Below are 118,541 nucleotides of genomic sequence, written 5' to 3' on the forward strand. Positions count from 1 at the left end.
CATCAAGGGAATTTTTGACACAACAAAAGTTAAGAGGCTCTGATGTAAATGGGAGGAACAACAACCAAACAACCAAACAACAGCCAACAACTTACTGGCTGCTAAATTATAATGACTGTGTTTGGGTCCCACAAAGAGTTATGAAAAAACACCCCCATTTCATTTGCAGAGGTGGAGGATGATGGTTGTGTAATGCTCATTTTAACACTTGACACATTGTAGGCACTTAATAAATGTTTATTGATTGATTGATATAATATCAATTTCTTTTTTTTGATATGGATAGCTTTGTGAAATATTTTTTCTTATTATTTTATATCTTATTATCAGGAACAGTACTGTGCCAAAGAAAGACAGAGCAAGAAATGTATGTAATACAGAAACCAAAAGATATTAGCAAAAGAATAGAGAAATAAATGAATAATTAAACAAATAATTAAACAAAGTTACCTACATTCCAGGCAAAAGGTGATCCAGAATCAAGTTCATAGCTGTATAAGTGAAGACAAGCTGAAGGAAAGAAGAGATACAGAGGTAGAAGACAACAAAACTTAGCAACCGATATGGGAATTGGAGTCATGAGTTAGCGGAAAGAATCCATAATGACTCCAAGGATGTCAATCTGAGTGACTGAAAAGATGATGGTGCCCTTGATAGAAAACAGGGCAGGTTGGAAAAAGTATTGCCTTTTCCAGAAAGATCCTGAATTCCAAGGTGTGAAAAATCAAATCAATCACCAAGTCCTGATCTTGGAGTTGTCACAATCTGAGGTGACCAGGTTGATGAGTGTTGTAACTCAGGAGGATTAACTAAAATGGAGGGCATGTGCAAAAATTGCAGAGTCTCTGGCCAGCAAAAACAAACCAACTGATGAAGATTATAAAAAAACTCCTAAGACTTTTTATTCATAAACCCTTCATAGGTTTACAAAGTGTTTTCCTCATAATCCTAGGACATTATTAATGAGATTATTATTGTTGTTATTATTATATTATTCTAATCTTACAGAGCAGAAAAGGAGGTCTGTTCTCTAAACACACCTGGCAATGGTCCAACTGAGGTGAGGCTGTCCCTCCCTAAATCTTTTCATATTCTCTTTTCAAAACCCTTTGGTGATTTCTTTCCCCCCTTCATGGTAGCTCTTGTTGTTCATTTTAACCTGCTGTGATTTATATAAAAATGTGGGCAAATGGTATCCACTGTGTGCTAAAGTATACTAGAAGGAGCCCTGATTCTTTAGCAGAGAATTGGGTAGAAATTCTGCCTTTGATTCTGGTGTGATTTTGGGCACGTCTCTGAACCTCAGGTTCCTCACCTCTAAATAAAAGGGTCCTTCTAGTGTGCCTTTGTGGAAGGAGTAAGAGATTTGAAATCAGAAAGCCAGAATTTGAACCCTTGCCCTGACACTAGGGTGACTTTGGAAGAGTCATTTAATTTATCCTCAGTATTTTGTTCTCTAAGATGCAGGCTTTAAACTAGATCATTTTTTTGAGTTTGTTCTAGCTCTAAATTTATGATCCTATGATCTTCAGACTACCCCTTGGCTCTATTGCCCCTGTCCAAACTCTCTGGAAGAGACAGAGAGAGACCAACACCCAATTCTCCTATCTGGCACAGTCTTTCCAGACCATGCATCTCATTTGGAAGGAGAAATTCTAGTTGCCCAACATATAGACAGCTATGTGGGTGGGGGTCAAGGTTCCATCTGGATTTATAGCTTCCTCCTTCATCACTAAACCAGACCACTTTTCCCTCTATTTCTTCCAGATTTGGCCAAAAGCAAGTATTCTTTCACGGATTTGGGAAATAGATCTTGCTTTGGCCTGATGAGCTAAAAGGCCTTTGCCATCCCTGGCTCCTAGGATGATTTGTCATGAAACAGCCTCCAATTCACTTCACAGGATGCTTCCTCTGGTTTCATAAATGCAACATGACAAGTGACAAATGTGCTGTAAGATAACAAGGCCTTTGGATGGAAACACATGTGGAAATGAATGACTATCCCGCGGAGATTCGGAGCATTACCAGCATCAATTCTAGGCCATTGACAAAGGGCTCAGGAACTCAAAATCCTTCTCCTAAGAATCTTAAAGGGAAAGCAAAGCCATGTTTTGACTTGAGACTGTTGAATGCACTGCCTCACTTTTGTACAGTATTCCTGATGAAGAACCTTGGCTGCCAGACAAGTCTCAGAATTCAGTCATAAGCAACAAGGTACATTTAAACATTTCATGAAAAATACACCACTCTTCCTCTGGTGTTAGCTTATAATGAGCATTGTCATTCACCTTGGGATGGATTCCTAGCCTAGAGTGGCAAATTAATTTATAGATCATAGAATAATTCAAATAAAATCTAGGTCAACATTTACCAGTCACCTGCTGTGTACCAGTCAGTATATCCTACACTGGGGATAAAGAGACAAAAATGAAACATTGCCTTCCCTTGAGAAGCCTACCATCAGCATTATTCATTTAATTAAATTCATTTAATTATTCATTTAATTAGATAGATAGATGATAGATAGATAAGATAAGATTAATATATAATAATTTGAGTATGGAGCTGTAATATAATAAAGATTAATATGAATAAAGGAAAGGATTCACCAAGAAGATGAAAGCTGAACCAGAGCTTGTAGGAAACCAAGGATTCTACAAGGTGGAAAAGTGCATTCTAAACACCAGAACAGGATGAACAAAGGCCCTGGAGGCAGGTGTCAGAAGGTTGAATTCAGAAGATTCATGTATTCCCATTTGCCAGGAATATACAACGTGTGAAAGGCACTATGCTAGCTACTGGGGAAACACTGACAAAAATGATAAAACCCCTGAGAAGTTTAGATTCCTTTGGAAGAGTGTGTGTGTGTGTGTGTGTGTGTGTGTGTGTGTGTGTGTGTGTGCATATATAAAGAATATACACATATATGTATGTATCTGTATCTATATCTATTTCTTCATGAAAATAATGAAGCATAAATCTGGAAAAATAAGAACCAAATTGTGGAAGGCTTTAACTGTATAGCTAAAGATTGCATAGTAATGGTACAGTCAGACCAGTGTCTAAGGGATATTATTTTGTCAGCTATGTGGAGGATGGATTGCATAGGGAAGAGATTAGAAGCAAGGAGACCAATTAAGAGAATATTGAATTCCACCTACCCTGGTCTGTAGACTTAATTTGCTTGCAAACCTTTTTTTAAAAAAAACAATGTGATGTCTGAATTGGATTGTTTTCTAATGGTAAAAAAATTAAAACTTAATATGTTATTCATTCAATCATGATTAAAATGTGATGTCTTTGAAACTGTGTATATGATTTTAATTATAATAGAACCTCATCATAGTACTTGTCAAATGCAAGTCTATGAATTGTAGGCAAAATCATACCTATCAAATCATAACTACATATATTAAAGCCTGAAATAAAAAGTAATTAAAAAAGAGGATATTACCAAGAGGTGGGAAGTGACTAGGACCTAAAAAAGGATCACAGACCAGTGGCAATGTGAAAAAAAAGAAAGGAATGAAGCTATGAAATTTTGGAGAATTAGAATTCATTCACTGGGTATGGGGAAAAAAAAAAGAAAGATGAGCCCAATACTGCAAATTTGAATGACTGGAAGAAGGGTAGTTAAATCAGCAGAATTGGAAGATTTGAAGAAGGGAGAAGCAGCATGGTAGGTGGAAACTGGACTTGGTGAAGGATGGAGAAAACAATACCACTTGGGGAGTTGGAAATAAATAATAGCTGTTGTTGGAGTGAAATTCGTTTATGAAGGCTGGATTGTTCATTTAAGAAGAGAAAGAGGCCTGAGGCATAAAAGACCCAGCCTTTGGGGATTTGTGATCAGAGGTTTTAGCAGAATTCTCACTGTCTTGTGAGAATGATCTTTTGACACAGAATGACTGGTGAATGCAGAGGTGCTGGAGCATAAGTTTTATCTGAAGTGGTATCTCTTTTTAACCTTATCTTTTGTCACCAATAGAGAATGACTATACATTTATGACTCACATATGCCTCAGTCAATATAATCCCAACACTGAATTACTTGATTGGCCTAATTTGGACCTAGCCCAGAATATTTGACAGTCAGCAGGGGCTATTGGCAAAGATTTCATAGTTAAATTCATTATTGAAGTTGAGGGAGGATGTTGTGGAAGAAATGGAGCCTTAGGAGTGGAATGAATGGGATTATTGCTTTTTAATGACATGGAGGAGGTAAAGCTGTCTTTTTTTATAATTGTGGAGAGCAGAAATTTACTTGAAAGATGATCTTTTAGCTAACTTAGAAGTAATATTGAATCCCTGGATGAAGGTGAGGAGTCTTCATTCAACCTGCATAGAAGAAGAGGGTAGCCTTCAGCACAGGTCTCTAAAAGGGAACAAAATTTGATACTATCCTCTGTTAGGAAGCCTTATGAAAGAGGTGATTTTGGTTGGGAGGCAGAGGTAATACTGAACCGGCAATGGTCCAGGGTGAGTTCTAGTTTATCCTAGTGAGATCCTAGTAAGACCTCGAATCAACTCAATCCTCAGGACAGTACAAACAGGAGACCAAGAATTCTTAAATTTCTTGAGTCAAATGACCTGGACCCCATGATAGGCATAAGTAATTTAGAACTAACAGTCATCTTAAAAACCCTATCAACCTCCAGAGAAAGAACTGGTGTCTGAATGCTCAGGATATAATTAATAGAAGACAGTTCTTGCCCTTAATGAGCCTAGAATCAAAAGGGAAAGACAGCATCCCAAAAGAGACATGAACAAGACAGGGAAGAGTTTAAGGAGCGGGTAGGACAGGAAACAGGGGATACCTGGTACTGGGGCATGCAAGTAGAGTGATCTGAGAGTCCAGTTTTTGTCCTCTATAAAGGAAGGCATTGGGAGGAGTTTGGAACTCTGCCCTCCAAACAGAAAGGAAAGAAGGCTAAGGGAGATGGAGTCAGTCTTTGAGTTAGCAACCAAGTATTGAGTTTAGAAGTGATGGCCCTATCTTGAAAGGGGCATCTTGTACAGGGCTGTTTAAATCAATCCATGCAAAGTGAAGTGATTCCCCCTGTGTGGTTTTGAAAACCCAACCCAGTCTATATGAGCAAATGCTACTTGTAGTTCAATGCACCAGCAGAGGAGTCTGAGAAGAATCAAGAGAAAACAGCAGCATGAAATCCAAGAGGGGAAGATATCCAGGAGGAACGAGTGGTTGACAGTGTTAAAAGCTGCAGGGAGCTCAAGTAATTTAAGGACTGAGAAAGGCGATTAGATTTAGCAATTAACAGATCTTTGGTTACCTTGGAGACAGTAGTTTCAGTTGAGTAGGGAGGTCAAAAGCAAGACTGTAAGGGTGTTGAGATGTGAGGAAATGGAGATGATCCTTTCTAGAAACTTGACTGTGAAATGGAGAAGAGATGTCAATAATTATCTGAGAAGATAGGAGGGTCAAGTGAGGATATTTTTAGTATGGGGGAGGCTTAGGCATGTTTAGAGGTGGCAGTGAAGGAGTCCATGGATTAGAGAGATTGAAGATGGGAAGAAAGCAGGGGAGGATTGAGTGGGCAAGCTGTTGAAGTGGACCAGAAGGAATGAGTCCAAGAGATCAAGTAGTGGGGCTGGGCTTGTCACAGAGAAGGGTTCCTTTTTCATCAAGAGGATTTCCTTCAGGAGTTCTTATTGTGAAAGATTAAAAAAATATAGGACGGTAGTTTGATGATGGCTAGTCAAGTGAAGATTTCTTTTGGATGAGAATGACGAATCTATAAAAAATGTCTCGTGTTTTGGTGGCATTGCCCTAAGAAATATTTCAAAGTTGCCAAACACAGCTTTTTTTCCCAACAAAACTTCCACAGAAACATTTATTGACTTATTTGGGTTGGGAACTGACTGGGAACATCATAACTAGATGAAAGTCTATGTGCAAAAATATCTCTGCAGTCAGTCTGTATGGCTATACTCTCCAGAGGAGAGGCATCATAAACACCCACATGGAGATGTGCACTGAGAAAGGAAGCCCCAGGCACAATCTTGCTCTGAAAGCAGATCGAATCAGCAACACATGTAGGAGTGTGTGCTTAATGAAGTGGGTGGAGAACAAGACCAGGGATGACTCTGTGTCAAGTGAAAAAACGTCTTCATAGAGAGCTGAGCATACACAGTTTCCACTAGAGCATGCAAGTCTCTCGCAGATGTTGTTTGGCAGCTCTGCACCTGGCTCTGAAGAAAAAAACTACTAATTAGCTCCAAGGTATAGTCACCTGATTGGCTGCGTGGCCAAGAAAAAAAAATTAAATTCATTAGTACGACTGACGGATTTGCAACCTAACATATACATAGGACACTGTATTAATGGTGTTTGCTTGTGTATCTTGGGCTGGGTTACATGGACTCCATGAATCAGATCAAAACTTTCAGAGTTTGATTTTCTCAATAAAGGATGTATTACATGCAATGAATTAAAATGAACATAAGACTTCTCAGTCGGTGGCAAAATGGGTTTAAGCCTTATGCAGCAGAGCACTCCTCAGTTAATAGCATCATGATGTCATGGTCTTCTTCTAGAATGAAGGACAAACAATAACAACACAACAGCAAGAACTGGAAAGCAGAAATAGAAACTTCTAGTTCAATGCTGTGCAGCTATGCCACAGATAGAGCCTTATAATATTCCCTCTTTGCCAAACAGGGAGTATAGAGACATTGATGCTCCTAATATCTGTACCCAGGTTTCACAAGGGATCTCAGATACAGAGATGACAATGGTTGATCACTTGGCAAAGGCAACGTTCTAGGTGACATGGTGATCATTTATATCATGAATATAGAAGAAATGATGTGACTTGGTGGATACAGAGCCTGCATAAGTCTAGAGGGCCTTTGCTCTACACTGACTGGCACTCCCCAGGCAAGGCACTGAACCTCTCAATTTCCCAGATTCTAAGTTACAGAGAGAGGGTCAATATGCACTGGTGAAAGGAAATTCCCTACTCTGATAAACACGGAGATTCTGGCAAATACATACATGTATACATTCATACATATATACCTATACACATACATAGAGAAATCTATAAACAAATAAATAAATAATAAAAAAATAATAGATGGAAAGAGATGGAAAGAAGATGGAAAGAGAAAGATAACTGCAGAAATCTTGATCTGGGCTCAAGTCTAGGCTCCTAATATTTCCAAGCTCTGTGATCTTAGACAAGTCACTTAAACTTTCTGATACTCAGTTTTCTCATTTGTAAAATGGGAATAACAGAACTTATAAAAAATTAAAAAAGAAAAAAGGTGGGAAGCTGAGTAGCACAGTGGATAGAGCACTGGACCTGGAGTCAGGAGGACCTGAGTTCAAATCCAACCTCAGACACTTAATAATTGCCTATGTGTGACCTTGGGCAAGACCCTTAACCCTGCTGCCTTGCAAAAACAAAAAAAAATAGGGCTTATACTATTTCCCCTCAGAGGAGTATGAGTGCCCATAGAGATTCAAGTGCTTTGAAAGTATGAATTATTATTATTATCTCAAAGAAACCAAAGTACCTTATCAATTTCTTATTCCTTTCCTCTGATTTCTCTGTTGTCTTACTTTGTAGATGGTGGTTCAGATGGAATAAATAATTTCAGACTTGAAATTAAGGAACTTGAGTTTCAAACCCAGTCTGCTACTTTTACTAGGAATGTTTCTGTGGTTTAAGTGACTTCCTTCTAGCTCTACATCAATGACTCTATGGAAGAGATAATTGGATCAAAGAACATAAAGCAATTTAATAAGTAGCCAGAGTCAAGACCAAACCTAGCTGTACAGATCTCTAATAGATTTTACCAGGTCAATTGTATGCTATTAGAATATTATTTTGACATATATATATATATATATATATATAATATACATATATATATATGAACCACAAATACACATATACATATGTGTGTATGTATATATGCATATATATATATATGTTACATTTTCTGGGAAATCTAGTACAGGAATAAGAGGAGAAGACTAGGAAGACTAGGAAAATAGTTAAGGTAGAGAGGTAAGTGGTCTTTCCTAAACTTTGTAAGATAGGGAATTGATGCTGGACAGAGCAGGTATAAGGATCCCCCAATAATGAGGTAAGGAAAGTTTGGAGTTTTGACACAACTCTATCCTGGTTGCTTTCCTGATGTATGTGACTCAGTGATAAAGGTCTTGTTATTTGAGGTGAAAAAGCAAAATCATCATTGACTATTGAGATAGAAATGCCAAAGTAGAGCTTTGTAAGCTGCTCTTAGCTAACTTTCTTTGATCCACCAGGTAAAGTTAGGTATTTCTGGGATTGAAAATCTTTCAAATTTGAAAGGGTTGAGCTATTCTCAAATTTAGCAGAAATAGCCCAATACATGACCAGTAAGTACATGCCCTACCTGAAAGAGCCTGAGTCTGAGTTTAGGGCTGTTTTCCTCCCTATGTTTGTTATTTCTTGAATGAAAAGAGAAAGTGATCAAATATTTATTCTTCACTTAGAATGTGCTCTTTCTTAAATAAAGTTGGTTGAGATGTTTGCATTCAGGTTGGGAGGTGATCTTATTTGTCAAAGAGGTTTGGGGAGAGGGTAGCTGGGTGGCACAGTGGATAGAGCACCAGACCCTTAATATTTACCTAGCAGTATGACCTTGGACAAGTCACTTAACCCCATTGCCTTGCAAAACAAAAACCAAGAGGTCTGGAGATTCTGGATCCTTCAATTAGAGCAGAATGGAGCAGGTAAAGAACTCCCTGATAACTACTTTAATGCTTTTTGGAGATGATGATCAGCAGATCAGGGAGGATCCTGATCCAGCTTGTCAGAAGATATCTGACATGAGAATGACAGAAAGCAGAACTGAGGTGAAACCTTCCTATTCCATAGTGCCCCAAAAGGTTTTGTATTCCAATACTGATGACTCAACCTCCTGGAAGATTCTTATATAGTAATCAGAAGAAAGTGATAGTTTAAGTTTTATCAATGTGCACTATGAATCTTTTGTAGATCTGAGCTTTTCTTTTGCGTGTAAGAAATAAATACCACCCTATACCTGAAATTCCTATTGCGTTTTGAATACCTTTCCACCCCCTCACTTTGGGGAAATCCTAGGCATAAACTACAATCTAAGATATAAGTAAATCTTCCTCAGGACATTGGGGCAGAAGATGTAATGAGCCAAATAGTATGAGAAAGGGGAAGTTTAACTTCCTCTTCATTAGCAAATGGGCTCTCCCAAGACTCAGGTCCAGATCTGGTACAGAAGCCCAGAGTTGAGAGGGATCTCTCAGGGGGAGGAAGCAGATGTTGCCTTGGTAATATCTAGACCCCTGAAGCCATCTAATATGGCCATTGCTAAGCTAGGCTTTTGTGTCCCCTCTGAAAAGGAAGGGGGACAAAAAAGAAAAATTTCTCAGCACTAGTCTTAAGGGAAAGGTAAGTGAGAACTGTCATTTATTTCTTCATTTAAATCATAACTTCGGAGTGGATGTCAGTAAAGCTGAACGCTAAAAATCTTTAAACCTCTTGGTTGATTAATTTGTCCCCTACAGCCAATTTATACTAGAGTAATTCCCATTGACAACAGTGAGAGAAACCCTAAACAATTCTGGTCTGCCCCACTGTTGAACTCTGCTAACTAGGTACTCATGACTCCAAACAGATCTGTTCATTTTCCACCAAAGACAACTTTGCCGGACAGATTTTTCTCTCTCTCCCAGGAGCCACTGTCAGTAGAGCCATGAGCAGAAATACCCTGAACCTCTGGATACTGTTAAGGAGAGGATGCTGGACTGCTTGCTGACACCAGGATATACCCAGCATCCTCTGGGAGACAGCTTTAATAAACTAACATCATTACTGTTCTGCAACTATCCAACCCTGGGAGTTCTTCTTCAAGCACTCATGGCCTATTAAAAAGAAGAGAGAAAGGAAAAAAGAGCCAAAACCAGTCTCCAGTTCAACTAGGTTTGCATTTCCACATTGGGCATTCATAGGAAATCGTGGTTCTGGGTATAGGCAGAAAAGCAAATAAAAATAACTTCACCCATAGCTGGAGTTCACACATTTTTCATCTGATTTTCCCTGTTTGTTATATTTCTTAAAATTCACCATCCTACACACTGTACCTATTCTTGCTGTACTCTAGCAATGTGTACACAATTATGTCTGTACAGAAAATTGATGTTCCATACACAAATCTCACCAACAGATGAAAATGCAATGCTTCTACTGTGGGTCTCTCTGTTGGGGTTTTTTTTTAATACACAGAACTACTATGGAAAATATTCATCCCCCAACAACAACAAGAACAAAAAAAAAATTCACACTTCCTTTTATGGTAGATATAACCTTTATGTTGTATAAAGCAAACTCAGTGTCAAACCTCCTTCCTCTATAAATCTGAATAAAAATTAAATAGTGTGTGTGTGGGGGGGGCTTCATGAAAAAATAAAGTCCTTCCAGGCCAGTACAGAATGTGCATGGTCCCTTTTTCAATTGCTTCCTTTTCCAGGGATAGAAAATATCATTAAGATGATAAGACCAATTTTAAGGACTTTTTTCCATGGTCAGATTGGGGGGTGGGGAGAAGAGAAAGAGAGAAAGCAAAGAGGCTATTCTGTACATCAATCCCAGCTCTCCTGTAGAGAAAAGTAGAGGATTGGGTGGCAATCTTATTCTTTAACCAAGCTAACTACAGAAGACAGGTTCTCCTGGGGGAGTAGGGACTGTTGGGTAGTGTCAGTATTTCTGAGGCCAACACCTGTGTTTAGAGTTCTTTATAGTCAAAATTGCCAGGGGCCAACTCCACAGGAAAGGTGCCCAAGGCAAAGAAAGAAATAAACAAACCCAGCATTTACACACCCTGTCTTGGGTACTTCAGATACAGAAAAGAGATGAAGAGTAAATTTAAACTATTGTTTTCCTTCTCTTTCTACATTTTTTTATCCCCTGGTGGCATTTCAAAGAGACAACATTCTGTGATGAATATCTGACCTTAAATAGTTCAGTATTTGGGCAAATCCATAAATCCATCCTGAAAATAGGAATCATAAACATTTGTTTTCCAGAGAGCACTATAGTAGGCACTTTGGGGAATTGTAGATTCATATATTTAGAACTAGAAGGAAAGTTAGAAATCATTTAATTCAATTCCTTCATTTTACAGATGAGGAAACTGAGACCAGGAGAGACTGTGTGACTTTTCAAAAGTCGCATAAATGGTGAATTCAAGAGAGACAAGGTTATAATCCCTGATCACAGTCTCAAATCTGAATTCACCATTAAAGTGAGATCATGTAATTACAGCGATGGTGTTGTTCAGATGTTTCAGTTGTGTCTCTTTGTGATCCCATTTGGGGTTTTCTTGGTAAAGATATTTAAGTGGTTTACTATTTCTTTTTCTGCAGTTCATTTTACACAAGAAGACACTGAAGTAAATAGGGTTAAGTGATATATCCAGAATCATGTATCTAGTAAGTGTCTGAAGCCAGATTGAAACTCAGGAAGATGAGTCTCTATAACTCCAGGCTCAGTGCTCTTTATCACTTAGCTGCCCTAATTACAGAACTACCTTAAGATATATAAAAGATGAATTCCTGGAAAGTGACACCTAAGTTGACTTTTTAAAAAAAAATCTATTCTTTTTAAAATTTGGTAAGGGAGATAAGTATTTAAAGTAATGGAACTCTGCTGTGAATCGTTTTTAAGCAAATAATTACCCCTCTCAATATGCCTTTCTTATAAATTCATATTTTCATATTCTGAGTTTGCATAAACCACAAGATATGCAAAGATGAAAAACACAGGGAGCATTTATATAAAACATCTTTTTAAAGCAATATAAAAATACAATTCAAACAGAATATTTAAGTACTAGAAAGCTGGAGGACTTTTGTTGTCAAATAGAGGTAGACTTAGATATATATAGCCAGGTTATTAATGATCATACCATTAAAAGAAAAAAAATTAGCAGAGAACCCAACTGAGTACCTGATACAGCTATAATTGGAGAGGGAATGCTTAATTGGATACAGGAAAAAAACCATTATAAAAAAATAAAAGATAAATTTTTACTAAAGGAAATTGAGAAGTTTTTGTACAAACAAAATGCAATGAAGATTAGGAGATAAACAGTCAATTGGGAAAAAAAGTATTTTTTGCCAAATATCAGTGGTAATGGGAGATTCCTAGGAAAAATAGTCTATACTTGTTTCTTCTACTTCTTTTTCTTTCACTCACTCCTTAATCCTCTGCAGTCTGGTTTCTAATTTCATCACTTAACTGAACTGAAACTGCTCTTTCTGAAGTGATCATTTGTCACTATTGACCATTTTTTCCTCCTGGCTTCTTTCATCATTCATTGCTTACCCCCCAACCATGGCTATTCCACAAAGCTTTCTTGGACCCTTTTCTCTTGCTTCCACTCGGAAGCTACAAACTTAACTTCAGGCCCTCATCTTCTCTTGCTTAGATTATTGTAACAGCCTCTTAATTGGTCTCTCTGCTTCAAGTCTCTCCCACTCCAGTGTATCCTCGTGTCACTCTCCTAACCAATTCATTCCAGTGGATCCCCTATTGCCTCGAGGATAAAAGAAATCTTTATCTCTCAAAGCTTTTCACACTCTGATACTAACCCATCTTTCCAGGCTCATTGTACATAATTCCTCCACTTTAATTCTGTGATTCAGTCAAACTGGCCTTCTCCTTATTCTTCACAAATGCCATTTGCTCCCTCTTTTCTGTCACCTCAAAGAATCCCTTTCTTCCTAAAAGAAACAGCTCAAGCACTGTATTAATACTACATGAAATCTTTTTTGATACTTGTATTAATCAACTATTAAGATCATAATTTCCACTTTGAACCCCAACATGATATTAGAAATATCCATTAATAGACCTCCAATTTCTTGTTAAGCAGGCAGTCAATTAAGCATCCTTTATAGCCAGACACTGTACCTAAGTAAATACAAAAATAGAAAGGCAAAGCACAGTTCCTAGCCTCAAGGAGCTCACAGTCTAATGAGGTACACAAGACAAGTGGAAAACTAACCTAGATACAGGATAAATTGAAGAGAATAAAAGAGAAGTATTAGAATTAAGAAAGATTTTTAAGTTTCCCGTATAAAGTGAGATTTTAGAGGTGGTTTGATAGAAATAGGAAAGAAGATCATTACAGGAAGAAATTATTCAGATTTAAGAGATGGAGGAACTTTTTTGTTAAGAAACTAATGCTACTAGATCTTAGAGTATCTGGGGTGGGAGGGCAGAGGGCATAGAAGGTAAAAGAAGATTGGAAAGGTAGAGAAGGAAGATTTAAAAGGATTTTAAATGGCAGAGGATCTTATATTTGAACCTGAGGGAGCCACTTCATGGGTAAGGAGTGAAAGAGTGGTATCATGGACTGACCTGCTTTTTAAGAATATGTTGGGGGCGGCTAGGTGGCACAGTGAGTGGATAAAGCACCGGCCCTGGAGTAAGAAGTACCTGGGTTCAAATCCTGTCTCAGACACTTTAATTACCTAGCTGTGTGGCCTTGGGCAAGCCACTTAACCCCATTTGCCTTGAAAAAAAAACCTAAAAAAAAAAAGAAAGAATATGTTGACAGAAGCATAGAGATTTTTCTCTTGTGGGGAAAAACTTGTGGCAGAGAGATCAACCATGTGGCTAATAAAATAGTGCAAGAGTAAGAGCTTATGATTTCAGTCTTATGCACTCTCTACTATACCAGTAGTTCCTATTTAGTGGTTGTCAGATGTTTGGGAGTTTTGTGATAATGGTCCAAGGGATTCTTGTTAAAAATTCTTTAATGACACCTTAAGCAATTAGTAGTTACTCAATTGTGTTATATATTTATTTTTCTTCTGTGATAATAAGCATATATATATATATTTATATTAAAAGAATTATAGATTTAATTCCATAGCAATTATTCATAATAATGTTGGTGTTCATGCAGTGATTACATCAAACTTCGACTACTTCTGAAACATTTTTGTACCTTCTCATCAAATAGTTTTCAAACCACCACAAAGATCTGATATTTGAGCATATAAGAATTCCCTTTGGATTGTCAGATATATATGCATACTCTCATTTACCATCTATAAACTGTACCAGAGTAAACTCCTTCAATATCCAACATTTGTCCTATAACTGTATCTTATCAGCTGTGAAATCATGATTAAAACAAAAAAAGTGTTTGTATTTTTGGCAACACAAATATCAGACTATTTGAAAACAAGTCATTTTGAAACTCCCTTGTTCCATCACAAAATCCTGTGGAAACAAATCTTATGTTACCTCCTGCTGTGATATTAAGGTTATGTTCTGATTTAAACTTCTCTTTTGCTTATATTATTGTTCTATGTGGCAGAATTTTCAAAAGAACTGGTTGAAAACACTGGTCATTCGATGGGGGTTCTGTAAGAGGATAGCCAGTGTGGCAGTAGAAGAAGAAAAGAAAGTTACATTTGAGGAAATTTTTTTTTCCTTTACAAAGACTAGTTTATAATTTGCTTGTTAATAATGAAGCCATATGTGCAATTTAACTTTAAGTTCATTTCTCATTTAATATATCACTTGTCATTAGCCAGTAGAAAAGTAAATAATTTATATCATAATTTTTGATTGGTTTGATAGTTGAAAAATTTTATTGATTGGTTTGATAGCTGAAAATTTTAAAATCAATTTTCATAAAATTCTCCTATCATTGCCAATCATATATTTGTGTGAGTGAGCATTTTCATTTTATTCTTATTTTAAAGTAAACTACAGATAAAATTCAATATAGAATTAAATTTAAAACTATTAGTCTGGTGTTGAACTATATATATATATATATATATATATATATATATATATATATATATATATATTTTATTTTTTGCAAGGCAATGAGGTTAAGTGGCTTGCCCAAGGCCACACAGCTAGGTAATTATTAAGTGTCTGAGGCCGGATTTGAGCCCAGATACTCCTGACTCCAGGGTTGGTGCTCTAGCCATTGCGCCACCTAGCCACCCCTGAACAATATTTCTAACCTATATTCAAATAAAAAGTCCATATTAAAATAAAATTTATATATAATTAGTATATTAGATTAAATATCTTCCAAATTGTCATTTATTTCATTAAAATGTTATTTATATTCTGCAAAATTTATAAAATAAAGAAATTTAATATAATGTATTGCCAGATTTTTTCCTTCAATTCTCATTGTCCCACACAAAATATTCATAATTACTTTTTGAATTTTATATAGAGAATTTTCTTAATAATAGAACACAGTTTTGTATTCTATAATCATAATTCCATAATGAAAAATTTTAATGTGGAGCTTTTGGAGGATAATTGTAGTTATGCAAGCATTTAATGAATAAGCCTGAAAGAATATTATAAATAATATGCAAAATTGCCCTGGAAGTTCATGGAACATTTTTTATTATTATTGGTAGTGGTACATTGGGATCCACCATACTACACCATATTGTCTCTTTTCACATTTTAGGATTACAAAAATGATTTATTAATCTTAGATTTGATTAAAATCAAAAAATAAAATCGGTGCTACAACTTAGCAAATTTGGCATCTGAGGCAAAACTACCTTTCTAAAATAAATTAATTTGATATGAGAGTAGTTTTAAGGAAGAAGAGGAAATCTCTAAGCGAAACATTAGACAGTGAGACCCAGGACCTTTCCAGAGGAGAAACTTGGAAAAACTCAAGGTTATAGCTGGAAGAACCCCACCAAGGAAAACTACAGCAGAGCTCCTGGCTAAAGAGGAACTCACTTGAGTATAGCTGATGAAAGGTGGAGAAGAACATATTCTGGTAGCTTCCCTTTTTAACTAATTCTTTTCAATTAGATGCAGTAGAGATCTCAGTGGTTTATACTAGAATGCAATGAAGGAATGCAACTTATTTCAGCACCTGCTAAATTTCCACACCCTGGACAAGCTCTTGTCACTCTACTCTAATTACAGCACTGGCCACAATGCAAGCACTCCTAGAGCTGACTCATGATTGTATACACTCATAAAGGAGGTAGTGTCACAGATAAGAAAACCCCTTAAAATGACTTGGAAATGTATCTTCGATGTAATATTTGAATGCTAGCTTGTCTTTGTTCCAGAAAAGCCATATGTGTAGACCTTGTTTAGGACTTAGAAAATCTGTAGTTTCCCTCCTGTTCTAACTCCAAGCCTCCATACCAGAATCAGTATTGCCTGTCACACATTCTCTGCCACTTTAAAGTACCTGATGCATTTTTTAAGGGACTGGAAAATCTGTTGTTGTTGTTTAAAAGACTTCTCCTGGGAGTTTGAACAAAGACCAAAGACTATTGCCTTTAATTTAAAAAAAAAAACCCATTATCTTATGTAATTTTGCTATCTCTTATACTTTATTTTTTTCCTTAAGGATATCATTTCTTTCTCATCACATTCAATTTAGATCAATGTATACCATGAAAACAATGTAAAGACTAACAGACTGCCTTCTGTGGGGGTTGGGGGGAAGGGAAGTGAGATTAGGGGGAAAATTGCAAAATTCAAAATAAATAAATTTTTAAAAATAAAAATAAAAGACTCCTCCTGATAGTTCCTTAAGAAACTCTGCTTTTGTTGATCTCAAAAAGTTAAGTAGGTGATATTCATAGGAATGCAGGTTACTGAAATACCTAATCCAGTAGAAAACTGTAGGTAGGTTAACACCAATTTAGCAAATCTGTGTGAAATTTTTCTTTCTTCTGAGTAAGGATTACTATCTGCTTTGCCATTATATTTGCTGGGTTTTTCCATTTGACATGCATTTGAAACTTCTTGTATTTTGTTTTCTTTTATTAGAATGTGAACTTCTTGAGAGTCAAAATTGTCGTGATTTTCTATTTATATCCCAAGAGTTTGGCAAAGTGTTTTGTACACAGTTTGTTGGGGTTTTTTGGTTCTTCATTCTCAAAGAAGACCATGACATCAAGGAGGTGATGCCATAACATGTATGTGAATTGGATTTGAGTGAGCAGAGCTGTGCTAAGTCACCAATCTCACTTTCTCCTGCAGGGCATCTGGGTCCAGGGACCAGATATGAATCAAGACAACTGGAGAGAGCCCTAGATTTGAGGCAATCAGGGTTAAGTGACTTGCCCAAGGTCATACAGCTAGTAAGTGGCAAGTGTCTGAGATGGGATTCAAACTCCCTTCCTCCTGACTCCAAGGCCAGTGTTCTATCCAATGCACCACCTAGCTGCTCATAATAAAGGCTTTTATTTTCTGTTCTCTTCCAGTAACTAGCCCATGTTCTTGGAATGAACTTCTCACCTTTACCTTGTAGAATTCCTCATTTCCTTTAAAACGTAAGTCAGCTACGTCACCTGCATGACTTTTTCCTGATCCCCACAATTGCTTGTGCCCCTTCCCACCCTAACTTCCCAGGGTTTGACAGTTTTGTATATATTTGTATTTGTATACATTTTTTGAATCCTTGACTCCCTCATCACAATGTAGCCTTCTTGGGAGGGGTAATTGTTACATTCCTTCTATCACTCTCACTTAATATAGTGTCTGGTCTATAGTGGATCTATATTTAAAAATACTTATTGAGAGATGAAGTATTCCAATAAAATTCTCTCATGTAGATGTATAATTATAATAGTACATTATTAAAGTAATAGCTAGATGGTTCAGTAGATAGAGTTCTGTGCCTGGAGTCAAGAAGACTTGAATTCAGATTTCACATTAGAAACTAGTTATGTGACCCTGGATAAGCACTTAATTTCTGTCACCTCAGTTTCCTCATTTGTAAATAAAGGATAACAATAGCATCCATTTTCCAGGATTGTTATAAGGATTGAATGAGTTAATATTGGTAAATTGCTTGTCATGATCCTTGATGCATAGTTAAAAGACCTTCATGTGTATGTTTGTGTTTGTGTGTGTGTGTGTGTGAAAATATTAGAGTGTTCAAAGCAGGCCCAACTCATCTGCATACCCTACCTTGGAAGAATATTTTTTTAAAATTTTGTTGGTTTTTAGAACTGGGATGATGACTAAGAGGGACTGGGGGGGGGTGAAGGGGAGGGGCAGTTACATTATGAAATTATGAATTATGTAATTCTTGAACCTGTATGTGACAAAAAAAGCATTTACTAAGAATATTTCCATTAATCAAGAAGGAAAATTGGAGGTTCAAAGATGATCAGATGTATGACCATAAACAATGATCACTAGGGATCAGGGAGCATTATTCCCATGACCTGCTGTCCATCTTCCAGGAAAATAAAGTCTTTGAGTTCTGGGGTGAGGGCAGGGTGGTATGGTTGAAGGTCTGATATGTTGATGATTAGAATATTGAGAATCAGGCTTGATGAACCATGTTGTAGCAACCCAATATTGCTGGAGCACCATGGTGCCTTGCTTATATGGAGGAAACCACATTCAAAAGGCCAAAAAATTCCAACCTCCAGACCACCAAAGAAGTCCTTTTTCCTATCAAATTAGGCCATGGCAGTGGCACTGGAAAAGGTAGTGAGAAGGATGTTCTTGTAAAACATTCCTCTCACTGTAATAAACATAAAATGCAAGTCATGTCATCATATATAGATATATATATATCTATATATGAGGTCATGGTTCTTTTTGATTATGAAAGAAAACTAATTATCCTCCTTTTTCAAATGAATGTGTTAGAATAGCTAGCCTCTGAGGTCACTCTTTATCTATGAACCTATGAGATGGACAACTCTGAGGACAAGGGTTCTTAATTTTTGTTTTATCAGGGACCCCTTTGACCGTCTAGTGAAATTTATGTATCATTCTCTGAATAATGTTATTAATGTATAAAATAAAATGCAGATTATTATAAAGGAAATCAATTATATTTATATGTAGTCATCAAACTCTTTTTTTTTTCAAAAACATTCATAGACCACAGATTAGCTTTAGGGACAGAGGATATAAATGACTATTCCAGTTACATCCACTTAGATTAAAGTAATTCTTGTGCAAAAGATGGAGAGAGGTAAAGTAGGTAATGGTACAAATAGGAGGATTCAGAACTGCATGAATGTTCAGACACAGAAAATAGAATTAATATTTTTGTGCCAACTTGGACATCTTTAGTCAGAGATTTCTTCTTGGTTCTGTGACTTCTACAATTTTTACCTATGATCTGAACAAAATAATAGGTAACATGCATATCATATTTTACAGATCTAAGAGTGATAATTAATACTTTGGATGAAAGAGGCAAAATTCAAAAAATTCTTTATAGGTCAGAATATTGAGTTGAATACAGTTAGTTTAAATTTTGTTGGAGTAAATGTGAAATATTATTCTTGGGAGAAAGGAAATCAACTTCCAAAATAAAAGGGGAGGAGAGTTTAAATGACCAGATAATAGTTTTTCTGAGACAAGAAGAATAAAAAAGAAAGAAGGAAGAAGAAGAAAGAAGAAGAAGGAGAAGAAGAAAGAAGAAGGAGTAGAAGGAGAAGAAGGAGAAGGAGGAGAAGAAGGAGAAGAAGAAGAAGAAGAAAGAAGAAGAAGAAAAAAGAAGAAGAAAAAGAAGAAAGAAGAAGGAGGAGGAGGAGGAGGAAGAGGACTGGGGTGGGGTGGGGTTATGAACCAGCATTATGATATGGCAGCCAAGAAAGCAAATATAATTCTACATTTGCACTAGAAGAGTAATGGTCAAGAGAAGTGATAGGGAATTTTTGCCCTTGTCAGTCATAGTGAATAGTGGTCCATTTTAGAAGTTCCATTTTCTATCCAAAGGCATCCAGAGGAAGACAACCAGGATGGTGAAAGGTCTCAGGTTCTTGTGTTATTGAAGGAATTAGGGATGTCTAACCTGTAGTAGAACCTATAGAACCTATAGAAGATGTATAACCTATAGGGATGTATAACCTATATAACATAAAGAAGGCTTGAGGGACACATGATAGCTGTCTTCAAGTACCTAAATCTTCCAAAAGTCTAGTGCAACATTAAGTATAGCTTTAAAAAATCATTAAGACTTTTGTGATACCCAATAACGTTCTCATGTGTCAGGAGTGAGCTTGATGCCAGCACCATGTTAGTTCATATTCAATCTCATTTAAATGAAACACTTAGAATCTTTTGAACAGTGAACAAAAGGTTTACTGCATCTTCACACAGTAAAGATATGTAAGAAGGTGGTGATATTTAGATTCTCTTGATGTTCCTGCCTCTGGTTCCTATATAAAATTAGGTCAATTTGGCAAGGTATGATAATTTTCTTTAGACATCTACCAAGTAGGAAGGATCCCAACTGCACTGGAATTGTACCTTTAGTCTCTTAAGTGACCAGAGAATTTTCAAGACAGGGGTTATTCAAGTCCTTGGGAAAGCTTGCTTGCCTTTTAAGAGAAAATAAATCCCTGTGGTGGGTAAAAGAGAAAGGTTTTGATCTTATTGCATTCTGGGAGAAGGATTCAAATTTGTTCTGTTTCAGAGGACAGAACTAGCAACTAAGGCAGTAATTAAAAAGAAGTAAGCTTAATTAAAGGGAAAGTTTACTAATAAGAGCTGTCCCAAGGTGAAGTGGAATGTTTTGGAAGGGAGTGGGAGAGGAAAACCTTCAAACAAATGCTAGATGACCATTTAAATAAAGGGTCTATGGCTGGTAGAGGGAATTTCTGCTCAGGTGTGGATTAGAATAAAAGCCTCTGATGCCCCTTCCAACTACATTATTCTGGGAATGTTGATTAAAATCCATGTGAGTGCCTTTTCAACAGACCACAGCCTTGTTAAAAAATAATTTTTTGTATTTTGAATGAAAGCACAGCAGGGACCAATGATGCATTTCAGAAATGGGAAAAATCAATAGAAAAAGATTTCTTTAGAATTTAATAGAACATTAAAATGTCCTTTCAAATGTTACATATTATTCTTCATTGTTTTGGTAGAGAGGTTTTTTTGCCTTAAATTCTTTCACTATCTACTAACTCCCTCACCTTTTAAATAAATTCAGACTTCTTGCCCTCACCTCCAAGTGTTCATTTCTTAGTCACTGAATGCCTGCTGTTTAACTCTTTTCATGGTTTTCCCTTTTGAAAATGAAATCTTTCTTCCATGAAAAGTTTCAAAGAAGAATATCACATTAAAGTTTTCTATTGTACCTGCCCTCCCATCTCCTTCTCTAAGAGCTAAAACCACCTTCCAGCGTTGGATGTTTTCTGAACCTAGATCACAAAACCACAGGGCAGAACTTGTGACCATCAAGAAGACATTGTTTAGGTTCCACAGTCATACTGGATACTTTGAGAAGCTTTCTGCACTCTTTGTGGAGTCAGGAAAGACTAGTACCTCTTGTCTGAGTAATAGCCAATCTTTTTCAAGGCTACTTATCCATTTTGGTGTGCAGCTTTCACCCAATTTTCACCTGTGACTCCAAGAAGCTGTAGCAGATAGAATTACTAAATGCTTAGTAGACAGGCTGAACAAGGTTGAGGGTAACCCACAAGCTTCAAACTTGACCATGAGCTACAGGTGTGTCTAGCCAAGTATGTGAACACTTTCCCTATGGAATGATTAGATATGAACACTATGTTCAAATGATCCATGAAGGTGGGTGGAAGAAGGTGCTATGAAGTGCTTAGAGTTTGGTCAGACATAGATGACACCAAGATCATCCACTTCATCCCTAATTATTGCCTTGTCTTTTGTCTTACCACAGGACTTTGATGACTTTGGAGGAGAGAGGGAGGTTGACTACTTTGTTCAACCTTGCTTCACTTAAATCCAGTTTATATGAGCAAGTCAAGACATCATCCCATGATGAAAATTGATTCTCTTTGAAAAGGAAAGATGGGGGAAGCTAGGGGGCACAGTGGATAAAGCACCGGCCCTGGAGTCAGGAGTACCTGGGTTCAAATCCGGTCTCAGACACAATAATTACCTAGCTGTGTGGCCTTGGGCAAGCCACTTAACCCTGTTTGCCTTGCAAAAAAAAAAAATAAGGAAGGATGAACAGTATTCTCTGTTCCTTTTTAAATGAAAAAAAAAATCAGAACCACTAAAGGCAAGACCAATAACTGGTCTCCACACTGTGCAGTGATCCTGGCTTCTGTGTGTGATCAAGGTGATTCAAAGTTGTGGATTACTTGAAGTCTTTCTAGCCATCAGAGTCACATCTTTACTTTTGCTTGGGGACTGGGAGCAGTGCAAATGCCTGGATCCAAGTGAAATTATTCCAGAACTTGATTTTACTTCCACCATTCAGCCAGTGACCTTGGTGCCTCCACTAAGCTAGTAGAAGTGTTTACACTGAATAGGTGTCTCAGTACCATTTTCCAGTAGATCCATTATCTAGTTTCAGACAAACTTTTGAGGTTTGAATACTTATATTCATTGCCCTTCCTGGGGGCATTTTTCCCCTCTAGGGAAAAGCACTAATTTAAAGCTTCTGGCTAAAATCCATCTTGAATAATTATATTCTACCTCCTGAGCTCCATCTGAAGTGGATATGCATTTTCTTCCATTCAGTCCTAAAATGTTGTCCAATGTTCCTAGGCACTGTCTAATAGTTCAGAGAGCAAGAAAAGGGATGAGCAATATTTAATGAACTTGAATTTCAATTGAGTGGGATTTTTAATAAAAAAAATGAGCTTTTTATAAATTCTTCTGCTCAGCAACAATAAAAAAGGAAGATCACTCAGTTGGGAACAATAGCTACTCAGCTCATAAAAATCATCAGAGGGAACATTTTTGCTGTCTACCATGCAGAGCAATTTGCTGGTGGGCAGCGGTCCAGATCACTTATGGTGGCTACCTATAAAAACAGAATCCAGAAGAACTTCACAACTTTTTCAGGTTATATCTATAAAATCCAACCATAACATTTCCTAATATATATTATTCCAGCCCAAATCAATGTTTAGTTCATATTATTGGGGTTGGTTGGCTTTGTGGGCACAACAGTGATATTATTTTTACAATCTCCAGCAAAGGGTAAGCTGGACAGACAGACAGACAGACAGACACAGACACACACACACACACACACACACACACACACACACACACACACACACACACACACACACACACACATTTGTAGTTCATTCCAGTCTAGGAAGAGAAGAAACTAAGAAGAAATCAGCCCTAGGACAGGAGGATGGAGATTTTTACATGCAAGTTACAAAAGAGGAATTTGGGGAAGAAGGAGAGAAGAAGATAACATGCCTCCCATATCTGTGGTTTCCTTCTTCAACATCAGGAGAGATGGATTTAAACCTGAGAAGGGAACGGAGAAGACAGAAAAGAGGAGAAAAGAGGGGTGTGGGAAGGAAGGATATGGGAGGGATTTGCAGATCAGAAATTTATCTGGAGAAGAGCAAAAAAAATCTTTAAATGACTTCCATTTTAATTTGAAATAAGGTTGCACCTTATATTTCAGAAAGTCATAGTACTTCACACAACAAAAAGAATCTATGTTAGAAACATCACTCTGATTGAATTGAAAACATATTTAGCTTCTTCATTCAGCTCCCAGAATTCAAGCTATCTATCACTTTTTCTCATGGCATCCTAAAGATATACAGAAGGACATTATTTCTTTTTTAATTGATTTTTAGAAATTTTTTCTAATTACATGTTATGAAATTTTTTCAACATTTATAAACATACATATTTATGTTGTACAATTTTCTTCTGCCTCTATTTTCACTTCCCTCCCCTCAGCAGCTTACAGTTTAGTGAACATTGTACATGTACATTTGTGTTTAACATGTTTACTTATGGGGCGGTTAGGTGGCATAGTGGATAAAGCACTGGCCCTGGAGTCAGGAGTACCTGAGTTCAAATCCGATCTTAGACACTTAATAATTATCTAGCTGTGTGGCCTTGGGCAAGCCACTTAACCCTGTTTGCCTTGCAAAAAAAAAAAACCCAAAAAACAAACAAAAAAAACATGTTTACTTATTAGTCATTTTCTGTATGAGGAATTAGGATTAAGGGAAAAGAAAGAAAACTATGGCATAACATAAGGAAGACATAAAAGAAATTCTTAAAAAGTGAATATAGTCTTCATTCAGATTCTGTAGTTTGTTTTGTTTTGGTTTGGTTTTTTTCTGGATGTGAATGGTATTGTCCATAACAGGTCTCCCAAGGATGTCCTAGCTCTCTGAACGGCTGAGAGGAGCTACATCCATCAAAGTTGATCAACTCACGATGAAGAACATTATTTCTTAGATAAGAGCAAATCAATGTCTGTCTATCTGTGACTCTTTCTGTCTCTCTGTCTCTTTTTGGGCTATTTATTTGTGTATACTTCATTTGGGCCAAGGAAAGGGTTGATTTTTTTTATGGTTGGGTTGTTTGGGTTTTTTAAAATGTGTGTTTAAGGTTTCTATCTTTAAGTCTTAAGATCTATTCTGAAGAAAGAACCAAATAGACATTTGCATTTAAACAGAATAGGTACTGGCAACAAGCACTTGAAGGTAAGATTTGCTGTAGTGTATCAGCTATTTGAATAAAATGCTTGTGGATAAATACCTAGAACTGATGCTAATTAACCAGCTAAAATCCAAGTCTCAGGTGTCTCACCATTTGTAGAATGGCTACTGATCAGCTTCTACCTAAAATGCTCATTGGGCAATTTAAAACTCACCAGGCTTAGACTCCAACTAACTTTACTTCAATTCTACACATTTCATTCACTTTCAAGCATAATACTTAATTGATTGGTCTACTCCGAACTAAAAAATTTCAAGTTCAGCTGGAAGTCTGAGGGAAGTAGCTAGGAAGTGATAGTTAAGAATAGATGCATAAGGGGCGGCTAGGTAGTGCAGTGGATAGAGCACTGGCCCTGGAGTCAGGAGTACCTGGGTTCAAATCCGGTCTCAGACACTTAATAAAGACCTAGCTGTGTGGCCTTGGGCAAGCCACTTAACCCCGTTTGCCTTGCAAAAACCTAAAAAAAAAAAGAAAAGAAAAAGAAGCAGGGCTGTTCAGATCAATGGATGGAAAACTAAAATGAAAACTTTCCTGATTATAATAGTCTATTACTAAGAGGGTAATTATTAGGTTCAAACAAATCCTAGAGAGATGAACTAACAAAAATTCTACCAAAAATCACCAGAGGAATCTTCACATATTCTTAACAACTCATGTGAAACTAGAAAACTTATCAATTAAGATAATTGAAGTCAATGTTTGCAAATGCAATTTTCTATTCTGCCTAGATGATGACATAAGATATAGGATGGAATGTATATAAAGAAGTCTAGACAGGCTGATTGATTTTGAAGACTTTAAACAGACAATATGAGAGATATAATATGGCGGACTGTGAGAAATGGGGAGGAAAAAAGGAGGAAGCGCTAAATCAGAAACTGTGTCAGATCTGATACTAGTTTATCGGTTTCAAGTCATCTCTCCATCCTTTAGACATCTTATAACTTGTCTCTCTTCTTCTGAATATATATTAACAGTACTAAACAATAACCTGACCAAGACAGAATATAGTGGTATCATCGCATTCCTCGATCTAGAAGTCATTAAATGAATACAACAAAGTTGACATTAGTTTGTTAACTGCATTATTAAACTATGAGTTATTTTATAGTGAGTTTGCAGTACCTTGAAACCTCTAGGTCTTTTTCATTCAAATTATGGTCCAGACATGACTTCCTCACTCTATATTTGTGAAATAGATTTTTTTAATGAAGGTGAAGAACTTAATTTTTTTTTATTAAATTCCAGCTTCTCAGATTTAACCCATCATTGTAGTTGCTGAGATTTTTTTTTTTGGATGTATCTTTTGTCATACCATAACTTAGTTACTTCTCCCAACTTCATGCTATATTCAAATTTCATATACATGTCATTAGAGCTTAGTTCTAAATAAATGAAAAGAATATGTCCCAAAAGGGCCAAGGACAAATCCTTGGAACATTCATTCCCCTAAGGGTCATAATCTTATGCACTTCTTATCTACCATGATTCAGTCATTTCAGTTCACTGTTCCATTTTCAATATTGTGACATTTGTACAAATGTTGGATTCCTTCAATAGAATCAAGATATTGGAAATAAGGGCTGTTTTTGTTTTTTTTTTTCCCCTTGGTGTAGCACATTCCCTTTCACATAGTAATCACTTAGCTAATGTTCATTGAATGGAGGAGGAGGAGGAGGAGGAGGAAGAGGAGGAGGAGGAGGAGGAGGAGGAGGAGAAGAAAGAAGAGAAATTTCCTTCTATGACTAGGGGAAGAATTCAAGACCAAAAGGGGATGCTTACAGTGCATCCACATGGAGATATCCAACAGTCATTTGATGATATAGGAGTGAAGTTCAAAAACCTCTATGATATTTGATAAGGTATGCCTTACTAGACATATTTGGGAGCATATCTTCTATGTAGTCAGCTGGGACTTTCTTCTTTTATTTTTTTTGGCAAGGCAATGGGGTTGAGTGACTTGCCCAAGGTCACACAGCTAGGTAATGATTGTGTCTGAGGTCGGATTTGAACTCAGGTACTCCTGACTCCAGGGCTGGTGTTCTATCCACTGTACCACCTAGCTGCCCCCTCAGTTGGAAATTTCTAAACCGATCTTTCTCTTTTGATCTAAACCTGTGTCTCTAAAAACTTTAGTTTCTTATCTAGGACTTCATGATTCCTAGCAATACATTCTAGGTGTTTCTTCCAGCAGTATAATTGGTTCCTATATGAATCATCTGGACTGAGTAGGGGTCTTCATGTTGGACAAGTCTCAAGCGACTCTTTATCAAACTCCAGAAACATTCCCTAGTAAACAAAATTATTATTTTCTATTGCTTATATTGGTCCTTGAGGCCCTTGACAACAAGTTACCTATAACTATTCTCTCTCACTCTCTTATTATTTGATGGTCTCTCCCTAAGGTACCTGGTGATTTATTTCATCATTCATTGGGTCATAAGATTCTGGGTCGAGAGACAATCTGATCTTGTACCTGCTCAATAGGTCAAAGTGTTTAGAGATTTCTTCCCTTTCCATGACTCATTCTTCTACCATCCTATTTTCTGACAACTGTTTCTTACTTCTTCCTTAAAGTTCTTCCAGTTTTAAAGGAAGGCTTCATTCTCTACAAAATCCTAGAAAAATTAATTAATCAATATGCATTAGACTTTTACTAGGTACCAGACCCTAGTATACAAAGAAAGGCAAGAGGCAGCTAGCTGGCACAGTGGATGGAGTACTGGCCCTGGATCAGGAGGATCTGAGTTCAGATCTGACCTCAGAAATCTAATCACCTAGCCTTGTGACTTTGGGCAAGTCACTTAACCCTATTGCCTTGCAAAAACCAACCAATCAACCAAAACAAACAAACAAAAAAACCAAAGAAAGGCAGAAAAGACCCTCCCTGCTCTCAACCATATATAAATTAGCTCTATGCTAGATAAAATGGAAATAATCAATAGAGGAAAGACACTAAAATAAAGGGGAATTGGGAAAAGTCTCCCATCTTCCTGAGGGTAGGATTTTAGCAGAACTTGAAGGAAGTCAAGAGGCAGAGATGAGAAAGAAGGGTTTTCCATGCCTAGTTTGGGGAGGCAAAGTTTCTATGTGAGGAACAACATGGACAGCAGTGTTGCTTCTGGATCTCTAACCTTTGCCATTAGGTTAGAGAATAACCTTGCACTTTCATCATGCCTATTTTCAATTGGCAATGCCATCTTAACTTGCTTGTAACAAAATCGCCAGTTTTTCCTTGCAAGTCTTGTGATTCTCACAACTCACTCTCAAGGCAGGCAGACTTTGCTTCAATGAGGAATCAGTGGTTGGGTCTCCAGTGAATGGCTTACCTTTTTTAAGGGCCGAATTCCTTCCTTTTCTTGAGATATACAAAAGCTATCTTGTTTAGCTATCTCTGACTGACAATGTATACTTTTCTAAAGAACCCAAATAGGAAAGAAAAATAAAAAAAACACCAAAATTGTTCTGGGCTGCCTGCTTAATGTTCTCCAGTAGGTATTCATTTATCAACAAGGCACTGTCTAGTTAATTATCTATTTCATTTTTCCTTCTCTTGCTGAATCTTAGATACCTTCCCACTCCTTGTGTGAAAAATTGTTATCCACAGGAGATGGTATGAGGATGAAAGCATAGTTTCCAAAATGATAGATTTCTAAAAACGTTTAGATAGACTCACAGATAGTAGATACATAACCAGCTATTATGAGAAGTTAGTGATGCGTTGAGGATTGAATTTTTTGATTGTTATTCAGTCATGTACCACTCTTTGTGATCCCATAAGGAATTTTTTTTTTTTGGCAAAGATACTGGAGTTGTTGACCATTTCTTTCTTTAGACAATTTAACAGATGAGGAAACTGAAGCAAACTGGGGTTAAGTGACTTGTCTAGGGTCATTCATCTTTGAACTAAAGTCATCTTTGAACTCAGGAAGATGAATCGCCTTGACTTCAGACTCTGTCCCTTTGCTTGCCACCTACCTGCCCCTGCCACCTGGGTGCCCTTCTAGTTGCCTGAGTTAAAACTTCCTGATCCTTAGTACTTTGTCAGAAATATAATGTTGGAAGATTTGGCCTATGTGGCCCAGTTAGGGAATCCTTATATTACATTGCTATTTCAAGCAAAGTTGAGTACTGATGAAAAATTTAATTGCTGCTTTGGTTGAGATTTTCCATATGATTTTAAGTGTATCATTTTGTCTCTTTGTACAGGGGTTGATTTGCTGTTTTTGTTGATTGTCTCTAGACTTAAGAAAGTGAAAGAGAAAATGTCTATAATGCAAATTGCAGCTATCCTTTCCATATGGGGAGTGAGTGTGGAAGGATTAAGAGTATGATATTCCTATGATCTGGAAAATTTGCATAAAATTTTTTGGCCCTCCTGAATTATTATGGTATTAAAAGATAAAATATGTTGATATTATATAATGCTATAATTCATAAGGATATATATATATATTATATAATGGGCATTTCTGAGTTTTTAAACTTTTTTCTGTGTCATCTACTAGTCCTTACATGTCATCTCTGGGTTCTATAAACCTCCCCCAAAATTCACATTAATTTCTTATACTAATCCATGATATATTGGAAAGTTGAGTTGTGGAAGGGATAACTAATTTGAAAAATCTTTTCTGCATATATTAATTTTTTGAGAGTTTATAGTTAAATACTTACATTAAATATATCTCTGTGAGAGTGGATGACAGCATGGACTCCCCCTTATTGGCTGAGTGATCCTTGTTGGGAAAATTGTGATAGGATGACTCTTGTTTGGGCCATGGATGATCTTAATGAAGTTCCTTCTACCTCTCCGATGTCAGTATTATCACTCTTTCCTAAAGCAGTGAGGTAAAACATTTGCCATGATGAAAAAGGTAAAAAAAACCTCGTAAGCCACCTTGGTTAGCAAACAATCATCTTCCAAAGAGAGAAACATGGCAACAAGGACAACAACAGTTAAGAGCAACATCCTTGTTTTTGCATTATATCATGGAAGTGCATGATAGGAGACAAAGAGTCTTAAGTCTTATAAAATAGAGAAAAACAGTTGAAAAGAGGCTGACCCAGGGGTGGCTAGGTAGTGTAGTGGATAGAGCACCTGAGTTCAAATCTGACTTCAGACACTTAACAATTATGAAGGGAAGGGAAGGGAAGGGAAGGGAAGGGGGAAGGGAAGGGAAGGGAAGGGAAGGGAAGGGGAGGGGAAGGGGAGGGGAGGGGAGGGGAGGGGAGGGGAGGGGAGGGGAGGGGAGGGAGGGGAGGGGAGGGGAGGGGAGGGGGGGAGGGGAGGGGAGGGGAGGGGGGGGGAGGGGAGGGGAGGGAGGGGAGGGGAGGGGAGGGAAAGAGGTTGACCCAGAAGAGAGTTTAGTAGGGGAATCCTTTAAGTCAATTATCTTCAAAGCATTTCGGGAAGATAATGAATACAAAGTGCAGTAAAGAGATCTACGTTTTTAGAGTAATCTATTCTTATCAGCAACTTTCAAAGAGCTACCATATTTGAACTATAACCTTGGAACAATGAACATTTGGGGACATGAAGGGATGTCCTAAATAGCAGCAGCTTCTACTACCAAATGTGTGCAGAGAAATCCATACTGACACTGATGTAATTTTAAAGGTCCTCAAATTGGAATCTCAAGAAAAGTAAAAAAAAATTTGATTATTTCAGAATTGATTCACCAGAGAATAAATCATCAAGTATTTCTTAGAAGCCTGCTTTATACAAGTCACAACTGAGGATTCAAACATGAAATCATACCTCCCTTCAAGGAAATTACATACCTTACTCTCTTCTGCCCTATAGACTTCCCTCTCTTACTTCAAGACATGACCCAAGCACCATCTTCTATATGAAGACTTTCTTGATTGTCAAAATGCTTATGCCCATGCTCTCAAATTAACTTGTATTTAATGAAAAATATATCTCTTCTCTTTATTTTTTCTGTATACTTCTAGCTATACTTCTCTTGAAAACATACACCCTTATATGTATGTATAAAAACATACACACATGCACACACACACGTCTTTGTGTCTAAAGTTCCATCTTATACAAGAAGTTTTTTCCAACTCCTCTTATTTCTACAGCTTTTCCTCTTTTGTTTCCTCTTTTTTCCTGTTCATCAACAAAGGCACTGAGCTGTATGAGTGAAGTAAAATCGCAGTAGATCAAAGGAAATGTGAAATATGCAAGTTTAGAGAAATCTCCACTCTGAATTTTCATATGGACTATTTATGCCTGACCTGTTGGTAGAGCATTCCAGGCTTATAGTGATCAGATCAGTCATAGTAAGACACCATGTACCTTGTCTGGAAATTGTGATGTCATTTTGGACCTCTTCAAGAATGAAGGACAGAAACCATTTTCCCTTGTATCTTTTTGTTTGTCTGTTGTCTCTCCCATTAGAACATAAGCTCCTTGAGGGCAGGGACTGTCTTGTATTTTTGTATCCTTAGAGCTTAGTTTAGCACACTGACTGGCACATACCCTAATAAATCCTTATGATTTTATGAGTGATTCTGTAAGTCTCTTCAGGGAAATCCACAATTACTAATCAAAGACAATATGGGGGGAGAGATTGGCACTAGCAGGAGTGATAGGGCATAGAAGTTTGAAAGGAGTTAGCAATTCTAAGAGATTGAGAACACATATACCTATACCTATGGTCTTCTTGCTGTTACTCTCTCTCTCTCTCTCTATATATATATATATGTGTGTGTGTGTGTGTGTGTGTGTGTGTGTGTGTGTGTGTGTGTGTGTGTATGAGATGGGAGATAGAATAGTAGCAATAAGATCTGTTTGCCTGGACTGAAGAGTACATGAAGGGAAGGAATGGACAGAAAGACTGGAAGAGTAGTTGAGGCTGGGTCATAAAAGACTTTAAATTCCACATGAAGGGGTTTTTCTTTGAAGCTAGTACCTAGATGTATTATGAAATATCTTTAAGAGGTATTAGGAAACTCCTGAATTTTACTGAGTAGGAAAATATCATGTCAGACCTGTGATTTATGAAAATCTCTTTGGCATCTCTGTTGGAGAATAGATTGGAGAGGGTAGAGATTTGAGGTTTGACAGTCACTTAGGAGGATATTTCAATAGTCTAGGAGAGATATGAGATAAGGGTCTGAATTGGAGTGGTGTCTGTGTGAATACAGAAGGCAATGAACCTGAGAAATGATATGGAGATAGAAATGATAAAGCAACTGTTTGGATAGGTTAGGTAAGAGGGAGAGAGAAGAGATAAGAATGACTCCAAGATTGTGAACTTGCATTATATTAGAAGGAAAGTGGCATCTTTGACATAAACCAGTACATTTATACAAGACGGAAAGATGGAATTTATTTCAACGTGCTGATTTTGATACTCTTTAGGGGGCAGCCAGATCTGAAGGACTCTCATCTTCCTGAGTTCAAATCTGGTCTCAGATACGTCAGATACCATACAACCTCCTGGTTGTGTGTCCCTTGGTAAATCACTTAATACTGTTTGCCTCAGTTTCTTTATCAATAAAATAAGTTGGAGAAGGAAATGCCAAATTACTCCAGTATCTTTGCCAACAAAATCCCAAATGGTGTCGCAAGGAGTCAGGCACAACTGAAATAACTGAACAACAGGACATACAGTTGAAAATGTATGACAATGCCAAAAGAATGTAAAATATTATGCTTAGTTCCCACCGTCCTCTCTTCCCACCTTTCCTTTTTACCCCACCCCCTGCAAGACATTGGTATGCTGGTCCATATGAATTCACTCTCAGTTCTATAAAATTTTTATAATAATAGTCTAGTCAGGAATTGAGGATATTCTCAATAAAGATATCAGAAGCCAAGAGATATCCTCCAGCAAGACAATTTTCTAGAGAAGATCAAACTGATGTTGAGAATAAAAGATCCTGCTGTATCTATGGCTTTTCTGATTTAGAAAAATAAGTGTATTTATTATTTGTACAAAAACCCACATACATATATACACTCACATATACAAAAATACATATTATTTCCTAGAACAAAATGTTACCTGGAAGGCTCTTTGATGCATACCTACTAGTCTAACCAAGGGAGGCAGGGTGGGCAGCACCCTGGATTTGAAATCAGAGGGCCTGGATTTGAATTCTGACTTTTGCAACTTGCTCCAATTGGGATCATGGGAAAATTGCTTTACTTCTCTCAAAAAAAAAGAGGGAGTCAGATTAGATGGGGTTTTTTTTAGGGACTCTTCTGTTACTACATCCAGGTTTTCACCCTGATATTTTATTTTTAGTTTTAATAGATAAAAAAAAAAAGACTCCAGCCTTTCTAGACTATGACATAGAAGTAAAGAAACAATCTATCAGATTAGTCAATTAGTGTGTTTGGGAGCAGCTGGGGGTGCAATGCACCTCTAGAGTTAGGAAGATGAGTTCAAAGTTGAGTAACCCAAGTTTCTTAACCTGTCTGCCTCCTTTTTCTCAATTGTAAATGAGAATATTACTAGTTCTCCAGTTTCCCTCATTTGACTTCACTATCATCTCTCCCACCGGGTACTTCCCCTCTTCACTTTTCAGCTTTCTTTTGTATATTGTCTTCCCTTACTAGATTGTAAGTCCCTTGAGGGCAGGGACACAGTAGGGGCTTAAATGAATGTTCATTGAGGCTGAACAAGTTATGGTATTTGAATATGGTTCTATAAGAAACCATGAATAGTTGGACTTTAGAGAAGCATGGAACGAATTACAGGAATTGATGCTGAGTAAAGGGAGTAGAACCAAGAGAACATTGTGAGTTGATCAACTTTGATGGATGCAGCTCCTCTCAGAAAGCTAGGACAACCCTGGGAAAGACCTGTCATGGACAATGCTATCCCCATCTAGAGGAAGAAAAACAAAACAAAACAAACTACAGAATCTGAATTAACACTATGTTCACTTTTTAAAATTTTCTCTTATGTTTTTCCTTTCTATCTCTTTTCCTAGTCCTAATTCTTCATACAGAAAATGACTAATCTATATACATGCTAAACACAAATTTATATGGACAATGTTCACCAGACTGTTCACAGCTGCGGGGATGGTAGAAGGAAATTATTTAACTTATAAACATGTATATGCATGTGGATAAATGTTGAAAAACTTTCACAATATATAACTGGAAAAATAAAACCTCAGTTGAAAAAATAAATGTTCATTGACTGTGTTAGGGTAAAATGAGATAATATTTGTAAATCTTGGCAAATCCTTAGAGCACTTTATATATGCTAATTATTGTATATTATTATATCTTGGAAACGTAGAGAAGGAATTGGGATAGGAAACAGTAGATTAGACTATATGATACTTTGACAATGCAAAATTATTTATTGTTTTATTGCAAACATTTATTCCTTTAAAATCAATAATCTCCAAGTTATGTCTCTGGATCATGACACACTATGATCACAGAAGAATTAACTCAAAGGTTAATTGAAGAGGGAAAAAGCTATCATGTGTACATGATTTATGTTTGGACTGTAGCATAACTTGCACAACAGAAATGATGGGAAAGAAAAGAATATGTAGGCTATAAAAGGGGGGGATTCAGTTATTCAACAACAGGACAAAAACACAGTCAATATATAAACATGGCAGTACAATGGTACCCCAAAGATATATAAAAAAACAAAAAAGATGGCATCTAGAGGGTTAGGTGAGCCCAAATACTAGACTTCTGGGAAATTATGGATAAGAATTACATGGCACAAGAAAGCATGGAAAATTTGAGGACTACGAGAGTGGAAGAACTATACACAAGGAGGAAATCAAGAATCTATCATCAACAATGTATACCAATGTAAAGAGTAACAGACTGCCTTCTGTGGGGGGGGGGGAAGGAGGGAAGATTAGGGGGAAAATTGTAAAATTCAAAATAAATAAATGAATTTAAAAAAGAACCTGTCATCAAGAGTCAAGAATCACACATGCATAGCACTTGGAGGCTATATAATTAAATAATGCCCTTCCTTTCTTCACAAGGTCTTTGTTTTTCTAGACTCCTTTCTGATTTTCCTTATTAAAGTCTAATATACAAATCTTGAGGCAATATAGTTGTTTCCCACATGCTGCCACTTTAATTATAGGGTTGCAGAGTGTGGAGTTTTTCCAAAAAAAGGATAAATGAGGTCATTGCTAAGAGAGAGGAGAGGAGAGAAGAGATGGAAAGGATGAATAGCATAAATGACTTGAGATGATGAGAGGTTTGAATTAACCATGGAGTGGAATGTAATAGAGAATCAATAAGGGAATAATAAAAAAGATTCTCATATAGCAGTGTTGAAATTAGAGAATTTTGAAGTGTATCCAGCAATGTGTGTTATTTCATAGAATATTGACTTAGTCAAAAGTCCCTGACTGGCTTCTGGCTTCCCAGGATTCCTTCAAGTCCCAACTAAAAATCTTATCTTTAGGAAGATTAATTCTGTGCCTTCTCTTAATTATTTCCTATTCTTTCTGTGCATAGCATGTTTTTATCTATGTGTTTGCTTGTTGTTTCTTCCCCTATTAGACTTTGAGCATCCTCAATTGGTCCTCACATGGTTGGTGCTTAATGTTGGCCAACGGAACTTGAATTCCATCTTCAGATTCTTGCTAGCTTTACGACCTTGGGGGCATTGTGTCTCAGCTTCTTCATTTGTAAATTGGGGGAGGCGGACTTTATGGTCTCTAAGGTGCTTGCAACTCTAGATCTATGACCTCTGATAGAGCTTACTCTTCTTCCTGCCCTAGAGTTGGGCACAATAAAGATGGTGTGCTCAAGTCTTGAAGGAATTTGGGAGAAAGCAGACTGAGATGAGTAGAAGATTGCTAACAGTTTGGGTTCCAGAAAGCAAACTGGAAGGCATAGGTGAAGAATGCTTGAGGGATAAGGCTGATTGGGATGACAAAATGGTAGCAATGGAAGGTAGTATTTATAAGGGGCAGCCTGTACTATTGAATCTCAGAGCTTTGGAGAGGGGGGAGTCTCCTAGTATCAGATGGCTGATTGTTTTTGTTTTTCACCTTCTCCAAAACCCAATGGTAAAAGTTAGACAAGTGATGTTGCAATTTTCTCAACTTCTCTTGTGGCAGAAGTTGGTTACAGGTAGTTGGAAGTCTGGGAATGCAGGATTTAAGATCGTTGACTTTCTCACTTTTCCCAGTAATCAATTAAAGGTTAATCTCAAACTCTGGATGGGTAGTAATGGTGGGCTGTGGTGGTACATGAATCTCTACACCTATTCTCTGTCTTGAGGTTCTGGTCTAGGACTGTAACCAAGCGCTAGAGTTCTTCAATTTGATGGGTATAGAGAACTATTGCTTTTCTATTTGACTCTGTGTTCATGAAAAAAATGGATGAAAAAGCATTTCTTACTATGCAAGTACTAAGTGTAGATTATAGAAATTGAAGAGGATGGTTCTTGTTTGGGGCGTTTATGTTGTGACTGGGGAAAATAATACAGAGGTGGTCAACTGAAAGACAGATGGTAAATTTGAGGGATCCTTGGGGTATATTGGAAGGGGTTGCCCTGTCAAGTGGGGAACCTGAAGGGACAGATCCACTACCTCTGGGAAGGAGGGAGTAGACCATAGGGCTGTAATAGGGTTCCCTTCAGAAAAGGTGAAGGTGGAGGTTTGAGGTCAGTTAGGTGTAAAAGGTGAAGGGATATTAGTAGGAAAACTGAGAATCGTCTGAGTGGCCTGGGTTAGGAGACGGTAGTCCCATTTATTTACCTCTGAGATGCTCCCAAGCTCCTTGGATGTTCTCCATCCCTATAACATCTCACCTCCTCCTCTTTCAAAGTTAAAATCCTATCCATTCTCTAAATGTCATCATCTTCAGGAAACCTTCCCCTGATTCCACCAGTATCTGACGGCTTTCTTTCACTTTGACTTCTAATACACAGATGCGTTATTTTGAATTGTGGTTTTAGAGCTATGTGTCCCTATGATAGAGGGAAGGGGGCATGATAAGCTCAATGATCAGACTGTTCAGTCATGGTTGACACTTCATGACCTCATTTGGGGTTTTCTTGGATTTGGAGTGGTTTGTTATTGCCTTCTCCAGTTCATTTTACAGATGAGGAAGTTAAGTGACTTGCCCAGGGTCACAGAATGGTAAGAATATGAGATCACTTTTGAACTCAAGAGGATGAGTTTTCCTGGTTCCAGGTCCAGCAAGCACTCTGTTCAGTAGGCTAACTTGCTGTCCTATGACCCACGTAAACTCTCTAACTCCCCCAGTGTTTAAGTACAGTGCTGGACCTTTAGTGGAAAACTGAATTGAACTGAATTTCATTAAAGTCTTGATTGAATTCCATTTTGGCCAGTTGGTTTGGTCAACTGAATTGTTCCCAAGGAATTATCTCTATTCTCATTCCCCATTATTTTGCCTAAATGCTACTAGTAGAGTCTTCCTTTTGTAGAAGATAATAATAGATATCATAATAAAAATATGAACTTAACAAGTGCATGAGAATTATAAATTTTATGAGGAAAAATTGAAAAAAAATCCATCACAGGGGTGGAGGACAAAGAGGAAAGCCAACAGAAATGCTTTTCCACTTAAATCAACTCTGTCTCCACATCCCATGAAATCCAAATAAAGTCTGACTATAAAATAATGCAAAATTTCCATACAGCAAATGATCAGTCTCATAATTTTGCAGTCATACAATTTATATCAGAAACATCTAACAAACATCTAGGTATCACTAAAAATGTGTAGACAAAGAAAGAAATATCATGGCTATTTCAAGTTGTTTTGAAAAACTTTAAGATATTAAAAACTAGTATATTTGTATTTTATTTTTAAATAGTCAACAAAGCAATTAGTCTGTTCTGTGGTTGAAAAATATAAATGTATCGATAAAAACAATAGTTTAATTTTGCAGAACTTTATTAAGTTTTTTTAAAAGGTCCACTTTTCATCCCAGTAGTCCTTGAGCATCACTGTTTGCTGCTGGATTCTAGCAAGTCTTTTGCTTCATTTATTTTGGTTGCTAAATAAGGAGATCCACCTGAGAGGACAAAGAAAAACAAATGAATTAAAATAGTCTTCATTATGGCAGTTTTTTTTCCAAGACCCAAATTTAGAAAAACACTCCTAATTAGAATTCTCTCCTATTCTCTTATGCATTCATCCTCTAGCAGACTGTTTCGCAAGCTGACTGAATATCTAAACAGCATAAGTTGTATAGTGAAGCATCACTGACATCCAACAATCCAAAGATTGAGCCTCTGTGAAAAAACCCCTGAAAAAAGTTGTAATCTGGAATAGTTTGAAAAACATATATAGATCACCAGGCAGACATTATTGAGAGGTTTTAAAATTTTCACAAGGAGAGCTCTTCTTTCTTAATAAATATTTAAAGAATAGAATAAGTTTTAAAGACAGCCATTTCCTAACAGTTAAGGGTCTATAAATGAAGAGTTTGCAAAAAGAAGGGTGCACTACTATATAAACAACCAAATGAAAAAAATGGCTGGGTAAATAAAAATATGTCTGAAGTCTCACTCACACCCAGAGAATTAAAAAGAGAGGAAAAATGGAAACAGTTATTGTTGAAGTAACAGCCAGGACCCAGGAATACCAACACACCACGGGTGGACCCTGGCACTAACCCAGGAAAGAGATCTAGAATTATGCTTTTAGAAGTGACTAAAACTGTCTCTAGTCTTTGACCTAGATATAAAACTGTTAACCATGTACTTACTCAAAACAGGGGGCGGAGGGGAGGGAAGAGAGAAAGAACAGTTTCATAGGAGCACATTTTGTGGTATTAAAAAATTGGATAATTGTGTAATGGCCAAACCAATGTTGGCACATGAATGCACTGGAACATGACTGTAACACTGATGATGGAGCTGTGCAATTTTGAACTATGCCCCCAACATTACTAAACTATACATACTTGCTAAGCTAACTCAGGGATTTCACTACTAGGCCTATATCCAAAAAATATCAAAAAAAGAGAAAAGAAATCATAGGCACTATATATTTATAGTAGCTCTTTTTGGAGTAGCAAAGAACTAGAATCTAGAGAAGTCACCATCAACTGGGGAAGAGTTGAACAAATTATGTATATTTACAGCAGCTAGATGGCACAGAGGATGATAGAATCTGGAACTTGGTGTCAGGAAGACTTGAGTTCAAATCTTGATTGAGATACTTGCTAGCTATGTGACTAGCTTTGTTGCTCAATTTCCTCCTTTGTAAAATTGAGATAATAATAATAATAATAATAATAATAATAATAATAATAAAATCTTCTACACAAAGGATCAAATGAGGTTTCAAAGTAAAGTGCTTTGCGAATCTTAAAGCACTATATAAATGCTAGCCACCATGATGATGATAAATGGAATGGAATCCAACAATACCATAGAAATGATTAAACAGATAGTTTTAATGAAACCAAACCAAGACAATGACAAGCTATAATTCCAAAGGACAAATAGTAAAGTACACTACTTCCTAATACAGAGGTGATGGACTCAGTACAGAATGAGAAATAGTCTTTTGTATGTGGACAATGTATAAACTTATTTTGCTTTACTATGAATATCTGTTAACAGAGTTTTGTGTTTCTTTTCTTTTTAATTGTGGAAGAGAAGGACAAGAAGAATAGAAAATCAATTTCTGTTCTTTAAAACCATAATTTTAAAAAAAGAACATTATTTTACCATAATAAACAATGAATATGAAGAAGTGAGAAAAACATGGGAAGCCTTATATACACTGATTCAGAGTAGAACACAATACAATTACTACAACAAGGTAGATGGAAAGGACAATAAAATGAAACTGAATAATTATAATGGCAGAGTCAAACCTGAGAGAAGAACTGAGAAAATATACCTCCCTACTTTTATTTCAGAGGTGAGGTGCCATGGGTAAGAAATATTGCACATTCTGTCAAATCCAATTGATGCAATGGCTGGCTTTGCTGACCTGCTTTTATTCTCTTTCATGTTTAATCTGTGTTACAAGTGGTGGCTTACTGGATGGGGAGAGAGAGAACTATATGTGAAAATGACAAAAGGCACTAATAATAACAATTAAAAAAAACCTTTTTAAAAGAAAAAATGAGATTTGTTGACAAGAGGATCCCTTCAGATGATCTTTAAAAGTCTTTTCAAGCACTTATGAAAACAGTTGTCTCTCCCTTCCAGGAAAGCCTTCTGAAGACAACTATGAACTTCTTAGCTTCAAAACCACACTCCTAGGCTCAACAAGGTGTGTGAGACAAATTCTCACAGAAAGGCTCACCGTCCTATGAAACAATGCTTCAGACAGCTGCAAAATTTAGACCAAGATCTGAGCCTTTAAATGAAATGAGGTCACTCCTCCTTTAGTGCTCTTTTATACAATATCTCTCCTGAGCAATAATAAAACAAGGAAAATTGAGGTGAACTTTTTGATGTGGAACTGGTATAAATGATAAACAGAGCCTATCTTGCTTTTGATTTGACACAAAAATAACGAGTCCCCAAAAGTCATATTAAAGCTACTTAAAACATGGTTTGCCTTCTAACTCGAACAGTCCCTGCTATCAATTGCTCCAGTTAACTATCTGATTATTTTTCATTCCCCATCCCCCTTGAGTGCTAACCATCTGCCCACAGTCACTGAAAATATCATCAGGTTTCAATCAGTGGCTCACTACACACCTAAATGTCATTTGTGCAAATATTTCTTGTTTCTTTCCTAATAGGAATGTGTGCTCAGGATGGCTTGTTCATAGACACTGACACTAGTTCTTATGAATGAAAAATGAAGGAGACAGAAGGAAGAGAAAAATGACAGTTCGACAAGCTTGGGGTTTGGGTGGGTGGAGAGGAAAATGTTGTAAGTGGTTATATTTAGCCTTCTGCCCTTGAGGACTCCACCGACATTTTCATATCAAGATCTGAATCACTGTAAACACTCATTACTGAATATATCATATAGTGTCAAATCATGTCCTTGAATACACAATGAGGATATTTAATAAAGTCAATGAAAACCTTACAGATGTGCCTGGGAACACAAACAAAGTTTAAAGAAAGGTTCAGGGTGACAGGGGGAAGGAGACTCCAAAGAGGAAATAATAATTCTTTGCACTTAAGTAGTTTAAAATCTTTATATTGATGGGTCAGTGCTATACATTACATGGGCGTGTTATAAATAATGTATGAGATGAACTTTTGAAATATTCTATTAATTCATCCACACACAATTCTGGATAGTTCAATGGTAAGTTATGATATGCTCATTTATCTGAGGGAAAAACGAAGGCCCAGAGGGCCAGATGCCTTGTCAAATGTCGATGAACAGAGCTCTCACCAAGAAAATATTTCCATGCCATTCAATTCAAAACAACAAAAGTTATTAAAGCATCTACCACATTTTAGGCACTATGTGGGGTGGTGGAGATACCAAGTCAAATCTGAAGTAGCCCATCTTTGGGTGCTGACTTGTTATGGGGAGGAAACCTCATGTCCAGGATGTGAGCACTAACAAAGTGGGGAAGTTAGGAAAGGTGTCCTGGAAGAGATGGCCTTTGGCTGCCTCTGGAAGGGAATGAGGGGAGTCCAAGAGAAGAGGAGAGCCTTCCAAGGTTTGGGTGAAGATATGTGCAAGAGCACAGAAAGGGGAACTGAAGGCTGTGTATGCAGATAAAGAGCAAAAGAGCCCATTTTCCTGGAACATAAAGAATGGGAGAAGACTATGAAATATTCTAGAAAGACAGGATGGAGCCAGAGTGGAAGGTGTTAAATGCCTCTCCTAGAAACAATGGGGAACCATAAGATTCTTGAGCAAGGGAGTAAAATGGACAGATCTAATTTTTTGTAATAGCATTTTGACAGCTATGTGGAATATGAATTGGAGAAGAGAAAACGGCAGCAGTGAGACCAACTGCACTAGCCTGGGCAAAATAAGGTGAGGGTCTGGAATAGGGTGGTGCCTGTGAGAATTAAAGGGGATACATGTAAGAGATGTTGTGAGACAGAGGTTAAGACTGGCACCTGAAGGACTGGGGGATGAAGATACATTAATGCTGATCAGAAGGATGGGAGGAGGTTGCCTGGTGGAGGGGAACAGGGCTTGGGACTCGGAGTTAGGAAGTTTTGCATTCAAGTTCCACCTTGGGCAGTTATTAGCTATGTGTCCCCTGCAGGGAAAAATCACATCACCTCTCCATTAGAGCCAAGTTTCCTCATCTGTACAATGAGTAAGTTGTGCCTGATGATCTTTGGAGAACTGGCTGATGCTCCTTCTAAGATACATGATTTGGCAGGAAGAGGAAAACTAGAGAAGGAGGTTGAGGAGAAAAGATGAGATATGTTTTGGATATATTGAGAATGAGCCTTGGCATATATACAGGGAGATAACTAGAAGGCAGCTATTAACACAGGCCTGGCTTTCTGGGGAGAACAAATGAATCCAAAGGGCTGATAAAACCACTGAGACTATGAGGGTGGGCAGAGAAGAGGGGAGGGTTCATGGCGGAGCACAGGGTACAGCCACACAAAGGGAGGAGGAACACAGGTAGAAAGAAAATGAGGAGAAATGTCATGGGGAGGGAGCAGCCAACACTGCCGAGTGCTGCAGAGATGGCAAGAAAGAAGGTTGTGAAAAAACAATAGTTTTAGGCAAAGCTTGAGTTCAGTGAATGGCAGCTGAAATCTGATGAATCCAACACCTAGTCTTGATCTGGGGAGAGAGGTGACTTGTAACAACATTTTCCTTTATTAAAAGGAAGGTTCAGTGGTGGTTAGTGGTAGGGGTGCTGGGAAATGACTTTAAGAACAAACAGCAACAAGAGAGTCTTTAAAAAAAATAATTACATCCTTGCTCCCAAGGTGGAAAAATAAAGATAAGGCTGATCAAAGGCAAAGTCAGGGCACAATCTAAAAAAGGCATTTAAAAAATAAGATTAAGCATCTCTCTCATAGTCCACAATGGGATTTACATCAGCAAATTATCAAGAAGCATCTATATAGTACCATATGCAATATATTGATGTATAAAGCAAAGTAGCAAACATGGTTAAAAGTGTTTCTGGGGGTAGTTTTCCCTCTTGTATTTCTACTTCTTTTTTTTAATGTGAGTTAGGTGGAATGGGAACACAGTTTAGAAAATAGGGAAATAATTATATGGCAATAAATTTGACAATCTAAATGAAATGGATAAATATCTATAAATTACACAGATGAAAAGAAGAAGAATAACCAAATCTTAGAAAAGAGTTATATGAACAGGCCATCTATGAATTTCCTAAGAAAAAATCCCCAGGACCAGATGGATTCACAAGCGAATTCTACCAAACATTTAAAGAATAATTGATCCCAATACTATATAAACTATCTGATAAAACAAGCAATGAGGGAATTCTAACAAATTCTTTTTACAACACAAACACAATGCTGATTCCTAAACCAGTAAGAGCCAAAACAGAGAAGATAACTATAAATCAACTTTCCTAATGAATATTGATGCAAAAATTTTAAATAAAATTCTAGCGAAGAGATTACAGCAATATATCACAAGGGTAATACTTGTTGACCAGGTGAATTTATACCAAGAATGGAGGGCTGATTCAATATTGGGAAAAATATCTGCAATTTGGAACTATGAAATTGTGCCTTGCAATATCACTGGTAGGTCTAAATTCAAAGGCATTCAAAAAAAACCGGGGAAAGGCCCTATTTATACAAAAATATTTATAGAAGCTCTTTTTATTGTAGCTCAGAATTGGACATTGAAGGGATGTCCATCAATTGGGGATCGTAATGGAATAATTTTATGCTACAAGAAATGATGAGTAGGTAGATGTCAGAAAAAAACCTGGAAAGACTTACTTAAACTGAGGCATATTGGGGTGAACAGGAGAATGTTGTACAAGGTAACAACTGTGAATGACTTGGCTGTTCTCAGCCATACAATGATCCAAGACAATCCCAAAGGGCTAATGATGAATTATATTATCCAATTCCAGAGAAAGAAGTGATATTGTTTGAATATAAACCGAAGCATGTTATTTTTCATTTTCTTTCATTTTTCTTTCTTTTAAATCGAGTTTTCTTGTACAAAATGACTAATATGGAAATATTTTCCCTAAGAGCATATTTATAACATATATATATATATATATATATATATTTATATATAATTGCTTACCATTATCAGGGATGGAGAAAGGTAAGGACGGAGAGAGGGAAAGGATTTGGAACTCAAAACTTTAAACAAAAATGTTAAAATTAAAAAAAAAGAAAAATCAAGTTAACAAACAGAATAAAGAGGCAAGGAAAAAGTAGAGAGGTGTAAGACAATTAGACTTGAAACACTGAGAAATGAAAAAAGAAAAAGGAAAAAAGGAGAAGACAAGTTCAGAACAAGCATCTTCAGTTGAATTCTGTGAGGCTATATTTCTAAAGGGGTGGGAGAGGAAACTAAAATATAATTACAAAATCAGGACTTCCCACCTCTCTAGTGATGTCCCTCCCTCCCTCCCTCTTTCAGAAAGAATAAGAAACCTCGGAGGTGTTGGTATAATTTTTTAGCTTATTATCCATGAGTAGAGGGTTATCAATCGTGTTGAAAGGGAACAGTTTTTATGTTGTCAGTAAACTTACTTCAGCTCCCCATACCTAGAAGGCTCCTCACTGTAGCCTTCATCTCTGCTGGATATCTCTATGTGGTTGTACTGAGAGCATCTCAAACCTCACCCTGTTTAAATCCATTATCTCTTACTCAAAGCCAGGTCTTCACCACTTCACCTTCTCTATTTCGTTTAATAGTATTTTAATTTGTTCTCCTTATAACCTAGGTTTGAAACTTTTGCATAATCTTCAAGTCTTCCCATTCCCTTGACATATACATTCCTTTGTATTAGCTCTCAAATCTGTCTCTTTCTATGTCCATTGCCACTTTCTTAACTATAGTAGAATTTGGATGTATATATTGTTTGTAAAGCACTATCCCCACAGAACAGTAAGCATTACCTCCAAGTCACAGATGAGAAAAATGAAGCTCAAGTCAAGTGTTATGAAACTTTTTTGTCATGGACCTTCCTTTGGGCAGGAAGTGAAAGCCTACAGACCCCTTGTCAAAAAATTTAATTAAAGGCAAAAAAATCAACTCTATAGGAAAACAAAAGAAACCAATTATATAATTAACAGAATATATTTTTTAAAAAGTTTAAAGGCCCCATGTTATCCACGTAGACACCCAGGGGTTCTAATGGCAAATATAGTACTCCTTCCACTATACAAATCTGTTTCTTAGGACAGCTCTATTTCAAAAATTTCTTAACTGGTTTTCCTATCTCCAATCACTCTCCTCTCTAAACATTCCTAAAGACTAACTTTACTAAAGAAATATTCTTTGTATATGACATTTCCCTGCTCAGAAACTTTCAATGGTCCCAAAGTTAAGTAGCAAACTGGTAGAAAGAACAAACAAACAAAAAAAAAAGAACTTGAACATAAAAACCTTGATAAATCTAATCATATTAACAAATGGTCAAGAATATAATGAGATTTAATGAAAAAAATGGCAAGAAAAGGAGATCTTAAAAGACATAAAAAGCTATCAGAAGAAATAGAAAAGCTGATCAATGAAACAGATTAGAACAATATACCAAACAAGCTTAGTAGCTTAGGGTTTGATAAACCCCAAAATACCATCTATTGGTGTAAGTTATTGATTATTTAGCCAAAAAAAAAATGTTGGGAAACCTGGAAAACAGTTTGGCAGAAATTAAGCAAAGGCCAACATCCCATATTGGCAACCAAGATAAGCTTGTGTGTGTGATTTAAATATAAATAAATATGCTATATCATAAGCAAATTAGCAAATATGGAAGAATTTATCTGTAAGATCTATAGATAGGGGAAGAATTCACCATCAAACAAGATAAAAAAGATTCACAGGAGGTAAAATGGAAAATTCTGACTACATAATTTTTTTAATGTGCATAAACAAAACCAATACTTCTAAGATTTGAAGAGTGGGAAACCAAAAAAAATCTTTGCATCAAGGTTATCTGATAAAAGTCTCATTTATAAAATATATATGTAACAGAATAAAATCTACAAGAAAACCATTCCTCAATTGATAGTCACAGGATATGAAGAGGCAGTTTTCAGCAGAAGAAATTGATGCTATCAAAGCCATATTAAAAAATGCTATAAATCACTAATAATTAGAGAAAGACAAATTAAAACATATCTGAGTACCAACTCACATTCATTAGAATAGCTAAAATAAAAAAAAGTAAAATGACAAAAATCTGGAAAGACTATGGAAAGCAGATATGCTGATGTTCCATCAGTGGAGCCACGAATTAGTCTAAACATTCTGGAGTGCAATTTGAAACTACACCAAAAAAAAAAAAACTATTAAACTGTCCATCTCCTGTGACCCAACATTTCTGCTACTATCCAAAAGACATTACAAAAAGAGGAAAAGGACTCATATGCACAAAAATTTTTGAAGTAGTTCTTTTTGTGATACCAAAGGAGTAGAACCTAAAAAGATGCACAACAAGTGGGGGAAAGATTAAACAAGTTGTGGTATAAGAATGTTATGGAATACCAGTGTGCTGAAAGAAATGATAAGAGGGATAGTTTCAGAAAAACCTGGGAAGATTTTAATGAATTGATACAAAGTGAGGTGAGCAAAACCAGAAGACTCTACACAGTAAGATAATCAACTCTGAAAGGCTTTGTACCTCTGAACAACACAATGACCCACCACAATTCCAAAGTTCTCATGATGAAACATGCCATTCATCTCTAGAGAGAGAACTGATTGACTCAGAGTACATAAAATCTGAAACATAATTTTTTTCTTTTCTTTCTCTTCTTTGTTTTTGAAGAAATGGGAATATGGCTAATGGAGAAACTTGTTTTGTGAAACTATACATATTTATAATTTTTCTTGCCATTTCAATTTGGAGAGAAGGAGAGAGAGAGAAATTAGAACTAAAACAAAAAATGTTAAGTCTCAGTACTTAGAGGCAGCTAGGTGGCACAGTACTAGCCCAAGAGTCAGGAGGACCTGAGTTCAAATATGACTTCAAATACTTAATAATTACCTAGTTGTACGATCTTGGGCAAGTCACTTAACCCCACTGCCTTGTAAAAAAAACACAAAAAAGTCTCAGTGCTTCAAGAAAGTAAACAAAACCAACAACAAAAACAAAAGTGTCACACAAGTAGGTGTTCAACAAATGTGCCCCATGGCTAATGAATGGTGAGTTGCTATTCTATTACCTCTTTAAATTTAATTTAATTCAATAATAGTTTATTTTATCAAGTTACCAAGAGACAGTAATATTTCAATGAAGAAATACTATTGCTTTTCTGTGGAGGAAAGAGCTAAGCATTAGGAGTGAAGATATTTATTAATAGTATATTTATACCATCAACAAATTATAAACAAAATGCTTTCTTACTAATTAAATTTTGTATGAGAAATGATGACATTCAGAGGTATTTGCCAGTGTGAAAAGGGATAGTTGAGGATTTTTAAATTAATGACACTTTCAAAATAAGTATGATTTACTGATACCTGCATCTAACAAGTAAGAAAACTGAACCACAAGTAAAAAGCAAAACACTCTTTCCTCTTAAAATAAGATTATCTCAGATTTTCCCATGAATGAAAAAGTATTTATTAAGCTATTGCTAGGTGTTAAGCCAGTTCTTGGGAAACAAACACAGAAGCACAGACAGTGCCTGCCTGCAAGAAGCTTATAGTCTAATAGGGTGAGAGAACAAATAAAAGGTATGGTGATTATGGAAAGGCTCTGGAACTCACCTGGGTGGCCTGCGTGGGGCCACCAGCTCACAGACCTATAAACCTCCTCCAGGAACAATGGTAGAGTTAAAGTACTCACTATTTAAGACCTGGGGAGGAGGAGGAAGTGAGGGGGGGTGGGGAAGGGTACCATAGGACTGTGGTTGGCAAGACTGGAGAAAAGGCCTAGAAAATTGGGAGAGAAGTAAGGCTAGTCCTCTCCAAAAAATAGTGGCGAGCTCCCAATCAAGAGTATGGGGTTCCTATGATTCTTTGATACTATTCCCACCTTTAAATTTGTTTATACCAAATCTATAAAATAGAGATAAGAATACTGAATATATACATATTTTAAAATACAAAAAAATACTCAAATCTAGTGGAGACAAAATATTGATTACTTGATGATAATTTTGAGTCTTTTAAGTCTTATCTCATGGCAAATTAAAAGGATGCAAGGTCCCACCAAGATCTCCTCAGACCAAGGAAATGATAAAACAAAGATATTGCCAAAGATGTTTGCCACTGTCATGAGGGTTGTCAAGGGCATAATCCACTTTGAAAAAGAGTTCCCCCTAGATGTTCCTATTTATAGATTATATCAAACCCCAGAATGCTGCAAAGCCTTCTAAACCAGAACCATAATCTTTCAAGAACATTTAGCTTAATTATCCACATAGGAAAAACCAAGAGGATGAAGTATACCCATTGTGCATGTACTGTGAAGATGGATGTTCAATCCAAAGTTTACCACTAGTATTTATAACTTGGAAAGATGTTGTACATGGACAATGAGCTGACCACAGAAATTGAAAAGAAGATCAAGCTGGATAGTCTTTGGGAAACTGCATGGTGCTTTGAATGGCCTCCAAAGTTTCCCTCTGAAGTAAAGGCATAGTCTTTAAATAGCAACATCTTTCTGTGATGCCCAGCTATGTGACAGAACAAAAATGTCCTTAAAGAATTATGACCAGGAGATGTCCAAACCTCAGTGGAAGAGCAAATGGTGGGTGTGAGGAAGATCCAACATACAACCAATGAAGAACCTCCCATCTGATTTGAGGAGAGTGAAAGGCAGAACTAACTAATGGAAGCTCCAAGACCATCTATACAATAACAAGGTGGATTGTTGGGGGACACTAATCAGGCTGCAATCTGTGCTGAGGGAAAGACCATCCACACTTTGTCACCATTCTATCAAACCTAGGATTTTGATATTTGTACTTAAAAGTATGGAAGAACAAATGTAAAATCTAACACAAAAAGTATGAGAAGCAAGATGATGTGATAGAATGAACATAGCACTTGGTTTAATATCAAGCTCTAAGACCTCAGACAAAGCACTTAAGCTCCTGGGTCTTAGTCTGGGTCTCAGCTTCCTCACATGTAAGAGAAGGGTAACAAGACTAGGAATAGTTGACTTTGAGTGATTAATTCTGTGGTTCTGTGGCTTATTCTTATGATCTTTAAATCAAAAAGGAAATGATATAGGGACCAAACCTTTTTTTGAAGGAGGTGAGGTCCACAGGCCCAAATTACTTTCTAGTCAATCACTTTAGAATCCATTTAACCATACAATCCTCTAGTTCATCTCTTGTCACTTTTTCCATAAAAATAACATAAAAGATTTTTATAAACTTCTTGCTATAATCTAGGTAAAGTGTCAGTGCAAATTTACCCATCTAAATAGGAACCCATCTAAGTAACCCATCTAAGAAGGAAATTGGTTTAGGCTTCCTTGCAAGATGAAGTCACACTGGCTATTGATGTTCACCATTCCCATTACTTCTGTTCCTCTGTGGTCACCAAACAACTTTAAAACCTACCTTTCAGCATTTCAATCTGAGAATCTAGGTCTCTATAAGCACATCCAATAGCATGGAAAGGTACTTTGTCAAGTTTAGTCTGTCATTAGAATTCAATTCTGCTTTCAGGACCCTACTGTAAACCCTTCCCAACTGTTAAGCCTTCAATATCAATTTGACAATACAAGAAGGTGAGCAACTACAGCTCGCCCATTTACTTGTGGCAGGTACAGAAATGAAGTGGGAAAATTCAATACCCAGTCCTTCTAGAGTAGGAACGTGTCATAACCAAACTAGAACTATCACTTATGGGGCTTGAGGTTAACCAAGAAAGATACTGCACTAACTACAGGGGATCTCTTCCCACTTTTAGGCTTCTCTGCAATTTTTCCAAATCCACTTCCATTTCATGAGTGATCAAAAGGATAGACAAATAGCAGAGCATCAGGCAAGTAATTACATGGATTCTTGATACAATATGATGAACATCTACAATCATTACACATAAATTTCAGAGTCAAGGTATAGGGTATGAATTTCATCAAACTTTTTAACATTCTCTGTTTATTTGGGCAAAGCAAATAGGTCAAAGAATGGTCAAAGAAAAACCAATAGCAATGGACCACCAGGTATGGCTGTAATACCTCTGTAACCCCTGCCATTCTGAGGCTGGGGGATCACATGGATGCAAGAGTTTTGAGCAGTCTTATATCATTACCTGTATCCAGTGTCCAACACAAATCTAGGTTTTCTTGGCTTCAAGTCCTGCTCTCAAAGCAACAGACTATGTTGTTATCATCTAACATATTTTAGGGTTTTTTTTTAGTTTTTAGTTTTAGTTTAGTTTTTTTTTTTTTGCAAGGCAAATGGGGTTAAGTGGCTTGGCCAAGGCCACACAGCTAGGTAATTATTAAGTGTCTAAGACCAGCTTTGAACCCAGGTACTCCTGACTCCAGGGCCGGTGCTTTATCCACTGTGCCACCTAGCCGCCCCCATCTAACATACTTTAATGATTTCCTGATACACTTTTTCATCAAAATTGTATGCCTTCTAAGACAACCTCACCTTCAGTGGTTATAATATGGATGCAAGAGCTTTCATGTCTAAATTCTCTCTGTTATTTTGTGTTTTTATTTCATAACTCTCCTTATCTTACAGTTATTTTTATTAAAAGTATAGATTCATTTTTTCCTATTTCCTCCGATTCTACTATCCCATAAAAAAATCAAAACCAATCAGGAATCAGGTTCTATACAAATTCTCATTCTACCAGTTATTAGCTGGATGAACCATGGACAGATTAACCTAAGAGTTAGTTTCTCATTTTTCAAGAAGGATCATAATGTTTGGAGCAACCTGCTTAAGAGAATTTGTGTGGGGACCAAAAGAAAATACATAAGTAATTGTTTCATAATTGAAAAGTTACATAAACATGAGTTATTACTACCATTAAGTGTGAAAATATAATCTGATAGAAGATACAATCATGAGATAAGAAATATGGGATTAGTTCTTTACAAAACTAAATAGAGGAAATCATTAAATAGAATAGTAAAATATAGTTAGTATATATAGTACTTGGACTATATATGGACCAATTCATGAAAATTATCACTTTAACATAACATTCCTTGTAGAAAGATACTGCGGCTTAAAAATAAAGGGAATGAAATCAAGCATTTATTTAAGCAAGAGCAGACCTTAAGGTATACTTCCCCCCACCATAGGTTTGAAAAAAATTCTCTTGTACTGTATTTAAAAACTCTGTTTCCTTCCCACCAGGCACAATCAACAACTAGTCCATCATACAGAGGCCTCAACTGCCTCAATTCCTGACCCCTATTACAAATCAATCAGTGGGGGTGCATCTATTTGATCTGGAAATGGTAGTTTTCTGGAGACAGGAGATTTAATGGAAGTACCTATATAAGGTTCTTTTGAAATAAGATACTTTGAAATACTGAATAAGAATTAAGACAGTGGAGCAGAAATTCCAGTGACTGATGGAGCTCTCTGAAAACATTAAAAGCAATTTTTTTCCATAATTTAAATTTTTATTATTCACACTAAAAAAAGTATACAAAAAGCCAATGGGATGGTATTTGAAAAAATTATTTTATAGAAAATAATTAAGAAAGAAAAAGGTCAAATGCAAGACTATCTCATTTTGATAGGAGTGGGAACTGGTGGAAAGCCATGTTATCCCCCTACCCCATTAGAAAACTAAAATTGTCACAATAAGAATTTTTTAAAAAACCCAACTCTCCTCCCCCTCCCCCTTTGACTTCTGAAATATAGGGCAACTCTTTACCATCTGTTATTTTAAAGCAGAAACAGTAATGAACATATGGGCTTTTTCTCTCAACCAGCTGTAGTGTAGTTAAAGTTATAATAATAGCTTTTCTGTAAGATAAATTTACATTAAAAACCTGGCCAGTTAAAAACAAATGGCTCAGCTTCAGAGTCTTACAGAATAGACCTAAGAAATTCAGAATAATCCATACTATGTTATACTCCATGACTTAGAACAGATCCCTCAGAAACTCATCATCATGTTCAGATCAGTTTACACAATCAAATAGTCTATAATTCATGCTTTCTTTTCCTCATCCAAAATGCCAGAAGCCCTAAACACGTTCAGGTTCTTATATATAAAAAATCAGTAACTAAATCCTCTAAAGCAGATAATATAAATCTACCACTTCTGTGGGTCACTAAACTCCAATATAGTCTTATTTATTTATGACAGAAATCATAATATATGTGGAGTATAAACTGCCATCCCAACTGTATATCATTTAGTGAATTTTATAGTAAGTTATTCACAATGAACTTAAATGAACTAAAGGGAGTTCTTAGCATATTCTGATCCATATGATATTATAGAAAATAGAAATTCCATGTACCTTTATCTGGGTGATTCAAAATCATGATTCTCTTGTGAGCTGTTCTAATCTTGGCCTTGCCAGCAGATGGGCTGTAAAAATAAATTAAAGCGCTTACAATAAATAGTGTCAAATGCAGATTGTAAATTAACAGCTTATATGGGTTTCTGAAAATTAAAAACCAGTGAGAATTTCACCATCTTGTGGACAAACATGAAATGACAGTTTTTCAACTATCAGAATAAATTTTTGACCCAATTTATATATAGTTTTGTTTCCCTACACTTCTATTCTCTGTCCTCAAGAAGCTTTTATTAAATATAATATACAAGACATAGGAGTCACTATAAATATACACTAAGAGTATGCTAAGTAGCAAACTAGTCTTCTTTTTATAAATCAAATGATCTTTTTTAATAAAAAAAGATTTTATTTTGAATTTTACAATATTTCCCCCAATCTCTATTCCCTCCCCTCACGCCCCACAGAATACAGTCTGTTAGTCTTTACATTGTTTCCATGGTATACATTGATCTAAGTTCAATGCAATGAGAGAGAAATAATATCCTTAAGGAAGAAAAATAAAGTATAAGAGATAGCAAAATTACATAATAAGATAATGTTTTTTTTTTTAATTAAAGGTAATAGTTTTTGGTCTTTGTTCAAACTCCACAATTCTTTCTCTGGATACAGATGGTTTTCTCCATCACAGATACCCCAAAATAGTGCCTGATTTTTGCACTAATGGAATGAACAAGTTTGTTAAGGGTGATCACTACCCCCATGTTGCTGTTAGGGTGTACAATGTTCTTCTGGTTCGGCTCATCAGCATCAGTTCATGCAAATTCTTCTAGGCTTCTCTGAATTCCCATCCCTTTTGGTTTCTAACAGAACAATAGTGTTCCATGACATATTATATATCACAGTTTGTTAAACCATTCCCCAACTGAAGGACATTTACTTAATTTCCAATTCTTTACCACCACAACAGGGCTGCTATGAACATTTTTGTACAGGTGATATTTTTACCCTTTTCATGATCTCTTCAGGGTATAGACCCAGTAATGCTATTGTTGGATTAAAAAAGATGCACATTTTTGTTGCTGTTTGGGCATTAATTCCAACTTGCTCTCCAGAAAGGTTGAATGAGTTCACAGCTACACCAATAATATATTAGATTTCCCACATCCCTTCCTGCACTTATCATTGTCCTTTCTGGTCATATTGACCAATCTGAGAGGTGTGAAATGGTACCTTAGAGATAACTTTAATCTGCATTTCTCTAATAAATAGTAATTTAGAGCAATTTTTCATATGACTATGGATTGCTTTGATTTCCTCATCTGTAAATTGACTTTTCATATCCTTTGACCATTAATCAAATGACATTTTAACAGAGGATTCTTCGCAGTGATATAATTAGAAATTAACCTGACTCTACAAAATATTTATGAGAAATACTATGAGAAAAGTTTGGCTGTTTGTTTTTATTATCTAGAGTAAATATAACAGGAAAATTTCACTTATCTGGCATTATTGGGGAATGAATCATTCCATACAATTGCTAAATGAAGTCTATCTCTAAGTGCCAAAAACATTTTGTATAGTGTAGCTAATATGCCTTCTCTACCTCCCTGCCTTCATGAATGGAATGTACTAAGCTTGACATAATCTTTCTTGATGACTCAGTATTCACCAAGAACATCAGTTATCACTAACTTAGATTACAGTCTTATTGATGTGAATTACTTAGGTCAGTCTGATTACTTGGACCTATATTAAATGGTCCTAGATTGCTTCCTGAGCCATCGTCCTCACTATGTATAGTTAGTCTGTGGGCCCATTCCTTGTTCCAGGATATCACTTGTTTGCCACAATCAATGTACTTCTCTATTTTGCTAATTCTAATCTACTATGGGCTAAAAATCCAGATAGTCAAACTTTTTAGAACTGTATTTTTTTTTTTTTAGTTTTCTTGCAAGGCAAATGGGGTTAAGTGGCTTGCCCAAGGCCACACAGCTAGGTAATTATTAAGTGTCTGAGACTGGATTTGAACCCAGGTACTCCTGACTCCAAGGTTGGTACTATCCACTACATCACCTAGCCGCCCCTAGAACTGTATTTAAAGAGTAAATATGTTTTAAGTGAAATCTGACCTTTCTGAATAAAGTATACAAGCTTTACTTAATATAAAGTTTTTTTTATATATTTTGATTATTTAAAGGTCCTTTAAAAATTAATTTCTCTGAGGCAACCACTATGTCCCAAGATGTGTTGAGATTTCACAATGATAAGTGAAATATTACTAAATTAGAAGTTTAATTAGATTCTAGAGGTTAATGATGAATACATCAAGTTCATAGAATTATTAATGATCAAAAAGGATTACTGATTTTGATCTTTATCCTATAGACTGGACAGTTTTTACTGTGTTTTTTCTTAGGAAGAGCCTTAAAAATACCAAATGTTAGCTTGAAGAGATGGTACCTCATGTCTCCCAGAGGCAAAAAGATATCCTATAGGAATTGGCACCATTGATCTTTTCCCCCCATGATACCAACAGAGTTTCATGTACAGTAAGGGCTGAATAAACAATTTAATATGTAATATGTGCTTAATATATATTTAATAAAGCCCTCCAAAAACTTTACTGCTATGGTTTAGTGAAGAGAATGCTTGATTTCATCAGAAGTCATGTAATCAAATCTGAGTCAGCCACCTACCTGTGTAACTTTTAGCAGAGAGACCGTCTGGTTATTTATTTATTTATTTAGCAAGGCAAATGGGGTTAAGTGGCTTGCCCAAGGCCACATGGCTAGGTAATTATTAAGTGTCTGAGACCAGATTTGAACCCAGGTACTCCTGACTCCAGGGCTGGTGCTTTATCCACTACGCCACCTAGCCGCCCCTATTTATTTTATAAAATGATAATAATGGGGCAGCTGGGTGGTATAATGGATAGAGCATTGACCCTAGTGTCAGGAGGACTTGAGTTCAAATTTGGTTTCAGACACTAAATAATTACCTAGCTAATGTGACCTTGGACACTTAATCCCATTGCCTTAAAAATATAAAAATGAAAAAAAATGGAAAAAAAGATAATGATATCTGAACTCATCCAGGGTTTTTATGCTAATCAAAGGAAATAATCTATGTAAATTGCTTTGTGTATTATATATATATATATATAATAATGGCGCTATATCAATTTGAACAATTATCAAGGATCAATTATTAAGGTTCAATGTTGGTGAAAAGGATGAGCCCTTTTTTGAAAATATCAATTAAGTTTTACTTTTCTTCTCAATTACATTAAATTTCTCAATGACATTAAAAAAATTAACATTCATTTTAAAATTTTGAGTTCCAAATTCTCTTCTTTCCCCCCACCTTGAGAACCAAAAAATTTTATATAGCGTATATATGTGCAATCATTCAAGACATATTTTCATTTTAGCTATGTTGCAAAACAAAACACAGACCAAAAAACAAAATTTTAAAAAAACTTAAAAAGTATGCTTTGATCTACATGCAGATTTTATGAGTATTTTCTGGATGTGGATAGCATTTTTTCATCCTAAGTTCTTAGAGTATTGTATTGCTGAGAAAAGCTAATTCATTCACTGTATATAGTACTGCTGTGACTGTGTACAATATTCTTTTGTCTCTGCTCACTTCACTTTCCAATAGTCCTTATAAGTCTTCCCAGTTTTTTCTAAAAGTATCCTGTTCATTATTTGTTATAGTACAATAGTATTCCATCACGATCATTTATTACAGCTTGTTCAGTCATTCCCAAATTAATGAGCATGCTTTTGTTTTTTTTTTACAAATAGATCCTTTTCCTTTTTCTATGATCTCTTCAGGATACAGACATAATATTGATGGGCCAAAGAGTATGCAATTGCATTGCCCTTTGGGCATAGATCCAAATAGTTCCCAGGATGGGTGAATTAGTTCACAACTCTACCAAGAGAACATTTTTTTCAACATAACTATCAAGTCTCGAAACCACGTATTTTAAAAGCGACTTAAGCCGGGCCATTTGAAGTCAGAGGAGTTAGATTTCAGACTTGGCCTTGACATCTACTAAGCTGAGCTCTGCTTCCTCATCTGAAAAAGGAGACTGTACTACATGACCTGCAATCCCTTCCATCTCTAGATCCATGATCCTATGATCCTTGTGGCTCTAACCCCATGATCCTAGAACTTTCAAAGGAGTCCTGTTCTGTCCTAGTCAGACTCTACTACTTCCTACACGAAGTTCAATCGATTAGTAAATATTAAGCAGCTACCACGTGCCACACTATGCTATGCACTCTGCTAAGTGTTGGAGTCCAGACAGCCACTCTTTTGAAGGGCTGGGGCACACAATTCAATCAATAAGCACATTAATCATGTGTTGTGTGAAGAGGTGAAAGACAGTTCTGTCCTCAAGGAGTGTACAATATAATAGGAGACAGTGAAGAGAGGTTGGGAAAGGCATCCTGCAGATGGTGGGGTTTTAGCTCAGACTAAAAGAAGCCACAGAAGTCAGGAAGTCAAGATGAAATGAGACAGCAGAGCAGGCATGAGGAACAGCCAGAGAAAATGCCCAAAGTCAAGACCTGGAGTATCTTTTTCATAAAACAAAAGACTACTATAATCGGAAGAAAATGTTGTAGAAGCAAGTTGTAAGAAGACTGGAAAGTTAGGAGGGGGCTAGATTATTAAAGGCCTTGAGAGCCATACAGAAGTTTCTTTATTTGATTCTGGAGTTAAGGGAGTCACTAGAGGTTAATGAGTAGAGGTCAGCACGATTGGACCCTGCATTTTAGGAAAACCATTTAAGCTGCTAAATGAAGGATGAACTGGAATGAGGAAAGACTTGAAGCAGATAGACACACCAGCAGGTTATTGCAATAGAGTCCAGGTGTGAGGAGATAAGTGTGCCCCAGGGTGGCAGAAAAGGGTATATTCAAGATATTGCAGAAGTGAAACCAACAGGCCTTGGCAACAACTTGGCTATGGGGGGGAAGAGACAGTGATTTTAGATTATGAGCCTGAGAGAAGGGGAGGATGCTATAATAAGAAAGGTGGGGATGAAGGGAGGCTTTAGAGGAAAAGGTAATTGAGTTCAGTTGTGGATATATTGAATTTAGGATGTCTATTAGACATCCAGTTTGAGATGTCTGAAAGGCAGTTGAAGGAGATATGAGATTATAGGTTAGCAGAGAGATTCATCAGTGCTAAAAAGACAAAAACTTGACAAAGAGGTCAAGGAGAATGAGGATTGAGAAATGGTCACTGGATGGCTGTTGCTTAAATCTTGACCATTCATTTCTTTACCTAAAAAGTAAAAAGTCAAACTCCTACAGGCACATATCAAATTTGCTTTGAGAAAAATCCCAATAAGTAGGAGCTAGATGAAAATTTTACTTTCCAGGAAAAATAGGAAATGAGAAAAAAAGGAAAGTATGGGGATAGAATGAAAACATAAAAATGATAACAAAGAACTAATCAACAAAAATAAAAACAAAACAAACAAAACCATATCAAGTAAAATGTACAAGCCTTGCAAGTATAGACTGTTATCAGATGAATAATCTACAGGTTTTTTTGTTTTTTGCTAGAATGCATTAAATTGTTTTAAAAATATTTTCATATGCATTTTGACATAATTATTTTCCTTCATGATCCTGTTTTATTTTATGCATTTAAAGCATAAAATGTTCTATGCATTTATGATTCTGAGAAGTTATTCATCAAAGGGATCCTCGACACAAAAATAGTAAGAACCCCTGGTCAGAAAGAACAAACAGTCAAGGAAGTTAAGGGATATATCAAGAAAAACAGGATTTTCTGGAGAAGGATCAAAGTCTAGCTAAAATGTTAACTCTGAACACAACCAGCTTTTAAGACTTCATAAACCTCCCTCCGGATACCAAACCCCATTTAAGAAGGCCACAACAAATGGGTGAGATTCCTAGGGCTGCAGTTACCCAGTTGCCCACCACAGGGCCTCAAGACTCTACTCTCCTATAATCTAGTCAGGAGTCATGTCCTGTTGATGCAACCTCAGCAGCATCTCCACATCTATACCATCCTTCCTGCTTCCAGCCTCACTCTTCTCTAATCTAATCTCAACAAAGAAGGAAAAAACAATCTTTCCCAGGCATATATGTGAATTGTGTCATTCTCCTGGTTAAAAGTACTCTCTCATAATGTAAAATTGTTACATGATTCCTTGTTTTCTGTCTTCTATAAATAAGTGAGAACTAACATGAAATAGATGCAATGAAAATATGCAACATATTAAGGGAGGGAGGGGGGAAAATAGGAATTTTTTTAGCAACAGATTCCACAATGCAAATTGTGATATATCAATTTAATAGTCAACCCAGTAAGCATTCGAAGTACCAGAGTCAGTGAAATTTTGTTTTCTGAAGGTTTATTATTTCAACAGCTGCAGATTTTTGTCCTTAAGGGATGAAGGCAGATCTTATGATTGTTTATACTTTCTGCTATTAGTAGATGCCTGGATTTGATATTTCACAATATAAACATTCAAAACATCTCCTTTCCCTCCAATTTTGAAATGCAAGGATAATTCTGTCTTATCCATGCATCTGGCATTTTCTCCTTCTGTTTAAAAGGGCAAACTTGGTCAAAGAAGAAAAATAATACTTATGCAACACACCTACCTTATTCCTAAAATAAGACTAGCTTCTCGCCTACTCATTTTCTGTTCAAATCCTCCTTTATAGTAGGATGAAAGGCTCTGTATAGCAAAAAGAGAACAAGACATGATTAGTTCCATATATGAAGTGGCATGACTTCAATCCCATCACAGAGCTATCAGAGAAATCATGTACTATTCTAGGATTCAACTTCAGATTGTGAAATAACATAAAACAATATTCATTTGAAAGCAACTATGTCAAGGTGAAAACCATAGGGCTAAAAGGACCAGAATACTTGATAATACTTCAAAAATACTTCAAAAGACTGAATTGTTTCAATCAACACAGTGCATTATTAAAAAATTCATGTCAAAGACAATAAAGATGAAATTTTTATTTCAAAATAAACTACTTATCTGTTTTTAATTATTTGCATTTAAAATGGATCAGCATAGGTAAAAGAAAATACTTAATACAAATATATTTCCTTGTAACCATTTATTTCAGAATTGTTTTTTGCATAATTTTCATTGTGCATTTGCCAGACAGGTTTTTTTTTTGTTTTGTTTTGTTTTGTTTTTTGGCAGAACAACAGTACTTCATAGGGCCACAGGTGGTGTCCTGGGTTGGAGGAGCCACCCCACTTTCAAAGTGCTACTTGAACGACTTCCAGGATAGCCTGCAAAGCAACATTTTAACATTTTCTTGTAAAGTAGTCTGTATCAGGATTTTGCATTGAGTTGTTTTCTGAAGGGCTGTAAACACATGGATGGAGGGTCCATTTAACAGACTTGGATCTCTTACACTGGCAGGAAATCTCAACTCCTCTGTAGAGTCCAAACCAGAGTCTTCTGCAGCAGCCTCTGGGTTTTCATTCCTTCTGCAGTTCTCTAAGGTTCTGACACCTCTGCTTTACACGATTGAAGGAAATAAACATCAAAAGATGTAAGATAATTGCTGCAGTGGTAACCATTCTTCAACACTACTACAGCAGTTACACTAGTATCTTGCTTCTACTATTGTCTTTTTTTCAAGTAAAAGAATTCATTGAACAAGTATTTGTTTTTGGTTATCTACTGCCAACCAAAATTTCAGGCCAAATTTGTCTGATTTGACATTAGTTGAATAAATTTACAGCATGTCTTGCAAGGCAGAAATTGCTCATCAGTTGCTATACACACACACACACACACACACACACATCAGGAATAAAAGCATTCTGACAATTTTTTGCAAAAAAAAAAAAAAAAAAGAATCCCTTGATGAGAATGCCAGACAAAACTTGTCCTAAAACAGATTTGACTCCCTTTCATTTTTCAGGTCACAGAGAAGGCATCTCATTCTATCTAGGAATAAACTATGTGGCTTAATTTTACTGAAAAAAGGACACCTCTTACCATCTCACACCTCTCAGATTGGCCAGTATAACCAGAAAGGACAATGATCAATGTTGGAAGGGATGTGGGAAATCTGGGACACTAATACATTGTTGGTGGAGGTGTGAACTCATCCAACCTTTCTGGAGAGCAAGTTGGAATTACACCCAAAGGGCAACAAAAATGTGCATACCCTGTGACCCAGCAATACCACTACTGGGTCTATACCCTGAAGAGATCATGAAGAAGGTAAAAACATCACCTGTACAAAAATATTCATAGCAGCCCTGTTTGTGGTGGCAAAGAATTGGAAATTAAGTGAATGACCTTCAATTGGGGAAGGGCTTAACAAACTGTGGTACATGTATATCATGGAACACTATTGTTCTATTAGAAACCAGGAGGGATGGAAATTCAGGGAAGCCTAGAAGGATTTGCATGAACTGATGCTGAGTAAGATAAGCAGAACCAGAAAAACACTGTACACCCTAACAGCAACATGGGGGTGATGATCACCCTTAATGGACTTGCTCATTCCATCAGTGCAAAGATCAGACACAATTTTGAGATATCTGTTATGGAGAAGACCAAACACTATTACCTTTAATTTAAAAACAAAACCGCTATCTCGTTATGTAATTTCGCTATCTCTTATACGTTTTTTTCTTAAAGATATGATTTCTCTCTCATCACATTCAAGCTCAGATCACTGTATACCATGGAAACAACATAAAGACTAACAGACTGTGTTCTGTTGGGGGGTGGGGGGAGGGAAAAAAGATTAGGGGAAAAGTTGTAAAATTCAAAATAAATTAATTTAAAAAAAGGGCATCTCTTCAGGAGCTAGTCCATATACTTTTTTTATAAGTATGTTTCTTCTACCAATAATGCCATGAAAAACAAAAAAACCCTAATTTTCCTAATTCATCTAATATAAAAGACTATTTATTTAGAATTGTCTACCACTCATTGGTCATAAGCATTTTGTGCCATTTGTGCATTTCTAAATGTTTCTAAGTATTGGTTTACTAAACCAAATTAGGAAAGAAAAGGGCCTTATCTTGAAGATGTGGGTTGTGCAATATTCAGCTGGGGGGAGGGGCAGCTAGGTGGCACAGTAGATAGACTGATCAAATCCAGATTCAGACACTTAAGAATTGCCTAGCTTGTGTAACCTTGGGCAAGTCACTTAAACCCCACTGCCTTAAATAAATAAAAATGTAAAAAATGGAAGTATATTGATATAAAACTATTGCAAGAGTTCTCAAACTGCATGAGAAGCAGCTGAATAATCTTTACCTTTCAGACAGTTCAGCTCTTCATCTATTTTGTCATGAGTCTGGGTTTGACATGTACTATGCTGTTTATTTCTTTCTAAAAGGTACTTCAATGATGGACTTATCTCTGGAATCAGATAAGGAATTCTCTTCCTCACACATTACAACTGTAGCATTTACATAATCAAATTCTCTATATGTAAATTTGCCATGATTTTAGATGTGCTATTTCTTATTAGTTCTAAAATCTGTTGCTTAAAAAACACTCAAGATATTTTAGCAGCAAACATACAAGCAAATCCATATTATTATAACTGAACTGTAAATTCTGAAAAAAAAACACAAAAAACTGAAAAACCCCAAAATTAGTCAAATAAGAGGACAATGCATATAAAGATGCAATTCTATTTTACTCTATAAATATATTAAACATGAGATATTTTAAATATTTGACAATTCTAACTGGTACACCAGGGGAAAAGACTAATATGAGTAAAGAAATGATCCAATAGAAATTAATGTTGAAGAATCTTCTTATTTGCAGCATAAGTATCAAGCATATAAGTATTTGAAACATTTGGTTCTTACTGATAGGACCACATGTTTTATTTCTTTTGTTATCTATTAAAACTTTAAAATGCTAAGCAAAGATATAAATTTTGACTTTGGTTTAGATAATCCCTTTTGTAATATGAAATTTAGGGTTCATAGGATCACTCATCTGGAGTGGGAAGGGACCTCAGAAGTCATTTAATCCAATGTCCTCCTTCTATAGATGAGGAAACTAAAACTCAAGGAGACTGAATGACTTGCCCAAGGACACATAGGCAATAAGTGCTGGGGGTGGTGGTGGTGGTGGTGGTTGTGTTTGAAGTCAGGTTCTCTGAATCCAGAGTCAGAATTCTCTCCATTGTATCAAATTTATCATTTACCAACTGATAGTGAAAAGAGAAGGACTAGCAATATGTGAAGACAGGCTGGGGAAATGTAGGTCAAAAGGAACAGAAAGAAGGGTAGCAATGGAAGAATAAGATGGAACTCGCAAGACATATTTTTTATGGTAAATCAATAATGACAGCTGTTGAGAGATAGTTACTAATGGGACACAGGGTGAGGGGGAAAAGGAGAAGGTGAGGTCAGTACTATAATTTGTTCCTTTAATCCTGAACTGATGGACAACTCCCTATTTTCTTGAAACTATGAAAAGAATTGATATGCATACTTGGCACATATGGATCTTTTCAATCTTTCTTTGATTTCTTTTGGATATGTGCTATGTAATGGCATCACTTCATTAAAATTTATACACAATTTAGTGCCGTCTTAGATAACTCTCCAAATTGCTCTCTAGAATGACTAGACTGTGCTGGAACTGAACAGCTACTCCATTCTGATGGGTATGAGATGGAACTTCTATGTTATTTTGATTTGCATTTCTTTAATTATAACTGATTGGGAGCATTTTTTTTTCACATGGCTGCTAATATCTTGGACTTTTTCCTTGGTAACTGCCTATTCATAGTCTTGGACCATTTACCTATTGGAAAATGGATTTTTTTAATGTTCCTTATGTATTTTGGAAATCAAACTATTATCAGAAAATCTTTATGCAACGATTTTTCCTAATTAGTTGCAAGTTTCTTAGTTCCATTCCCTATTTTTTCTTAAACTATTATTATGCAGAAGCTTTTTAATTTCAAATAGTAAAAATTATACATTTTATTTTTGAAGTGCTCTATCTTTTGTTGGTTCATGAACTCTTCTCCTATCCATGGCTAGGAAAGATATTCTTCCCTTGCTCCTCTAATTTGTGTATGATATGACCTTTTAGATTTACATCCTGAATATATTTGGAGTTTACTGTGGAATCTGACCAAGTGAAACAGCATGTTTAAAGTGTTTCATAAATCTTCAATCACTACATAAATGCTAGTCACTATAATTGTTCTTCTTGTTCTTCTTTGGTGTAAGACATTGATCTGAACCCAATTTCTGTTGAATCACTTTCCACTTTTCCTGGTATGGTCTTTGATCTTAGAGAGCACTATGCTACTCTTCACTTGCTTCTATATATCATTTACTTAATCTGTTCCACAAATGACCTTTCCATGTTTAGCAAGTACCTATAGATAGCTTTGATGATTACTGATTTGTAACATGGTTCAAGAGTTCATAATGATTCCCATATTTTATCACATTTTTGAGAGAATCATATATATGCATACATATGTGTGTGTGTGTGTATATATGAAAATACCCCTATATATAGATATCTATATCTATTATATATTATATGTATATATTAGATATATCTATATCTATTATATTTATATCTATATAACAATACACACACACACACACACACACACATCCTGTAGCAAGTGAGGCCATCTAACTCCAACTACAATATTACTGACAGGAAACAGAAGAAAGTCCAAGTCACTACCATGGGTAAAGATGCATAAATGGCAGGGAGTTAATAATAACTTCACATTGTCAGTATTAAGTCCATCAGGGTAAAGCCACGTTGTTAAGTCACAGTCTTAGGAACAAGTTATTCCCACATTTAGAACTCTCCTTGCCCTCTAAGGGTATGCTCCTTCAAGTCTGCATCTTCCAACTCCAACCTCTACACTGAAGGGTCTGTCCATAAACCTTCTCTTCTCTCTAGGCACTCTCATTAGTTTTGAGTGATTCCATCTTTAGGTAGATGCTTCTTCTTGTTCTGCTCTCTTCCTCCTGAGCTCTAAGTCAATGTCCAGTAAGCTCCTCAAACAGATACAAAACAGAACTTCTGAGCTTCCCCGCCAAACTCGTCCCTCCTCCAAACTTCCAATTCATATCAAGGACACCATCATCCTTCCAGCCACTCAGGTTCAAGCTCATAATTGCTGCTGACTTTTTTAATCTTCCTTACCAAAAAATCAAACCATGGGTCCAATCTGGTCATGTGTATCTCCATTGCCTCTTTTCACACACATAAAGTTGGATCTAGTATACGACTTTATTATCGTTCTCCTTTGTTATTACTGCTATAGATTTTTAACTGACTTTTTTTTTGTCCAATCTTTCCCCTTTCCAATTCATTCTTCATAGTAGTTTTCAAACTTGTTGGACTTAGGATCTTACCCTCTTCAAAAATACTGAGAAGCTCCCAAAGAGTTTTGCTTTATGTGGGTAACATTATATTTATTCTATTAGAAATTAAAATGTCCTCATATTACTATGAATATAGTTTTGACCTTATGGATTTCCCCTCTAAAAGGTTCTTAGAAGTCAACAGACTACATTGAGAATCATTGCCCTAGTTACTGTCTGGAACCCTGAATGAATGAATGTGGCTAAAATGTACATTTGCTTACTCCATGCCAGGTCCCTGTGTTTTCTCATTATTATCTTGTTTGACTCTCACAAAACTCACCACCTCTAGGAGATAAGTGTGATTATTGTTCCCTTCTTATAGATGAGAAGTGAAGTCCCATGCCCAGGTTCACAACTACTAAATGTCTGAGGTCTGATCTGAATTCAGGTCCAGTGGGAGAGCCATTGGGCAACCTGGCTGCCTGGAGACAGCTGCTAAAGTGACAGCTCTGATAGTGTCACAATAAGGGCACTTATTGTCTAGAATATCTCAGGGGCTCACCCAGCCACACTTGTGCTTGGTGGGGATCACACTGTCAGGTGTGTGGGGAATGGATGGGAATGAAGAGAGACTCAAGGCAGGATGCTTCATCTACTCAATACCAACAATTTCTGTTTTCATCTAGATTGCAATTCTGCTTTATATCTGAGATGGGGACAAGAAATTAGATAATCCTTGTTGTTGTAAGACAGCAAGTCACTAAATGATGAACCTACTGCATAGAATAATTCTCACAGGAAGCTGTGAAACTTTTCATTTTCAAAGAATGTTAATGCTTTGGCAAATGCATGGCTTTTCACAATTTGTGCTAGTGACAAACTAATAATAATGAAAGTTGATAATTTATCCATGCAGTTATTGTTGCTATTTTTATAAAGAAGACAATAAAATGGGAAAAAGTGCCTCCTTTTGCATGCCACTTATCCAGGAATGGCTACTCAAAGAAATATAATCAAAACTGGCCACAAACCATAAAACATCCATCTGTTTACAGAAAAAACTAATTTGTAATAACATAATTAAAGCAACTTACTCTAAAAAAATCACATATGCTTTAGAGATAAGAAAAGAGAGAAGAGATGAATAATGAGTCTGCTTACATTCCTCTGTTATACTTTTGCAAGCAGTTTCTCAGAGATAAAAGAAATCATTCTAAGGATAGGTGGGTAACCACTAATATGGCTGGCAAATATGTTTATACTGTTTATACTTAAATAGTGAAAAACTTATTTGTATCATTGTATAGTATTTTTATATCATACTGTTTAATCAGTGACTGGATCCAAAAAGAATCCAAGATAACAAGTGTATATTTAAAAAAAAAGTATACATGAAACATACTGTTAACCTTTAATTATATTGGACCAATGAAGTATAGGATAATTGAAATTGAGCATCCTTAGGAAAATCTGAAGTTAATTTAGAACTGATAATACTAAAGTTTTTCAAGGGAAATATAAAGATATATAAAATGAGATCATGAGCAAGAAGAATAATCAGACAATATGATTTTTCTATTATTCCTATTGGAGTCTCGGGAACAGAATAATCCATCACTAAGGGATTCAACAACTCCTTGTAGCTGTCCCTCTGGAACTCTTTATGCACTCTTTGAAACTTTGGGTTATTAAAAAGCAACTACTCATTATCAAGTACTGAATAACTGTTAACCATTTTTCCAACTAATGCCTCCACATTCCACATATCAGCAAAAGAATGAGAAAATGGAAGTAATCTAAAACAAAAGGATTAAGTTCCTGCAATATTCCACAGTGTTGCCCAAACCAGATTAAAATGTAATTTGGGAAATATTTAAAAAAATAAATAAGACACAGATAATGTTAATGCATGTGTTTAAGTCAATACAAAGCACAAGGATCTTCAGATAAGGTTTAGTGGGGCCCTTTTTCCATTTGAGTTTGATACCACTGTCCTAGAAACCATACCTTTAATCTCTCATCTGTCCCACTCAAGTCATAATCATATTAAAATCAGAGATTATTTTACACTTAAAATGATTATTAGATGACAACCATCATCAGTGAAACAAAATCCTTAAGTAGTTAATCCATTCAGTCACCACAGGTGCCTGGCCACACAATAAGTCACAAAGAGAACTAGCTTTTTAGATAACAGTATCACAGTAGAAGGAAGGCTGGGCCTGGGCATCTCACTTAACCAATCTGTGCCAGTTTCCTCGACTCTAAAATGATGAATAATAGCAGCAGTCCTAAGCATCCTGACTGGCACAGGGGAGGAGGCTCATCGAGAATTCTCTTCTCTTTTCCCTTTCCCCATTTCTGCTATTGAAAAGAACTTCTATGGTTCTTCTAACTAGTCTTTCTGCCATGTGTATACTGATTAAAAACAAACACCAGTCCAAAATACTCTTCTCTTATTACTGCTCTAAACATAGTCACATGACAACAAATATAGAAATTAGAGAAACAACCTTCTCACTTCCAAGATGGCAAAAGCCTGGATGCTGACAGCACCACAGAGAGGGACTCCAGTCCTAATCATGCAGACTGATTTTTACTCTTTTCCATTAGAATCTTAATTGGATAAACTCATGGTTTGGAGGTGCTTATAGGTGCTCTAAAACCAAACCAAGGAAGCAGAAGCCAGTAGAGGTCTAAAACCAAGTTGGGAAGGGAGTCATGCTTCAATAAGAACAGGTCAAGGTAAATTCAGAGAGGCTCATCATCAGTTTATCCACAAAGGTAATGAATTTTCCAATAATATAAGTAATTCTTAAAGATGAGATCTTAAATTGTAGGGTTCAAATCTTGCCAATATCTCTTCCAGGACTGAATCTATGATCCTATGATACTAAATGGTGTGTCTAGATGGGGGGACTAGGGACTATTACCATAGCAACATCAAGAAACTCTAGAAACAGAAAACAAAATAATTATGATTGTGTATTCCATTAACAAATTCTAAGGAAATTGTTTATAATGATACCAAAAAAACTAAAAGAGGACTTAATTATAGTTTTAATTGTGCATATGAAAGGAAATAGTATATAAGTGATGATTACTATTGTTTCCAGAGAAGGAAGATTTTTTAAAAATGGGATTAAGTTATTGTGTAATCTGTAAAAGCTGGATTACAATTGGAACTGAAATGAAATAGGTTCAAATCCCATACCAGATACTTAAAGCTGTGTGGCCCTGAATATATCTCAATCCATTTAAGTTTCAGTTTTCATTACCTATAAAGTAATGGAGTTATTAAATTCTGGGGTTCTGGGGCAGCTAGGTGTTGCCCTGGAGTCAGGAGGACCTGAGTTCAAATACAGCCTCAGACACTTAATAATTGCCTGTGTAACCTTGGGAAAGTCACTTAATCCCAATACCTTAAATAAATAAAACTAAGGGAAAAAAAGAATTCTGGGGTCTCTTCTAATTCAATTTAAGATCCTACAAAGATGCAACTGAGAAAGAATAAAAGCTTTCATTTAGAAAGTGCTTTTCAGGTAGTAATATATGATCTCATTTGTGCTTCGAAATAATTCTGTAAAAGGCAACAGACAGCGCAGAGGATATTATTATCCTCATTTTATAGACAAGAAGACTAAGGTTCAGGAAAGGCAGGTCTCTTGCCTCTTACACCTCACTCAAATTTATGTCTACTGATTCCAAGTTCAATAAAAAAATTTTAATTAATTTATTTTCATCTATAAGCACATGTATTTTTTAAATTACAAAATTTCCTTCCACCCTCCCTTCCTAACACCCTCCTCTCAGCAGAGAACAGTCAGGTTAGCGTTGTACATACATATTTTGGATAAACGTGTTTATATTTTAGTCATTTTCAGTATGAGGAATTAGGATTAAGGGTAAGAGATAATTTTTATAAAGTGTTCATCAGATTCTGAAGGTTTTTTTTTGTTTTGTTTTATTTTTCTTCCTCTGGATGAGGATCACATTGTCCATAGCCTGTCTAATATCTTAGCTCTTTGAACTGCTGAGAGGAGCTGCTTCCATTAAGATTGATCATCTCACAATGTTGTTATTAATGTGCACATTATTCTCTTGTAATACAATTTTTACTTAACTAGTTAGTAAGTATGTTCATAGCCCTATGGAAAGTCTCCTTACTAAAGAAGATTAGAAATGCAATATCAAAATTACAAAAAAAATTTGTTTTAAGCATGATAAAGACTAAGCATCTGATAGCTTCCATGATAAAAGTGATGATCACATGATTAGCAAGATGACACAGTAGTTTTCCTCACATCTCACCAATCCAAAACCTCAACAAGAAACTGAAATAGTAAAGAACTGGAAAAAGTAAATGTCTTTTGATTGTGAAATGGCTAAACAAATTATAGCACATGAATGGCATGTATACTATTTTCACACTGTAAGAAACAAATATGAAGAATACAGGAAAACTTAAGTGAACTAATGTAGTATGAAGTAGAACAGGAAAACAAAATACATAATGATCGTAATAATATAAACTAAAAGAAAAAACTCCTGATCACTGAATTGAGCTGAATAAATATACCTCCCTTCCTTTACTCAAGAAGTAACAAGTCTAGGTTTGTTTGCCTGATTGAGATGTTTTCTCACCTGTGTATAGTATCAAGGATAAAATAGGGAGAGGATGGGTTCATAACCTGGTATCACCCTAGATGACCAGCCAGTTTTTGCCTCCACGATAGCTCTTATAAATGTTCCCTCCTCTGAGCTCAGAGAGCCACCATGAGCATTCAGGTCCTCATCATCCCTACACTACTCTACTGAAACAGACTCCAAATTTGGTCTTCCCATCTTAAGTCTTTTCCCAATCCAAACTATCTTCCACACAAAATGATTTTCAAAAAAAAGGAAAAGTCTGATCATGTCCAGAAGCTTCCTAATGAAAAAAAGTATAAAAGTAAATGTGTTTTCTAAAAATGAAAGCAAATAGGATCAAAGAGACACTTCTATTTGAAATTTAATTCTCTTCACCCCTGGGCCCTCATCTGACCAGTCAGTTTCTCATTATTTCCTGCTGTTCCACATACATGATCCTCCATCTCCGATCTCTGGGTATTTGAACTTACTATCCCCCCCCCCCCCCCGAATGTTCTCTTCCCTCATCTATAACCCTCAGAATCCCTGGTTTCTCTCAAGCTCAGTTGAAGAGCTATCTTCCTGTTCCTTTGGGGTATGAGAACATCTCCACAAACTGGTTGTTATCTTTGTTCATATTCAGTGTCTGACTGTACGATGTATGAGCTCAAGGGCAGAGATGGTTTCATTCTTGTCTAGGCAGGCTCAGCACCTAGGACAGTGCCTCCTACAAAGTATGCACTTAATAAATGCTTTTTTCTTTTAGGTTTTTTGCAAGGCAAATGGGGTTAAGTGGCTTGCCCAAGACCACACAGATAGGTAATTAAGTGTCTGAGGCCAAATTTGAACTCAGGTACTCCTGACTCCAGGGCTGGTGTTCTATCCACTGCACCACCTAGACACCCCCTTAATAAATGCTTCTTGATTGACAATGAAAGATATGGAAAATAATCTTTGGGATTATTACAACTGAACACTCAAAGAAACCTTGTAGTATTACAGGTTTTTATGACCTCTTGTTCCCCTTATCTTATCTGTTCTTCATATCTGCCCTGGTGAGATAAGCCACACAAACTGAGAGGTAAACAGGTTAAATAGCCTGTCCAGGTACCAGGTAAATAGCTAGCCACTGAGTGAGGAAGAAACATTTGAACACAGATCTCTCTTCTCTCCAAGCCCTCAGAGAAGAAGAGCACAATCTTCCCCCTGCTAGAATATTAATGCTGGAAGAGAAATTAGAACTCAGCTAATCCAATCGCCTAATTTCAGTGTTGAGGAAATTAATCTGGCTAAAATGACACAGCTAGTGGGTAACATTAAGCAGTAAAGTAAGCTAACTTTTGCTAACAAGACAATTAGAATTAAATAGATTTGCATAAGTCATGTCAAATTATGGAAATATGGTCAAATCCAAATGAGCCTTAACCAGGCAACTTACAGGAGGCTGAATCTTCTTTGCAGTTTCTGTAATTACTTGTTCCAGAGGCTTCCATATTTGAAATGCATAACGACCTATAAGAAGTAAAAAGCAAATGCATTTTCTAAAAATTAAAATAAGTAAAAATCATTAAGATATTTATCATAGCATTTATTTTATGGGATATTTTACCTCAACACATTATCTCCAAAAATAGCAAGAAAATTCATCTTTATATATAAAATATATATAGTTAATCATATCATATAGTTAAATCAAATCATATAGTTAAAAAAATTTAGTTGGTCTTAGAAATAAATGAGTGATTTTAATAGAATTATTTCTAGAGAAAAAAGTTAAGCAGAAAATTTTTTCAAAATCTAACCATAACTTCTTACTCCCTTTCCTAAATAATAGTTTCTTTTTTGTTTGGGAGTTCTACACAAATAAGAGCAAAGCAAGTTTTCTTTTGTATTTAGGGCATCAATTAAGTACATAACTTTATTATCTAGACAGTATTCTTCTTATTTTTCCTTCTGAAAGTCTGCCTTCGGTCTCTTGACAAATTACTGATGGGAATATCAAGGTCTAAGGGAAGGGCCCAAAGCATCATCCAGGCTTTGTGTCTATTTTTCCAAGAATCAAGTATCTCCAGTACACAGATATAGAGAGCAGTTATTATTCATTTGCAAATAGATTGCTTTAGGGTGCAAAATACAGTGACAGAACTGGGGCATCCACGAGACCCAGCTCCACCCAACAATGACAACAAAAAGCTTTCTGAACAAAGGAAAACATTAAATAAGGTTAGCCTCCAGCCCCATTTCTATCCACATTCTGCACCAAACCTTTAAGCATGTTCACTACTGCATCTTTCATTCAATTCTACTCTATACATTGCCATAAGATCTTTCCAACTTGGAACATGAAGCCACTATCCTGAACCTGAAAAAGAAGCTGGATATTTTAAACCCATTTAAAAAGAGGTCACCAAAAACTGGAAGATTTTTTTTTTAAATCTTAAGTATATTTTTCCTTAGACTTCTACTGAAGGAATCCATGGATTTGAAAAGTGTGTAATCATTAAATATGCTAATAATAAACATTAAACCATTTTGCCTTATATAGAACACAGGACAAGGCGCTGTATGTTTGATAGAGCATACTCAAAGCAGAGGTAGAAGATAAGACAAAGTTATCTTCTCTACTTCTGAACCAGTACCTCCTGCTGAAATCTTAAAAACTTTCCCCCACAACACAGCTCTAATCACTGTAATTCCTTAGGTTTATTTTATTTAGTTCCATAGAGAACTGATCCCAGACTCCAGAAGCCAGTCAACTATGAGCATATGAGGACCAAAGGTAGTAAAACTCTGGTAGCCTAGCAGGAAAAAGAAAAATGCAAATATAAATATAAATCATTTAAGTTCTCTTGGTAATGTATACTAAATCAGCATATTGCTAGTGAAATTAAATATCCTGATATGACAATAGCAAAAGAAAAACAGTTTTTATTTTCTAGTTTTCTAGCTGGATGTAAAGTGGACTTGATATATCCACATCCAAGCACAGTTTCATCTAAAACAGAAGATTCAGCAGAAAAGACCACATGGATAGAACTTAAACACAAAAAAGATTAAAAGAAAGTTTAACATGCAAAATGCTCTTAGGTTCAAGTTCAATGAGCAATGGTGTGGTTCACAAAAAGAAAAGTCACTAATTTGGGCAGGCACCAACTTTGTTTTAAATCTTTAAAACTGTTCTATCTTAAGTAGCAATGAACAATAGTAGTGAACATTCTTCATGACTTCAAAGACATTGGGCTAATAATGTTGCCATCTCAAGTAAAGAGGACCCGTGGCATCATGGGGGGGAATTGCATTTAAGTGAAGGAAGTAGCACAAAGTTCCCAAGTCATTAAAGACCAGGGACAGGACAAAAGTCAAGCTGCTAGCACAGCAATGACCTTGGCATCTTCTGCTTCTGAGCAACCTTGAAGCACCCTCACCTGTCCTTATGACTGTTAGAACACATTGTTTTCATTTATTCTGGGAAAGTCTTCACATGCTTGGGGTGGACCTCACCCACCCTGTCAGTTAGCCTCCATCTGATTGAGCCCACGTGCTGAGACGGGCACCAGGTGTGGCTGCTGACAAGCTCCCCTCCCTTCTTGAAGCCACAGATGAGAGTTGGGTGAAAGCTCAACACCCACGGAGGTGGGGCAGCCTCCATTCCCAGCAGAGCTGCTCCGTATTACGTATTATCTACCTACAGAAGATGACCTTGAATTCCCTTCTATTTATAAATCTGAGATCTAATACCCTCCGACAGTCCGTGTGTGTCGATCTCTATGTAGACAACATTAAAATAAGGCAGTTGGTGGTGGTGGGGAGACACTAGTGTAGGAGGAGATATTTCAACTGAATTCTGAGGGGTGGTAAGGAGAGAAGATGCCTGCAAGACACGAGGGATGTCTTGTCAACAGTCACAGAGACAGGGTCATTGAGTATGTAAAGGAGAATAATTGATATTGAGTTTAGAATTGCTTGGGGTCACAGTGTGAATAACTTTAAATTCCCAAAGAGGAGCCTGCATTTGTCCTGGAGTTTATGAAGTGGAAGAAGGTCAGGATAAAACCTGCATTCCAGGCTCACATCATGGGTGTGCAGGGTGGATTCAGAGCAGGAAGACTAAATGAGAAGTGCATTCAATAGTCTGGCCAGGAAACAAGGAGGATACATGGCCTGGCCAAGAAACATGAGGAGAGTATAGAGAAAGGAAATGAGACATTGAGATGTTGTGGTGGGAGAAACAGCATGATGTGGCAACTCATTGGTTGTGTGTGGTAAGAGAAAGCAAGGGATCAAGAACAATGCATGCCATACGGGAAGCACAGAACCCCATCTTCCTTAAAAAACATTGACTACCTCTCAGAATGGCCGATATGACCAGAAAGGGCAATGATCAATGTTGGAAGGGATGTGGGAAATCTGGGACACTAATACATTGTTAGTGGAGCTGTGAACTCATCCAGCCTTTCTGGAGAGCAAGTTGGAATTACACCCAAAGGGCAATAAAAATGTGCATCCCCTTTGATCCAGCAGTACCATTACTGAGTCTATACTCTGAAGAGATCATGAAAAAGAATAAAAAAACATGACTTGTACAAAAATATCTATAGCAGCTGTTTGTGGTGGCAAAGAATTAGAAACTGAGTGAATGTCCATCAATTGGGGAATGGCTGAACAAATTATGATATACATACATTATGGAACACTGTTGCTCTATTTAGAAATCAGGAAGGATGGGAATTTAGGGAAGGATGGTAATTCAGGGAATCCTGGAAGGATCTGCATGAACTGATGTTGGGTGAATTGAGCAGAACCAGAAGAACAATGTACACCCTAACAACATCATGGGTGTGATGATCAACCTTAATAGACCTGCTCATTCCATCAGTGCAACAATCAGGAACAATTTTAGGGGATCTTTGATGGAAAATACCATCTGTATCCAAAGAAAGAACTGTGGAGTTTAAACAAAGACTATTACCTTCAATCTAAAAAAAATGACTATGTAATTTTGCTATCTTTTATATTTTATTTTTTTCCTCAAAGAAATAAATTCTCTCAACACATCCAGTTTTGATCAATGTATAGCATGGAAACAATGTAAGGCTTATCAGACTGCCTTCTGTAGGGAGGTTGGAGGAAAAATTGTAAAATTCAAAACTATTATTGTATATAATTGGAAAACAAAATGTTTATATTAAGAAATAAAAATAAAAACCATTAAGACTGAAGAAATATCACATATAGAGAAGATTATTCAGACAGCAATAAGAATGATGAACTAGAGAGGGAACGAGTACAGACAGAAAAACTGATACCACTATGGTCTGGGTAGGTGGTCAGACTGAGGACAGAGAAGAAGGGATTGTGCAGGTATTTATCTGGAAGGATTTAGATAAGAAAAGTGAGGGAAGAATTAAAGATCAACCAAAATTATAAAGAGAGTGATGGAATTCTGGAAATAGAGATACTAAAGTTAGAAGGAAGAGCAAGCTGAGGAGGGGAACATGGCTTAGCTCTAGATGTGTTAAGTTTCAGACGCTAGTAGGATGTCAAGCTTAGAGATGTACCGTCCGCAATTAGAGATGTGAGTCTGAAAGGAAGATGAGAGGTCAAGACTTGAGGTCCAAATTCTGAGAGTCATGACTAGAGACTGAAGCCCCTGGAGAGGACGGGCTTGCTTAAAGACAGTGTGCAAAGAAAAAAGCCAAGGATAAATTTTGGGGAACACTCAACATTATGGGGAATAAGAGTCAGGGAAAAAGATAAAAGAAACAGAAATATAGGAGAAACTAGAGACTGTGTGTGGAGAGAAAAGGAAATATTCCAGGAGAGGGAGTACACAACAGTCAAAAACCACAGGGAATGTCCAAGAAGATGAGGACTGCAGTTTTGACTCAAGTACTTACATGAAGCAAGGTACTTCCTTAGGCAGTGAGGTTACAAAGCAAAAAATGAAAACTGTCTTTGTTTTCAGAGAGCTTATTTTCTCCAGAATGTAAGGCATAGGAAAAGATCACTGTACCTAGCAATGAGGAGCTCAATGGCAAGTTCCCAACTCTCAGGAATCAGAAGAGAGAGAAGACATCACGATATATAAAGCTTTTTAAAGCTCAATAATGAAAGAGAAGAAAAAAAATTGCTGGATGCAACAGGAAAGCCAAGTAAAGGTTTTTGGCTTTTTTTAAGTATTACAAAGACCTGGATATGCTTATGAGGATAGGGAAGAAGTCAATTATGACTGGAGAACAAGGAGACCTGAAGATACATGAGATGGTAGGGATAACTTCTAGAACAAAGTTCTGGAAGAAGAAGGAGAGAATCAGATCAAAGATGGGTAGAGGGTATAGCTTTAGAACTTAGTAAATCTCTTCTATAAGCAGCGAGAATTAGGAGAGAAAAGATGACACTACTGAGAAAGTTTGAGTAGTTAAGAAAGAATTGAGGATTTTAGAGAGACAGAATTTGAAATATGGGTGTTTTGGCCATATTTCCACAAGATTTCTCCTCCATGTCTGTTTCCAGCCCTTTGTTGAAGGACTAGAACTTCAAGGCTCTAAGCTCCATACTCCCTTGCAGCCAGTTTGGGGGTACTACCATTTTGGTTTTGAAGTCTCTATACCACCTTTATTCTCTGGGCTTGCTGAATTTAAAATTTAAAATGCTGATTTACATAAAACATTCCAATCCATAAAACAACACCCAAATCTAAAATAATTCACCTTTGATGAGGCTATTAAGCCTCTCCTTTAGAACAAGACTTAGAGGGACTTTCCACCATCCCAAAGCAGAGATGAATTTTCAGTGGCTAAAAATAAGGAACTTCAACAGGAATTGAATTGAGACCTCTGGATACGAAGAGCTCCAAGAGTTTCTATGAATTATAAAATTATAGAAGAACAATGGGAAGACATTTACAGTTTATTTCACTTACCTGCAAATGCAAAAGTTGCAACCCCTAGTCCCACTGCTATCAGCGTCCTGGCCTATAACAGAAGAAGGAGGTCATTATGCAGTGTTCAAAAGGCAGTTGGTACAATATTTTGAAATGTTCCTATGATGACAAAATGTGCTTTAAAATCTTAAGAGTTAAAATAAATCACCCCTTTTCATCACAAAACAGGCAAAGTAATTTTCTTTTTTTCTTTTATGAAATTTTATTTAATTTTTCCAATTACATGCAAAAGTAGTTTTTTTTTTAACACATAGCCTTTGCAAGTTTGAGTTCCACATTTTTCTACTATCCTCCCGTCCCTTTCCCTTTCCTCATAGTGACAAATTGTCACTGCTGTACAATTATAATCATGTTTAACATAAATACATATTAGTCATGTTGTGAAAGAGGAATTAGAATTTGGGAGGAGCTCCTTGAGAAAGAAAGGAGAATAGAAGTTTTTAAAAGAGTGAACATAGTATGCCTTCCTCTGCATTCAGAATCCAGAGCTTTGCTAGCTGATGGTAGCATTCTCTCAGGATTGTTCTAGCTCTCTGAACTGCTGAGAATTATCAGAATTATCCAATTTATAATGTTCTTTATGTCTTGTTTGGTCATAAACTTCTCCCCTCTCCATAAGTATTTCTTGATCTCTGATTGGTCTAGGGTATCACTCTTTATGTTTAAATTCTAAACCCATTTCAACCTTATTTTGGAGAGGGTATAAGATGTAAGTCTATGCCAGCTTTTGCCATGCTACTTTCCAGTTTCTTCCCAGCAGTTTTTGTGGAATAGTGAGTTCTTATCCCAGAAACCAGCATCTTGGGGTTTATTAAACAGTAGATTACTGTGGTCATTTACTACTGCTTCTTTTGTACTTAATCTATTCCACTGATCTACTTCTTTATTTCTTAACTAGTTTTGATGACTACCACTTTATAAAAGTTTTAGATCTTATATGGCTAGGCCACTTTCCCTTGCATTTTTGGAAAAGTAATTTTTAATCAATTGATACAATTTGTAATATCCCTTTAATGTCATATCAGAATTCATTCTTTTTCTTTTGGTTTTTTTTTTTGAGGCAATCAGCCATAAGTGACTTGCCTAGATTTACACAACTAGTAAATGTCTGAGGCTGAATTTATGCTTGTCCTAATTTGCTGCAAAGTAGCTGCCCCATATTAGAATTCATTCTAATCAAGTCTTCCAAAAAAAAACCCCCCACCAACCTCTAAGTATTGTTTTTAATTTTTGAGATTATTTTAAAGTAATTTTATTATCTTCTCTAAAAGTAACTAAAATTTTCTTCCATTGTTTTTCATTTGGGATATTTAACAACACTTAGTACTTTTAAAAAGTTTAATAAAGTTTTAGTAAGATGTTTATTAAGGAGAATTAGAATTGAAAATTGATACAAAACAAAATTATTTTAGAAGTTAAATAATCTTTCTTTATAATTCTATGACATGGTAAAAAGAGTTATGGATATAGTATTCAGCATGGGAATTTGGTGCATCCACAGGATCAATTTGAAGACAATCAACTTAAATCAGAAATCTGCCTGTCCCTTTATATTTCTTTTAATGAGAAATAGCTGTAATCTCACCAACCCCATTTTTGTCAAGGCTACTCCTAGTTTCCCAGGCACCTGGGTTCTTCAATAAATGCTTACTAAATTGAAAACACCAACTATGTAATTATTCTTTTCTCTATCCCTAAAGAAGCAAAGGAATGCTAAAAGCTTCCTAATTCCCTCCCATTCCCCAACTGGCAGATGATTGGAACAGGAACTCCTGACATTTTTTCAGTTAACTTTTCCTGAGAACTGAGGGAAGTTCAATACTCAAAAGTGGTCACTGATTTTGACTTAAATAAGATACATGGAGACAGCAGATAGAGCAAATGAAAACCTGAGAAAAATACATATATACTTTAAAAGGGTAACACTATTTTTTTTCTTCTTGACCAAATGCTTTTTCATTTTTCCTTTTTGCTGTGATGCAGAAAACAGGTCTTCTGCTATTATTACCTAACCCACTGACACAAATAACAATGGAATTGCTCACCTTGCTTTATATAATAGATTTGTTTCTTGAAAATCCATATGCACACTGTTATTCTGTATTTTACTTAAACCCAAGGAAAGCTTAGCAAGCTATCCAATGAAGTAAAGATATCACAAAGGATGAAGGATGGAAATGGAAGGACAACAAATACAAGAAAAATAGAAAAGATTTGGAAAATCATTACAGAAAATAGTTTTCTCCATCAAGGGCAATGGAATCAATACACTTGAATTCTAATACATTACCAAATATTTTCATTACAGGAAAGGTGAAAATAGTATTAATATAAACAAAAAATGGAAAAGCAGCTGGAATGGACTCTATGTACTGTGACACACAGATAGATGGATATATAGATGATGGACTGATAGAAAGAAAAATGGATAGAAGGAAAAGACAGAAACCATGCTGAAATGGACCTAATTCTGAGGGTATTACAGGATCAGTTTACAAGGCTTAAAAGAAATAAAAAATATCAAAAGCGTGGAAAAAAATCTTGGACCTCATTAATACTAAAAAAAAAGGAATTAAAGGAACATCAATATGTTGACCCTAGATGCTGTTCCATTTTTACAAAATTATGATAGTTATCTAAACATAAATTGAGGTTATCTTCCTGAGGGCATTAATAGAGAGCAAGCTTTTGCTAAGAGAAACTTCCTGCAATGTACATAATCACCCCCTCATTTATTTGTTTTATAAGGGCTAATCTTTGTAAATTGAGTTTTCCTAAATTACTTTAATGAAATGTAGCATATGTAATGAAAATGAACAAATTGCTCTTATTTCTCTATTCTACAGCCTAATCACTAGAATCAATCAATTCTTTAATTCTATCATTTCCTAAAAACTGATAGAGATCTTTCCTATCCCCCCACATTTTTCCACCCCATGTTTAGAGTTGACTTGAAGACAGCATAATTTATCTTTATATATATCTAAATGATTAGATATGTATATAATTATATACATGAATAAGCATACATATACATACACACATATTTATATATGCATATATACAGACATGTATCTATGTGTGTGTGTGTGTCTATATGTAATTATTCTAACTATGCCATCAATGCTAACTATCCTTTCCTAAAGGAAATAGCAAAATTCCTTGTATTTAGCTATGTTATTTATTTATTTTAGAAAGATTTTATTTAGAGTTTTACAATTTCCCCTCTTTCTTGCTCCCCCCCCACAGAAGGCATTCTGTTAGTCATTACATTGTTTCCATGATATGCAGTGATATCATTTGAATGTGATGACAGAGAAATCATATCCTTAAGGAAGTATAAGATAGCAAAATTACATAATAAGATAGCAGGTTTTTTTCCTAAATTGAAGGTAACAGTCTTTGGTCTTTGTTCAAAGTTCACGATTCTTTCTCTGGATACAGATGGTATTCTCCATTGCACAGAGTTCAAAATTGTCCCTGGTTGTTGCACTGATGGAATGAGCAAGTCCATCAAGGTTGATCATCACCCCCATGTTGCTGTTAGGGTGTACAATGTTCTTCTGGTTCTGCTCATCTCACTCTTAGCTATAAGTTATTTAAATCAATGAATGCAATTAGTATTTACTATTCAATAGTGAAGTTTGCTTCCATTCAGCCCCAGATAGAGAGGTGCTATCACCTGTGAAGCTCCTTGCAAGTAGGACTTGTTTGGTTCTTTGTACATGTGTCCCCAGCATAAGGCTTGACATAGATATGTTTGACTGATTACTTAGCAGAGCTAAAAAGTTTTAAGTTATTCTGTAGTTTTCTCATTTCAAAATATAAGAACAAGCTTGCCTTGAAGGTAATAACTACATCTTGGCATTTCTGAGTTATGTACATTTCACATTATTTTGAAAATCATTACAAATGTGTTGTTTCTGTACTATTAAATCATTTTGAATAAAAACATGAACCAACTAGGTTTCCTGCCTGGTCAGGGCCATCGCTTGAGTTGCTGCTCTGACCACCAGCCCCAGGAAAGGCAGTTAGTTAATCCAGCCCTGGCTCAGCTGGTCTCTGCTGCAGTCATCTGGTTTAAGATGCAACTTCGAGGGGCTCAGAGTGAATCTTGTCTGGCCCTTTCCACTTCTGGACACAGGACACAAAGTTCTAGGGTCTCATACTGAGCAACGATAAGATGGACTAGAGTTTTTTCTGATCATTTGATTGATTCAAAATCAGATCTCACTAAAAGGAGAAACCAGCTATGAATAATGCCATCTGGACCCACTTCTTTGAAAAAACAAGCATCAAGACAAAAAAGGCAGAGCAATATACTGGTGATCCTTCATGATCACAGCAAACAGAAGGCACTGATTTAACTTGTATATTCAGTGTGGGTACAAAGTACTGGATTCTTTACATATTGAGTCAGAAACTCAAAGACTCCCTGGAATAACCAGCTGTCCAGTCACAAGTGAGTCAGAAAGTTCTTGGAGAAAGCCAAAATACTAGATGATCTCCTTAATGAGAAACATACTGGTATCCAGATAGGAACAACCAAGTAGATGAAGGATGCATAGTTCCTAGATTCTGACAGCAATCTGGATAGCCCATGTATCATGGAGAGGTGGTGGATATGGATAATGAGTTGGGTCAAGATCTGAAGAGAACAGCCAGAATAGCATTAATCAAATGGTATTTTCAGTAATCCACAATTTGTTCCCTAACACAAACATCAATTTTTTCAATGCTAATAATATTCTCCTTCAGTACACAAAAAGTGTGTTCCAAGATGTTGTAATGACAGCTTTCCAACATTTTATTAGGAATATGAAATGTTTAGGTGAGTCAATATTTGCTATTGCCCATACCAAAAACCTGAATAATAAAATTGAGACATCCAAAGAAATATTCTTGACAGCAGTCACAATTGAAAAAAAAATCAGCCATTTCTGTGGGAGCTTTACTACAAAAAAAAATGAATGAACTACTCTTATTTGCAAACTTGCCCCTTGATGAACCTCCCACTAAGATCTCTTTTCTAAGAGAATCAACTTGCTCATTTTCAGAATTAACTTCATTTATTCTGAGGCCAATGAACAATCATGGGTTGGGTTAACTAGCTCTATCCATATTTTTTTTAATGACTTTATTTCAGATACCCAACTTGACTCCTCTTGTATTCCTCCCTACCATGAGGAAAAAAATTCATTCACACACACAAAATGACATCCATTATAATTAAAGAACATTCTCACCAAGGGTAAAAGAATCATATTTTTGAGAAAAATGTATAAAAAAGGAATATGGATTGCCCTATCCTGAAAAATTTCTTATCGTTTGTCACTAAACAAAAGCAATGGTATAAAGGGGTTACTTTTCAAATAGTCTGAGAAACCATAAAGAAAAAATACAAAGGAGACCTAACAGAAAGAGAGAAGTATATAATTTTAAACTTTGAAAAGAAATAATGTTAAGATTTTTAAGCAAGGAGTTTATACAGAATCACTGGACCCTACCATTTTTGAGCATTTAATTAAAACAAAACAATCCTAAACACATTTGGTTGTAAAGTTCTCACATGGCTCATTTGACACAAATGGTATAAGCATTTAGATATTCTCATCTTTACTATTACTACTACTACTACTACTACTACTACAACAAACAAAAACAAATTACCACATGAGTTTTATCACATCTTTCACATTTACTTAATCTTAAATTTTATATCCATAGTCCACCATCTTTTATTTATTGTCATCCATAAAAATGGACTTCATTCTTTATTTTAAATACCTTTTATATCATTTTTCAAAATTAAACTACTATTAAGAGAGCACAAAAAAGATATTAAATAATAGAAAAAATAATTCTAAAGCAAAATAAAAATTATTTTCATGGTCACCAGAATCAGGGCACATTATTAGTTTGCAAGGGCAAGTGCAATTTTTATAAACTGAAATCACTAGGTAAAAATATTTGCTTTTATAACTACATGAAATTATCTCAGAACTTCAGTGAATTTTTCATACTGCAATTGAATCCTCCTTGAAAATGATTTATACATAATAATTGAGACTATAGACCTCATTTGAGCCCAATTCCAAGCTATTACTACTACTACTACTACCATCCAGTATTTATAAGACATTTAAGATTTGTAAAGTGCTTTATAAATGCGATCTCATTTTATTCTCCCAATAATCCTGAGAGAAAGGTGCTATTATTATTCCCATTTCATGAAGGAGTTAACTGAAACAGAGATTAACAGGATCTCAAAATCTGAGGACCAATTTTAACTCAGTTCTTTCTGACTCCAGGTCTATCCATATCACATGCCTGCTGAATAAATCTAGCTAAAGTCTTATGATAAGTAGTAGGAAGTTCAACCCCTAAGAGTATTTTAAGATGATCCTGGGCACTGTGAAAGCCAGGAGAGGTTTTCTGTAAAGGCTCTGGACCCCCTTCTCCTTTCCACCTCAACTGCCCACAAGGTTGCCTTAGACAAGTATTAGTTTTTGTAAGGTTTACTATTAATATATAATTGGGATCTGAATTCATAACTCCCAGCAGCCAGTCTTGCAGAAACAAATGGAAAGTCCCCTACTCTTACCCACATAAAAGAAAATGAGTCTCCCTTCCCACCCAACCCCTCTTTGCAAAGATTGGGAAGGTTGTGGCCATGAAATAATGTACATACTGTCTGACTTGGTTGATGATGGGCTGTTGATTAGTTTTGTTGCAATTTTTTCCCCCTTACCTTTTTTATTTTATTTCAAGGAATGATGATTGACTGGGTAGGAGAAGTAGGAGGGATAGGGAAGGTAATGTAAAAACTTGGTAAAAATTTTCAAAAAACAAAAGGAAATTTTTTTTCAATGACTGATTTAAAAGTGTTAGAAGCATTACTAAAATCAACATTTTCTATGAGGATACACTTTTCCAAAGTTGTTCTATATTTCCTGTTGCCATATAAACCTTTTGCAGGCAAAGAAGTGAGGCAGACATTTTACTTTTAGGTTTGAAAACATGACTGGTAATTTTGCATTTTGAATCTGTTGTGTTGAGAGGAGGTATCAAAATGAAGACTTGTCTGCCTAAGTGTAATTAAAGGATGAAAAATGAAAAAACTTCTCTATCTTTTCTTTAAAAGGGTCACCAACTCATCAAATCTATTTGGTGATTACCTACTAGGTGTTCACTGTAGAATTAGTATTAGGTGATACAAAAGGAAATAACAAAGACCCTCTTTTCCAAAAACTCATGATCTCATTCAGGATATTGAATGTATATTCAAATGGACTTTGGGATCCTGATTTGGATATTCCTTCCTGGGATGAAAATGGAAACCCACACACGGCTGCTCATCTGTGAAACTCTTGTCTAGATCTTCTCACAGGACTGCCAAGTTCACTTCTGCTGTTTCCTGACTTTCTGCTGACTTTAACAGTGTCATTCTCTGTCCTTGATATCTTTTACTCTCCCTCTTTTTACTGCAACCCCTTCTTACCCATCATGCATCCTTCTATTGCTTTCTGGGCATTATTTATTTTTATGTTTTTGGAGACATGGATAGAATACCGGTATGAAAAAGCTGTATTTTTTCCACAGAAAGCCTAGTGTCATCATTAAAATAGCTTTACAGTTTTCCAAAGTTGGTCCAGCTCGGTCTCCTCCCACTCAATTTTGGACTCAACCAAGTTGCCATGTGTACTGGCCCCAATAGGACAGCAATAAATTGCCATGTAAGTGCATACCCTAATGGTGTCAACAGACACTCTTCATTCTCTTAATCTTTTGTGTGAAGAGTCAAACCAAACTCTTTTGGATGGCAACTTATTAAAAAAAAAAGTGAAGTTAACAGACAGGGGAAAAAATGTAATGCTGATTTTGGGGTTATTTTGGCTGTCTGTGAATAATGAAATTACTGATTTGTTAGAACAAAGATTAGAATGAACAAAACGCTAGAGAAAGGAATATAGAATGAAACATGGGGTGTAATTAAAGAACTCAATCTTGAACTATTTAAACATTTTTTAAGTGTACCATGGGAAGTGGACAACAGAAATTAGTGTCAATTAGGATAATTTTATATAGGAATTTAATTTATACAAATCAATTGGCACCAAAAGAAGACCAAGTGAGAAGCACCATAGTTAGTAAAGATCTGCTATATTTGCCAAGTAGAAAGAGATGGCAAAGTCAACAATATGAATATGAACTCATTTGTAAAATCTTATAAAGAAGAATGCTGAATTATTATAAGTAGTATCATTGTGTAAAACAGAGGAAAAAAAGGTGGAGAGTAAACTAATTTAAAGAAAGCTTGACAGGCTATCCAACTAAGCAGTCATCCACAGAGTAGGTATTTAATAGATATTTCCTTCCCCCTTCCTTTCTTTTTGCCTTCCCTCATCAGGATATACTTTCAAGAAAAATACTTCATTATTCTGCAGAACCACATAACTTAGTGAGTACAATCTAATGCAATTCAAACAAACCTAAAGTGAAAAGGAGTAGTCCAAGTAATAATAATGTTTGTCCTTCATTTTCTTTTCTTAAAATTTATTTAAGACAATGGGATTAAGTGACTGAAACCAGATTCAAACTCAGGTTCTCCTGACCTACACCAGCTAGCTGCCTCTGCCCTTCATTTTTGAAGAAAACCACGACATCAGGGAGGTGATGACACGACAAACATGTGAATTGGATTTGAGTGTGTGTGTGTGTGTGTGTGTGTGTGTGTGTGGAGATACTGCACTAAATCACCAGTGTTCCTTTCTCCTCCAGAGCCATCCTGGGTCCACTGGTCATATATGAATTAGGACGACAGGAGATGACCCTGAATTCGAGGCAAAGTTAAGTGACTTGCTCAAGGCCACATAGCTAGTAAAAGTCAAATGTCTCAGGCTGGATTCGAACTCCTGTCCTCCTGACTCCAAGGCCAGTGCTCTATCAACTGTGCCATATTAGGGTTAATGATAAGGAAACTGAGGCTCAGGGAGAGGAAATAGCTAAATCAAAACTTAAAATCCAGGTCCATCCTCTGCCGGTTTCAAAAGTCTGTTGCCTCATAGGATCTAGAAGGTGTAGATGTCCTAGCAGAACTTTGGGAAACTTTGTAAAAATTTGTAAAAGTTAGTTGTCGGGCGGCTAGGTGGTGTAGTGGATAAAGCACCGGCCTTGGAGTCAGGAGTACCTGGGTTCAAATCCGGTCTCAGACACTTAATAATGACCTAGTTGTGTGGCCTTGGGCAAGCCACTTAACCCTTATTTGCCTTGCCAAAAACCTAAAAAAAAAAGTTAGTTGTCATCGCTTAGCTTGGTTATAAATGTAGAACCTGTCAGAAAAGGAGGAAGGGAGGAAAATGTAAAAACTCAAAATGTTGCAAAAAAAAAATTACAAAAAACAAAATCCTTGGTAAAAACCTACCATTATGTGTAGCTGGAAAAACAAATAAATTATTTAAATTTTTAAAAAAGTGAGTTGTCATCCTTGATTTTCTCAAGCAACGGATATAAACAATATAAATCTCCCAGATCTTCACACTAGAAAAGGTTGGGAACCACTGGATCACATCCAGCTATTCCCAGTGGCCATATTTGCCAGGTGCTTTGTTGTTATGTGTGAGAAGAGATGAGTAACATTCTGGAGCCAGAAGTTGAGCTTTTCTTTTCAGAGAAGGAATTCTTTTGAGGGGAAAAGGGCACACTCAGTTTGCATTTTCTCAATAAAAAAGGGAGGGAGGGGAAGAAGGAACATTAAAAGAAAAAAGGACTATGGCATTTGCTTGCTGCCAACTTTGTGGCTGAGTAACAGAAAATGAAAAAAAATCCAAGGCTAAAAATATGTCAGAGAGAAATATTTAACAGTTGGTCTTATCAATGGAGACAGCTCACAGATTTGATATTGTACTTGATTTACCCTATAAAATACATGTCTGTGCTTCCCCAATCCAATCACTTTTCCTAACACAGCTCTCACTCACTACCCAGAAATGACACTGCCTGAAGTTAAGAAATGTATTCTGACAAACTAAAATGCCCAATCTGTGTGAAAATAACTAAAACTATGACTGCTCAATGTTGCCTATTTTAGACTAACTGCCAAGTATTAATTTTTATAGCTAAATAATTCTATTTAATTGCTGACATCATGATCTAAACAACTCGTAGTCGAAAAAGAACTTCAAAATTTAATAAAGGGAAAGCAATTACATAACACAACCAATTACAAATTTGTTGTATGCATGCTATTAACCATGTTCTTATTCTCAAAAATGTACCATAAAATATAATATAAACACAACATGTAACAGAATCTTCAATTCATAACACCTGAGAAACAAGATTACATCAAACTAATGGAAAAGAATAAGCCAGATGTCTCACATTTTTTTTTATTATCTTGCAGTGATTCAAATCTCATGGGTTAATCATTGGCAAACCAGATTCTGCTGAAGTCAGTAATTTCATGCTGTCTTATTGTTTAGTTCAATTTCTACAAACAAAGCTTTTTGAATTCAAACAACACAAAGTTGAGGAGAGGAAAAAGGAAGGGGAAGGATAAAGTGTTGCTGAACCAGCAAATACTGTTGTGGGAGGATGTTATAAATGTAGATTTTTTTTTTTAAATTCATATTCAGGAGAATATGTCAGGTATGACAAAATGTTATTCACCAAGCAGAGGACTCACAGGTTATCTTCCTCCAAATCTTCACTCCTGTCACAAATTTCACAAACTTTTAAGATCTGCATCTGCCCAAGCTAGGGAATCCATCCCAAATACTGGTGTTACACCTTCAAAAGCAGATAAGCCAGAGAGCCCCACTACAAATTTCTATGAAAATACTGCAATAACTTAAAGGAAAGAGAAGCATTATCAATTTTCCTTTACTCTGGGCCCATGATGGGCTCCATTTCCCTTGAATGACTGCCACTGGATTCAACACCTCGTCCTGGCAGCTCCTTCAGCCCCCATGACATCCTGGACTGGGAATATTCAGTCCTCCTTATGCCTTTCCTTGCATTTCATCCCGTAGCACCAGGCCCTTCATAAAGGTTTACTGATTGTGGAGGGAATGCTCCCTTCCCTTGCCCCCTCATCCTTCCTCCAGTCTCCCAGCTGGTGTGCTGTCTTGCTCCATTAGCATGATGCTCTTTGAGAGCAGGGAATGTCTTTTGTTTTTCTTGTATCTGTATGCCCACACATCAGTGGAAGGCCTGGCATATGGGAACCACTTATTATTTCCTCCCTTTCTCTAAGACCTAAGCTGCAGAGGGGTGGACTGTGTTTCCTTATCCAAGTTTCCTGTTCCAATGAAATCACAAGTCCTCCCTACCTTCTTTTAGGCAAGAGACCTAAAAAAAGCTATCATTCAGGAACAACCCAATGGTAAAAGGGGTGTGCTCTCAGAGAGCATTCAGATACAGAACCAGAGGAAGGCCTCTAGAACAACAGGTTCATCCTCTGTGGAAGGAATGTGGGACAACATAGCATAAGAAGTGATGATGGACAGGTAATGATCCGCATTGTGGAAGGAATAGCCAAATGTATCACATCACACATAACTAAAGTAATGGAGTAATAAGCATATACTAACTTCCATAGTGAGATTAGTAAGTGAATAAAAGAGAATCTCTCAGGCTTACCAAAATCAGTTGCATTTTATGCATAATTTCAAAAAAAAATCTTAAATCCTCATTATGTATAGTGATTGCCTAAGAATAATCTTTTAAGTACTACTCTATATTTATTCAGTGTGCCACTGATGTCAACATGGTTTCCTAATTAAAGCAAGAAGCTTTCACTGATGACATTAAACTAAAATATGAATAAATGTGAAAATAAGGGTTGGCAAAAAATAATACATATAATTGCAAAGTCCCTAGCCTCTTATGAATTGATGAACACACTCAAGATGTTATAGTAAGAGCAATAGTACTAGATAATATAAAGGCTGGTCAAAGAAAGTCTCTCTTAAATTTTCATAATCTTTGAGTAAAGAATCTTAAAGCTATAAGGAACCACAAAGGAGAATTGGTACAACCAAGCCATGCCCCATAATCTTTTACAATATACACGACAAATGTCATTCAGGAAAACTTCCAATTAAGAAAAAAAACCTTAAATTCTCTTTCATTTTTTCCAAGAAAACAAATACAACAGATCAGCAGAGTGGTACTTCATATGAGCTAGAAAAGGAAGTTGGCATAAGGGTCATGGTAGGTTCACTGAAGTTATTGAGTCAATGAGTTGCTTCAACCTCAAATACCAGCAAAATATGTTAAGCTCCATAAAAAGTCTTGTATTTATTTATGAAACTGTATTTCTCTAAATCCATGTTGCAATGATAGCAGCTTTACAACATCCTAATTCAGAGTACCATTCAAAATACTAGGAATATTTGTTTGGTTTTAATGGGAAAAATATTCCAAATTTTAATAAACAAAGAAATTAACTTTCAGGACACAATCCAATTTTAAATTTGGAACAACTTCTATTTAGTTGAGGAATTTGTTTACCATCAAAAAATGAGACCAAGAAAAGAACGTGTAACAAAAATTACCTATAAGCACAAAAAAAGTAGTTATTTAATTTGATTTCCATTGATATTATGTAAATATTTAAAGAAAAGGTTGGGGAAAAAAAAAGAGTGCCATAAGGCTAGATAACTTTATGTGAATTCCAGTGACCTAGTAGAACATTCTTCATCAGCAGGAACAAGGTACAAATGAAAATTGTTTACCAGGGAAGTTCTTCACCTCTCTCAGATAAGAATTTTATCACTAATCTCTCAAGTATTTAGTAGTAGTCAATACAACAAGCATTTATTACACATTTATATTATGCTCAAAATTAGACATAGGGATCACCATTCAATTCCCATAATCCTAAGTGTAATTAAAAAATATAACACTATAGGAGAGATGGATTTATACTGAGTTAGGTTCTGAAGTCAGACCATAAGGCAAACAAATTGAAAATTGCTGTATAGAAAAATTTCCCTTGAATATCCCTTAAACTTTTCATAAATGAGATTCCATAACTAAAAAAGGGCTAGGTCCATTTAAAAGAAGGCATTCACAACAAATGAAATATATCTCTAAAACGTAATTTAGAGAAATCAATTAATAAGTACCTATGTGCTAACAACCATTAATTGATTCCTGTGAAGTTAAAAGCATCATCTCAATGTTTGTAAAGAGACTGGTTTGTCATTTCCTTCTCCAGCTCATTTTACAGACGAGGAAATTGAGGCCAAAAGAGTTTGGTGACTTAGCCAGGTTCTCCCAGCTATAAAGTGTCTGAAGCTGGATTTGAACTTCGGAAGACAGCTTCCTGACTCCAGGACCAGCACTCCATCCATCCACTCTGCCACTTCAATGTTTATTCAATTTTATCCCATACTGTATTGGTAGAGCAAATAGAGTGCTGGGTCCCTAGCTCCTTCAGCTTCCACCATCAATGAGAGCTAGTGCCAGTGTGCTTCAGCACTCCTTACAGGCCAGATGCTGCATACCACAGGGTTTGCTATGTAGATATTTTGCTGGTTTCAGCCAATTCCAAAGCAGGTTCAGATTATTTTGCCTCAAATCAATTCTACAAACATTTATTAAGCACCTATGAGTGTGTATGGGTGTGTTCACACACACACACACACACACACACACACACACACACACACATATATGATAGTGGGAAGTAGAAAGGAAATATCAGCTAGAAAAGAAAGGGTACATCTAGGTGGTGCTTGAACTGAGCTTGGAGGGAAGGTCGAGATCCTGAGAAATGAGGCAAGAAGAAAGCTCAGTCCAGGCCTGGGAGCACCCTGCAGATGGAGGGTCAAGAGGGCCAGACTGGCTAGAGAAGAAGTGTCAGGCTTCTTTCATTGCTGCAGTTGAGTTGCTTGGTCAGTCAAGTCCATCCCTCTGTGACCCCCATTGGGGGTTTTCCTGGCAGATACTGGAGTAGTTTGCCATTTTATTCTCCAGCTCATTTTACAGATGAGTAACCCACCCAGGGACACCCAGGTAGTGACTATCCAGGAGCAGATTTGAACCCTGTGTGTCACCACCCTGTCCTGTCAAATCATAAAACACCTGAGTGCCACTGATCCAGATTTAAAGGTAACTGAAAAATGTGTAACAAAAGAAATAAAAATATAATAAAACATAGATGTTAAGTGAAGTTCAGGAGATGGATGCATGGAGGGTGGAGAAGCAGGGGGAGGAACAATTGAGTTCTGTGCTAAATTTGGGGTAGCTATGGAGCATGCATCTGGAAACAGCCAATAGACTGCAGGTAATTTAGGACTTAGGGGATCACCAGGCAAGAGAGAGGAGAGAACAGGGTACAGGACAGAATTGTGGGTTTGGGAATAGGAGATAGTGAAGATCCAGCAAAGAAGAATGAGAAGTGAGACAGGTAGGGATCATTCAGTTTCTTTTCTCTGAATCATGTAGTTCTTAGTCTGAACTATGCAATTTAAAACTTGATGGTTTATTATCTTGTACTGTTTGTTCTCTAGCTGTCTCACACAAATAGGTATGTGAACATCATCATATAAATTCTGTCTTATATTTCTTTTGCATCACCAATGGCACTAGGGCTGAACATAAAAGTAGATTTAATTAATATCTGTAAAGTCATCTACAAACGTTAAAGCATTATATAAAGACTGGCCATTATTTTTGTTGTTGTTAATACTAATAAATACTTCTAATTAACTGATTTATTATATAAGAATTTCTCCCAGTCTTGGAAAGATGCTGGTTCACCCCACCCCCAAAGCCATGAAGTATGCAAAGAAGAGATGAATCACCAGATAAATTTTTAAAAAAACATACTATATATATATATATATAAACACACAGATATATGTCTAAATACATATATGTATATTATGTGTCTCTATATACACACACTGCTTTCTATAGTCTTCAAGGTATAAAATAATTCTTATAAATTTCTTTTTTTGGGGGGGAAGTGATCCATTCATGAATAAATCCTATTAAATATAAAGTATATAATTAACTTTTACTTCATCTGTTTGTGAATGATGTTCATTTCATACTATGGAAATAAGACAATAGCAGCAGGAGTTAAATGTTTCACAAAGCATTGTTGTCAAAAGCTACTTTTCTATGTGAATTTAAATAAGTTTTCTTAAAAAGGTCACCTTAATATATTCCTTGTATAATATGGAATCAAACCTCCTTTTCCATGAAAATGAGATAAACCAATAAAGACTGAAAATAAAATCAGAATACAGTTTGTACCACAAAATGCCATATTATCTAGAAACCAAGTAGGTATTTTTGCCTTCATCTTAAGATTTTTTATTTCCTCAATTGCCTAAATGAGTTTTAATTCATAAATTTGAAAGGAAGTTTAACTGAAAAAAAAAGAAAGATTGAAATAATTTATAATTTTTAAATTTTTTAAAAATCTCACTCTTATTAAATAAGTTGCAACTTTCCTGTAATTATTATGACAAAAACTATTTTTCAAATAGGCCTCCAAATAGGTCTAAAAAGTTCATAATTTTATCTCCTAACCTTTTCTTCTTCCTGGACATATAGTAGAAATTATTCTTAATCTGGAAACAAAAATTAGCCTGTAATTGTTTAAAAAAAAGTCATTTAATCACTGTTTTCTCATCTACAAAATAAAATCAGTCTAAAGTAATTTAGACCTTATGAGGTATGTCTCTGTAAATAATTTTTAGTTTATATTGTAATGAAATAAAATGAAGAATTATTACAATTCTATATAAAATAAATCTTAACCATAAAAAAAACAAAATTAAAATGACAATACTCTATTTGCTCTCAAGGGATTTACTGGATCATATATGGGCCCTTCAAGTTCTAGACCAATGATTCCATTTTACATTTGAAAAAAAAAAATAAGACCTAATGAAATTAAGTAATTTGCTTGTGATCATACAGCAAGTAAGCAGAAGAACTAGGAGATGAACAGATGCCCAATGACTATACTCTTACAGCTGTACCATACTCTCTCCTAAGTATAAAATGGAAGGCATAGTGGCAGGCTGCCCTCCGAATCTAATCCAATCTCTGAATCTGGATGGGTTATAAACTTGGGATCACAGGCTGGTAGGTTTTGACTGGATATTTGATAATCTGTCACTTTTGCTTAGGCCAGTTTCAGACCATATAAACCAAGAAACTCTTTAAATCCATTTAAATCCATAGGGGAGCCAGCATGGGCTTCTGCAGCATCCTGTATGGTGGCACTGGGTAAACTTCTAGAAGTGGTTACCACCTCCCTTCAGCATGTAAATGTCCTTTCCAAGGGGCGGCTAGGTGGCATAGTGTATAAAGCACTGGCCTTGGAGTCAGGAGTACCTGGGTTCCAATCCAGTCTCAGACAAGCCGTGTGGCCTTGGGCAAGCCACTTAACCCCATTTGCCTTGCAAAAACCTAAACCTCCCCCCCCCAAAAAAAAATGTCCTTTCCACCTCCTACCAGAACATAGGTTTAGGGGCTGGAAAGAACAGTGGATTTTTGAGTCAAAGGTCCAGGCTCTGCCACTTACTGCCAGTATGACCATAAGCAAGTCACTTAACATCTAGGGGCCTTACATTCCTCATGAGTCAAATGAGATGGAAGAAGGGAGCATGACTTGATGACAACCAAGATTCCTTCCAGTTCAATCTATAAACCTTGACTTTATAGAAACAGAAGGAGGTGAGTGGAATACTCCTAGTAAAACTTACAGGGTTAATATTCCTAGTGAACTCCTCTCAAGGTTAAGAAATATTAAGAAAACCAAACAATTATTATTGGACTATTCCTAGAAAGACTTTTCATTCCAAAAGGGAAGCTCATGAGCCACCTGCTTTACGATAAGACTATTTTTACTAGATTTAGACATTATTTCATTTTAGATAGTTATAGACAGAGTTCATTGAAATGTTTTTTTGGTGTCCTCACCATCTGGATTGGTGAGGTAATATTTTATGAAACCCGTTTCCTTCTTTTCTTTGTTGCTGGGGTAGATTTCCAAGAATAGAATGTAACCCTGAAAAACTCAGCCAATGAGTTGAAGGGGAGGGGAGATTTCGTTAAGTCATATAATCTCACTTGACTCTCCTTTAGGTGCAGTTCAAACTCTCACCTCTTGACAAGAGATTGTGAGTCTGTACTTTTCTCAAGAAAAGCAATTAAAAACTTCGTTTTTCTCAGAATCAGTCTCTGAAGATTTTCTTAAGTAGATTTTTATCCCACACAGAGGTGATGACTACACAAAGGCACTTTGCCAGCAGGTCCTCATCGTTAGCTTCCACTGCTACAGGTCCACATAATGAAATGATCTTCTGCCCTGCCCTCTCTACAGGGGGATCAAATCTTATGTTTGTTTTCTTTCTGTGAATTTGGATATGAATTTTGTTTCCACTGGAAGGAAAGGGGCATATATTATTATTATGAGCTGAACTCAATGACTGGTTCACCACCCCTCCTAGGTTAGGTTCATTCTTTTGTCCCTCTAGCTGGTTCTGGCCACCCTATGGAACATTCTGGGCTGTAGAATCTCTAAAGTCTCTTTCAGCTCTAAAGTCAACATAGTAACAATCTTTACATTTTTCCAGCAAGTGAGTGGCTTACTTTCTATTGATTTCACAACTACTTCACCAACTCCCTCACACATGTTTAAGGGCCTGGCCTCTTCCTCTTCTGTTTCCCACATCTGTCATAATAATAATTCAAGTTTACTCTGCCCTTACTTGCATTTACATATCTTACCTTACTTGATCATCAAAATACAAAGCCACTTCTCCCATCTATTAGTAGTTAAAGCTCACAAACACAGGTCTATAGTACCTTACAGCAGCCCTGGAAGCCAGTACTGCAGCTTTTATCCTTCCTATGTTTAAAAATGAAATTCAGAGAAGGTGGGTCAACTTTCCTAGGTTCACATGAACAAAGAAGGATGAAGGCATTGTGCTAGGTCCTGAGGAAACAAAAATGGGACTGCGGTCTAACTGATTTGAGAGAAGGAAAGGGCACTCTTTATTGAGAAAAGTAAATATATGTAAGGGGAGATGGGAAGTGGGAGTGGGGTTGGGGTGAGGGCAGCACTCCCTATGGGTGGAAAAGTCCTTGCTGATTATGTAGCAATAGAGATTTCCATGGCGGGCTGGGGAGGGGAGAGGTGTTGGTCATGCAAAGGTACAAAAAGAAAACAGGGAATCTTTGGTTAATCTGCTTTAAAAAAAATCAAATTACCAGTATCAAAAATGAAAAGGGTGAACTCACTACCAAAAAGAAGAAAATTAAAGTAGTAATTTAGAGCTATTTTGTCTAACTGTATCCCAAATATTTGACAATTTAAATGAAATAGATGAATATTTACAAAAATATAAAGTGCCCCAATTAACAGAAGAGGAAATAAAATACTTAAATAATCCTATTTCAGAAAAAAGAAATTGAACAAGTCATCAATGAACTCCCTAAGAAAAAAATCTCCAGGATTTACAGATTAATTCTACCAAATATTTAATCTAACAATTAACTCCAATTCTATATAAATAGGTGAAGTTCTGCCGAATTCCTTTTACAACACCAGCATGGTGCTGATACCTAAAACAGGAAAAGTCAAAATAGACAAAAAAAATTATAATTCAATCTTCCTAATGAATATTGATGCAAAAATTTTAAATTAAAATTTTAACAGAGATTACAGTAAGTTATCATTAGGAAAATACACTATGATCAGGTAGGATTTGTACCAGATATGCAGGGATGGCTCAATATTAGGAAAGCAATCAGAATAATTGCCCATATCAATAATAAAATTACCAGAAATCATATGATTTTCTCAATAGCTGCTAAAAAGCTTTTGACAAAATACAGTACCCATTCTATTAAAAACACCAGAGAGCAAAGGAATAAATATTTTCCTTAAAATGAATAACAAGCAGTATATAACTAAAACCATCAATGAACATTAAATGTAATGGGAATAAACCAGAGGTATTCCCAGTAAGACTGGGGTGAAACAAAGATGCCTGCTATCACCACAATTATTCAACATAATATTAGAAATGTTAGCTTTAGCAAAAAGAAAAAGAAGTTGAAGGCATTAGAATAGGCAATGAGGAAACACAATTCTCACTCTTTACAGGTGATATGACAGTATACTGAAAGAATCCTAGAAAATCAACTAAAAAACTACTTGAAACAATTAGCAACTTTAGCAAAGTAGTAGGGTATAAAATAAATCCACATAAATCATGAGCATTTCTATATATGACCAACAAAGCCCAAGGACACTGGATAGAAAGAGAAATTCCAATTAAAGTAATATCAAATACTTGGGAATCTACCTTCCAAGGCAAACCCAGAAATTATATGAACACAATTACTAAACACTACACACAACTCAAGTCAGACCTAAACCAATTGGAAACTATCAATTGCTCATAGTTAGGCTGAGCTAATATAATAAAAATGACAATTCTACCTAAATTAAATCATTTATTCAGTCAAACTTCCAAACTACCAAACTTCCAAAAATTTACTTTAGTGAGTTAGAAAAAAATAACTAAATTAATATAGAGGAACAAAAGGTCAAGAATACCAAGGGAATTAATGAGAAAACTGCAAAGGAGGATGGCCTGGTCTCAGCAGATCTAAAAACTATGTATTATAAATATAGGGCGGGGCATGCCCAGGGTCACACTTCTAGGAAGCATGTTTCACGTTTTTGTTTTAAATGTCTTCCCCTTTCAGTGGGGCTGATTTGATGTTATGAGTTCCAAGGACAGATGGACCAAGCATTCATCAAAATTGTCTGAAACTGACTAAGAAATAGAAAATAGATTAGGCACAAAAGATAGAGCAGTAAATGGCTATGGTAATCTACTGTTTGATAACATCTCACACCCTATACCAAGATAAGGTTGAAATAGGTACAGGATTTAAACATAAAGGGTAATACCATAGTTCAATTAGGTGAATTTAAAAAAAACTGTCAGATCTATGGAAAAGGGAGAAAATCATGGACCAAACAAGAAATAAAGGACATTATAAATTACAAAATAGAGAATTTTGACTACCTTAAAGTTTTTGCATTAATAAAACCAATTCAATCAAGATTAGAAGGAATGAAGCAAGTTAGGAAACAATTTTCACAGCCAGTGTTTCTGATAAAGGACTCATTTCTAAAATATAGAGAATAAAGTCAAATTTATAAGAATACAAGTCATTCCCCAATTGTCAATGATCAAAGGATATGAACAGGCAGTTTTCAGTAGAATAAATTAAAACTACTGATAATCAGATGAAAAAATGCTCCAAATCATTACTGATTAGAGAAATGCAAACAACTCTGAGATATCACCTCACAACTATCACATTGGCTAAAATGATAAAAAAAAAAAAGGAAAATAATCAATGTTGGGGAGGATGTGGGAAAACTAGGATACTGATGCACTGATAGTGGAGTTGTGAACTGATCCAGCCATATTGGAGAGCACTTTGGAACTGTGCCCAAAGGGCAACAAAACTGTGACTACCCTCTTGACTCAGCAATACCACTACTAGGTCTGCATCCCCAAAAAAACACTCCAAAAGGGAAAAGACCTACACGTTCAAAAATATTCATAGTAGCTCTTTTTGTAGTGGCAAAGAATTAGAAATTGAAGGGATACTCATCCATTGGGGAAATGGCTGAACAAATTATGGTATATGAATATGATGGAACACTACTGATCTGTAAAAAATCATGAATGGCCGACCTTCAGAAAAGCCTGGAAAGACTTGCATGAACTGATGCTGAATGAAGTGAGCAGAACCTGGAGAACATTGTACACATTAACTGGGTGATAGTCAGCTATGGAGACCTTAAATCCTCTCAGCAATACATTGATCAAGGTCAATCATGAGAGACTTGCTAGGAAAAATGTCATCCACATGAAGAGGAAAAACTGAAGTCTGAATGCAGAGTAAAGCATACGGTGTTTACTTTTTATAATTTCTTTAATGTTTTTGCTTTCTTTCTGATACTTTTTCCTCCTCTTAGTTCTAATTCTTTCCCCCCCCCACATGACTGATAAGCAAATATGCACAACTGTACATATACAATCCATATCAGACCATTTACTGATGTGGTGGTGGGGGTGGAAAGGGAGAGGGGTAGAAAAGTGTGGATCCCAAAAGTCTGCAAAGGGAGGAATGTTGAAAACTCTCTTTGCATGTAATTGGGGGGGGGGAGGGGAATAATTAAAAATAATAAAAAAAAAAGAAGCCAAGAAGGTCATTTAGTCAGAACACATGTCAGCCAGTAGCAACAGAGTATAAGGGGAGCTTTGGAAATAACAATCTGGCAGCTGCCTAAAGGTGTGATTGAAGAGGGGCAGGAAACTAATTAGGAGCTATTACAATAGTCCAAGTGAGTGGGGAAGAAGACCTGAATGATGGTGCCTTGGAACAAGTGGAGAAAAGGGGCAAGACAGGATTGAGCTCCAGGTCTCCCTTCACTCTAATGTTTAGTTTAGAACAGTGGACAGAGCACCAATCCTCAAATCAGGAGGACCTCAGTTCAAATCCAACCTCAGTCAATTATCTAGCTGTGTGACCTTGTGCAAGTCACTTAGCCCCATTGCCGTGGAAAAAACCAAATAAAGTTCAGAACAAATTCCTTGACACCAAGCCTTAAAGTAAGTCACAAAAAATTCAAATCAAATAGGATGATGTAGGTAAATGTCAATTAAAATTAATTATTGTAATTGGTTCTTAGCAACTTAATTAGAAAATATTATATTTTAAAGAAACAAAAAATACATTTAGGGACCAGGGAGTCGACAGTGGGTTGAAGAGAAAGGGAGCAAAGCGAGAAGGATGGGAGTGAACCAAAGAGGAGGGGGCCTTAGGGAGGGGAGCAGAGGAGGAATCAGAGGGAGACCAAAAAGAGGGAAGAGTGGGGAAACCAGGGGCGGGGGGAAACACAGGGGGAGGTGATCAGACAAGGGGGGACAGTCTCAAAGACAAGAGGGAACTGGGGAGGGGTCCAAGGATAGTAAGAGCAGAGATGGGGCCAGAAAGCGAAGGGGAGCTGGAAGTCAAAGAGAGAGGGGCCCCGGAGAGGACACGGGGAGTGACGGGGCGGGCACGCAGAGTGGGCCCAGCCCCCGAGGCGGCCACGCCCGGCGCCCCCGGCTGGGCTGGGCCCTCGCGGGACTCACCAGGCCCTGGTCGAAGTCGGCCTCGGCCCGGCTGGCCGGGGGAGCGTACTCGGCGTGGTGCAGGCTCTCGCCGCCCGGCCCGGCGCCCCTGGCGGCCATGGCGATGCGGGGCGGGGCCGCGGCTACGAGGCGGGGCCAAGGTCACGGTCTAGGAAGCGCGCTTCAGGCTTTGGTTCTAAACGGCTTCCCTGGTCAGAGTTCTGAGGCCAGAAGGCCCAGAAGGGAACCGGCGGAATAGAAAAGGCGACGTCAGTCTGGAATCCCTGAAGCGGATTGGACGGCAGTGAACCTCAAGGGCCCCGGGTCATCATGGGGTCAAGTTCAAACCCAGGGCGGGGGAGGGGAGAACTCTGCTCAGCTGTCCCAAACGGGACCCTGGCGTCCCACTCAGCTGTTTTCTCACTTGTAAAATGGGGGTGGGAGGGTGGAATAGCGACGTCCCGGTCAGCCCTAGAGGAGCCGGGAAAGGTTGAAAAAAGGAGCAAACATCCTCGGAGGAAACAAGTGAATACATTGTAGCCTTCGCCGCCTGGACCACCCGGGCCGCCGCGCCGGCCACTTTCTCTAATTGGCCTGAGCTTGGTGACAATGTAACAACGGGGTGGGGGAGGGAAGGGAGACTGGGAAACGTTGTAAAACTCAACATAAATAAAATCTTTAATAAAAAAGATGTAACAATCAGCTCTGCAGCAGGTTCCAACTAGCTCCAACGCGTCTAACGTTCTTATGTTGTATAATTCTGTTCAATATACTAATTACTATCAGTTTTTATAGACTATTTTCCTGGTCAAAAGGTTGCTCTTCTTAGTTATTGTGGGGATTGGAATGTTAGAATGAAATGAAAACAGGTCCTGTACTCTGAAAAGAAATAATTCTGTTAAATATAATAATTACTATAAGTCTTTATGAACTATTTTTCCCTGTTCAGAGGTTGTTTTTCTTAGTTATTCTGAGGATTGGAATGTTAGGCTGAAATGAAGACTTGTCCTGCAGTCCAGGCCCTCTTTCATCCCCTTATAATCTGAAAAGAAATAATTATGTTCAATATAATAATTACTATAAGTTTTTATAAACTAATTTCCTGGTCAATGGTTGTTTTTCTTAGTTATTGTGAGGACTGGTATGTTAGACTTTGAAATGAAGACTTGTCTGCAGGCCCTCTACTCTGAAAAGAAATAATTCTGTTAAATATGATAAGTTTTTATAAACTTTTCCTGGTCAAAGGTTGTTTTTCTTATTATTGTGAGGACTGGAATGTTAGACTGAAATGAAGACTTGTCCCTCTTTCATCTCTTTATAATATGAAAAGAAAATTTTGTCTGATCCTTCAACTCCTCTAAAATCCTCATATTGGAAGATTTTTGTCACTGATAATTAGGCTAAATTTTGCAATATCTCTTGCTGCATGTTTTTTTTGCTGTTAACATTTTCTTCTTCCCTTGAATTATTTTCTCAGCCTTCCCCCATAGAATATAAGCTTCATGATGGCTCTTAGACTCGTTTTTTTAGTTTTTTTGCAAGGCAATGGGGTTAAGTGGCTTGCCCAAGGCCACACAGCTAGGTAATTATTAAGTGTCTGAGGTCAGATTTGAACTCAGGTACTCCTCACTCCAGGGCTGGTGCTCCATTCACTGAGCCACCTAGCCACCCCTAGGCTCTTAGACCCTTGATTTTATCTTTGCCATTTCTATCAGTGCCAGATGATAGCCTAGGGAGAAAAAAATTGAATTCAGAGACTATTGTGGATCTGAGAAGAGTGAGATTGGGGAAAAGATGTATAATCAATGGAGCCACCTTGGTCTCTTCATTCCTTGACTGCTTTAGAAAGCATTCAAATGCAGTGATCTATAAAGAACTGAGAATTAGCTTTAGTTTGAGTTTTGTTTTGTTTTGTTTTGTTTTGGTGGAGGGAGAGTACAAAGATCCTGAACCCATGTCCACATTCTTTAATACAGAAAGGAAAAGATTGATGATGAAATACAAAAAAAGCAATAAAATAGACCAACCCACAGAGAAACTGTCAACAACTAATAAAAAGTGTCAAGAGGAGTGGGAGGAGGGGACACAAATTAGCAGTCTAGAAAAAGATAAATTTTTCATCAAAAATTATATGCAATTTAATATGAAAACATTACGTAAGTTCAATGAAAAACTTACGAACTTCCACATTGGTTCAGAGGAGCAATAAAAGAATTAAGTGAGCATTAGAGAAAAAAAAGAAAGAAATTATTGGTTTCATGGAAGATAGTAGATAGTTCTGGACTTGAAGTCAAAAACTATGAGTTGAAATCAGGTTTTATTAGTCACAATTCCTCATTTGTACAATAAAACTTTGAATTGATGGCCTCTGAAGTCCTTTCTAGTTCTAAATCTGGGATCTTATATGTCTGATAAGAGAGAAGCTAAATTAGAATGACAAAAACTTAGAATGTCAAAAACACTCATCCAAACAGATGAAAATTAGAACAAAATTGTAGCAAAAAACCCCAAAAATACAGAGCCTGAAGAATTAAGTGAAAGAAACCAAAAGACAGCAAAGCTGGAAGAATATATGAGTCTTGCTAATCTAAAATTAGAACCTTAAAACAAGTTAAAATAACATAAAAACAGCAATAAAGAAAAATAGATTAGACACGAAGTTTTATTTCTCTGGGATTTACTCACCACCATTAGGTAATGGAGACCATTTTAGGAAATGATCTCCCCAACCAAGTGAGATCAGAAAATTTATTCACTAACAAGGAGAGGGTAACAGTATATAAATTTAAAGAGAATAGCCAAAAACCTTAAACTTCCCTGGAGACCATTCTATTATTTGATCTCAGAGGAACATTCTTCTACAATGCTTTTTCCAAGAGGAGGTAACTTATTTTTGAATTTTAAGGTTAAGTACCAGGAGGGGAGGATAATTATTTATTTTTGAAGTCTAAAGGTGGACTGAATTCTTGATTTAAGAAGGGTCAGACAAACTTTTCTTTTCAGATTATAAAGGGATTAAAGAGGGCCTGCAGGACAAGTCTTCATTGCAAAGTCTAACACTCCAATCACAATAACGAAGAAAAACAACCTTTGACCAGGAAAATAGTTTATAAAAACTTATAGTAATTATTATATTTAATAGAATTATGCAAAAAAAAGAATTTTAGATGTGAAGAATAGTAGATCTGAAGGGATAGTCTAATCCAGAGATTATTTATCCTACTGAAAAACAAGATTAAAAACTTTTGAAAAACAATATGAGGGTAATGCCTTCATATTTGCTGATGGCAAAATACATACTGATTGAGAGAATTAAGGATTGTCAAGTTTAATTCCCAAGAAATCTTAAGATCAAGCATCAAGACAACAATAAATAACAACAAATGTTGCAGACATTTAAGGTGAAAAAAAATTTCAAAGAAAGTCAGAATAGTTCAGCAACCCTCCTCACTTGTGTGAAATCAAAGGAAAATTTGAAGTGTGATATTACAAGAAGCAGAGGAGATCATTATATTCCCCAGAGTAAGAAATACTGCCAAATTTAGCCTAATTACCAGTGGAAAAACTTGAATATTCATCAAAATAGAAGAATTATAATTAGTTCTCTAAAAGTATAGGTGGTAGGGTATTCAGCTTGAAAACATGAACATTTAAAAAAAATAAATAGATTCAGATAGCAGTGAATGATGAAGAAAAGAAAGGAATATTTTCCTATGTCTAGGGCTAGGCATGGCCATGAGTATAGGGCTTTAGCTATTCATTTGTCTTTAATCTCCTTAAAAATGATTTTCACATTTTCTTGAGACATTGAGAAAACAGAAAATATCTGTAGATAAAAGATTATAAAAAAACAAAAGATGTAAGGTGGTTAAAAAAAGGAGAAACAGTCAATACCTCTGCTGTAAGGAATTTTGTTAATAGGGTTAGGGGAGAGGGAGAATGGAACAGGAAAAATGGTTTCCTAAGAAAAGATTATTTAGGATTTGAGAGGAATGTGGATGTGAGTTTTTCTCCTCCTGTCCAGTGGGAAGCAGTTCATAGAGAAATGAGAGTCCAATTTTGTCAGTGGAGGGGTAATATTTAATGAGTTTGGCAAAGCAGTATTGATAGAAATGTTAGAGAAATATTTGTCTAGCCTTTCCTGTAATATTAAGGAACAATTTATCTGTGCTTATCTGACATTTTAAAGAGCATCTATCTGACTTAGTCCTTAAGGTTCAGTCTAACCCTCTTCTCAAATGCAAATTCACTAAGATAATAGAAAGTAACCTCAGCCCCTTCCCCCATTCCTCCTCCACCTGTCATGCCCGGGTGGGTGACTCCTTGACTCTTCCCCCAGACTCCTTTCCTGCACCTGAGGTGGACTAGGCTCCCTATAAAAATTCTGCCCACCCTCTTCTTCTTGCTTGTTGGATCCAAGTGATCCCAGCCAACTGCCTTCTGACTCTTTCCTTTCCCCAAGTCTTTTTCCTTTATTAACTGTCTTTGATGTTCTCACCAGCCCAGCTTGTAGCTGTTTCTTCTTTGCTTAAACTTACTATTCTTAAAAATTCATTTTCTTTACCTTCCTAAAGAACTCTGAATTAACCTGTGCATGTTTTGCATTAACCTGTAAACTTTTTCAGTAATCTGTGAATTAAAATTTAAGCCTGTTTGTACCTTCCTGAGTCAAAGAGCCTTTGTAATTTCTTCACTGATAAAAAGAACCCCCTTTGAACCTTAAAGTCATTTAAAGTCCCCTCTCCCAAGTCATTCTGTCCACTTTAGAACCAGAGAGGGAAGATGGAATACATACACCTGGGGTCACACTATAAAGCAGAAGGAAGGCGGTTCAGAGAAATTCATAGAAAGATGGAAAGATTCAAATGAAATAATTCTGTGAAGTAAGCAAAACCAGAGGAATGCTATACCCAGTGTCTGTGTAATAACTTAAATGCTAAAAGGAATCCAGGTTCTGGGTAATTGTAATGACTAATCTTTATCCCAGAAAGTCAATAAGGAAACCTGTCTTTCTTCTCTTACAAGGAGATGGGTAACTATGGAAAACAGTAATTATGGATCCTAAGAATTGAAGAGAGGAAATTTCAGAGAAAACTATTTTATTTATTGTTTTCTTCAGTGATGGCCTTGCATATCCTGTGGGTGTCTGATTTCTATCCCATTGTAATCTAGATAAATCATTCCCATTATGGGCTACTGGAAACTATACATGGGAAGCTATTCCATCAGAATGGGTACTAGATTTAAATACCTCAGTCCTTTACCATCACCCCAAAAACTATCCCAGGAGAAGGGATATCGAGATGTAAACTTGTTGAGATGGGAATTACCTCAACCTCTTCCCCTAACACCACCCTTTCCCAGGATGTATCCCGTATAGAAGCCTGGTCTTATTTCCTGCTATGTCTGCCCTTATCAGCCCAGTTGCAAGAATGGTTTTGCAATTTGTCCTTAATTTCTCTCCTTTGCTATTGGTGCTCTGCTAATTCTTTCAGGAGATCAGTTACTTCCAAATGCCTTTATTGTCTTTCTCCCTCTGCTTCTATTAGCCACAGTAATGTCCCTAAATTCTTCTGGGTCAAGAGTCGACAATCTTTCATGAATTCATTCACACATTCTTGAACCCCAAATCAGACCACAGTCCAACATTTTTCCTTTCATAAGAACTATTCCGCAACCGACATTTTCCTTTTTGAAAATACTCTGTTTTTCGGGGGCGGCTAGGTGGCGCAGTGGATTAGAGCACCGACCTTGGAGTCAGGAGTACTTGGGTTCAAATCCGACCTCAGACACTTAATAATTACCTAGCTGTGTGGCGTTGGGCAAGCCACTTAACCCCATTGCCTTGAAAAATCTTAAAAAAAAGTGCTCTGCTTTTCAATAAGTCAGAGAAGGTAAAATTGAAAACTATCATATAGTGTGTTGGCATCTGACTCAAGCAGGTTGCAGCCTGTAAGGTAAAGAAATGAAAAGGAAAGAAAAAGAAGGAAGGAAGGAAAAAGATATGGGGCTCCAATTAGTTGGGCTTCAGTTGATGATTCAATAATATTAAAACTGAAAATCAGTCCCAGAAAAACAAGTGTCCTGAGGAACTGGCCATAATTAGATGGAGCAGGATATATATCACTGGGGTGAGATAACATGCAGAATGAATAAAGATTAAATTGATTTAAAAAATTATTTTGGCAAGGCAAAAATGATTTAAGCTGAGAAACTAATATTTGGTTACTTTATAGAGAACTTTTGTATGTTTAGGTATGCTTAATGGGTTACAAGCAGCTCCAGGGCTTCTCTGAGTCTGTGCAGGCCACTCTGCTGGGCTATTTTGCTACTGGATTAGACCTTTATGCTTTGGGTTATGCCTCTTCTAGGCTAGTCTGGGCTACTCCTCTCCTGAGCTGGATGCAGAGATCAGTTGGAGACAAACTTTGTAAATCTTTTGTTTGCATTGTATAGGGAATCTTCCTTCTTCCTTCCACTCCTGAGGGCCTGACCTTCAACTTGATTTGGATTGCATTATTTTCTGGTAGGGCAGCCAGGGAGCACAGAACCTGGAAGAGCAACCAAAAGAGACCCCTTCCCAAAAGACAAAATCTCCAGTGAGGGACTTGGGTCACTCCCAGGTCACTACGCCCCTCCCATGGACTCTGGGAAAGAATTTAAGGAGATGGAGGGGCTTGTCCTCTTTCACCTTCCCTGGTCAATTCAATCAGCTATCCCTGTGGTCTTCTCTTTAAACTCTTTATAACTTTTCTATTACTTTCTTAATATGCTATAACTTCCTTTAATAAAATTGTATTTTCTTTCCAAAACCTGCATTTCCAAGTCTGAGTTGAGATTCATGGTGGGGCAGAACTGAACCCAAGAAACAAATCAACGGCAATAAACTGACCCTCTGTAAGAGGTCCTTTGGCCTGGGATTTGCAGAGACTTCTCTACTTCTGCCCCCTTGGCTTGTCCTTTGCAGGGTCCTTACCATGCAAGAAGCAGATGAATGTACTATGAGACGTTTATCCTTTTTCTCCAGACTTAGGTCTTCTCTTTGATCAACCTTCCTGATTCAGGGTTGAATTCCTTTATGAGAATGAAAGATCTCACTATCAACCTATCCCTTCAATAAATCTTTACCTCAGTAGGCTAAATCTTAATGAAACTGGGGTCATTTGTCCAACAATCAGAGAACAGTTCTGGGGCTCAGGGTTACCTGATTTTTAACTGAAAAGTTCTCCTGTCTGGGGCAAAAGAGCAGTTGGGAAATATTAGTCTTTCCCCTGATAAAGGGGAAAGCCTCTATAGGAGGCTTTCTTAGCTTTTTTTCATATGCAAGTCTCACATTTGTCTTTGTTACTTCTAGTCCCTTTCAGTCAATACAGTAGACTGAAAGTAGGCTACCATTGCATTCAAAATTCAGAGAATTAAAAACAAACCAAAAGATAATAATGAAACAAAAGAAAATGACATAAAATCCAACACTTAATGGACAACATTTAACAATCCAAAATGACAGACAACTAACTAAAGATGGAGAAAACAGCTTAACCTGGTTTCATTTGGTCAAAGTTCAGACAAAATGAGCCATAAAAGCAGGCTAGTGTGAGGACCACCATCACAAAATGAAACCACATCAAAATTCCAACTTGTCTCAAGCAACACACCTCACTGTGATAAACAAGAATCTGATAGTAACAGTTTTAACTTTCATGTCCTATTAGTCAGTCAATCAGATTGCCAAAGACAGAGAAATACCGTATACTAATCTTCCTTTTATGAGAACGCTCAACCATCCTGGGTGTTGGTCTTGATGGTTTTATTGTTCAAGATGGCAACCAACAGATTAAAAATGAGCTTATATTGAGTTAGTTTCAAGTGTTTAAGTATTAAGAAATTTGTCATTGAAATAGTGCCGGGTTTTTATTTACAACGCCGGCTTCTTAATGCTAGTCCGTCCTCTTACTCACCAGTCCAACGCGTGGTGAGTCTTCGGGGTACCTCCGGCCCCCACTCTTTGATGGGGGAAGAACCAGACAGAGCGCCTGAGGTGGGTCATGAGTCTTTATTCTTCTGTGATCACATTCCCGCTCCCTCCCCACCTCTCAGCAGACACTTTTATCCCCCCTGTCCTCCCTCCCATGAACTCTTAAACAATGAGGGGCCGAGTTCTGTAACATTCCTTTATAATGGGATTATTTTATCCCTTCTGTCCTCCCTCCCATGAACTCTTAAACAATGAGGGGCCGAGTTCTGTAACATTCCTTTATAATGGGATTATTTTATCCCTTCTGTCCTCCCTCCCATGAACTCTTAAACAATGAGGGGCCGAGTTCTGTAACATTCCTTTATAATGGGATTATTTTATCCCTTCTGAGTGACCACCAAGCCTCTTCCCCCCGCCCCCAACATCTCCCCCTTTCTGTTTTACAAGGTTATCACTTGGTGTGACCTTAAGCTGTGCTGAGGTTAGCCTTAAGCGGTGTCATTTCTACTGGCCTCTGATAGCCGGGGGCGAGGAACCCTGTCTTAGGTCATCTCCTTCAACCCAGGACCTTGCCCGTCCTAGGCGCCCGACACCCTCAGGGCCTGTCTTAGGTGGCTGGGTGAGGAGAAGTTGCCCGTCTTGGGGTTTACCTCGTCTTACCCCTAGGTGTCACATGTCATGCATGGCGGCTAGCCAGACTTGGGGATCCTCCCCCGTCTCCATGGCCATGAAGGCTTTCTGAGTAAGAAGCATATAGCCCCTCTGTCGCCTAGCTAGGCGGCAGAAACAGACAACAAGTAGGGTGATTCCCAGAATCAGCGTCCTTGTTCACCCTCAAGGGGGTATCCTCCCGCCATCTGGCAATCCCTCCATGGTATGGGATCCTCGATGTCTTCCCCTGTGGCCACACATGAGGGGCCCCACCGAGGCAGAAGGGAGCCCCATCGATGTATTGGTCACTAGCAGGCGAGGGTAGATCGGGGAGTTCTGTGCTACCGGAAGGGGAGAGGGAATAACTCGGAGTATTCCCCATGTCGGATTTCCTTCAGATGGAGCACCTCCAAGGATCCCTACGATGATCAGAAGGCCTGAAAAAGAAAGAAATTCCTCTCACCCCGTAGGGTTGGGCATTAATCAAGGTCTCTTTAACCTCGTTCACAAATGAGAGGGGTGTCTGATCTGCTCTCTGCTTCAGCCCAACCAACTTCTGTGTGGCTCTCCCCCCTTTCATGGCTCCAATCTTATCCCAAGCTGCAACATGTGTTTCTTTAACAGTCTCTAGCTCAAACTGGCCATACTGGGCCTGAACAGCAGGGTCAGTATAGGCTCCAGTTCCATACAGGAGGTCAATGGCTAAATCCAGGGGAGTATAACCCCGGGATTTTGCCAGCTTAGAGGCCTCTCTGCGGGCCTGAGCCTTAAAAGCTAAATATAAGGAGGCATCCAGGCACGCGGCTGCAATTTCGTCAAAGTCAGCAGGGGTCCAAGGGTGCGTAGCAAAGAGGTTTTGCATCAGTCTTTTTACATAAGGGGAGCTTGGGCCGTATTTAGTCACGGCCTCCTTAAGTTCCTTAAGCATCTTAAAAGGGACAGGGTGGTAGTCTCGGGCTCCGGTAAGGGGGTCCGTAAATACCGGGTAGAGGCCCCAGTCATCCCAGTCCACCTCCTCCCCTTTCTCTATTGCTATGGAGGCACTGGTGGCAAGTAGGCCGGATGGGCGGAGCCCTTGAGGGGATCTCTGAAGGGCGGACAAGGAACACGGGGGATTTTTTGCCTCTGTTTCCTGGCTGGGCCGCCAAGCCTGGGGCACGGCAGCTGTCCAATCAGCGCGGACTTCTCCCTCCTCGTCAGCAGCCTCCCGGTCCCACCTACTCACGCTCCTCTTCCTGCCACCCCTGAGGACTGTTTGCACCCCTCCCTTCCCGCGCTCGGAAACTTCCGGCCCTGAATCTTCTCCCTGGGGGCCCCTTTTTCCCCCATTGTTTCTTCTAAGTTCCTCCCACGGATACAGGGGAGGGGGTGGCCTTCCCTCTTCCTCTGGGCTCTCTGAATCCGATCCCGCCAACGAGCTACCCACCTGAGTGCTGATTGTTCGTGCTAAAGTCACCTTCTGGGGATGCAGGGCTGCATCCACTATCTTATACACTGTAAAATCCTTGGGGGTCAGTTTTCCCGGGCAGGTGTCATTATAGGAGGCCATCTGCTGCCCTACCACCTTCCATTTATCTGGTTGGATCCCACTATGTTGCACCCAAGGGCAGATGTTCCAGATATTCTCAACAAAAGCACGGCACGTCTTGATAGGTAATTTACGGCCATGCTTAGCGCAGAGTTTATAAAGCTGCACTACAACGCCCTCTTTTTCCTCCGGCTCAAAGGCGGGAATACTATTCCGGCCCCCCATGCTGTCTACTAGCCGAGGCTGCAATCCTAACAGGTGGCAGAACTGGAAAGTTCCCGTTCGGCAAAAGAGAAGGAGGAAGCAGGGCACAATCAGACAGGCCAGCACGGCAAGGAGCGTGATTAGAGCAGAAGGAGAAAGGGGAGAGAAAGAAAGCATAGTCAACACAATAGGGATATGTCCCTCAGGCAATATCTGAGAGTAAACGCCCTCTCCTTCCTCCCGGTCAGAAACGACCGAGGCTGTCTGGAGAATCCGACCAGCGGATTCAGACGTTCCCTAGCAAAATCAGGTCCCGGGTTTCGGCACCACTTGCCGGGTTTTTATTTACAACGCCGGCTTCTTAATGCTAGTCCGTCCTCTTACTCACCAGTCCAACGCGTGGTGAGTCTTCGGGGTACCTCCGGCCCCCACTCTTTGATGGGGGAAGAACCAGACAGAGCGCCTGAGGTGGGTCATGAGTCTTTATTCTTCTGTGATCACATTCCCGCTCCCTCCCCACCTCTCAGCAGACACTTTTATCCCCCCTGTCCTCCCTCCCATGAACTCTTAAACAATGAGGGGCCGAGTTCTGTAACATTCCTTTATAATGGGATTATTTTATCCCTTCTGTCCTCCCTCCCATGAACTCTTAAACAATGAGGGGCCGAGTTCTGTAACATTCCTTTATAATGGGATTATTTTATCCCTTCTGTCCTCCCTCCCATGAACTCTTAAACAATGAGGGGCCGAGTTCTGTAACATTCCTTTATAATGGGATTATTTTATCCCTTCTGAGTGACCACCAAGCCTCTTCCCCCCGCCCCCAACAAATAGTGTTTTAGGAAATTTGGGGGGGGGGGAATAAACTTATGTGGAAGGGGAAAGAAAAGTAAGCATTTTATACCACCTATTTATGTACCAGTCACTGTTCTAAGCATTTTTTATAAATTTGAACCAATATGAATTCTAATTGGGAACAGCTAGGTGGAGCAGTGGATAAAATGTTGTGCCTACAGTAGAAGACCTGAGTTCAAATCCAGCCTCAGGTAATAACTACCTGTGTGACCCTGAGCAAATCACTTACCATTTACCTGGGTTTCTTCATCTGCAAAATGAGCTGGAGAAGGAAATGGTTAATTTCTTTGGTATTCTTGCAAAGAAAACTCAAAAACGGAAAACAAAGAGTGGGATAAGACTGAAAACAGCTGAACGACAACAATAACAAGGTTTAAGTATGGTCTAATTTAAGGGCTGTAGACCATGATACTAGAGCATATGAAAAATGCTATTTTTAAAGGATAAGCATTTGAGACAGCTTTGGAAATAAAGATTTAGAACTCAAAAAAAGGAACAATAAGGAAATCTTTTGAGGTTTCCCAACTGATAACTCTAAAATAATTAATTTTGAAAGTAGATTTTCATTGTTTCAATGAATAGATAGATATAAATATATCTCAACAGTAAGTAAATTCTGGACAAAATATGTGCAGAATAAAAATGGAATGTTTATTCAGCAGTTAGGCTATAATTAGTAAAGTCTCACTTGTTAAGAAATTACTGATCCTGAAATGCCATCCAGAAGCTGAAAGTCAGTATTCAAAGGACTATAAGCAACCAAAATGATATCACAAAATCCCTGAACTAAAATTCACATCTTTTATTCTTTGGAGGACTAGGGTCTTCTCTTGGAACCCATTTTCTAGTACTCTACATATCATTCTAAGGAGTTTGTACAGCCTTTATACTATTTTAAACAATCAATAAACTGTGTTAAGTTCTAAGAATAAAAAATACAATAAACAAAATAAAATTTAAAAATACAATAGAAAAAAAATTCCCTACCCTTAAGGAGTTTCCATTCTAATGGAGGAAGACAACTCATAGATTGATTACCTAGTTAGAGCATTTATTATATGCTTATTAGATAGCAATCACTGTGCTGACTTCTGGGAATGCAAAAACAATTCCCAGCACTAGGAGTCTTCATTTTTTTAAATATAAATAATATTTTTTCCAATTACAAGTAAAGACAATTTTCAACATTGATTTTATGACTTTGAGTTCCAAATTTTTCTCCTTTCTCCCTCCCTACCCCTTCCCCAAGATATAGTATATGCATGTACAATCATATAAAATATATTTTCACTTTAGTCATGTTGTGAAAGAAACAAAAGGAAAAAGCATGTGCGCCACACACACAGACAGTCAAAACAAAGAAACTGAGAATAGTATGCTTCAATTTGCATTCAGATTCCATCAGTACTTTCTCTGGATGTGGATGGCATTTTCCATCATGTGTCTTTTTGGTCTTAAAAAAAAATAATTACATCCTTGCTCCCAAGGTGGAAAAATAAAGATAAGGCTGATCAAAGGCAAAGTCAGGGCACAATCTAAAAAAGGCATTTAAAAAATAAGATTAAGCATCTCTCTCATAGTCCACAATGGGATTTACATCAGCAAATTATCAAGAAGCATCTATATAGTACCATATGCAATATATTGATGTATAAAGCAAAGTAGCAAACATGGTTAAAAGTGTTTCTGGGGGTAGTTTTCCCTCTTGTATTTCTACTTCTTTTTTTTATGTGAGTTAGGTGGAATGGGAACACAGTTTAGAAAATAGGGAAATAATTATATGGCAATAAATTTGACAATCTAAATGAAATGGATAAATATCTATAAATTACACAGATGAAAAGAAGAAGAATAACCAAATCTTAGAAAAGAGTTATATGAACAGGCCATCTATGAATTTCCTAAGAAAAAATCCCCAGGACCAGATGGATTCACAAGCAAATTCTACCAAACATTTAAAGAATAATTGATCCCAATACTATATAAACTATCTGATAAAACAAGCAATGAGGGAATTCTAACAAATTCTTTTTACAATACAAACACAATGCTGATTCCTAAACCAGTAAGAGCCAAAACAGAGAAGATAACTATAAATCAACTTTCCTAATGAATATTGATGCAAAAATTTTAAATAAAATTCTAGCGAAGAGATTACAGCAATATATCACAAGGGTAATACTTGTTGACCAGGTGAATTTATACCAAGAATGGAGGGCTGATTCAATATTGGGAAAAATATCTGCAATTTGGAACTATGAAACTGTGCCTTGCAATATCACTGGTAGGTCTAAATTCAAAGGCATTCAAAAAAACGGGGAAAGGCCCTATTTATACAAAAATATTTATAGCAGCTCTTTTTATTGTAGCTCAGAATTGGACATTGAAGGGATGTCCATCAATTGGGGATCGTAATGGAATAATTTTATGCTACAAGAAATGATGAGTAGGTAGATGTCAGAAAAAACCTGGAAAGACTTACTTAAACTGAGGCATATTGGGGTGAACAGGAGAATGTTGTACAAGGTAACAACTGTGAATGACTTGGCTGTTCTCAGCCATACAATGATCCAAGACAATCCCAAAGGGCTAATGATGAAGTATATTATCCAATTCCAGAGAAAGAAGTGATATTGTTTGAATATAAACCGAAGCATGTTATTTTTCATTTTCTTTCATTTTTCTTTTAAATTGAGTTTTCTTGTACAAAATGACTAATATGGAAATATTTTCCCTAAGAGCATATTTATAACATATATATATATATATTATATATATATATTTATATATAATTGCTTACCATTATCAGGGATGGAGAAAGGTAAGGACGGAGAGAGGGAAAGAATTTGGAACTCAAAACTTGAAACAAAAATGTTAAAATTAAAAAAAAAAGAAAAATCAAGTTAACAAACAGAATAAAGAGGCAAGGAAAAAGTAGAGAGGTATAAGACAATTAGACTTGAAACACTGAGAAATGAAAAAAGAAAAAGGAAAAAAGGAGAAGACAAGTTCAGAACAAGCATCTTCAGTTGAATTCTGTGAGGCTATATTTCTAAAGGGGTGGGAGAGGAAATTAAAATATAATTACAAAATCAGGACTTCCCACCTCTCTAGTGATGTCCCTCCCTCTTTCAGAAAGAATAAGAAACCTCGGAGGTGTTGGTATAATTTTTTAGCTTATTATCCATGAGTAGAGGGTTATCAATCGTGTTGAAAGGGAACAATTTTTATGTTGTCAGTAAACTTACTTCAGCTCCCCATACCTAGAAGGCTCCTCACTGTAGCCTTCATCTCTGCTGGATATCTCTATGTGGTTGTACTGAGAGCATCTCAAACCTCACCCTGTTTAAATCCATTATCTCTTACTCAAAGCCAGGCCTTCACCACTTCACCTTCTCTATTTCGTTTAATAGTATTTGAATTTGTTCTCCTTATAACCTATGTTTGAAACTTTTGCATAATCTTCAAGTCTTCCCATTCCCTTGACATATACATTCCTTTGTATTAGCTCTCAAATCTGGCTCTTTTTATGTCCATTGCCACTTTCTTAACTATAGTAGAATTTGGATGTATATATTGTTTGTAAAGCACTGTCCCCACAGAACAGTAAGCATTACCTCCAAGTCACAGATGAGAAAAATGAAGCTCAAGTCAAGTGTTATGAAACTTTTTTGTCATGGACCTTCCTTTGGGCAGGAAGTGAAAGCCTACAGACCCCTTGTCAAAAAATTTAATTAAAGGCAAAAAAATCAACTCTATAGGAAAACAAAAGAAACCAATTATATAATTAACAGAATATATATTTTTAAAAAGTTTAAAGGCCCCATGTTATCCATGTAGACACCCAGGGGTTCTGATGGCAAATATAGTACTCCTTCCACTATACAAATCTGTTTCTTAGGACAGCTCTATTTCAAAAATTTCTTAACTGGTTTTCCTATCTCCAATCTCTCTCCTCTCTAAACATTCCTAAAGACTAACTTTACTAAAGAAATATTCTTTGTATATGACATTTCCCTGCTCAGAAACTTTCAATGGTCCCAAAGTTAAGTAGCAAACTGGTAGAAAGAACAAACAAAAAAAAAAGAACTTGAACATAAAAACCTTGATAAATCTAATCATATTAACAAATGGTCAAGAATATAATGAGATTTAATGAAAAAAATGGCAAGAAAAGGAGATCTTAAAAGACATAAAAAGCTATCAGAAGAAATAGAAAAGCTGATCAATGAAACAGATTAGAACAATATACCAAACAAGCTTAGTAGCTTAGGGTTTGATAAACCCCAAAATACCATCTATTGGTGTAAGTTATTGATTATTTAGCCAAAAAAAAATGTTGGGAAACCTGGAAAACAGTTTGGCAGAAATTAAGCAAAGGCCAACATCCCATATTGGCAACCAAGATAAGCTTGTGTGTGTAGCAAATATGGAAGAATTTATCTGTAAGATCTATATATAGGGGAAGAATTCACCATCAAACAAGATAAAAAAGATTCACAGGAGGTAAAATGGAAAATTCTGACTACATAATTTTTTAATGTGCATAAACAAAACCAATACTTCTAAAATTTGAAGAGTGGGAAACCAAAAAAAATCTTTGCATCAAGGTTATCTGATAAAAGTCTCATTTGTAAAATATATATGTAACAGAATAAAATCTACAAGAAAACCATTCCTCAATTGATAGTCACAGGATATGAAGAGGCAGTTTTCAGCAGAAGAAATTGATGCTATCAAAGCCATATTAAAAAATGCTATAAATCACTAATAATTAGAGAAAGACAAATTAAAACATATCTGAGTACCAACTCACATTCATTAGAATAGCTAAAATAAAAAAAAGTAAAATGACAAAAATCTGGAAAGACTATGGAAAGCAGATATGCTGATGTTCCATCAGTGGAGCCACAAATTAGTCTAAACATTCTGGAGTGCAATTTGAAACTACACCAAAAAAAAACTATTAAACTGTCCATCTTCTGTGACCCAACATTTCTGCTACTATCCAAAAGACATTACAAAAAGAGGAAAAGGACTCATATGCACAAAAATTTTTGAAGTAGTTCTTTTTGTGATACCAAAGGAGTAGAACCTAAAAAGATGCACAACAAATGGGGAAAAGATTAAACAAGTTGTGGTATATGAATGTTATGGAATACCAATGTGCTGAAAGAAATGATAAGAGGGATAGTTTCAGAAAAACCTGGGAAGATTTTAATGAATTGATACAAAGTGAGGTGAGCAAAACCAGAAGACTCTACACAGTAAGATAATCAACTCTGAAAAGCTTTGTACCTCTGAACAACACAATGACCCACCACAATTCCAAAGTTCTCATGATGAAACATGCCATTCATCTCTAGAGAGAGAACTGATTGACTCAGAGTACATAAAATCTGAAACATAATTTTTTTTCTTTTCTTTCTCTTCTTTGTTTTTGAAGAAATGGGAATATGGCTAATGGAGAAACTTGTTTTGTGAAACTATACATATTTATAATTTTTCTTGCCATTTCAATTTGGAGAGAAGGAGAGAGAGAGAAATTAGAACTAAAACAAAAAATGTTAAGTCTCAGTACTTAGAGGCAGCTAGGTGGCACAGTACTAGCCCAAGAGTCAGGAGGACCTGAGTTCAAATATGACCTCAAATACTTAATAATTACCTAGTTGTGTGATCTTGGGCAAGTCACTTAACCCCACTGCCTTGTAAAAAAAACAAAAAGTCTCAGTGCTTCAAGAAAGTAAACAAAACCAACAACAAAAACAAAAGTGTCACACAAGTAGGTGTTCAACAAATGTGCCCCATGGCTAATGAATGTTGAGTTGCTATTCTATTACCTCTTTAAATTTAATTTAATTCAATAATAGTTTATTTTATCAAGTTAACACGAGACAGTAATATTTCAATGAAGAAATACTATTGCTTTTCTGTGGAGGAAAGAGCTAAGCATTAGGAGTGAAGATATTTATTAATAGTATATTTATACCATCAACAAATTATAAACAAAATGCTTTCTTACTAATTAAATTTTGTATGAGAAATGATGACATTCAGAGGTATTTGCCAGTGTGAAAAGGGATAGTTGAGGATTTTTAAATTAATGACACTTTCAAAATAAGTATGATTTACTGATACCTGCATCTAACAAGTAAGAAAACTGAACCACAAGTAAAAAGCAAAACACTCTTTCCTCTTAAAATAAGATTATCTCAGATTTTCCCATGAATGAAAAAGTATTTATTAAGCTATTGCTAGGTGTTAAGCCAGTTCTTGGGAAACAAACACAGAAGCACAGACAGTGCCTGCCTGCAAGAAGCTTATAGTCTAATAGGGTGAGAGAACAAATAAAAGGTATGGTGATTATGGAAAGGCTCTGGAACTCACCTGGGTGGCCTGCGTGGGGCCACCAGCTCACAGACCTATAAACCTCCTCCAGGAACAATGGTAGAATTAAAGTACTCACTATTTAAGACCTAGGGAGGAGGAGGAAGTGGGGGTGGGGGTGGGGAAGGGTACCATAGGACTGTGGTTGGCAAGACTGGAGAAAAGGCCTAGAAAATTGGGAGAAAAGTAAGGCTAGTCCTCTCCAAAAAATAGTGGCAAGCTCCCAATCAAGAGTATGGGGTTCCTATGATTCTTTGATACTATTCCCACCTTTAAATTTGTTTACACCAAATCTATAAAATAGAGATAAGAATACTGAATATATATATATATATATATATACATATTTTAAAATACAAAAAATACTCAAATCTAGTGGAGACAAAATATTGATTACTTGATGATAATTTTGAGTCTTTTAAGTCTTGTCTCATGGCAAATTAAAAGGATGCAAGGTCCCACCAAGATCTCCTCAGACCAAGGAAATGATAAAACAAAGATATTGCCAAAGATGTTTGCCACTGTCATGAGGGTTGTCAAGGGCATAATCCACTTTGAAAAAGAGTTCCCCCTAGATGTTCCTATTTATAGATTATATCAAACCCCAGAATGCTGCAAGGCCTTCTAAACCAGAACCATAATCTTTCAAGAACATTTAGCTTAATTATCCACATAGGAAAAACCAAGAGGATGAAGTATACCCATTGTGCATGTACTGTGAAGATGGATGTTCAATCCAAAGTTTACCACTAGTATTTATAACTTGGAAAGATGTTGTACATGGACAATGAGCTGACCACAGAAATTGAAAAGAAGATCAAGCTGGATAGTCTTTGGGAAACTGCATGGTGCTTTGAATGGCCCCCAAAGTTTCCCTCTGAAGCAAAGGCATAGTCTTTAAATAGCAACATCTTTCTGTGATGCCCAGCTATGTGACAGAACAAAAATGTCCTTAAAGAATTATGACCAGGAGATGTCCAAACCTCAGTGGAAGAGCAAATGGTGGGTGTGAGGAAGATCCAACGTACAACCAATGAAGAACCTCCCATCTGATTTGAGGAGAGTGAAAGGCAGAACTAACTAATGGAAGCTCCAAGACCATCTATACAATAACAAGGTGGATTGTTGGGGGACACTAATCAGGCTGCAATCTGTGCTGAGGGAAAGACCATCCACACTTTGTCACCATTCTATCAAACCTAGGGTTTTGATATTTGTACTTAAAAGTATGGAAGAACAAATGTAAAATCTAACACAAAAAGTATGAGAAGCAAGATGATGTGATAGAATGAACATAGCACTTGGTTTAATATCAAGCTCTAAGACCTCAGACAAAGCACTTAAGCTCCTGGGTCTTAGTCTGGGTCTCAGCTTCCTCACATGTAAGAGAAGGGTAACAAGACTAGGAATAGTTGGCTTTGAGTGATTAATTCTGTGGTTCTGTGGCTTATTCTTATGATCTTTAAATCAAAAAGGAAATGATATAGGGACCAAACCTTTTTTGAAGGAGGTGAGGTCCACAGGCCCAAATTACTTTCTAGTCAATCACTTTAGAATCCATTTAACCATACAATCCTCTAGTTCATCTCTTGTCACTTTTTCCATAAAAATAACATAAAAGATTTTTATAAACTTCTTGCTATAATCTAGGTAAAGTGTCAGTGCAAATTTACCCATCTAAATAGGAACCCATCTAAGTAACCCATCTAAGAAGGAAATTGGTTTAGGCTTCCTTGCAAGATGAAGTCACACTGGCTATTGATGTTCACCATTCCCATTACTTCTGTTCCTCTGTGGTCACCAAACAACTTTAAAACCTACCTTTCAGCATTTCAATCTGAGAATCTAGGTCTCTATAAGCACATCCAATAGCATGGAAAGGTACTTTGTCAAGTTTAGTCTGTCATTAGAATTCAATTCTGCTTTCAGGACCCTACTGTAAACCCTTCCCAACTGTTAAGCCTTCAATATCAATTTGACAATACAAGAAGGTGAGCAACTACAGCTCGCCCATTTACTTGTGGCAGGTACAGAAATGAAGTGGGAAAATTCAATACCCAGTCCTTCTAGAGTAGGAACGTGTCTTAACCAAACTAGAACTATCACTTATGGGGCTTGAGGTTAACCAAGAAAGATACTGCACTAACTACAGGGGATCTCTTCCCACTTTTAGGCTTCTCTGCAATTTTTCCAAATCCACTTCCATTTCATGAGTGATCAAAAGGATAGACAAATAGCAGAGCATCAGGCAAGTAATTACATGGATTCTTGATACAATATGATGAACATCTACAATCATTACACATGAATTTCAGAGTCAAGGTATAGGGTATGAATTTCATCAAACTTTTTAACATTCTCTGTTTATTTGGGCAAAGCAAATAGGTCAAAGAATGGTCAAAGAAAAACCAATAGCAATGAACCACCAGGTATGGCTGTAATACCTCTGTAACCCCTGCCATTCTGAGGCTGGGGGATCACATGGATGCAAGAGTTTTGAGCAGTCTTATATCATTACCTGTATCCAGTGTCCAACACAAATCTAGGTTTTCTTGGCTTCAAGTCCTGCTCTCAAAGCAATAGACTATGTTGTTATCATCTAACATATTTTAGGGTTTTTTTTAGTTTTTAGTTTTAGTTTAGTTTTTTTTTTTTGCAAGGCAAATGGGGTTAAGTGGCTTGGCCAAGGCCACATAGCTAGGTAATTATTAAGTGTCTAAGACCAGCTTTGAACCCAGGTACTCCTGACTCCAGGGCCGGTGCTTTATCCACTGTGCCACCTAGCCGCCCCCATCTAACATACTTTAATGATTTCCTGATACACTTTTTCATCAAAATTGTATGCCTTC

The 118,541-nt window shown here is 36.7% G+C and overlaps 1 protein-coding gene across 1 annotated transcript; it reads right to left on the reverse strand.

Annotated features, from left to right (window-relative positions):
* Positions 1–37,341: 37,341 nt before the first annotated feature.
* Positions 37,342–98,331, reverse strand: DNAJC15 (DnaJ heat shock protein family (Hsp40) member C15). Its single transcript, XM_074191721.1, has 6 exons — positions 98,114–98,331; positions 75,888–75,939; positions 70,404–70,477; positions 58,624–58,700; positions 51,962–52,032; positions 37,342–37,480 (listed from the first exon to the last, which is right to left on the reverse strand). Exons 1-6 carry the CDS (start codon positions 98,210–98,212, stop codon positions 37,410–37,412), a joined length of 444 nt encoding a protein of 147 aa, XP_074047822.1. The 5' UTR covers positions 98,213–98,331; the 3' UTR covers positions 37,342–37,409.
* Positions 98,332–118,541: the final 20,210 nt, after the last annotated feature.

This window comes from Macrotis lagotis, chromosome 6 (assembly GCF_037893015.1).
Source record: "Macrotis lagotis isolate mMagLag1 chromosome 6, bilby.v1.9.chrom.fasta, whole genome shotgun sequence".
Lineage (NCBI taxonomy): Eukaryota > Metazoa > Chordata > Mammalia > Peramelemorphia > Peramelidae > Macrotis > Macrotis lagotis.

What these genes read in the sequence shown, in the direction of transcription:
- DNAJC15 (XM_074191721.1), bottom strand. Translation starts at nt 98,212, where the DNA reads ATGGCCGCCAGGGGCGCCGGGCCGGGCGGCGAGAGCCTGCACCACGCC. An exon ending in CCGACTTCGACCAGGGCCTG is followed by an intron (nt 75,940 to 98,113) that starts GTGAGTCCCGCG and finishes CTTCTGTTATAG; the next exon opens with GCCAGGACGCTGATAGCAGT. An exon ending in CAAAGAAGATTCAGCCTCCT is followed by an intron (nt 58,701 to 70,403) that starts GTAAGTTGCCTG and finishes TTTGCTATACAG; the next exon opens with AGCCTTTCATCCTACTATAA.